Below are 144179 nucleotides of genomic sequence, written 5' to 3' on the forward strand. Positions count from 1 at the left end.
GCTTGGGACCGTGCCATTGATTTCCTTTACCTCAAAGACTATGAACAGCAGTGCATTTCCATACCACCTAAAGATGAGCATCCTAAAATCCTCCCCTGCATTGATTAGATTGACTTGGAAATCTGACAGACTTCCTGTCTGCCAGATATTAGGGAGATGACATTTGGTCCAAGAAGAGATCTACAGTCATTGAGAGAAGGTTCATTGTACAATTATCATCTGAACGTAATTTCTTTTCAGGTGAAAATGACTGTGGATGAGTAAATAAGTGCGTAATTTATAAAATAAAAGTGTGTCATTTGCTCAACTGAAGATTGGAGTATTGAGCTTTATTTAATGTAAATAACAAGCTGTCTGCCAAATAAATCAGAATAGAGTAATGGTTTGAAAATGCATGACATGGACTTTATTTAGCTTACAACAAATACATGTATGCCCAATTAATACAGTGGCAAATATAGTTTTATTTCTTAAATATTTAAGTACTTCAGACTGTGCGTGTGTGTTTGTGTGCGTGCGTCCGTGTGTGTGTGCATGTGCATGCCTGTGAATTAAGAGGCTATGACAGGTGCACATGTAAAACACGGTGAATCAGTGAATCCTGTGATCACAGTATCCACGGAAACGCAGGGCAACGCAGCAACTGACATCACGGTCAGTGATCACCCACACACATAAAGTGTGGCAGTCACAAAACAACGATTTGCACAAATGTGTGAATTGAAGAAAAAGAGATGGGGTGTTTATGTCTTTTTTTGGACAAATCATCATGTAATGTCCAGGTGCTATACATGATGCTCTGTCATTTTCATGCTGGATAAGGAAGTGATTGATTGAACCAGTCTTTCCCTTTAGGCTGCGTTTACACTATGTAGTTGGTGGCCATGGCAGCCTCGTATCAGGCCACCGTGTGACAACGCGGGGGGACGGGATGGGCAAACATGACGGGCCGTGATTTCCGTGTATGCCCCGCAGGATTTTTAAAGTGTCAAAAGGTTTGACACAGCAGTCACTATCCGGATGAGAAGCCTAGTTGATAGGGCCGGGCAATTAATCGAAATCTAATCTTGGTTTCGATTTGGCTTCTCACGATCATAAAAACTTAATCAAAGAAAAACTATTAATGTGCCAAACGGCACGGTGTGTGTATGCAAGTTCTTGCGTTGTAAAAGACCCTGAATTCACCTGTGTCGCTTGCAGAATGTGACATATGTTCTTCTGCTCTCCCCAAGTGTGCTTTAAGCTGTTCATTGACACCCCAGATGGAGTTTACTGTAAAACTAAACACACTACAAAAAGAATTACATGCATCATATATTTAAATACAACACATACTTTGTTTAAGAAATATTGCCATCTTAATGCTAATATTCAATGGAAAACCCTATTGACGGGCTAGCAAAAATTAGCATTTGAAGTTACGGATGGATTTACAATTAATAAATATCCATCCATCCATTTTCTTTCACCGCCTATCCCAACTTGGGCCGCGGGCTGCTGGAGCCTATCCCAGCTATTTTCGGGGTGGAGGCGGGCACAATCGCAGGGCACATAGAAACAAGGAGTGCCCGGAGAAAACCCACCCAGGCATGGGAAGAGCACACAAACTTCACACAAGCGGGGCTGGGATTTGAACCCCGGTCCTCAGAACTGTGAGGCAGACGATCTAACCAGTCATCCGCCGTGCCGGCCAATTAATAAATATTCACCCACAAATGCTGCCGTAACTAATCCTCCCCCATCCTACCACCACCGACCATCCCCCAGCGATCAGAACAGGGCCCAGAAAGTGGGCCTGTCCAAGGCAGGAGACGCTGACTCTCTACCATAGGGCCCAAGTCAACCGGGGACCCCACACAGCCCGAGTGAGAGAGGCGCGATGACCATGGCAGAGTGCCCCGGGGAGAGGGAAGACTAGGACTCAGGCCCGGGGTGCAGGACCACAGCCCCCAGCCCCTATCTGGAGATCAGGACGAGGCCCCTGGGAGACCCCCCAGGAGGGCAACACGGACAGAATCAGACCCAAGAGGAGGAGGGGGAAACAGGCCCAGTATTGCCAGAGGTTCACACCGCAGAAGGACAGGGGTTCAAGTAGATGCATGTGACCCTATGGCGTGCACAGGAGTCTAAAATGAGAAGATACAATTTGGTCACATTACATTTACATTTACATTACACTTTTGTATGATATTCTTTCCCAGGCAAACAATAATCAAGCTTCAAGGTTCACCATTTTAATGAAAGGTGACCAGTTTTTTTTTTTACCATGTTATCCATTTGGTTATTACGTTTAGCAGAGATGTTTTCTAGTGTTATACAGTATACTCTTAGAAGATTTTGCCATTGGTTAATGTTGATAGCTTGTTTTTATTTCCAGTTCAATAATATATATATATTTTTTAGCGAGTTCTCAAATTACAAGTATTGGTTGAGCATGGTTATTTGGAAGATCTATACCTTTTAAATCACACAATAGACAAAGATTAGGAGAATTTGGAATGCTACAGTTGAAAATTGAGGAGAATTTTTCTGTAACTAGTGACCAGAAGCGCAAAACAGGTGTACAATGCCAAAGAACGTGAAAATAAGTGGCTGGAGCATTTTCAGTACAATGAATGCACATGTTTGATTTTGAATAGCACATTTTATGCATACCATATTCCGTAATGTGTGATCTATGGAGTACTTTGAACCGGATTAGCTGTAAATTACTGTTTTTTGTCATTGAGAATGTATGTATGAATGTTCCCATTTTGTGATTGGTAAATGTATTGAATTAGTACTTGAGATTAAGTGTATATTTTTTAAAAGAGTTTTTTGTTTTGTGGGAGTAGTTCCACTGTTCCACTAAAACAGGTAGTTTTAAAGTATTCACGTGTGTTGAGAATATTTTTAGGATTGCTGTTCTTACTTTATAATATTGAAGGACGTGACCACCTCTAATTTGCAATTCTTGGAATAAACTTTCACATGATATGAATACATTATTTTTGAAAAAGTGATGGAGGTGGTCAATTCCACTTTGTTCCCATGTGCTGCAGTAAAGGGGTATTTTGTCAATCTCAAACTCGGAATTGTGCCAGATTGGGGAGAAATGATATGGTGGTAACTGAGATTGCGTGGTTTCTAGACTTTTCCACCCAGCTGATAAAGTGGTTGCAATAATAACATTCTTAAAACAATTATGGCGTTTGAGGCTTATGCTGATAAATGGGAGGTCTTAAAGTTTGGTGCTATAACCATCTATCCGTTGCAGTTCCAGCCAAGATTGTTGTTTAACATTGGGAATTAACCATTTCATGAGGTACTGTATTTGGCGAGCTAAGTAATCGTGTTTGAAGTTGGGTGTGTCAAGTCCCACTTCTGTTTTACCTTTCTGAAGGGTAGATAGGCTGATTCTATTTTACAATTTTACAGTAGCAGAGTCTAGCATTTGGAACCATTTTAACGTGAGTTTGAATGGGATCTTTTAAAATAATAGTTAAGTTGAGGTAACGTTTTCTTTGCAACTGCAGATATGGGCCCATAAGTGAGATAGGTAGTCTTTTCCATCCATCAATCCATTTTCTACCACTTATCAGAGGTTGGGTCGCGGGGGCAGTAGCTTTAGCAAGGACGCCCAGACTTCCCTCTCCCCAGCCACTTCATCCAGCTTTTCCGGGGGGATCCCGAGGCGTTCCCAGGCCAGCCTAAAGACGTAGTCATGTCTTAATGAGGTTAAAAACTGTTTGAAGTGATGACTTGGGTTCCTGTAAATAAAGGATAGCCTCTGCATAAAGATTGTCCTTGTGTTCTGACAAGAATTCAGATACCTTTAACACTTGTGGCAGTGGTTCGATAAATAGTGCAAATTCCAGAGGTGGGAGAAGATAGTTATTGTTCAAATTGATAAATTTGATTGTTTTTAACAAATAATCATAAACATAGAATTTTATGGCTGCAACAGTTCCAAAAAAGCTGGAACAGGGTCATGTTTACCACTGTGTTACATCACCTTTTCTTTTAACAACATACAATAAATGTTTGGGAACTGAGGACACTAATTGTTGAAGCTTTGCAGGTGGAATTCTTTCCCATTCTTGCTTGATGTACAGCTTCAGCTGTTCAACAGTCCGGGGTCTCCGTTGTCGTATTTTATGCTTCATAATGCGCCACACATTTTCAATGGGAGACAGGTCTGGACTGCAGGCAGGCCAGTCTAATACCCGCACTCTATTACTTCGAAGCCACGCTGTTGTAACACGTGCAGAATGTGGTTTGGCATTGTCTTGCTGAAATAAGTAGGGGCGTCCATGAAAAAGATGTTGCTTGGATGGCAGCATATGTTTCTCCAAAACCCGTATGCACCTGTCAGCATTAATGGTGCCTTCACAGATGTGTAAGTTACCCATGCCATTGGCACTAACACAGCCCCACACCATCACAGATGCTGGCTTTTGAACAGTCCGGATGGTTCTTTTCCTCTTTGACCCGGAGGACACGACGTCCACAATTTCCAAAAACAATTTGAAATGTGGACTCATCGGACCACAGAACACTTTTCCACTTTGCATCTGTCCATCTTAGATGAGCTCGGGCCCAGAGAAGCCGGCGGTGTTTCTGGGTGTTGTTGATAAATGGCTTTTGCTTTGCATAGTAGAGTTTCAAGTTGCACTTACGGATGTAGCGCCAAACTGCATTTACTGACATTGGTTTTCTGAAGTATTCCTGAGCCCATGTGGTGATATCCTTTACACATTGATGTCGGTTTTTAATGCAGTGCCGCCTGAGGGATCGAAGGTCACGGGCATTCAATGTTGGTTTTCGGCCTTGCCGCTTACATGCAGTGATTTCTCCAGATTCGCTGAACCTTTTGATGATATTATGCAACGTAAATTCCTTGCAATTGTACGTTGAGGAACATTGTCCTTAAACTGTTCGACTATTTTCTCACGCACTTGTTCACATAGAAGTGAACCTTACCCTATCTTTGCTTGTAAATGACTGAGCAATTCAGGAAAGCTCCTTTTATACCCAATCATGGCACCCACCTGTTCCCAATTAGCCTGTTCATCTGTGGGATGTTCCAGTTGTTTGATGAGCATTTCTCAACTTTTTCAGTCTTTTTTGCCACCTGTCCCAGCTTTTTTGGAACATGTTGTAGCCATAAAATTCTAAGTTCATGATTATTTGCTAAAAACAATAAAGTTTATCAGTTTGAACATTAAATATCTTGTCTTTGTAATGTATTCAATTAAATATAGGTTGAACATGATTTGCAAATCATTGTATTCTGTTTTTATTTATGTCCCAACTTCATTGGAATTGGGGTTGCAACTTGAGAAAACACCTTTGCAGTAAGTTACAGATGTTTTTGCTGTTGTTTTGGCTGTGCATATGGCAACATTAGCATTATTTTATGGTCACAAGTAACAGTCAAACATGCATCATTTGGGGTATGTTCTGCTCTCTCTCTCTCTCTCGCTCTCTCTCTCTCTCTCTCTCTTTCTTTCTCTCTCACACACACACTTTATCAATAAGTCTGGTCGGCAAACAGCTTCTTCATTCAGTCAAAGTAAATGTTTCTATAAGACCTTATACATGTGTTGTTGCTTTTTTTACTTAAAAATTGATATGGTGGCAAGTGTGTGTGGACTCCCACTGAATATTAATTTGAATTTGATCTGTTACTTCTGAACACAGCCACATGCCAGTTATAAGTGGAAGTACATACTTGTGCAGCCTGATTTGTTTTAATTCATTTTATTTCAGCTTTATTTAACAGAACATCTTTTTTGCAATGGTGATCTGGCCAAGAAGGCAGCAAGTTAAAAGTCAAGTCCAAGTCAATCACATTCAAGTACATTTCACTTCTTTATTTTCACCTCTCCCATCAAAAAGATACACAAATAAACCAGTTGGGTTGTACAAATTCAAGGTCACATTAATGGTGGCAAAGGTTTTAAAATGATGTATCTTGGTCAAATTCTGAAAAAAATCTGTTTTTGTAATCTGCTTGGTGAGCCTCCAGTATCGTGTGGTTCAACAAGTAGAAACAATATTGTATAAGACCATTTCTTGGAGCTGAATTTGCCTTAGTTTGTTATTATACAAAGATTTATGTTGTAAAATGTTATTTATTATGTTTTAGCTTAAGTGATATTGTTCAGCAATATCTGGATATATCCGCACATATTTTATTTACTTATTTTTATTTTTTTGACGTTCATACTCTTGATTTAAAAAATCTGAAGTTACTCACCAGTTACTCACTACTTGAGTAGTTTTTTTTCACTAAGTACTTACACAAGTAATTATTTGGGGAACTCCTTTTTATTTTTACTTGAGTCATTAAAGTAAGTTATTCAAGTAAGTTATTGATAAGTAACAGTACCCTTACTTGAGTACAATATTTGGCTTTGGTTACAAATGAGTATCGCACCACATCAGCAAACAATTTAGTTCTGTTGGTTAGTAATTAGCTGCATGAATTAGCTCGCTCAGACTGCTGAAGCATTAAATGTGCATTCCACAACGACTATGGATGCAACATTGCTGCTGAGTGAGCGAAAGAAGGGTCAAGAATACTGTCACTAGTTTATCAAATGAGGATGGGAGATGAGGAAGCAACTGTCAGGCTAATGGGTTCGGAAGATGCCACGAATCCCAAAGCTGACAATTTACATTAAGCTTGTGCATCCCAAAGTAAGATAAACTAATTTGTTTGTGAAGGTGGTGAGGCGTACAAAAGGAAATGAGGTATTATATTATCCAGTCATCATAATTATTTTTAGATTTGATTAGGTTTTGACACTTCCATTTGTCAATGACGAATCAGTTGGGTATTAACAAACAAATGTTTTGTCTAATGACTTAAATGCATGCATGTCTTGTAGTTGTATTTAGCAAAATAAAATCTAATCACCTCGTATAGAATGCAAATGTTTATCCTGCACCACAACACTGCACATTAGAATGCATGGAATTATAATAAGATGGAATGTGGAATGTGTACTGGTCTAATAAAAAAATATAAATCCCTTCTCAGTGGTTGCTTTCACTCCTCTTTGAAGCAAGGATTTATTTCATCGTTATACCCACAAGCAAACCGCCATCATCCTCCCAGGATGTTTGTTATTCATCATACATCTAATTTCTTTCATTGAGTAAAAGAGCAGTTTGATAAAAGAGACAATTAGCCTTTTATGATTTTGATTAAAGTTACTTAGAGATTCTGCACATCATTTTTTTTTCAAAACACAAAACAGTTCCCAGATGTCTTCATTTAAATACCAGTACTACTACTACTACTACTACTACTACTAATAATAATAATAATAATAATAATAATAATAATGAATTAGTATTTGTTGCCTGTTCCTGCTTCCTAAAATTAAACACATTACCGCTACAGCGCGCTTGGGTATCTTGTGTTCATATCTATGCACCCTCTTTGAGTACCCTTTTTAAAAAATATTTTTTTTTTATTCCATGATAACATTTCAAGTCATATGAGTCACAGGAAGTTGGATCATTCAGATCCCCTCCTGGCCATGGGAAGGTTAAAGGTAAGTTCACCCATTTATTGATTTGTATATTTGGTGATATGACAGAAGGGGTGTTAAAATCAGTCACCTCAATGTTTTTATATTTTAAAATACAATTTTCTGTTAAATGCTTGTAATGCTCTTTGTGTCAATATGCTATAAGCATAAATACCAGGTGGCTATATTTTGCGCATTTGCTAATTTTATGCGAAAAACTCACTACTGTTAGTTTTAGTCCTGTTACTCTCATGAGAGGTTTCTGTACAATAAAACGATAACATGAAAAAAATTTAGTTTTCTGAGATGGGCCAATACACATTGTAAGTATTTTAATGTGTATTACAGATTTAGAGTTGAAAAAAGGCCGAAATTTAAAGTTTATTTTGAGAGTTACAAAAAGCAAATGGCAACAATTCGGTGGAATGCCACTTATAAATGTATTTGCAGTAGGTGAAATATTACAAATACTTGCATTACACAAAGGACAACTACAGTGAAAAATAATCTAAGAATGAAGCAAAAGTCAAAGAATTGAATATTGTTTGCGAAAGCTTGCAGTATAGTAGTTGTAGAAATATGAGTTACATTGCCTTCCTTCATGACCTGACAGGTCATACATACAGCAAAAAAATGGCTCCTCAAGAAACGTGTATAAACATGTTTTTTTCATATCCAAGTAGAATAAGTTTTTTTGATTCACTACTATTCGATATTTTATCAAATCTGCTATAAATCACTCAGTATATTTAAATTCCTTATCCCAGCCTTTCTGCAACAAACATTTATTTGCTGCAAATTGGCTCAGCTGGATCTCTTTTGGGTCCCAGTGTTATTTGTTGGCTTTCTTTGTGCAAAATCACTTAATCACACTAGAATCTAATCTCACTTTATTTGGCCAACAGCAAGTGGAACAATTGCTCATGAAAACTGATGATAGATTAAAGTGTAATCACGTCGTATTGTGCTGAGATCTGCCTTGGATAGGTTCTCAGCCACAAGATGTTTTACCAGTACACTAATTAGCTATTCCGAGGCTAACAAAATGGAAATGATTAGATTAGATCATTTTTGCCCCTCAGAGTTGTGCAATTTTAAAATTACATCGCTTGGATAACAACAGTGGCATTAAGTGAACTGTTTGTGCTTGAGACGTACATACTATCAAGGAAATAACATGAATAGCATTTAACATATATTTATAAGAAATGCTGTAATTTACCAACAAAAAAAATGATTAAATATACACCACTGCCCAAATGACCTTGTGTTTGTAAAAATATTAATACGGTGATGTATAAATTAAGTACTGTGGACCATCCATAGTCCGACACGTTCCAAGACACAGGTCAACTTCCAATTTGCTGTTATTTAAAATCAGATTTTACCATTAGAAATCATTTCTAATTGATGATTCCAGCCTCAAACGATTGCATTATTAAACCCCTATAAACAGTGAGGTAATTTATTAAGTAGTATTATAGAAATTAAATGTTAAATATACTCACCCATAGGTCTTAAAGACATGCAACAAACACACTGATGAATGTGCAGAGGGAGGGACAATGCCAGTAGCCTCACATCAGTCTCAACAAGACTCTAATGGACAACAATAGATGGGGGAAAAGGGTCCCCAGGATTTATTTCTTGACCATGGTAATGAGACATATTTTACTTGAACAAAAACTAAAAGCTGCGTCAACTCATACCGATCTTTAAGCATCTTAACCGATTTTTAAAATGTATGAGACCCCACATATGATGACCAACACAGCACACCACACACATAACGATACCTCCACTGGCAATTCCCCTCCCCTGAGCCAGATTTCTGTTGTGGTACAAAGACTGACCTGTGGGAGGGAGCATGGTGCCACAGTGCATCCAGACTGCGGGAAAATAGAAAGACCAATAAAGAGTAGTAGTAAAAGAAGAAATATAAAAGATGGGATAAATGCTGGTTTATCTGCCAACTACATTGTGGTGGCAAACTATTCTCCTTGTCCTTCTTATTGTAGTGAATGGGTCTTAAGACGCAATATACAAACACTCAACACACCAGTTGCTCTTCCATTTGTGACGTCAGCGCAAGCTTCTTGTCACATCCTAATTGGCTATTGTTCCATCACTGATCAGCTCGAGGAGAAGAACAAATCACTCGACATACAACATACACCACAGGATAATTGTCCCAGGAATCTTTTAGAGGCATCAAATAATCGGGTCATGGCTAACTTTGAATGGAAGTGGGGGTCAAATGTATCCATCTTAAGAGCAGGAAGAAAACAGACTACCGCATGACAGTGGTGTATAGTGCAAATGTATTTAGACTTTATATCCGTAACGTTCTGAAAAAATGTTTCATTAATTTGTGATTGGATACAACACAGAATGCAGACAAGTACAAAAAAACAACAAGTTTATTTTAACCATATTTGTGTATGCACTACAAACTCTGGTTTCTATAATCAATCTCCATATCTTCTTAAAGGTTGTGTAATAATTCTTACATGAAAATCAATGTCTTTTACAGCACATTGCTTTTTTTAGACGGCTTGTTGGTACAAGTAAAAACAAAACTAAACAAAAAACAAAAAACAACAGCAACAACAAAAAACACAATGATGCAGTCTCAAAAATGTATTTTTGTATAAATCTACAACTACAACTGCATCCACTCCCCACTCCCCCCCCCCCCCCCCCCCCCCAAAAAAAATGCTTATGTAAGAGCAGAAACATTTCAATATCTTACACACAGTACAGGGACTAAAATTCAAGAAATTGAGCAATTAAATTTCCATACAACATATGTGCAAATAAAGATAAAACGGGAACTTTAACTCGTGTGAGTAAAATAAGTAGAACTGGAAGAGCAAAGAGATCAAATGATGAAAGGGATTTTGAAATGTAATTGCATGAATATTGTTGGCCGAGAGAAAGCATGATTCGGGATAATTCACCAAAATTGTCTTTGGCCCTTATATCGATTAGTTAGTCATTTATTTAAGACATTTCCTTTATGTGCAGCACACTCAAAGATATGACTGTTTGTTTTAAATTTGCTAAACATTAGCATCTTTATATTAATATCCTCTGCACTATTGATACAAACACTGGGCATGCTGGCTAGACTCATTAGCTTTTGCACCCCAAAGTGCTCATAATCTCCAATGATGCTTCATAAACCTGGAGAGGAAATAAAATGATACGTGCTATAGATGGAACTAATATTATCACAAAACCTTGTTGATATTACTTCCTGGGGAAATGCTAGTTAACAAGAAATAATGCATGAGAGATGAAATTGGAACTAGTTAATATTGTGACCTTAAAAAAAGGTGGTGTCTTGTGCGTGAAGGTCTTTAGATTATCTTGTTAGATTTTTGGGGGTTTTCATGATGTTGTAATGGCAAAATGACATGAACTGCTAATACTGTATACATTATATTACCAACTTTGTGAAAAACATTACAGCATTGAGCTGAGGACATTTTTTCTTTTTTCTTTTTCTACCAACCTAATATCTGAATCTTTAAATAGAATTGAGTCATTATTGTAAGGATGAAATTTATGTCTCAGTCAGTAGTTCCAACAAATGTATTCATTTAGTTAATACTCTCTCATCATTAAATGTATGATACAAAAGTTAAATGCTCGGTTTTTATGTAAAAATGCTATATATTTTCAGAAACATTCATATATCTAAATGAAAATGATGAAGTGATTTTAGTAAGAGTAATTGCAAATACAACAGCTTTTATAGTTGTTCGAGTAACCTTTTGAAAATGTACAATGTTTGTGTGTCCGTGAAATGAAAATAGACAAAAGATTTCATGTACTAATCTGTCAAAGGTCTGTTGTAAGTACAAACCCCAATTCCACCGAAGTTGGGACATTGTGTAAAACACATAAAAACCTTCTCAAACTATATAGAATACACTACAAAGACAAGATATTACGTTATTGTTTTTTGCAAATTATCTCTCAATTTACATTTGATGCCTGCAACACTTTCCAGAAAAGCTGGGACGGGGGCAACAAAAGACTGAGAAAGTTGAGAAATGCTAAAAAAACACCTGTTTGGAACACTCCACACATGAACAGGTTAATTGGAAACAGGTGAGTGTGATTATTGGGTGTAAAAGGACCATCCTTGAAAGGCTCCGTTCACAAGCAAGGATGGGGCGAGGTTCACCACTTTGTGAATAACTGCATGAGCAAATATAAAGTTTAAGAACAACATTCTCAACATACAATTGCGAGGAATTTAGGGATTCCATCATCTTTTAGCCGTAAAATCATTAAAAGATTCAGAGAATCTGGTGAAGTCTCTGCACGTAGGCGTCAAGGACAAAAACCAACATTGAATGCCCGTGACCTTGGAGCCCTTAGGCATTTCTGCATTAAAACAACATCATTGTGTAAATGATATTGCCATGTGGGCTCAGGAACACTTCAGGAAACCATTGTCAGTTAACACATTTCGTGGCTACAAATGTAAATTAAAACTCTACCATGCAAAGGGAAAGCCATATATCAACAACATTCAGAAATGCCGCCGGCTTCTCTGAGCCCAAGCTCATCTGAGATTGACAGACACAAAGTGGAAAAGTGTGCTGTGGTCTGAAGAGTCCACATTTCAAATTGTTTTAGGAAATCATGGATGTCGTGTCTTCCGGGCAAAATAATTAAAAGAACCAGATTGTTATCTGCACAAATTTCAAAAGACACCATCTGTGATGGTATGGGGGTGTTTTAGTGCCCATGGCATGGGTAACTTGCACATCTGTGAAGGCACCATTAATGCTGGAAGGTACATACAGGTTTCGGAGCAGCATATGCTGCCATCCAAGCAATGCCTTTTTCAGGAACATCCCTACTTATTGCAGCAGGATACCAAGCAATACCAAACTATATTCTGCACGTATTACAACAGTGTGGCTTTGTACTAAAAGAGTGCAAGTGCTAATGGTAAAATAGTAAATGGACTGCACTTATATAGCGCTTTATCTACACCATCACAGTGCCCAAATCGCTTTACAAAGCCTCATATTCACCCACTCGCACACACATTCATACACCAATGGGCGGCTGCTGCCGCGCAAGGCGCTGCCGGGCCCACTGGGAGCAAATTAGGGTTCAGTGTCTTGCCCATGGACACTTCGACACACAGACAGTCAGAGCCAGGATTCAAACCAGCGACCCTTTGGTCAGAGCCACATCTCCCCTTATTTCAACAGGATACCAAGTAATGCCAAGCCATATTACAACTGTGGCTTTGTAGTAAAAAAGTGCGAGTGCTAGACTGGCCTGCCAGCAGTCCAGACCTGTCTCCTATTGAAAATGTGTGGCTCATTATGAAGCGCAAAACAGGACAACAGAGACGCCGGACTGTTAAGCAAATGAAGTTGTACATCAAGCAAGAATGGGAAAGAATTCCACCTATGAAGCTTCTACAATTAGTGTCTTAAGTTCCCAAACGCTTATTGAGCATTTATATGTTTATCAGTTTAAACATTAAATATCTGTATTTGTAGTGTATTCATTTGAATATATTTTGAAAATGATTTGTAAAGTCATTGTATTCTGTTTTTATACATTTTACACAACGTATCAACTTTATTGGAATTGGAGTTTCTATATTGTAAAAGAAATAAAGCATTCTGATGTGTTTACTGTTCTGATCAATCAGCCAGGGATTCATCTAGGTTGTGTTCACACAAGTTAGGCAGGATAGGTTCAGTGTGATTGCTCTGATCTTACTGCAGTTGTTTGCTCAAGTGTACTCTCTATCATTTGAACCCTGGAGTGCACCAAACAAGCAGACCTTGGCCGCTTGAAGAGGTGCTCTCTGTCCGCTTGCTAGTTAACTCTTTTTTTTGCCAATGTTATGTATTGATGGAACATGCTTTGACACTGACAAAAAAGTAAACCTCATGAAAATCAGTTGGCACCATCGATGTACAGTAAATCCTGCGCTTTGCTGTGCAGTCAAATGTTCATTGTTTACGTCGGACTGCACCGTGACAATTCTTATTTTTCTTCTTCATCCTCATTATCATCATCACCATCATCATAATTCTTGACATATGTACAGGGATGACTGTAAATGGTGAATGTGTATGCTTAAGTGTAAGCCGTTTCCTGTATTTTTAAAGATACAACAATATTTTAAGATGTAGGCATTTAAAATGTTATGAAAGAGTTTTGCGATCATAGTTTGAGGTACTGTATGCTTATCGTGTCAACTATTACTATAGGCAGTAATAATAATCACTTTAAGGGGAGCGTCAATTATTGACGAAAATTCACTATTCGCGTCCTGGCTTGGTCAGTCTTCCCTGTGAATAGCAGGGGTCCACTGTATGGCTAACAGATAAGCACATGCATTGGAACTGCCATCTCTCTGCGGCTTGTGTCTGACAGTTTGGTGTAGGTTAAACACACACACGTAAAAGTGTGTATAACCATGTTTTTTAAATAGATTGAAATATATTTTGCAAGCTTTGCACAGCTTATAAAAACAGACAAATAGAAAATAGAAAAAACAATTAAAAATTGGAGTTGTTGTGTCTCGAAATACATCACAAATGCCACAGTAATTTGGCAAAATAATCAACACTGACCCTAGAACATGGATTGTTAATAATAATACAGTTGTATACTTTCGTTGCTTGAATAAAGTGTAATAAGGGCAACAATAGTGTATTGATCTAGCTGCATCTTACACTATTAAAAATGGTGGGGTTTGGAAGGGGGTTTGACGGATATTTTAGGGGTGGGGCGGTCAACCATACACAATTCTAAGTTGAATATACTTAATTCAAAGTGTTGGGCTTAACTGATTGCCTGCTTAGCCCCTGAAGTTATGGTGCTTGGCACTGTTTTTCATGGTGGGCTCTTTGGAATGCTTTCCTGAAAAATGGATACTTCCAGAGCTTTGCCCATGGGCACCTCAATTGAAATGTAAATGGAGCTGTGGGAGTAATGCAGGTGCAGCATAATCATCTGGTTGATGCCTGCTTCCCCACATTCAGACACAAAACCTGCTGCACAGGGCCAAGTTGAGTGGCTGGTGTATATGTAGAGCTGCCAGGCACTGCCCATGTGGAATTGTGGCACGCGGATTACAGGCAATGAGCTGAGATAGCTGTATAAAAGGGTTTAAACTCACCAGTCTACCTGAGAGCATGCAGTCCTACAGCCCTGTAGATGAGATAAGGGGTACAGGCTTTATGAAGGTAGCTCAGGAAGTTTGGAAACATATGGAGAGCAAACTATGGGCATCAATATGGAAAAGGATGAAATGCTGGAAACTTTCAGTCCACTTCCTTGACAGTTTTCTTCCATGTTGCCTTGACTTTGAGATCAGAGTGGACTTTTGGAAATTGAGTAAAGCAAGTTGGCATTTATGCAAATTATATGTATATGATAAATTGGGAGAAAATTTAACAAATAATTCTTAATCATCAAACATGTTATCCTCAACGTTTTCAATTACAGAATTTGGGACATATTGCTCATACGTGACAGTGTGAACAAATATCATTGCTGACAATTCTGCTGAACACTTTGAAATAACAGGTAACTTAATATTTATTTCATCCAGTTCTCAGATGGACTTAAATATTTATTTCATCCAGTTCTCAAATAGTCACAAAATACTTTACCACTTACTCCACAGTTGGGGAAAAATGTCATGTGCTCTAGATTCATTGGGAAAAAAAAGTTTACAGTTCACCAAATATAAACAGTCTTCTTATTTTATTTATTTTGGAACTATTGTCTCCAAACATAGTCTTAAAAGCATGTCAGTCAACCAATATAACGAGAGGAAGGAGGAAAAACTTGAATTAGGTGCTGAAAAAAATTGTTGAATATTATTTTCCTTGATTTAACAACAATAGTCTGTTCTTAAATAAATAACTTTTTTAAAGACACTTTTTGTAACTGACATAACCCTAATTACCAAAGTCCATAAATGAAATCAGCAACCACTGATTTGCCAAACCCACGGTGGGCCATTCATGTTTAAGTCTTGCTGTAATTCCATTATTTGAGAGAAAAAAGTTCAGATTTGGGTCTCTTGTACATTGTCTTTTGAGTTTGCCCGGATTAACAAAGGTTCATGCGCTGAGCTGTGTATGGAGTTGATAGTGGAGGTGTGGTTATATGCTGTTTTATATGTGTTATAATGGTTGAGGTGCTCATGTTCAAGAGGAGGCAAAGTCAGGTGGCCCTCCATGCCTGGTCCTCCGGTTACGCAGTCCTCGTCCACATTGATGATCTCAATAGTGCGTGTGGGCGCATGGTGGTTCTGCTGGTGGTGCTGTTTCCGCATCTTGTAGAAGATGATCAGCATGACAGCTGCCATGAGTGTGATTGCGACAAAACAGCCGATTATGATCTTGGTTGTCTTCATGACCTCATCCAAGCCATTTAGGGAGCCTTCACCAAATTCAGTGACAGAGATTGTGTATGTCTTCTCCGTGGCATGAGTAGAGAGAGGGGTCTGCACTGTGGTGGTAGTTGTAGAACTGGGTGAAACAGACTTCCATGTATGAACCGAAGGGGTGGGGCCAACCTTCTGTTGCACAATCGTGGTGACGCCTTCATTATGTGGTGTTTCTATCGTCTCTACAGTCACTGTGGTAAAGTAGCTGAAGCTGCTGTTCTCCGTTGAGGACACATTTAGTGTGGCAGACGCTGTTGTGTTACCGGCTGAATTACTGACCATACATGTATATGTACCAGTGTCTTGCATGGTAACATTGGTGAAGTTCAGGGTGCCATCATTCAGCACTGAGATTCTGATCTTGTACGCACCGTGTGTCATGATGGAACCATTGGGTGTAATCCAGCTCACAGAAGTCAAAGAGCTGGCTCGACATTTCAACTCTGCAGCACTTCCCTCTGTCACATTTAGGTCAGCTGGCGGCTCCACAATAACAGGAGCATAACAGTGAAAGTAGTTTTGGTCAAGCTCACCAATGTAGCGCCCTTTGTGGTGAGCTGGTGAGCTGCAGCGGGCACAGCAGCTGGTGTTTGCTGGTACCATCTCCTTGAGCCACCAACTCAGCCAGAGGATGTCACAGTTACAATTCCAAGGGTTGTGGTGCAAATGCACCCTCTCCAGATGATGCAAAGGAGTGAAAAGATCATGGGGCAAGAGCGTAAGGTTATTGTGGGCTAAATTAAGCTCCACCAGTGACTGGAGATCATCAAATGAGTTTCTCTCAATAGTCTGGATCTGGGCATGCATCATCCATAGTTTCTGGAGATGGATGAGCCCCTTAAAAGAGCCGGGCCGGACGACAGACAGCTGGTTCCCTGACATCTCCAGTTCATCCAGCTTCACCAGGGGAATAAGGTTGGGAATTTCTTTCAGATTGCACATTCCCAGATTTAAGTAGCGAAGATTGCTCAGCCCTTCAAAGGCCCCCTCAGATATGTAGGATAGCCTTTTAAGCTCCCCAAGGTCCAGCCGTCGTAATGAGGGCACCCTGTTGAAAGCATAGGCAGGAATGCTCTCTATTGGATTATTCCTCAGCCATAGCTCCTTTAGTTTGGACAAGTACTCAAATGCCCCATTTGGGATCGTGGTGAGGCGGTTATCAAAAAGCTCCAGGGTATTAAGGCTTGCAAGTCCATTGAAGGCCCCAAGCTCAATTTTGCGTATGTGGTTTTTACTCAGCTGCAGGATCTCCAAATGCCTTAGGTGCTTGAAGCTGTCCACTTTAATGACCTGGATGAGGTTTTCTTGGAGATTCAGGTAGCGTGTATTGGTAGAAATGCCATCAGGGACCTCTCTTAGGCCCCTCCGTGTGCAGATGACTTTGCTGAACTGATTACTACAGGAGCAGACCGAAGGGCATGTCTGAGCACGAACCAGACCCGCAACCACCAAAAGCTGTAGGGCCAGGAGCAGCACAAGCAAAGGGTCAGACAAGGCCCGGTTCCGCCTAGGACCTCGCATCATCTGCTGCTGCTGAGAGGAGGTCATCTTGTTTAACATTCATAATTCATTGACTGGTCTTCCACTTGTTGGAAAGAGGATTGGGGACAACTGGAATGAAATAAAACACAAGAAAATAAATAAAAATTAGATGATGCACAGGTCAAATGCATTTTTTAAATTCATATACAAAGTACATACAAATAAACTATTGTAGCTTTTGGTGCATGTGTTTTAGTAGCATCTCATATGGCACAAACACAGATTCTCTTATGGAGTATATCTGATTGAGAAGGGGGCAGTGTAGAACATACTGCTTGGAGGCTTAAGGGACTTTAACCAGGAGAACGCAATCCAACTCCAGACATACAATATATAGCACAACACACGACTGAGATAGATAGATAGATTTAAAAAAATACTGTGCACAGAAATGATTGTGCTTGATGAGTGTAATTGTGTCAGCAATGTATATGTGCTTATTTTACACTTTTCCAAACAATATTTGTACAAATATTGCAGTATAGTTGTCATAATATGTATGAAATGCAGGTTTAGACAAAGGCAGAAAAATATTTACGAAGGAGAACATTCTTCATTAATGCGACTAAGAGGCACTTTTGTAACCATGAATTACTCTCATTCGAATAAACAATCCAATTGCCCTATTTTCTTCCTCATATTTGACACCGACAGCGATAAATCATCAAATCCAAATTGAAGTACCAGAGGAGATTACACTTCATTACAAAGCAATACAATACATGCTTACTAGACAATCAAAGGGATTTGATTGGATTCTCATTTTGCATGACTGATTAAAACTGGGCGGCACGGCGGCTGACTGGTTAGAGCGTCTGCCTCACAGTTTTGGGGACCGGGGTTCAATCCCCGGCCCCGTCTGTGTGGAGTTTGCATGTTCTCCCCGTGCCTGCGTGGGTTTTCTCCGGGCACTCCGGTTTCCTCCCACATCCCAAAAACATGCACGGTAGGTTAATTGACAACCCAAATTGCCCGTAGGTGTGAATGTGAGTGTGAATGGTTGTTTCTTTGTATGTGCCCTGTGATTGGCTGGCAACCAGTTCAGGGTGTACCCCGCCTCCTGCCCGATGATAGCTGGGATAGGCTCCAGCACACCCGCGACCCTTGTGAGGAGAAGCGGCTCAGAAAATGGATGGATGGATGATTAAAACTGATTTAAAATAGACAGAAGACAAGAACTGGTATTAAGAAAATTGAAGAATTCTTCAACTTCAGTACGATTTTCAACCATCAGTTTCTCTTCATCTGTCAGCAGTACAAATGGATGGCCTAAATGAGCAGGATTGTGGACAATAAGGAGCATTACTATTTTTGACAAATGAACCAGTGTCCAGTTTATTATTTCCATTTGATCATGCAATGAATAATTGAGCACTATTTTTTGTTTGAATAATCAATGTAATAGAATAGACCAGGCAATGATCCAAAACTTTTGTTCACATGAAAAGCAAGTGGATTTAAACAATGAGTGCTATGTTCTGGGTTGTGCATCAGATCCTGATGTAAATATAAAAGTTGTCTCATGTCTGTATTTGTTTTCAGTCCACTGCAAAATAAAGCAATTTGCCCCGCTTTTCCAATCCTTTTGAAAGGGAGTGTATCACATTTTGATCAGCGATTTTTGACTTGGGAGTCATATTTTTACCTTACAAATCATTTGCAGTAATGTCAACTTCATTCTATGTATGCCATAAGGGTTCAAGTTCTTCAGGTGATGCCACCGCTCCGCAAGAGGCTTAAAGAATTTGCTCTTTTTGTTTGTTCTCTTTAATAGTAAATAGTTTAATTTGGTTTGGTTTAGTTCATTTTGGGGAGAAAAAAGTAGATGAGGAAAATGAGTCTGTGCTGATGCTGCTTATTATGATGTGAAGAGGGACCTACTGCTTTCATTCTGCATGATACGCAGGACGAATGATGATGGGAGATTATAGAATGAGTGGCATATATTACAGGGGAAGGTCAGCATGCGTTCTACACTTGAAAGAAAAAGAGGGAGGACAGAGAGGGAGAGATTAATGAGATATAAATCAAATTGGGTCACTTCATGATTATGCCTGCAATCTTGCAACTGTTCCAAATATAAACTAAAGTCCTTTATGGATTCGAGAGTGTGAGTGATACCCACCACATTCAACACAAGTCTTCCCTTTGCTCACCCCCTTTACCATCGTGGCATAGATGCCGCATGGCTGGTTGAAGGTACGGCGCAGTAGTTCTCACTGGATAATATTTTTTTTACAATAGCTGTTGCATTACTCATGACTTGAGCCTCAATATTGGATTTCACTTGTGCTAAACTAGAGCAAATCATTCTTTAAATGGGCCACTATTAGTAGCTGATGTTGAACTTACTGTGACTCATACCATGTTAATATTTGTAAGTGGAGAAAATAGGCCTAAAACTCTTGCTAAAACTACTCATCATCTATGTAGTCCTTCAGACCATTAAAGCAGAGCCTGTACATCCTGTATGTTTACAAAGAAAAAATAAAATACACGGAAGCAAAAGCATTCCAAACAAAAGTATTAACTGGTGTTTTTGACAATGTGGTATGAAGGTAGGATATCTTAATCCCCTCATAGTATCAAAGTATATCTTAACCATGACTATAGCTAATGTAGCTACATAATGTACAGTAATTAGGTGACGTCATACAAGCGCAACACAAATGTAATCCGACAATGATTTCAACAAACAATTGTGATCCTGCTGACAATAATAGTGTTAATGAAAGAGATGAATGGCTTTGGGGCGGTACATATTGAGAATTGGAGTGGCAATTCAGAACCAAACTATTATTTTAGATTTGGTTTAATTTCAATTATACATGTTTTAAAAATGCAGCATTAATGTGTGGCAGTTACATGACATCCCTGGCATGCTATTTATATAGCTGTACTCCTCTATTTTAACATTTCTATTCTCATGTAGGATAGGGTGAGTTTCAGTTGAATAAAATAAGAGCAGAATTTACAGCACATGCTTATTTCAGGTTTGTTCAACTTCACATTGCACATTTGACATTCACTTCAGCATTTTTAATTTAAATATGCATCAGCAAAGCGAGGTCAGCTCATACTTTTGAAGCTGTAAGAGCAGTCTCCCGAGATGTGTTGGAGCATCAGAGTCTTCACTATGGCTTACAGTGGTCTTTCTACTGAATAATATGTGCTTCAACTTCTGTGTCAATGCCCACAGCATTAAAAACATGATTTTAAAGCAGTGATATCTTGCTTTTGGATTTATAAGTTTTTGTTTTTTTTCATTCTTATAACTATTGATACCTCATTTCCCCATCAAGGTAAATGTTTATCCATCCATTCGCATTATCCCCCTTTGGGTAGCAGATAAGCTGGAGCCTTTCCCTGCTGACTTTGCAGGAGAGGCGGGGTACACCCTGGACTGTTCGCTACTCAAACTCAGGGCACGTATAGACAAACAACCATTCACATTACATTCACATACTGTATATGGACAATTTAGACTTTGTAATGAATCTAAATTTCATGTTTTTGCAATGTGGGAGGGAGTTAGGAAAAAAAAAAACACTCACACACACACACACAAACCCCACTCCAGCATGGGGAGGACAGGAAAACACCACACAGGAAGGTTGGAGCTGAGATTTGAATCCCAAATCTACTGTATTATTATTATTATTATTATTATTATTATTATTAGTAGTAGTAGTAGTAGTAGTAGTAGTAGTCATAGTTAGATGTTTAGCTGTAACCAGAATCAGAATCGATTTTATTGCCATTATCAGTGAAAGGTATATTCACAACTAGGAATTTTCCTCAGTCTGCTGGTGCAACATAAAACATAGACGGTGATAATAAAAATACAAATAATAAATTCAATCAGGACAACAACAAAAAAACAATGCGCAATCAGCATAAACAGTGTGCAATAAGCATCAGGTATGTCCATCCATCCATTTTCTGAGCCGCTTCTCCTCACTAGGGGAAGAAGCTGTTCATGTGGCGGGATGTTCTGGTCCGAATAGACCAGACTCGGTTCTGTCTACAGTATTTTGCAGTCTGAAGAACAGTATGGCACATCCAAGCAAAGCTCTGCTATGTCAACAATATTCTGATCAATACATTACAGGCAATAAAACAGGAGTTCAGGACATTGAGATATTCAGAATAAAAAGACGAAAGACTGATGGCAAAATTATTTGTGTGGGTTGACCCAAGCTAGTGAAGTTGGCATGTCAGTATCTCTGAATGACTACAACTGTGTTGGACTGACTCACTTCATCTTCGTGAAGACATTTTCATATTTTTCTTCTTTAATTGCTTAAACATCTGTTGGAAAAATGGTATCAAAATAAAGAACTATGTGTAAAAAAGATACTTTCATTTGTATTTTCTGACATCTAAAATTAATGAATGTCCCCTTACTTGATTATGGAATTGTAATTAAATGCCCCTCCCCAGTTTTACATGTACTTTAATAGTTGCTTTTTTTAATGAGCCAGACTTGGCTAGAGATTGTTGAGATGTTTTGCCTCTCATCCAAAGTGAAAGTGAAAAACATCAATTTACCAACAATGCTACCTTTGTTCCATTAGTAAATTTATCTAGAACAGCTACCAACAGATGAAAGTAAAAATATACATATACATAAACAAATAAATAAATATTTGCCAGATTATCCATCCATCGATCCATTTTCTGAGCCGCTTCTCCTCACTAGGGTCGCGGGCGTGCTGGAGCCTATCCCCGCTGTCATCGGGCAGGAGGCAGGGTACACCCTGAACTGGTTGCCAGCCAATCACAGGGCACATAGAAACAAACAACCATTCGCACTCACAGTCATGCCTATGGGTAATTTAGAGTCTCCAATTAATGCATGTTTTTGGGATGTGGGAGGAAACCGGAGTGCCCGGAGAAAACCCACGCAGGGACGGGGAGAACATGCAAACCCCACACAGGCGGAGCCGGGGATTGAACCCGGGTCCTCAGAAATGTGAGGCTGACGCTCTAACCAGTCGTCCACCGTGCCGCTTTTTGCCAGATTATGTTGTATAGTAATAGCACAACAGCATACCACACTGCACAGCCATGCTCTAGCTCTTTTAGTTTTGTTTAATCAGTGAAGTGCAACAGACACGACAAGTACTTGGTATTTTGAATTGGTCCTAACTAGTCTAGTGAAACGAAATGGCAGCTGCTCTCCAGCCCTATCGGCTGACACCTTTTCACCCACAGCTTGTGTGTCTCATTCATAACAAGATGGTAAAATGCATTTCATTAATAAACATGGAATTGAGTACATCGTCAAAACCTTTTAGACTATGACAGTTGTCTGTAGGATACTATAGTTGAAGTAATCTTTATTATACTGATAATAATCCCTCAAGGGGAACCTCAATTTACACTCTGCTGTATTGACAGTATAAACTGTATTTTGTGTTGCACATTGCACACATGCAGGCATGCAAGGAGATGTGTTAGAGTGGAAGAGGCGCACAAACAGTGCTATACTTCTTGAGTTGGTGGGTTAGAGACGGTGCCGTGCTCGACAGTAGCAAGGAAGCAGACTGGCCGACTGACTTTTCCCAAAAACGAGTTGCCATTTTTACATTTTGTCCGCAGCGGGACTTGAACTTTTTATCCTCCGAGTCCAAACCCCACATCCTTCCAGATTAGCTACTGCGTCTTTTAAATTTTTATGTATTGCATATGTTATTGACGTCTCTAAATTGCCCGTAGGTGTGAGTGCGAATGGTTGTTTGTATGTGCCCTGCGATTGACTGGCAACCAGTTCAGGGTGTACCCCGCCTCCTGCCCGATGTTAGCTGGGATAGGCTCCAGCACTCCCGCGACCCTTCTGAGGATAAGCGGCTCAGAAAATGGATGGATGTATGTATTGCATATGCATTCCATACTCTGTGCAAAAAGAGAATGGGACAACTCATTAGCATTAAGATATAATCCAATTTGGGGCTGGGGCTACAATGATTTCTGTATCCATCTATCTATCAATCTATCAATGCATTTTCTGTAGTTTATCCTGTTCAAGGTCTCGAAGAGCTGGAGCCTATCCCAGTTCACTTTGCGCAAAAGGCATACCACAACCTGGTTGCCAGTAAATCACAAGTCGCATGCTGTATACACTGTAGACACAGAGAACCTTTGACACTCACACCACCACACCACTGAGTGGGAGTTGAAGCCACACTGTCTGCATAGAAGTTAGGCAAATTAACTGTGACACCATCAGTGACTTATTTGGCAAGATCTTAATTTTGTACACTTCTTGACATTATTTAACATGATTACCACATTTACTGTAAACACCTTGATCTGCCTAAAAATTGTCATCACATTGGATAATGTGTGTGAAATGTAGAAATCACTTGTGCATACAGAATCAGCCTGAGATTGGACCAATTTTTAATGCATGCTTCTAGTCTCTTCAGATTTTAATAGGAAGCCATCCATCCATCCATCCATTTTCTACCGCTTATCCGAGGTCGGGTCGCGGGGGCAGACTTCCCTCTCCCCAGCCACTTCATCCAGCTCATCCGGGGGGATCCCGAGGCGTTTCCAGGCCAGCCGAAAGACGTAGTCTCTCCAGCATGTCCTGGGTCGTCCCCAGGGTCCCGGTGGGACGTGCCCGGGAAGGCGTCCGGGAGGCATCCGAATCAGATGCCCCAGGCACCTCATCTGGCTCCTCTCGATGTGGAAGAGCAGCGGCTCTACTCTGAGATCCTCCCGCATGATTGAGCTTCTCACCCTATCTCTAAGGGAGAGCCCGGACACCCTGCGGAGGGAAACTCATTTCGGGTGCTTGTATCCGGGATCTCGTTCTTTCGGTCACGACCCAGAGCTCGTGACCATAGGTGAGGGTAGGAACGTAGATCGACCGTTAAATTGAGAGCTTCGCCTTTTGGCTTAGCTCCTTCTTTACCACAACGGACTGATACAAAGTCTGCATCACTGCACCGATCTGCCTGCCGATCTCCCGTTTCATTCTTCCCTCACTTGTGAACAAGACCCCAAGATACTTGAACTCCTCCACTTGGGGCAGGATCTCATCCCCGACCCGGAGAGGGCACGCCACCCTTTTCCGACTCAGGTGCTGATTCTCATCCCAGCCGCTTCACACTCGGCTGCGAACCGCTCCAGTGAGAGTTGGACATCACGGCTTTATGAACCCAACAGAACCAAATCATCTGCAAAAAGCAGAGATGCAATACTGAGGCCACCAAACCAGACCCACTCTATGCCTCGGCTGCGCCTTGAAATTCTGTCCATAAAGGTTATGAACAGAATCGGTGACAAAGGGCAGCCTTAGCGGAGTCCGACTTACTGCCGGATATGCGGACCAAACTCTGACTCCGTCATACAGGGATCGAACAGCCCGTATCAGGGGGTTCGGTACCCCATACTCCCGAAGCACCCCCCCACAGGACCCCCCGAGGGACACGGTCGAATGCCTTTTCCAAGTCCACAAAACACATGTAGACTGGTTGGGAGAACTCCCATGCACCCTCGAGGACCCTGCCGAGGGTGTAGAGCTGGTCCACTGTTCCACGGCCAGGACGAAAACCACACTGCTCCTCCTGAATCTGAGATTTGACTTCCCGACGGACCCTCTTCCTCTCCAGCAACCCTGAATAATAGGAATAGGAATAGGAAGCTACCATGGCTAAATCTTAAGGTGTCCACTTTTGAATGGACGAGGAGACAGGGTTAAAACTGCAGCAGCTCAAATAAGTCAATATTGCCTGGGAAATTGTTTTTCCACCTGTAAAATGCATTCCTTCTACAAAGATTCTTGATAGTTTGGGTTACAGTCCTTGAACTCATGTCTGTTTATATAGTACATTGATCAGTGATAGGCAGCAATGCTGTTTGTGGCTACAATCTAGCCTTCCATTTTAAATTGCTTACTCTGTTCAGGGTTCTGGGGAATGGAGCCGATCAAAGAACGACAGATTATACCCTGGATTTGTCACCATTCAATCACAGTGTACAAAGAGACAGGCAAGCATTCACACTCACAGTCACATAATGTTAAATGTTGAATACGATCCCACGCTTGACTGCATGAAAGTCAAGCATGTGAACCACTAAACAGTCAATGACAGTTACCAGTTTCCTTGTAATTAACTTGATAGTGAATAATTCTTGTTTCAATACATCCCAGTTGGAACTGTAGTTAATCCGGATAAAATCATTTGTCTCCGACTCATTAACACACATTAACTGCATAATATTGAATGTAATGTTGAAAGATTGACTGTAACTAAAGTGGGTGATGATTATGGGTAGCACATACAGGTATCTTATGTCCTTTGGACCAAACGTTGTGCTACTTTCTGCTACTTTTCTTCTTCTTCAATAGTAATGAGCCTGAATGATTTCTTAGCTCCCTGTCTAAACAATCATAAGCAAGAACACTGAGATCACAGACCTGCCATGATTTTATAATTCATCCAGGACAAAATCAATAAGTGAACATCTACAACTTTATTCACTAAAAAACAGCTGTGTTGGCAAGCTATTTGGAAAATTCTTCATTCTACAATAAGTGTAGCTTAACTACACTGAACCTACCCACAAAAGAAAGGTAGCTAGCTAAAATAGCTAAGTTATTTAAATAGACACATGCTCACACACGCATGCATGCACACATACACACTTACACACACACCAACAGTTTTATCCTTTTTCCTCCAAATACGTTCTCCCTCTGAATCCCTCCCTGTATGCCTGAATTTGTGTGAGCTAGTTCTGTGAGTGGTGTGCTGCACAAAGTATACATCAGTGTGGTAGCTGCATTTCCCCTTGAGGGATGTGAAAAAAAATATCATAATAAATAAAGCAAAACCATTTTAAAATTAAGATTAACAAGTGCCTGGGTAGCGTCTGAACGCTACCATGCTGTGGATTTGTGATCACAAAAAAAGCTTTGCTACTAAAATGCTATTTGATGTTGTAAACAGGGAGTATGCTACAAATCAGAATCAGAATCATCAGAATCATCTTTATTTGCCAAGTATGTCCAAAACACACAAGGAATTTGTCTCCGGTAGTTGGAGCCGCTCTAGTACAACAGACAGTCAATTTACAGAACACTTTGGAGACATAAAGACATTGACAAAAAACAACAACAAACAACAATTGTGCAAAAAGATGCAGAGTCCTCTAGCACTTAGAGCAGTTCGAATGGCTAATATCGCAATAGTCCGGTGCAATGACCATTGTGCAAAGGGCACTGAGACTTCAAGGAGTGTATGCGGTTTAAAGTGACGAGTAGTGCGATAATCTGGGACAATGGTTGTGCAAATGTTACAGATACTCCTCAATCAGTGTGCAAATGGAGCAGATGCTACTCTGGCATGAGTGGCCACTATATGCAAATAGTGCAGCACGGCGAGACAACTACAGTGAGTGCACGAGTAATACATAATTGGCCCCACAGAAATGTGACAACGAATTCAAGTAAAAAAAAAATTGCCAGCTTGTTGTAATGGAATTGTAAATTAGCTGTTTAAGAAGTTGATTGCAAGAGGGAAGAAGCTGTTGGAATGTCTACTAGTTCTAGTTTGCAATGATCGGTAGCGCCTACCTGAGGGAAGGAGCTGGAAGAGCCGGTGACCAGGGTGGGGAGGGTCCGAGAGGATTTTGCACGCCCTTGTCTTAGTTCTGGCAGCGTGCAAGTCCTCAAGGGTGGGTAGGGGGGTACCGACAATCCTTTCAGCAGTTTTGATTGTCTGAAAGGATTGTCGTTAAAATGTAGTTAAGCTAGGGGTAGTGCAACAAGAGCTCCCGCTACTGCCCAACACTGCTAAAAAGTACTTTCTTTGCGCTCCAAAAGTTCTTCAAGTCCTAGATGAGTACAACTTTGTACATATAATCATTCAAACATTTCAGATGTTAACATTATTTTATTATTATATTACTGTATTATAACAGGTCACTGATTTTAAATCGGCACATTTGAATCTATAGATTTTTTTTTGCATGTGTACCTCTCCTAAACTGACAAGTGGTAGTGATACAATGATCTTTCCTATCAAAGTGGCTGTGGCCAGAAAATGGATGTTGACGACTCTTCAAGGATGACAGTGTCAGTCCTTAATATTGTTCACACTCTGGCATTGCAGTGAGGTCAGGGTTAGTATGCATCACACTGAGCCTTACAAATGTGTGCTAAGGTCGCTCGGAGGTTGCGAGCAAAGGTCGACATAGCTGTGATAGAATTTGTGCTTGTGATAACCTGGGAGGGGGAAAAAAAAACAGCATATCATAAGCAAAAGTTTGTTTCGAAACACTGAGTCCGTTTCAGTAAACTGCATGAATCAAATGTAATTTTGGTGCATTTGTAATCCAAGACACAATCCATCAGATCCTGGTTAGCAAAATCAATACCAGCTGTGGTTTTAATATAAAAGAGTGGCTGGGCATCACAAGAGTGAATCAATAGGTGTGGAATAGAATCATGTAGACACACTCCATGCACTCTATCTGTGAACGTGAACATTTTCAAATTCGTCCACTGCTGACATGTTCGAGGACCCATGCACGTAACATGTCCTTAATCGAGGAGTCGTTACACCCACGCAACAATGGCTCAACTGAGGAGTAGCACAGCAAAGCATCTGAAAAGTCAAGCTTGGCTTTTAATAACTAATGAAAATATATATATTTTTTTTGCAAGTATGGCTCTTACTATAATACAGTATGTACTGTAACTAATTCTAACCAAAAATATAGTGTTTCCTAATTTCAGGACCTCTGAGGCAGGTGCAAGTCATCCCAGTTACAATTGCAGCTCCTGACAAAAAGTGTATGGTATAGAAATAATAGTTTTATTTCCTCCTTATTGAGCTGATTGGCCTGCAAAGCAGCAACGTTTATCCAGTCAACAGGTTTGGTCGTATTGTGTGTGGTGTGCTCCGATAATATCAACACAGAACACCACACACATAAAGATTATGTTCATATACTAGTACTTTGATTCAGACTGAAACTGCGTCCACCATTACAAGGTTGAAAAACATTAAAATGACAAATATTGAAGCCATAATTTATTAACGATTATGACTGTCACACTGAAATGTTCTTGACAAAATTTTGAAAATATGGAAATTCTGACAAATTTGGACAAATTGTTCTGGAAGTGAATCTTTATGGGTTGGCAGCACTATAGTAGGGCTGCACAATATACTGTTTGAGCATCGTCATCATGGTGTACATTTGCGCAATAGTCACATCACAGAGTCACATCTATGTTGGTGTACTGTAATATACAGTGAATCAACTGTAATATTAAAATTGACTATCAGAGGGACCTGTTTGGACATGGTACTAAAATTAGCACCGATGTTACGATAAATTATAACGCTTCAAACAACAGGCCAGAGTGTCGTATACTTATCTTCTTGTATGATAACTATGAAAGAGGACACAGAAAACAATGTACACCTGCTGCATTTACTATTTCGTTCTTCAGAATGAAGCTACTGTTAGCAGGCAGGTCGCAGCTGCGCGAGTGCGCAAGGTGCGTTATTATTAATCAGTTTATTTGAAAAGGGACAATGCAATTTCATAAAACACATTAAGTACACATGGTTAAAAAAGCCAGAATTAGCCAGAAGGCTAGTTTTCATCTGTAGTCCCCTGGCCATGATGTAAAAAAGCTATAAAAGACATCTACAAGACAATATAATACAGGATACATAATCAAGGACTTACTATACCATTAAGAGAGAATAAAACCACAAATCATTTGATCATAACAAAAAAAACATCATAACATACTTGTCTTTTAGTGTTGGCAGCTATAGGTGTTATCTAGCCACATTTTCAGTTTTTTTGTGAAGGCCTTGTATGTTGTAAGCAGTTTAACAGTTTCCGGTTGTTTACTCCGGTTTCCTGAATGAACATATGTTCATTGTTCATTGATTCTTTTGTAATACAATACATAATTGTAAAAATGGATTACTAGGAAATAAAATTGTATCAGAATGCTTTAGTTAAAACACTGTATGATCACACTGTGATATGGAATTTATTTTGTCTTGTAATATAAGAGTAGATAAGGTAAAATTGCTGTGCACAGAAATGATTGTGCATGACGAGTGTAATTGTGTCAGCAATGTATATGTGCTTATTTTACACTTTTTCAAACAATATTTGTACTAATATTGCAGTATAGTTGTCATGATATGTATGAAATGCAGGTTTAGACAAAGGCAGAAAAATATTTTCGGAGAACATTCTTCATTAATATGACTAAGAGGCACTTTTGTAACCATGAATTACTCTCATTCGAATACACAATCCAATTGCCCTATTTTCTTCCTCATATTTGAGATAAATCATCAAATCCAAATTGAAGTACCAGAGGAGATTACACTTCATTACAAAGCAATACAATACATGCTTACTAGACAATCAAAGGAGTTTGATTGGATTCTCATTTTGCATGACTGATTAAAACGGTGGAGGACTGGTTAGAGCATCTGCCTCACAGTTCTGAGGACTAGGGTTCAATCTGTGTGGAGTTTGCATGTTCTCCCCTTGCCTGCGTGGGTTTTCTCCGGGCACTCCGGTTTCCTCCCACATCCCAAGAACATGCATGGTCGGTTAATTGAAGACTCTAAATTGTCCTTAGTTGTGAATGTGTGCGCAAATGGCGCCTACCAGTCTTATTAAACGAGTATTTGCGGGTCGATGTAGAATTTCTGCAGTTATGTGAACCTTTGTTCATTTTTGATACGTGAATGGAGCCTGCTAGGTGAAGGACAAAAGTCACTCACATAAAAACTTAGGAACTTATTCTACATTGGAGTGTATGTGTGACAGTGGCATGGTCCTGCCTGAGTCTCAAACCTACTTTACTACCATGCCCCAGGATCAGAATCAAGTTCGCTAACAGGCAGGCTAAGAGCGTAGACTGCTAACTCACCGGCTGCCACTACTGTTGAGGCTCTCGAGAAGTGAGTTGTAAAGTACTTTTGCATTGCGTGAGCTGGCATCCCTTACACATGCACACTGCACGTACCCTATTTATTGAAGTCAGCTCACAGTGACCAGCATGACAATAACAGTCGCCTCTTTAGCACATCACCCCCACACCCCACTCCCCAGGCATGACTAGTTGATTTATACTCAATCAAACAGTTAACTGTTAAACTGCTTGGAAAAAAGGCGATCAATTCACTGCTCTGAGAATATAATGACCTATGAAAGAAAATATTGACTTTCTTGCTTGCTTACTTACTTACTTAATCATTTTTTAATCCAAATTACATCAGGTTTGCTAAAATAGGTTTCTATTATTGTGTGGACGAGATTTTGTTGGCATAGTTCTCTCGTTGGTGTCTTCCTTCTGCTGTTGTTCCTTCCACCTCTTTGAGTTCAGTTTTGTATTTTACTGATGTTTGTTCACATCAACCTTTTGTAGTTGTTGCTTTTCACTTGTTAACTTACTTACATGGTGTATCATGTTTATCCTGCTTCCTTGGTTCAATAAATTCTGTTTGATTGCCTTATTTTTGTTGAGTCTGCTTTGGGGTTCTAAGACAAGGGCATGCAAAATCCTCTTTGACCCTCCACATCCTGGTCACCACCTCTTCCATCTCCTTCCCTCAGGTAGGCGCTATGGAACAAAGCAAACTAAATCCAGCAGACGTTCCAACAGCTTCATCCTTCTTGCCATCAACCTCTTCAACAGTTGAATTACAATTTCATTGTAACACGCTGCCAATTTTGCACATCTCTGTTGAGACACTTCTACATTATTCGTCCACTCACTGTTTTATCACGCTGCACTATTTGCATACTGTTGTTGATTACTACTGGCCACTTAGGTGTTTGAGAACTCTCCGCACCATATGCACAATCGTCACTGTAGCAGATCATTGCACTATTAGTCACTTTAAATTGCTCTAACTTGCTTGAGGACTCTGCATCATTTGCACAATTGCCATTATATCAGCATCACCACACTAGTGGTACACATTCATTGCTCAATGACTGCATACTTTTGCCATATTGGCTGTTTGTTGCCATACTAGAGTGGCTCCAACTACCAGACAGAAATTCCTTGTGTGTTTTGTGAAATACTTAAATACTTTAATACCTAAAAAGATTATTCTGATTCTGAAAATTTGGTGTTGACCCCTCTTCAAATATTGTGTATATTCAAATGATTGAAATACTACATACATAATAGCATATTATTATAATTTAGGTTATAAATGTAGGTCAGTGCTTCTGATAGTACAGTATTTTGGCCAGCAGAGGAGGCCTTGCTGACCTTGACCATCTACCACAGATAATAACTATATTTGCAATTAATTTCATAGTGATACAATATTGACAGAACATGTTTACAGACTGTAAGTATGTATGTACTTGTCACTCGCAGTTTCACATCATTCGATTTTTGGATTTCGTAAAAAGAATACTGGCATTATTTTGGATGGTGATATATGACCCAGTCCTATCCCAAGCAATACAGCACTCTTTATGTGCGCCACATTCACTGTCTGACACTGCGCTTCTTCAGTTCCACTCTTTTTTCCTTTCTCCAAGCATTCAACTGTTCATTTACATCTGCATCACGATGAATACAAAATCTATTACTTCTATAGAAAAAATAGCTAAAAAGGTTACTTTTACTCATTCATGTTGAGCACTGTATTTAGTCATATTTACTTTTATTTGCATTATTGTAGAGCTTTAATATGTATTACTAAGTGTTGTTATGAAATGACATAAACATGTTGTCTTTGGATCAAATGCAGTCCACGTTGACCTGATAAAAGGCTGCAGAAACTATAATAACACAAGAAATTACACATATTTTATATGAAATGAGGAAAAGAGTAAGTAAAGCGGAAAGGATGCACGTGATGAGGAGAGCTGTGAAGTTATTCATTTTATTGCTGCTAGCAATCCACAGCTACCATGTTTTGATGTGATGTAATAGGTCAACTGGAAATGTACCATGGCTGTGGAAGCTGAAAGGTAGCATATTGCCACCTAGTGTTGTGGAGTGTTGTAGACAAAAAAAAAAACACCCCTAGCAGAGAGAATCCAGATAAAACTGAGAAGGAGTATGTGTGCATTTTTAATCTACTTATTGGAAAAGCGCCGGCCGACTGGTTGGAGTGTCTGCCTCACAGTTCTGAGGTCCGGGGTTCGATTCCCGGCCCCGCCTGTGTGGAGTTTGCATGTTCTCCCCGTGCCTGCGTGGGTTTTCTCCGGGCACTCCGGTTTCCTCCCACATCCCAAAAACATGCATGGTAGGTTAATTGACGACTAAATTGCCCATAGGTGTGACTGTGAGTGCGAATGGTTGTTTGTTTGTATGTGCCCTGCGATTGGCTGGCGACCAGTTCAGGGTACCCCGCCTCCTGCCCGATGATAGCTGGGATAGGCTCCAGCACGCCCGCGACCCTAGTGAGGAGAAGCGGCTCAGAAAATGGATGGATGGATGGATATTGGAAAAGCCACACTCCACATTCTCCAAGGTGTATCTCCCAGCTTGCATCATGCTTTAAAACAATGAAGTCTTACCTGCCAAGTCAATTACAGTTCAGAGGGGTTCCAGTCATTCTCATTTAAACACCCAATCCAACATAATACTGGTCCTGAAAATACAAGAGGCAAAATACAATTATTGCTACTTCAATATACTGTATGTATACTTTACATTCCATACATGAGTATTCTCCGTGGAGAACAGCATGAATAATGCACCGCGAATGAAAGCATAAGATAAAATAAATCAGACTAAAATTCACTTTTTTTTTTTTTTTTTTTTTTAACTCTCTGGATGGAATCTATCTGATCAAAAATGATCTTTACTGCTTCTACTGTAAATAATTCATGAGTCATCTAGTTAAGAGCTCATTACTCAGAGACAATGAATATAACTGCCATTCGCAATAGTACTACCTTAACTTTTTATATCGTATCAAAATTTACTGATATTATTATGACTTGTATGTTATGGGAGAGCCTTGTCCTTTCTGTGCACTACAGCACTATGTATGTGCGGCACATATTGACTGTCCCACGCTGCCTCTGACAGTACGTTGCTAAAAGGGAGGGGCATTCGAGGCCGTATCACATCTAGCATTTGAAACACATCCTCACTAGGGGTGGGAATTGATAAGATTTTATCAATAGCAATGCCGTTGATTCTGCTAATCGATCCAAATTCCTTATCAATTCTCTTAACAATTCCTGAGTAGTAGTTTTATTTTGTGTGTTGGTGGGAGGGCATGGGGGTGGGGGCATGGGGGGGTGGGGTGGTGGGTGGGTTGGGGGGGGGGGTCTATGCAGTCATCAAAAAAAAAATTTTTTTCCAAAAGATGTCTGCATAAGAATTTTTCTAGCAGACAACCTGTCAGCTGTGGCCAAATGGTTAAGATAATCCCCTGCCACTGTGGGGCCCTAGGTTCAAGACCCTGACTGGACTATCCACCAACATCTCCCAGACAACTGGCTGTGGTGTCCTTGAGCAAGACACCGATACCCCAAACTGGTCACTTGGTGCTTAAGTTGCCCTCTGCTCCAGTGTGTTCCACTAACAAGTGTGTGTGTTCACTGTGATGGGTAAAATGGAAAGAACAAATTCTGTCTGCATGCATGTTCATGACAGTAAAGATTCTTCTTCTTCTAATGAAGCAGGGTCTGAGGTTTAAGCCTTTTTGATGGGTGGCCCTTCTGGGCCACCCTGAGCCAAGGTTTTGTGGTAGCCCTGTCAGAACCTGTACTGGCCCCGTATATTCATGATATTTTAAATTTTAGTGATTATCTGTATTTAGTGCCTTTATACCGTATTATTTGAGACCCTTTAAGAAATTCTTAGTACAATTGCATCCTTGGCTATGACTCTGTTAACCTTACTAAAATCAAGGCATTGCAATTGCACAGATTAATAACAATGCCTCAAAGAATAAATCAATTATAAAATTATTCTAATATTTACTTAGCACTGGCATTCCAAAAATGCTTAATCTTGTGCCTTGACGTGCTGTACAATGTATATATATATATATATATATAATGGGTTGTTTTTTTCTAGTTGTCTTCAAGCTGTCTTCATAACCCATTTATTCTAAGAGATGATGCTCTTCTCCACAAGAGTACTAGTCCAACAACAAATCACACCTGATGTCACCTGGATATTTTGGCCTGCAGGTCAGACCACATCACCTTCGGGAAATTAGCAGAAATGCATGGCAGGCTGAATCAGCTGACTGCAGAGCCACCCGTTCAATTATGATCTTTAATCGGGTTGGAGTATGTGGTTTTATGGTGTGGTGAGCATAGGCTCCCAAAGGAGTAGTAATGGTAAATCCATCTGTGTCTGCTAGAAAGTTCCTGCCAAGCTGAATCACTAAGTCAAGAGAGACAAAGATGGTAAGGGGGATGGATCGATGCTAAATGAAAAATATCATGACACAAATACTAGATTGTACCCTTTTAAAAGCAATGAGATATCATACCAAAGAATTTAAAAAGATCCATGAAATCAACAAATTTTGTTCTTTGACACAATGCAAATGCACACTGGGAATCCTTTCATATTTTAAAATAGATGATGGCGACTAGATAAAGCAAATTAATAGGCTTAAGACAGAAAACAATTATGTGGAACAAAGAAAGCCATTTCATAACTCAATTATATTAATTGCATGATGTGTGACTACATTAAATTAAAATGCAGCAAAATCAACTTTTTTAATGAAGACAGATCTTGGGAGTATACAACCTTTGTTGGTAAACAGACTTTTATTCTATTCATCTCCAGGAGAGACAGCTTGTGTGTGTGTGTGTATGCGTGCATGTACGCATGTGTGTGTTTGTGTGTGTGTTTGCATGTACTGTTTCAATAATCACAGTTCTGATAGCCAGGCTTGCCTGGACTATAGAGACAAATATGCCACCCTAATGTGGTGCTATACCAGTGACAACTATTGCCAGATTTTTTGTAGTTGTGCTGGATTTAAAAAAAAAAAAAAAAACATAACCTGTTTACAAATCCAGTAGGGTGGAAGTTGCTTCAGGCTGGGGGATAAGATGATAAAATGCAGTCAAGCTAGAACAGAAAGGGAACAAACTGCAGTTGAAAAAATTGAATTTTCCTAAATGTCTTCGAAAGCGGCAGCATTTGAAGCGACTATTATGAAAACTGCCATTTTATTGTCTTATATACAAATACAGTAGCTTGGTGTTTTGAGTGCCTATTCAACAATCAAGTGTGAAATTAAACAACCAAGTACATCTTTTGTTTTCTTTCTATGTCTGAAAACATTTCCTATTTCAGCACACTCGCCTGGTGAGATCCAGCTCACTGGTCGTCATTCAATGACAGGCAGGCTTGCCATTTGCCCAGTTTATAGAGCAGGATGAGGGCTGGCTCACTGCATGAGACAGATCCACCCCTAAAATGAGCTGATTTCACCTCAGCAAGAACTATGGTGTGTATATTTCTTGATCTTTGGGGTATTTCGATAAAAACCTGTCAGCGACATGTTATCAATTGTGAAAAAAGCCTAATATGTCTCCTTTAAGTTTTCCAGCTGTCTGTTGTTCATAAGGTAATTTGTTGGCCTTTTTAACTTTTCAGTCCTTAAAGACATTATGGTCTGTTTTCATCAGGGCCTTTTCATTAGGGATGAGAGGACTAAGTGAAGATGAATAGTTGGTGAATAGAACATGAAGGGGGACAAATAGGGAAATACTCAGAGGAGGCCTAATGGGTTCGATCAGCAAAATGTCTGCTAAAAGGCAGATTTAGGGAGAGGTGCATTAGACGGAAGGCGTACCATACAGTATAGTACACATCTGAAAGAGAAAACTACTCATATTCAATTTATTTCACGAAATGTCTATCATTCTAGCCTCTGTAAAATGCCTCAGAAGGCTTGCCATACTTCCACTGAGATACAGGAGGATTAACACGCTAAGCCGATAAGAATATGTAATACGAATCACTGATAAGTAAGAATCGCTACAGTTCCACAGAGTAAATGGAGACAGTCTTAGGAAGAAAAAAAGGAATGTAAAAAGTGTAGCAAGGTATGATGTGAAAAGAGGAAATGTGAGGTAATACTGAGAAATGAAGGTCTTCAAGCGGGAGAAAAGGAAAATACAAATGAAGATAAGTGTCAACAAAAACCTAAAAAATACATGTAAAGGCACATTTTAGCTGTGTTCACACTTGTCATGTTTTGTTAAGTGAAACAAACCGCTGGCATTGGTCAAGTGTGAGCAATCTCAGTTACTCACCAAAAAAAAGCAGAGTCAAAAAAAAGTCCTCTTGCAAGTGCAATTCGTTATCGCTCAAGTTTAAACGCTGAATTGGCCAACGACAGAACGGTTTTAAAAGGGCAGCAAAAGAATTTGGAAATCATGAAAATTCAGTTAGGTTCAAAAGTATTTGGACAATGACAGCATTTAAGTGAATTTGACTTCATACACGATGCCAATGGATGTGGAAAAAAACACCGGAGGAGCTGCAGAAATCCACAGGTCAGGTGGGAGATGCTGTCCAGAGGACAACTACTCGTTATGCACTCCACATATATGGCCTTTATGGAACCGTGGCAAGAAGAAAGCCATAGTTGAAAGAAAAACATAAGAAGTCCCGTTTGCAATTTTCCACAAGCCATGTAAGGGACACCGCAAACATATGGAAGAGGGTGCTTTAGTCAGATGAGACCAAAGTTAAACTTTGGCCTAAATGCAAAGCACTATGTGGGGAGGGGAATATAGCATTTAAATGTGCTGTTTATTGAGGCTCTCCATCCAATCAGGCTGAGTTTGATCTATTTTGCAAAAAAAAAAAAAAAAAGCACTATGTGGGGAGGGGAATATAGCATTTAAATGTGCTGTTTACTGAGGCTCTCCATCCAATCAGGCTGAGTTTGCAAAAAAAAAAAAAGAATGGGCAAAAACGTGCAAAGCTGGTAGAGACATAGAAAATGATCTTGACAATGATGTGCAATTTTTCTTAAGCTTATTCTTTACTATGTTAATGTTAGTATGTTAATGTTGTAAAAGTGTATTTTCTTTTATTTTGCCAACATCCATGATGGCTGTTTTCAATGGTTTTCCAGGCTTTTTGATGTTAAGGAACATTACTTTTTAAAGGCAAAAAAAGGAAATATTATCCAGTGGCCAAGCTAATCACCTGAATTGGCAAAGGTGAAGGCAGCAACAAAAACAAGCTGCAACTGAAGTGGCTGTACCGTAGGCCTGTCAAAGGAGCTCCAAGATGAAAACTCAAATTCAAAGAACTAGTCCTACCAACTAGTTCAGTTTTTTTACTTCTTCCTAATCCCTTTGAACATGTAAACTGTGCTGAACAAAGACATATACTGATGTTATTTTCTTCCATTTTTTAAATTACTATAAATATCTCTGTTATGGAGGCACGGTGGAGGACTGGTAAGAGCGTCTGTCTCACAGTTCTGAGGACTGGGGTTCAATCCCCGGCCCCGCCTGTGTGGAGTTTGCATGTTCTCCCCGTGCCTGCGTGTGTTTTCTTCGGGCACTCCGGTCTCCTAAGTGTATGCAAATCAGCAGACAGACTTGTTTTGTTTGGAAATGTGAATTTTTAGGTTTTGTCAAGCATTTTGTTCTGGTACAAATATGCTAGTGTGAAAACTAAGATAACAATATTCAATATGTAATAAAAAAAAAACAAGTGTGAACACAGACTTTGCTTACTGTTTAGTCTCAGTTCCACCAAGCAATTCGATTTGGTTCAGTTTAGGTACTGTACCCAAATTTGTATGGCCATTGTTGAAAGTTGCTGATACAAAATTGACTGATGCATACCGCTGTTTGGTCCTCCATCCATTTTCTGAGCCGCTTCTCCTCATTAGGGTTGCGGGCGTGCTGGAGCCTATCCCAGCTATCATTAGGCAGGAGGCGGGGTACACCCTGTACTGGTTGCCAGCCAATCGCAGGGCACATACAAACAAACAACCATTTGCACTCACATTCACACCAATTTAGAGTTTTCAATTAACGCGCATGTTTTTGGGATGTGGGAGGAAACCGGAGTGCCCGGAGAAAACCCACGCAGGCACGGGGAGAACATGCAAACTCCACACAGGCGGGGCCGGCAATTGAACCCCGCTCCTCAGAACTGTGAGGCTGACGCTCTAACCAGTCGGCCACCGTGTTTGGTCCTATTCCATAGAATATTATATATGAAGGACTGCCTCCTGGGTGAAATTAGATCAATTGCAGTGAGTTGATTTGTTGACAGATGGTCCCCACTTGTTTTCTACAACCATAAGAATAGAACAAGACCTTGTGTTAATCCTGTAATGAACAGCATTATTCCGAGAAGAAACAACACAGTACAGAACAGTATGTTGGCCGTCCATTGGACCTAATTCTAATTCCTGTAATTTCCGATAATCAAGACCAAAATCTGTAAATATTCAGTTCATGGAGTTTCTACGGTGGCGTGGAAGTGTAAAACAATATAACAAATTTGGGAAACACCAAAACACTTTCACATTTAAAAAAAAAAATTAACAAAATCCTAAACACTTTTACATTTCAGAAAACAAATTAACAAAAACCGAAACACTTTTACATTTCAGAAAACAAATTAACAAAAACCGAAACACTTTCACTTTCAGAAAACAAATTAACAAAAGCAGAAACACTTTTACAAAAGACAAAACAAATTACAATGGAGAAAACCTGGAAAGGGAACATCCCATTTCACAGACATTCTTAGAAATCCCACGCCCTTTCTCGTGAAGACCCGCCCCGGTTCAACATGATTGCCTCCTGCATCGCGGGAAGGGTAGGCTACGCAGGTTTTTGTTCATTTGTTTTCTGAAATGTAAAAGTCAGCAGACCAATCTGTAAATGCCCAGTTTGAAAACAAACATATTTATGGACCTGTGGAATTTCGGTGAAAACAGAAATACAATCATTTCTTGTGCTCTGTCTTTCATGATCTTTATTCAAGGAGGAAAGTGCTGAGATATTAAAGTTATAATCGGGCGCCACACAGCGACTCCTCACCAGTGTCGTCTGTGGTCACCCTGTTCCAGTTTCTCGCTACACAATTTATACAAACATTCATGTTGCTTTTCTGTCTGATGTCAATGCTATATGAGTGAATTTTATGCACAAGGGTATGTGACCCTCTGAGACTCAAATCTGAAACACATGGCAGTTAGTTCTTGTTTGTATAAATTGTGAACCTTGAGGTTGGAATAACATAAAATTAATAAATAAATAATTAATATAGTCAGGCTTGGGGAGTAACGGAATATATGTAACTGGATTACGTCATCAGAATACAAAAAAAGAAAAAACTGTTACATTACAGTTACAGAAAAAAGTACATTTACAGTATTAAAAATAAGGATTATTTTTGCAGGATTATAATTTTAATGCGGGGAGAGGCCAGTTGCTGATTTTGAGCCCTAACATTTTCTTGTTAGCAGCATCATGTGTGCGTGTGTGTGTGTGTGTGTGTGTGTATCAGTGAGGGGAAGGTTTAAGGGGCTAATTGCAAAGGTTGCCTTCATAAATTTAGTCCTCTTTTTTTTCCATTTCACTTGGTGTAACATACACACTGAGTCATGTGGATCGGTTTTAATAACTTTGTTATGAAGCTGGGGAGCACGGTGACCAAGAGGTTAGCACGTGTATCTCACAGTTCTGAGGTTTTGGATTTGAATCCCGGGTGCACCGTGTTCCTCCCGTTTCCACATTCCAAAAACATGCATATTAAACATTAACAGAACAAGACAGAAAATATACATCACTATATAGTTTATTCATATTGAATTTCTTTTGTCATATTTGGTGATGGAGTAATCCAAAAGTAATTGAAAGTAATCATGTTACATTACTGTAATATTGTGTGACTGGGATTACGTTACTGACTACGTTTTTTAACAGGTAACTAGTACCTGTATCGGAACATATTTTTAAAGTAACCCTCCCAACCCTGAATAGATTAATATACTGTAGTAAATAAAAAAAATTCCATCACACAAAGCTGGAGGCCATATTCTCTTTGTCCCAGCACCCCAATATGCCACCCACAATGTGTCCACATTTATCCACGTATGGTCTTGCAAAGAACTGTGACTCACAAACAGAGATTTTTTTGCTATGATGTGGTTGATACGGAGCTGATTTTTTTTTTGTGTGTGTCCAGCACAGTCACTGCAATTGATCACATCGGGCACAAACTGATATAAACATATGGTCCCATCCAAAGGTGGAAATGACAAACTAAGACAACATTGGAGTATGTCAGCTAATGGCTTGGGAAAGGGCATGCTAGAGCTGTCACTGAGTAGGAAAGCTGAATAGCTTCCACTGAAACCAATGAAGGAGGCAGCGACTCTTCTAGTATGTATCCTGTTTAGTGGAGCATTATTGCCCGCTATGTGGTAGTTCTAACTCTGTGAACAAATGTGACTAGGCATATCACATGTGATACACAGTATGCTTACTACACAGTGATATTTACCATAAATTGTTATAAAAATATGTTAATGCTCAGTTTTGTCATTTGAAATTGGAAATGTAATCTTAGCTTAGAACCAATTTGTGAATGACAATTTCATGAAACAGCCTATACAGAGCAGACTACGTACTCACACATAATTTGAGAGAAAAGTAAGCAAGGCTTCCTTAAGCTTTTTACATCCTGGCATAATTTTTTCACCTCAGCAGCTACACACACAACAGAAACAATCAATAACAATGCAATGTGGTTTACATTCCTCTATGTTCTAGCAGCAGGGAGTCATTTTTGCACTTAGCCAAACAAAGTTATACAAACAGGATAGAAATGTCTATCTAATAAGAATAAATCATGATTTTGTGTAGATCTGCATTGTGACCTACTATACTCAATTTAAAAAAATAAATAAAAATTAATGGGTGACATACATCACTATGCACATACTGCACAGTGGACTCACCGACTCTTCACAGACTATTTTAGCAATCTGACAACTACTGCATTCCACCCTCATGCCCTCAGTGTCTCCAAAATATTTGCATGAAATGAGTCAGTTTCTTTTGTGTGGCGATATTGTCATTAAATTTTAATTTTATACACCCCCAAATTTGTAAAAGTAGTCTAGGCCTTACTCAGATAGGTGTTTGTGAATATGTGGCAATTATAAATTAGGCCCCGAGAGAGCAAACAATGAGGTGGTGCAAAGTAATTAAGTAAAAATATGAGAACAAATAAATAAATAAATGACTAGAAATAAAAAGACTGCATGGCAAGACCTCGGGATAAAGGTGGGACTTCCCACACTTACAGAGACAATTATGCACATCCTCTTACAAAATAAAAGTGTTGAGCAACATTACACTCAGAATCCAATGTTTCTTCTACCAAATACCTTGGGGAGGTGGCCCGCATAATCTGTGTTTTTGTTATTTCCTACCTCAAACTCTACAACGGAAGCAGTGTAAATGGAAAAATATAGGGTTATTTTTTGTTGAATTTCTGTCAAAGTCTTTGTATATAGCATGTGGACTAGTTTTGTTAAGCAATGTTTAGCACTGTTACCAGTTTGGTCACTACTTCTGTTTTTTGTTTACTTACCATTGGCTTTACTTACCATTGGCTTTTTTTTGAACACGTGGATTTTAGTTTGATTCTTTGACTGTTATTGTGCATACATGTTGGTGATGGAAACAGAGGTGATGAAGAAGTGATGGGTACGTTTGGCATCGAGGAAAGGAACTTGGAGGGACAGATGGTGGTAAACTTTGCCAAAAGGATGGAAATGGCTGGAGTGAACACTTTTTTCCGGAAGAGGCAGGAACATAGGGTGACCTACAAGAGCAGAGGTAGAAGCACACAGGTGGATTACATCGTGTGAAGACGATGTAATCTGAAGGAGGTTACTGACTTTAAGGTAGTGGTAGGGGCGAGTGTGGCAACACAGCATAGGATGGTGGTGTGTAAAATGACTCTGGTGGTGGGGAGGAAGATTACAAAGACAAAAGTGGAAGCTAAGAAAGGAAGATTGTTTTGCGACTTTTCGGGAAGAGGTGCGACAGGAGGAGCTTCCAGGAGACTGGACCACTACAGCCAAGGTGATCGGAAAGACAGGCAAGAGAGTGCTTGGTGTATCTTCTGGCAGGAAAGGGGAGAAGGAGACTTGGTGGTGGAACCTCAAAGTACAGGAAATCATACAAGAAAAAAGGTTAGCTAAGAAGAAGTAGGACACTGAGAGGACCGAGGAGAGGAGAAAGGAATACATTGAGATGCGACGTAGGGCAAAGGTAGAGGTGGCAAAGGCCAAACAAGAGGTTGGACACTAAAGAAGGAGAAAGGGATCTATACAGGTTGACCAGACAGAGGGACAGAGATGGGAAGGATGTGCAGCAGGTTTAGGTTATTAAGGATAGAGATGGAAATGTGTTGACTGGTGACAGTAGTGTGCTGGATAGATAGAATACTTTGAGGAGTTGATGAATGAAGAAAAAGAGAGAGAAGGAAAAGTAGAAAAGGCAAGTATGGTGGAGGAGGAGGAAATGGCAATGATTAGTAAGGGGGAAGTTAGAAAGGCATTAAAGAGGAGGGAAAATGGAAAGGCAGTTGGTCCTGATGACATTCCTGTGGAGGTATGGAAGCATCTAGGAGAGGTGGCTGTGGAGTTTTTGACCAGATTGTTCAATAGAATTCTAGTGCGTGAGAAGATGCCTGAGGGATGGAGGAAAAGTGTGCTGGTGCCCATTTTTAAGACCAAGGGTGATGTGCAGAGCTGTGGGAACTATAGAGGAATAAAGTTTATGAGCCACACAATGAAGTTATGGGAAAGAGTAGTGGAGCAAGAGTGTGGTTTCACACTAGAAAGAGTTAATATTTGTGCATGAATAAGAGGGGTGGAGGGGGAAGAGTGAGGCTACTGGGAGAAGAGATAGCAAGGGTGGAGGACTTTAAATACTTGGGGTCAACAGTCCACAGCAATGGTGAGTGTGGTCAGGAAGTTAAGAAACGGGTCCAAGTAGGTTGGAACGGGTGGAGGAAGGTGTCAGGTGTGTGTGCAGAAGGGTCTCTGCTAGGATGAAGGGCAAAGTTTATAAGACAGTGGTGAGGCCAGTCATGATGTACGGATTAGAGACAGTGGCACTGAAGAGACAACAGGAAGCAGAGCTGGAGGTAGCGGAAATGAAGATATCGAGGTTCTCTCTAGTAGTGAACAGGTTAGATAGGATTAGAAATGAGCTCATCAGAGGGACGGCCAAGGTTAGATGTTTGGAAACAAAGTTAGAGAGAGCAAACTTCGATGATTTGGACACTTCCAGAGGGGAGATAGTCAGTATATTGGTAGAAGAATGGTGAGGTTGGATCTGCCAGGAAAGAGAGCTAGAAGAAGACCACAGAGAAGGTTGATGGATGTAGTGAGGGAAGACATAAGAACAGTTGGTGTTAGAGAGGAGGATGCAGGAGACAGGCTTACATGGAAAAGGATTACATGCTGTGGCGACCCCTCATGGGACAAGCCGAAAGGAAAAGAAGAAGATGGTTGTGGGATTAATGCAGGACATTAGCAATCTAAAGAAAGACAGCGAAAGAGTAGATAATATGTTAATGCCTTCAGTCCATGAGCCAAGTCCCTAATCCATTGAGGTGTGTATGTGTGTGTGTGCGTGTGTGTGCGTGCGGGTGCCTGCCTGTGTATGTGTGTCATTTTGATAAAACAATGTATTTCTTCTGAATAGGTGGTGTATTACTAATTTGATTTACAAAAGACAAACAGAACCAGGCGTACACGATCAAGATGTTCTTTCCTTTGCTCAGATTTTAGCATGAAATCCTAGGATTACATAGAAAGGCTCCCTCGTCGTTAGATAATTGGCCGGGAGTCTCTCATCACACAGGATGAGGGCGCAGGTAGAGTGATGCTTAAAACGAGTAGATGTATGATGTGAGGAGGAGTATGGATAAAAAAAGATGATCACAATTTTTTGCCACGGTAGACGACTGGTTAGAGCGTCTGCCTCACAGTTCTGAGGACCGGGGTTCAAATCCCGGCCCCGCCTGTGTGGAGTTTGCATGTTCTCCCCGTGCCTGCGTGGATTTTCTCCGGGCACTCCGGTTTCCTCCCACACCCCAAAAATATGTATGGTAGGTTAATTGAAGACTCTAAATTGCCCGTAGGTTTGAATGTGTGTGCGGATGGTTGTTTGTTTGTACCCTGCAATTGGCTGGCAACCAGTTCAGGGTGTACCCAGCCTCCTGCCCAAAGATAGCTGTGATAGGCCCCAGCAGCCCGCGACCCTTGTGAGGATAAGCGGCTCAGAAAATGGATGGATGGATGGACATTTTTTTTGCACGTGTTTGTTAAAGATACAGTAACTATAGAGGCTGTCGGTGAGTCAAAATACCTATGAACATGAATTTGGACTTAAACACTGCTAAAAGCCACAGCATGGTGGTGGTCGAAAAACATCCATGTTAGGTTTATTGGAGATTCAATATTGCTGAAAGGTTTGAATGAGAGTATAAATGGTTGTTTGTCTATACAGCAAGTACCCTATGATTAACCAGTGATCAGTCCAGGGTGTAACTTGACTCTCATCCAAAGTCATGCTCCACCTCAACCATGCTGTCCCTGAACAGGATTAGCTGCAGAAAATAAAAAAAAAAATGAAAAATAACAAAATAATGTCACCTTTGAACTTGAACAAATGCATACTGTATTTGTTTGAAAAAAGTACAACAGTAATACTAATTATTGCAATAACAAATTGTAGTAGCAATAATTATGAACCTTTGTCTCTCAGAACAAATATGGATGTATTTAGTAAAAACAGATTTAAAAAAAATACCTAAAACAAAAGCTAGTGCCACTGCTCTAATAGTGCCGCTTATTTGATCAAGTGTGAAAGCTATCATCCAAATCCCTCCTTCCTTCACAACATCAGGGACATTGACTCCTTATCTAATTTGAAATCTCACTTGAAAACACTTTATTATAAACAGGCACATTCACTTTAATTGTTGAGCCCACTAGTATTTACTGCTATTGTTATCCTGATAGTTGGTGGTCTGCTACAAAATGTTCAATATTTAAATCTATATATTTGTTTACTAATGGTTGTCCGTGTCTATATGTGCCCTGCGACTGACTGGCGACCAATTCAGGGTGTAGTCCGCCTTTTGCCCAAAGTCAGCTGGGATAGGCTCCAGCGCCCCACGACCCTAACCAGAAAAAGTGGTGTTGACAATGGATGGATGGATATTTGTTTATTGTATATTTGATTAGATTTCAACGGTGTTTTAAATGCCTTGTACGGCGACCTTGAGTGACTTGAAAGGCGCCTTATAAATAAAATGTGTTATTATTATTATTATAATTGTTGTTATTGTTATTGTTAAATCACGTAGCAAACTAACCAAAGACTTAAACAATAAAGATACAGGCAATGACACTTAAATATATTTTTAGAATCTGTTTGTGGCATCCTAAGCCAGGTACACATGGACCAATTCTTAACTCTTTACACATTTTTTTAAATGTATGACACCTGACACATGATAAAGATAAATGCATGCATTTGTAGTACTCTTATAGTGTGCAGTGTATTTGAGACGAACAACACAGCGCACCACACACATAATGACTTCTCCACCGATAATCGAGAGTCTTCTCCCCCAATCCATAGTATCAAGACCAATGTAAGAGGCACCGTGTGCCCACAGGGCATCCAGACTGCCAAAATGCAAAGAAGAATAAAGAATATTTCCTAACTGTTAGCTCATCTGGTAACTACATTGTAGTAGCAAACTGTAGTAACAAACTAATCGGGGCTTTCCTTAAATGGGAAGAGGGAATTTGGTGCAAGTTAGGCCTAATTATCAGTGGGTTATTTGTTTACTTCACTTTAGCTGGTAAAAACCTCCATCCATCCATCTATCCATTTTCTATACTGTACCTTTTGTCCTCGTTAGGGTCGTGCTTCAATTTATTGAATGGATGCGACCCAGCAAATATCATTTTTTCTCAAGAGAGTTTCATAATGAAAGACTTAACAAACATGATCCAATCACGTTATGACGGCACATATTTGTTTTTTTATTGGGCAACTCTTGCTTTGTAATAACTTATGGTATAAATTGCTCTTGGTTGGAATATATATTCCAATTTGAAGGACAAGCTGGAAAATATGTGAATTCTGTACCATGTTTACATCTGTTTTTCTTTTTTTTTTTTTTGTCCAGACCAAAGTACTACAAGTGTAAATACAGCCATAGTGCTCAAATATGGGTGCAACACTGAAATGTATATCCACAGAACATATGAATATAGCATGTGTCAGAGGGTGTGAAAAAGGCACAGTTAAGAGGGACGGCAGAGCAATAACTATGTGGAGAGTGAACCTTGCCCCTGGGAAAAGCTGACTTCTCAAAGGAGGCTGACTGAAGAGGTTGTTTATTTTTCAACTTATGATGGAAAGTGAGCACTGATAGAGGAAGTCCCAGTGGAATTCATGACTGGAGAGCTATTCTCCTGAGGCTACTACTGTTTCATCCTACCCCACCCTCAGTTTCCATCTCACACCTTTCTGATCTTCACCAGAGAACTGCCAACATCTCTGGGAGAAAAGGGCAGAAGAAAGACAGAGCAGTTCATTCCTGATGCCATCTTTGCCTGCGTTTCAGTCAATCTCCCCCCCACTCCACAAATTTGTGGTCTGCAGAGCCCTCATTGGTTTCCTCCTCACACTGTCAAGCCGAGTGGTTCTTTGGGCTCCTCCAAGGATTGCCTTTGTCGATGTGGGAAGTACAGCTTTTTATCCCAGTCTTCCTCAGTAATGGAATTCCCACCATGCTCCAAAGTTATTAAAAAAGCCACTTGTACCTCCCCCTCCCATTCTGGTGTTTTCCTTTCATCATTCCATGTCTTCTGTTGAGGATGAACCAGCTATGTGTAATGTCTTGTCTGACACCTATACTCCGCCAGGACCGGAGTGAATTATTGGGCGGACAAGTAAGCTTGGCAAAGCTACCTCTCTGTGGCCTGTCGGGGCACACTTGTGTCATCATGGGAGTACATGAAAACTTGCCTTTCTGCTCTCAATTTCTCTTAATGAACACAGGTGTCAAATGCATCTTTACATTCAGGTCATTTGGGAGGTTCCCCAGAGCTGTAAAAAGTCAAGATACTATAAATAAAGATTGCTGCAGAAAGTACTTCCAAGGCAGAATGCCTTCTCCATGTTGAGCAGCTTGGGAGCGATCTGGGCCTGGTCAGTGGTTCAGATTCTCAGAAAGAACACAATTAACATGACATTTGTTGCTGCAGTTAAGCACTCCTCAGTGACAAAGCTCTTCCGTAGTAATTCTTACCTGCATCCAGAGCAATACCCACAAGTTTACCATTTTCACTTTCTCCCATACATATTTCCATGCTCTGACAAGCATTGTTCCATCCATCCATCCATCCATCCATTTTCCACCGCTTAACTAAGGTCGGGTCGTGGGGGCAGTAGCTTTAGCAGGGACGCCCAGACTTCCCTCTCCCCAGCCACTTCCTCCAGCTCTTCCGGGGGGATCCCGAGGCGTTCCCAGGCCAGCTGAAAGACGTAGTCTCTCCAGCGTGTCCTGGGTCTTCTCCGGGGTCTCCTCCCGGTGGGACGTGCCCGGAACACCTCACCATGGAGGCGTCCGGGAGGCATCCGAATCAGATGCCCCAGCTACCTCATCTGGCTCCTCTCGATTTGGAGGAGCAGCGGCTTTACTCTGAGATCATCCCGGATGACCAAACTTCTCACCCTATCTCTAAGGGAGAGCCCGGACACTTTGCGGAGGAAACTCATTTCGGAAAATTGTATCCAGGATCTTGTTCTTTCGGTCACGGCCCACAGCTCGTGACCGTAGGTGAGGGTAGGAATGTAGATCGATACTAAGGCCACCAAACCGGACCCCCTCTATGCCTCGACTGCGCCTTGAGATACAGCCCATAAAAGTTATAAACAGAATCGGTGACAAAGGGCAGCCTTGGCGGAGTCCAACCCTCACCGGGAACGAGTCTGACTTACTGCTGGATATGTGGACCAAACTCTGACTCCAATTGTACAGAGACCGAACAGCCCATATCAGGGGGTTCGGTACCCCGTACTCCCGAAGCACCCCCTACAGAACTCCCCGAGGGACACGGTCGAACGTCTTCTCTAAGTCCACAAAACATATGTAGACTGGTTGGGCGAACTCCCTTGCACCCTCGAGGACCCTGCCGAGGGTGTAGAGCTGGTCCACTGTTCCACGGCCAGGACGAAAACCACACTGCTCCTCCTGGATCTGAGATTTGACTTCTCGACAGACCCTCCTCTCCAGCACCTCTGAATAGGCCTTACCAGGGAGGCTGAGGAGTGTGATCTCCCTGTACTTGGAACACACCCTCCGGTCCCCCTTCTTAAAAAGGGGGACCACCCCCCCCAGTCTGCCAATCCAGAGGCACTGTCCCCGATGTCCAGGTGATGTTGAAGAGGCGTGTCAACCAGGACAGCCCCACAACCTTCCAGAGCCTTTAGGAACTCCGGGCAAATCTCATCCACCCCCGGGGCCTTGCAACCAAGGACCTTTTTAACCACCTCGGTGACCTCAACCCCAGAGATCGGAGAGCCCGCCGCAGAGAACCCAGACTCTGCTTCCTCATGGGAAGGCGTGTCGGTGGAATTGAGGAGGTCTTCAAAGTATTCTCCCCACAATGTCTCGAGTCGAGGTCAGCAGCGCTCCATCCCCACTTTACAAAGTGTTGATGGTGCACTGCTTCCCCCTCCTGAGACGCCGGATGGTGACCAGAATTTCCTCGAAGTCGTCCGGAAGTCTTTCTCCATGGCCTCACCAAACTCCTCCCATACCCGAGTTTTTGCTTCAGCAACCACCAAAACTACATTCCGCTTGGCCAGCCGGTACCCATCAGCTGCCTCAGGACTCCCACAGCCCAAAAAGGCCCGATAGGACTCCTTCTTTAGCTTGACGGCATCCCTCACCGTTGGTGTCCACCAACGGGTTCGGGCATTGCCGCCACGACAGGCACCGACCACCTTACGGCCACAGCTATGGTTGGCCGCATCAGCAATGGAGGCGCGGAACCTGGTCTACTCGGACTCTATGTCCCTCGCCTCCCCCGTAACATGAGCAAAGTTCTGCCGGAGGTGGGAGTTGAAACTCCTTTTGACACGGGATTCTGCCAGACGTTCCCAGCAGACCCTCACAATACGTTTGGGCCTGCCACGTTGGATCGGCATCGTCCCCCACCATTGGAGCATAACTCACCACTAGGTGGTGTTCAGTTGACAGCTCCGCCCCTCTCCTCACCAAGACAGTGTCCAAGACATGCGGCCCCAAGCCCGAATACACCCCTTCCTTGAGCCGTCACCTTATTGTGGTGGAGGGGTTTGTGTGTCCCAATGATGCTAGGAGCTAAGTTGTCTGGGGCTTTATGCGCCTGGCAGGGTCACCCATGACAAACAGGTCCTAGATGGGGGACCAGACAAAGCACGGCTCAAAGACCACTTATGATGACGACGAATGATGGTCTCTGTTTCTATTGCCCGGACACGGGACACCGGGGCCCCCCTCTGGAGCCAGGCCTAGAAGTGGGGCTCGAAGGCGAGTGCCTGCTGTCAGGGCCTGCACCCATGGGGCCCGGCCAGGCACAGCCTGAGAGGGTAACATGGGCTCACCACCTGTGGGAGAGGCCATAGAGGTCGGGTGCAGTGCGAGTTGGGCGGTGGCCGAAGGCAGGGACCTTGGCGATCCGATCCCCAGCTACAGAAACTGGGGACAAGCATGTTCTATTCCTTAATTAACCGCCCCCCCCCCCCCCCCCCCCCAAAAAAAATTAATGATTTCCACTACATTTCTCTGGAGCATATGTGAGACAAACAGAGGGACTATCTTGCAGCATTAGTTGAGTCGGGTTTATTTAGAGGCACTCTTCATTATTCCTTACATAGTAGCAAAGCACAGTCTGCTAATCTCCCACACAACAGTCACGAGAAAATTGATTCTACATTTGCGGCCTCTGAAAGACACCAACTAACAATGCATGTCAAAGAAATCACATTTTCCTTCCCCTTACTTGAAAACCTTCTTGGTGTTTGGGCTTTTGCCCGTTTTGCCTTCCTTCTACTTCCTCCCTCACCTTGAAATATATCTCCAAAGAGCATTTCCCTCCATCGGCTGAGGAGTAGAGCTGCTTACGATGCAAAACTACAGCGAGACCACATAAATTAGACTGTAAAGTGCACCTTATTTTTGTCCCCTATGCCAAATTAAATTACATAATACATTTTTTTTAAAGTGTAATGGAAAAGCAATGAACTTTAATTACAAATTCATCAAAACAGAACCAATACACTCCAGCTCACAGTACTTACAGATTTAACATGTGCTGGCTTGATGCCAACATATTCGACAAAACCTCGATGGGAATGGCCGTCGGAAAAAAAAATTGTGTAGAATATATTGCACCTTGTGACCGTTGAGCAATAACCAGAATTAAAACCAGTGTTTAGTTCCACAAAGACTTTTTCTTGTAAACAAGAAAAAAAATCACACTCTTTCTTAGTTTTCAGTTTAAAAACGTTTTGTCATATATGTTAAAGCTGTCTGTATGACCTGATCGTAAAATATTGTTAAAATGACCTTTTGAAAATTCACCCTACTCTAGTGCCATCTTAGTCCTCTAATTTAAATTTAACTATTATTTCACAACTGGACACGGTGCGACAAGAATAGCCGATCAGAGACTGTTGTGACAGAAGGAGTGACCGACAAGGAATTATGAATGTTTCTGCTTAATAGGTAAGTTTGTTTGGATTTGTAATTGATTGTACATTCCAAAATATACAACATCAAACCACTAGCAATGGCTAAGATCAGTTTGTTTACTGTGGACACTCGTACAATGCGCATCTAGTGCGCGTTCACATTTCTAAGCGGCACGGTTTTGGTTAGAGAATGGGGCGGGGGATTGGGGTGAGTAATGTGAGCTACTACTAGCTGAAAACCCTTTCTTTAAGTCTCAAAAACAAGTTTTGTCACAATTATATATGTTTTAATAAAAGGGAATATCATTGGATAGTTTAATGCAGGCATGTCAAACTTATTTTTGTGGCGGACCACATCGTAGTTGTGGTTTCCATCGGAGGGCCGTTATAACTGTGGACCCATGTATGATCGCCTCATATTATTAATAAATGATATACACCACAAAAGCGATATGGTGGACAACTGTTGAGCACATCTGTCTCACAGTTCTGAGGACAGGGGTTCAAATCCCAGCCCCGCCTGTGTGGAGTTTGCATGTTCTCCCCATGCCTGCGTGGGTTTTCTCCAGGTACTCCAGTTTCCTCCCACATTCCAAAAAGATTCATGGTAAGTTGATTGAAGACTCTAAATTGCCCGTAGGTGTGAATGTGAGTGCGAATGGTTGTTTGTTTGTATGTGCCCTGCAATTGGCTGGCGACCAGTTCAGTGTGTAACCGGCCTCTATAACAAGATAGCTGAGATAGGCTTCAGCATGCCCGTGACCCTCGTGAGGATAAGCGATACAGAAAATGGATGGATTGATACACCACAAATGGATTGATAACTATTATTAAAATCAGAAGCAAGGAAAACAATTGTTCAACTATTTTTTAATTTATTTTAAAAGTGGGATTGGTAACAAAAAATGCTTGCAATATCTCAATGCTATTAAAAGTAGAGACAATTTTCAATTTTGGTATTTTAGCAAGAAACATGAAGTCAACTCACATGATTAAGCCTTCGCGTGCCACGTAAAATGATGTGGGATTTAAAGCAATAAGGACTATTTGTCCTGACTGTAGGTTGCGGGATTATGCATTTAAAGTTTCCAGAGGTGTGAACTGCACAGTTATTAAATAACGACCATCAAATGTGTGGCATCCACCTATTAATCTGTTCAATAGGCTTGCACTGCCAGATGGGAAAAGTGTTTGAACATTGGAGCGACGCCTTGGGTAACAAATAGGAAACAAATTAAACAGGACAACTAAGAGTGTACTGTACACCCCATGTGGATTTTATAGTCGTATATCTTTGAGCGATACACCAAGCAGAACGTGAAATGTGAGACTGCAGCTGTGATTGCCCTCTATTTCTTTTTCAGGGAGCACTGCCAAGTCCGATGGCATGGCAAAATTTCACATGAATAAAAGGCTACAGTTTTATTCATTCTTTTCAAAATGAACAGATTACATTTTGACTGCTACCGAAAAATATGCAGCTACTGTGGATCGAATGCCAAGAAGCAATTTTGACTTAAATTCACTTATTTTTCCCCATTCACATTTCCTGCCGCAGTATGTTTTAATCCAGAACAGAGACAAAAAACATGCCATACCCTGCAGGCATCTTTTAAGTAATGGCCTCTTAGAAAAAAAATATTATAAATACTTTTTTAATTACGAGTATAAAAAAGCTTATAGTTTCTCCGTGGTTTCCCTTACATCATACCACATTTTTGCTTAGGAATGAGCTGCTCGTTTTCATGAAGGTCATTGGTAACTGGAGCCTACCTAACTGACTTCAGATGAAAGGGATGTACACCTTGGACTGATAGCCAGTCAGTTGTATGGAACATATAGAAAAACCTTCCACACTTACATTCACACCTATGGGCAAGTTAGTTTGCTTTTGGGAGGAAATTGGCCAACCCACACAAGCACGGCACTAACATGCCATCTCCCCACAGAGATGTTCCAACAATTATTTGAACACAGATTTCCTGACTGTGAGGCAGACGTTCTAACCATGACGACAGCGTGCAGCTGTATGTCAGCAGATAAGCTGTCTGAACTCTACTTGTATTTATGCTCCAGCCACAAGAAGTTACTGAAGATTTAAGTTGATATTTGATGTTTAACCGTATGAATTACGAATAAATGTGTGATGGAGGAAAATGGAAATACATTTAAATGCATTTTCATTCAGAATGCCTAGAAATGTCGGTTGCAGGTCCATCCATCCATCCATCCATTTTCTGAGCCGCTTCTCCTCACTAGGGTCGCGGGAGTGCTGGAGCCTATCCCAGCTATCATCGGGCAGGAGGCGGGGTACCCTGAAATGGTTACCAGCCAATCGCAGGGCACATACAAACAAACAACCATTCACACTCACACTCACACTCAAACCTACGGGCAATTTAGAGTCTTCAATTAACCTACCATGCATGTTTTTGGGATGCGGGAGGAAACCGGAGTGAAACCGGGCACTCCGGTTTCCTCCCACATCCCAAAAACAGGCATGGTAGGTTAATTGACAACTCTAAATTGCCCGTAGGCGTGAATGTGAGTTCAAATGGTTTTTTGTTTATATGTGCCCTGCGATTGGCTGGCAACCAGTTCAGGGTGTACCCTGGCTCTCGCCCGAAGATAGCTGGGATAGGCTCCAGAATGCCCGCGACCCTAGTGAGGATAAGCAATGGAGGAAAATGAATGAATGAATCAATTTTGGGGCTTAACAACCGTCCATGTCGAACACCTGTGATAAGGTTTCGTCCCTAGCTAGAGAGACATGTTTGGTGCTATCTGAGAGTCGTTTAAGGTGAAATAAATGGACTAACGTCTCGACATGCAGTATTGGTAGGCGTTATGTTACGTTACAGCTGCGCCTTCGACAAACGCGTGTGGTTCTGGAGTGAGAGAGGCACACACAAGTCATTTTTTGTTACTTTTATTGTTACGTCAGGTTTGTTGCCCTATAATAAACTAAAGACTCGACGCGTTACGATACTGTCACAAATATGAACCACATTTTAAGTCATGCGCTGTGCATGCGCGACCTAAACTAGTGAGAAACATTTTTTGCCTATTTCTGTGGCGAAAACGTGTCGTGGCACGTCATAATCATTCAACCTTCCTGTCATCTCTTCTTTTATTTAAAGGTTGCACTTACAGTCAAACGGCCCACACCAGCTATACCGTGCAGCTGACCATCTTGCCTGACACCCCATCTTTGATTGTGGCAGCTAAGAATTGTATGTGATTTTCAATGAGAATAAAATATGGGCAGCAACAGCTACTACTGTATCTTTCCATACAGAGTTGAGAATGGCAACTGCCATCAAAATCACTACACAAGAAACATTTTAGTAGCCTTATAATGCAACTGTTGCACTCGGGTTGGCCAGTCCAGCACACATGGACATGAGTAACCATTGAGCAGATCATAAGCATTTTTTCGATTTCCAGAATAATCAGCTATATGTGGAATATCACTTGGCCAAGACTGGAAAACACATTAGCGGACCTCCTGTGTATGGTGCAATAAAAAGTATAACTATGTTTTCATGACATGATGGTTTGAGGCCGAACTTAATGAAATTTTGTTTTCTTTGAGCCTGGTGTCTTCGGTAAAAAGTTAAATACAGCTATATTTATATTTGTTATACACATATGATATATGTAACCACAAATAAAGCCTGCATATCGGCTATTGTCATCATTTGTGGAAAAATCTTGTGTTAAACAAAATACATGGTAGACATTTAAATTTCCTACAGGTGCTTTGTCGCAGTCTCCTGCCATTTAGTTTGCCGGAAGGAAGTGCTTTGACCTAATCTACTAAATGCAGAACTTGGTTGCGCATACACCAGATTCCCCACTGTGTTCATACCGGGAATGGATGAATACTGTTACCAGGTATCTGTATAGGGCTGATACCGGCCTGATTTTAAGGTTACGGCCGATACCAGTCACCAATACTTAAGGCAAAAAAAAAATAATCCAACATTGAGTAAGTCCTCCTCATCAGTAGTTGGCGCTACACTGCGGGTGACTGACACACTGGCGAATCATCATGTGCATCAGAAAGAAAGAAAGGTCTTTGTTCACAATCATCTGTCATTTTGTTCATTGAAATTTTATGTATAAAAAGTAATAGTCGTATCGGTAATTGGGATCGGTATCGGTGAGTACTCAAGAGTGAATACTCAGTGATATCGGTCTGGAAAAAAAAAAGTGGTATCAAACATCACTAGTTTACATACAAAATTAGAACATCACTTTTGGCTGGCAAATGTAGATAAATTCAGTTGTTTTTAAACTACTACTAGAAAGAACTGGCCGGCACGGTGGGCGACTGGTTAGAGCGTCAGCCTCACAGTTCTGAGGTGCGGGGTTCAATCCACGTCCCCGCCTGTGTGGAGTTTGCATGTTCTCCCCGTGCCTGCGTGGGTTTTCTCCGGGCACTCTGGTTTCCTCCCACATCCCAAAAACATGTATTAATTGGAGACTCTAAATTGCCCGTAGGCATAACTGTGAGTACGAATGGTTGTTTGTTTCAATGTGCCCTGTGATTGGCTGGCAACCAGTTCAGGGTGTACCCCGCCTCCTGCCCGATGACAGCTGGGATAGGCTCCAGCACGCCCGCGACTCTAGTGAGGAGAAGCGGCTCAGAAAATGGATGGATGGATGGATAGAACGAACTGAATTTCCCTACTTTTCAATCATTTTCTTCTTTTTTCACATTTCTATTGTCCATCCGTCCATTGTCCTGAAGGAGTGAGTACAGTATATAATAGACCAACTGTCAACTCAACTATTTGTAAGGGCTGTCCAAAAAGTTTATGTGTTATTAAACATATGTTGACTGGCCTTATTTGGCATAAATGTCTGACAGTCCCTCAGGCCAACAACAGCCCACTGTTAACATCATGGCCAGTCAATGTGTATACTGTATTGATAGATTGACACCTGAAAGACTGATTTTTGTTGTTGTTTGACTGTTCTTCTAGAAGCTGCGCTGACATGAATCCAGAGAGGGGAACCAAAGATAGAAATGACAAGGCACCAAGCAAGAAGAGTGGCAGGATGGTGCAAAACAAGATTCGATTACAAGTGGGAAACAGAAACACATTCGTTATGATTCTTGTTTTTTTTTTTCAGTTTAAAGTTGTTAACCTTGTCCAACGATGTTAGACTTTCAGTGACAAAAAGTTTGAAAAGGAACTACCGTTCTTTTGTCTTTATCATTGATGATCATGATGGTGGTGGTGGTGATAATAATCATAATAATAATAATAAAGATATAAAAAATATATAATTATTATCATCAATTATATTAACAATGGTCCATCCATCCATCCATTTTCTGAGCCGCTTCTCCTCACTAGGGTCGCGGGCGTGCTGGAGCCTATCCCAGCTATCATCTGGCAGGAGGCGGGGTACACCCTGAACTGGTTGCACATACAAACAAACAACCATTCGCACTCACATTCACATATGGGCAATTTAGAGTCTCTAATTCATGCATGTTTTTGGGATGTGGGAGGAAACCGGAGTGCCCGGAGAAAACCCACGCAGGCACGGGGAGAACATGCAAACTCCACACAGGCAGGACCAGGGATTGAACCCCGCTCCTCAGAACTGTGAGGCTGACGCTCTAACCAGTCGCCCACCGTGCCGCCCATTAACAATGGTGATAAAAATAAATATTGATGTTAAGAAATACATCCATCCATCCATCCATCCATTTTCTGAGCCGCTTCTCCTCACTAGGGTCGCGGGCGTGCTGGAGCCTATCCCAGCTGTCATCGGGCAGGAGGCGGGGTACACCCTGAACTGGTTGCCAGCCAATCGCAGGGCACATAGAAACTAACAACCATTCGCACTCACAGTCATGCCTACGGGCAATTTAGAGTCTCCAATTAATGCATGTTTTTGGAATGTGGGAGGAAACCGGAGTGCCCGGAGAAAACCCACGCAGGCACGGGGAGAACATGCAAACTCCACACAGGCGGGACCAGGGATTGAACCCCGCTCCTCAGAACTGTGAGGCTGACGCTCTAACCAGTCGCCCACCGTGGCGCCCATTAACAATGGTGATAAAAATAAATATTGATGTTAAGAAATACAGTCAACACTAAATATTCATTTATTATTGTAAAAAGAAATACAGTATTGTACTGGCGCACTAGAAATTACAGTATTTTACTGGCAGCAGTAATCCTGTAAAGCACTGTAAATTTCTCCAGTATGTTGCTGTAATAAGTAATCTATTTTAATGGACATTAATTTACAGGATTATGCTGGATTGATTTACAGTATTTTACAAGATCACTGCTGCCAGTAAAATATTGTAATTTTTACAGTAAGAAGTTTTACAGTGTATGCATCACCTCTCATTTCAAGTAACTGAGTTGTGGTGAATCATTGGGGTCTTGTCTCTCGGTGCTTTACATAAGAATGAGTTATAATTAGAATGTGTACATGAATGCTCTCTCTCAAAATAGTACTGGTTCTCCCTGACTAAGCGATGGAACTAAGCTTTGGGGCTCTTCATGAGAATGAATCAGGACCACAGAGGGAGAGGAAGAGGCAAAGAGGGAGCTGGGGTGAAATGAACCACGAAAATACACGTCCCCTGTCACATGCCTGCCGTTCAGCCCGCAGAGTAACAGATGTCTTGGCCTCGTCAGTGTTACAGATGCAGAAGTGTCTCAAAGGCCTGTGAATTTAATTTGGCAAGCCAAAGCATAAATCACATATCAGAACAAATGCACATGCACCTTTGGTTCAGATTTGCTCAAAAGACAGGATGTTGTTTTGGAACACTTACCGTATTTTTTGGACTATAAAGTGCACCGGATTATAAGGGCCATTAAGCAAAACAAAACAGTCAGATAAGTCACTTAAACACACACCAAAATATTATGTTGAAGCACAGTATTACTCCGTGAGGCTCCTCACTACGGTAGCCGTAATGCTTTGACAATCCGGCTTCGTAGCTTACCAAAGTCATACTAAAAAATTTTGACTGATTTTTGAGCACTGTGTACCACATAAAATACATAAATTGTGGTAAATACAATTTTACACTTTTGCAACAGTTCATTTTAAGAACTGAGATGTGTCAGCCATAAGCTATTTTTTAACCTCCTCATGAAAGATAATATTTAAGGAGTGTTTTACTGTTTGGTTTTACTTTTATTAGATTTAATAAAGGTTTCGTGATCAAATTATTCCCAAAATAATGAATCTCAAGGTTCACCACAGTCACAGAACGGGTTGTGTTTAATTTTTGATGTTTCAATTTAATCAAGAATGACATTCAAGTATAATTCCTATGTTGCTTGTTTTTCTACATTGTTCTCATTGGTGAAAATGGCTTTACAGTTAGGAGTAATAGTGCCACCTTGTGCGTTGGTATGAACTTGACAGCTTGCAATGTGGCCTTTTTTTTTTTTCCCCTATGGTAATTCAGTATTTTATTTGACCTGAGTTGATAAAACACACATCATGCAGTTCTTGAACTGATGTAACCAAAACACGAGCTGCACAAAAAAGAAAATGTCATAAATGTTCATTTCCAAAGAGACTAGTACACACAAACTTGGAAACCGTCAAACATTTCTGACCAACAACTGGCAGACAAATTACCAAACTTCAGCTGGAGGTGAACAAGAGCCTGACTGAGAAACATGTTCAGCTGGCAGCCATTTCTTTTCTCATAAGCACGTGTGTGTGCATGTGAATGTTGGTGAGAAGAGTGCAATACAGAGAGTGGCTTAATGTTATCAGTCACATCACATCACAGTTTGCATCCTCACTGATTAGAAGGCTCACGATTCAAACTAATTTGGACACGCAGCGGACTACGCGATTACTGGATTTTGTGTGAGGACATCTAAAGACTTTAATGGTTATTACTCTAACATCACACATACACTCAGTGCATTTTTAATGTGGCTTTGATTGCTCTACAGTCATGTTCTACATGTTTGGGTTTACGGTGTCCATAGACTATGTTGATTCTTAGCATGTAGATGTGTGAGTGCGTGTGTGTGCGTATATATGTGTGTGTGTGTGTGTGTGCACATATATGTCATTATAAAAGGGAAATTACATGTCAGTCTTCAGTGTGTACAGCTTATGTCTGTGTGTGTGTGTGTGCATGTGTGAGTGTGTGTGTTGGGTATTTATCTCTCTCTATTTGAGGATGCAGTCCTTTGAGAGACTCTAAGCAAATTCCATTGTAAACCCTGGGCTACAGAGCGAGCACACGAGCCAAAGCCATCCATCAACGCTGGACTTTTTCCCCGTATGCAAACAAATGAATTAGAGCACCCGCCTCCCACAGGGCTCATGACTCAATAGAGCAAAATGGGGAGCAAGGATGTTGGCAAAGGTGAAGAAATGTTATATAATAATGTGAAAATTGTAGAGCCCTGTGCATTCATTCCAAAGTGAAAGGAGGGCTAAATAAAAAATAAATGGGGAGTAGTGTCAAATGAATGGATTTCAGAAGAGTCTGAAACAGCATTGGCTTTGTGGGTATTGTTTAAGGTGCCTGCGATGTATAAAAGTGGCTAAAAAGAAAGGATCTGTGTCACTTTTTAGCACTGGTGTCCTCTAGGAATGATTAACCCAGAAGAGCCTAATATAGAAAGAGAGGAAGATTGCAGAGGATGACAGCGGACAAGAGAGAGAAGGGTAAGGAGGACGCTGTTGTTTTCCATGGAGAGTCTTGTCTATCTCTGCACATCAAATCATGTTCAGTACCATTTAGCAGTCTCTCTGCTAATTATGCATGCATCTGTAATCACTCAGGGACACTTCCTAACGCTTCTTGGCTGGTCATTTTGCACCACTTTATGGTCATTCACAACTTTCTAGTTCAGTATTACTGGAAGGTCATTATTTTTAATGACAAAAGCCCAAAAAGTCCATATATTTGAATTACTTGTGTTCGAAAAAAAAGAAGACACATCCTGCTTTATTGTGTGTGTTTCCACATCAAGAGTCATAAATTACCTTGTGTGGATGTGTCACTGTGGGATGACTGTCTACTGTGAGCTTGTTAGCCTCAGTAAATTAGAGCAAAGAACAATGCAGACTATTGCTCCAGATTCTGGCAGAAAATATAATCTGAAAGGTGAAACCCGGGGCAGTATTCATGATGCTGGCAATGATCTCCAGAGTGGTGATATCTGTGTGATTCGAGAAGGATTGAGTGCATTTGCCACCAGGGCGAGCACTCATGCCTGCAGCTATTCTGGCTAATTGTGACATGGCACCAGTGACAGCAGGGGTGGGCTGGGTTAGCATCCGACACAGAACACCAGTCAAGCCTGGTAGCTCACATACAGCCATCAACGCTAATCTCCCCCTGTGTGATAACAATAACACTGCTGTGCTTTGCTTTCACCAGAAACTCTACTCCCGCGCCTGGCTTGTTTATGTGCTGCCCCGGCAGCATGTTGTTTTAAATTCCCCCATGCATGGGGCGCTGGGGTGTTGCAATTTGGGAATTTCCAATTCCATAAAGGACATTCATTTAGAGGGAAACTGAAAAATAAGACAAAGGATAGGGTGATGTGGATTAGACAGGATAAGATGCAGCACTGAGTGAGTTGGGGAAGATTTGGGAGGAGGAAACTTTGCAAAAGCTACAGAGGCTCAATTTTAATTACACGACACAATGATTGCCTTTGTGTTTGTGTGCAATGGGAAGACACACTGCCGCCTCTTGTGGATATCTGATTTGTAAATCCCTTTTCCTGTGCTCTCCTTTGAGAACATGAGAAGAACCCACATAAAACTATAATCCTGATTCTACTGGAATTTCCTTCACGTTTTCACTTACTAGATCTTATTTTGCAACCACAACTGTAAACGACCCTATAAAATGTATGGCAATTCTGACACGTAAAGGCTCTTCTTCTGAATGTGTGTCCAAATAATGTTAAAATATAAATAATAAATAATATCAGTGCAATTCCAAGATACCAATGAATGTTTAGTGCAATGTGATAGGATAAATACGACTCTTTTTTCTTTTTAATCAAATTTAATTTTGGAAAAAATAAAATAAAAAATCATTACAAAGCTTGATTAAATTACAGTTAAGTATTAAGCTTGATTACAAAGTTTGATTTAATAAAATAAAAGCGAGATATGCTAAACTTTTGCGTCATCTCACAAAACTATTGTTTTTTTTCTTTTCTTTTTGTCTTCCATATCCCCTTAAGGCCTTTGGCGATATTAATGGCTATATTTGACTCCGTTAAAATGAATTGAATAATTATATTCATATGGCACTAAAGAAATGATATTGCACTTTATTTAATTTTACGGATAGTTATTTACTTTCAAAACTCTTGGAATTTCTGTGTTACCTTGCAAAGTAAAGCTAATTAAAATCTGAGGACACTGACCTTGAACAACAACCGACATTACACGCTTGTGTAGCAAATTATCTTGTTGATAATGCACCAAACATTCAAGAGGAAAATTGGCCTGTTAATGTCACTTCATGGTTTAGTTAATTACCCTCTTTGGCATGCACATTAAACATTAGGTACCCCAAGATGTTAATTTAGACCCTTTAAATGGTGGTGGGGTTAATAGCTTTCCTGGAAGCAAAACATTACAGTTACATAACATGTATGGCGATTACAGATTTGAAAATAGAGCTGTAGCATAGATTGTAGCCTTTGTTAATTTTCATCAGATTTTAATTTTGATTCAATTTTAACCTTTATTTATTCAGGTAAGGCAATTGAGAAAAGGTTCTTATTTGCAATGTTGACAGAATACAAAGAAAAACAAACATAAATACAAATAAAGACAGATACAACAAATTGTACAATGTGATGTATGAGAACTGTACACAACACACACCAAATAATAATACACCATAGATCCCTTCACCCAACCCTTAACTATTAAGAGATGAGAGAGACGAGAGTCTCCTTTTACCAGTATGAGGGCATTGGGATCATAGCGTCACAATTGCAGCCTGACATCACTCACTACAAGGTGAGTTTGAAAGTAAACATGCAACTGTAGGCCTTCAACAGCCTATTGTTTGGCGAGCAACACACATACAGAAAGAGTGGTGAAAATCTAATCCCATCTAGTCACCGTTTTAGCTTCACTGCTCTTTTATTTAACCATACTGCGATAAATCCATCGTAATTCTCCACTAAAAAAACAAAAAAAACAAAAAAAAAAAAAAAACGGGGCTGCTTGCAAGAATGTTGCCCATTATGGCGCAAAGCAACAAGCAGCCTGCAGCTGTACAATCGTTGTTCAGTGCCTATGACTAAAATCCATCCATTCATCCGTCCATTTTCCGTACTGCTTATCCTCACTAGGGTCAAGGGAGTGCTGGAGCCTATCCCATCCCACTCAGGCACGGGGGAGAGCATGCAAACTCTACACAGGCGAGATGTGTGTATATACACTGTACAAGCCAGAGTCACACACCTTGTATTAGTCTTGTCACATTTCAGAGCATATGTGGTCTATCACATTTCCTAGGTTTTTAAATCCTGTAACACCTCCAGGGCAATGAGTTTAAAACATGGCAAATTACATTGAATTGAGAATGGGGGGGTTCCCCCACAGTATGTCAAAGATTAATCCTGTATTTAAACACTCTTCCCCAAGTATCCTGAATTTGTCCATCTGTGTTTTCATTTCCTGTATCTCGGGGTTATTTAAAGACAAACTGTGAGTGTTGTTTGTGATGAGGTGGCTTTTGTATATTACATCTCTTTACTGCCGTCAAACTCTTTCCCAAATTCTTGTTCACTGCAATGTCCAGAGGCGTGATCTTCATTATGGCAGACACTTCCATGAGAGAGAGAGAGAGAGAGAGAGAGAGAGAGAGAGAGAGGGACAGAGAGAGAGAGAGAGAGAGTATGGCCCCTAATCTTTCTCAGCCGAATAAATGCCGAAGACACAGTTGGAGAAAGTGGGACTGCAACGTCACACACTGCAGCAGGTAAGTTGGCAACTGGTAACTAGACTTTTTAACGCTCACAAGCATCTCTGACACCAAAAGCCGCAGTGACCACAAATAACACAGAAGCAGACAGCACACTTTGTGGGCCTTGGAAAAACATTTTTAAGGTGAAATTTCACAGTGCAATGAAATTGAAAATAATGCGCCTCTTGCAAGTTCTATTCATGCATTTGTTCATTGCCGGATTATAACATGCTGTCCTGATTCTACAAAGGCGAATTAAGGTGCACTGCATCAGTGTTTAAATTAAAATTAATGAAACCTTGCTTTTTTAACGCTTACTCTTCTCAGCGCCTAACTGCTTTGCATTGGTTTTGTGTGATTAATTTCAGTGTCTGTAATGTTATTAACAGAAATACATTTTTTGCACAATACATTAATAAGATTCACTCATCATCTCATATTGATCAAACGCTCATGCTGCACATGAATTTAAGGAGGAAAACACAAAAAGATATTTTGACAAGAAATTAGATAGTGCAAAGTATGTTTTCCTTGTAACACTAGGAAAATCATCCATCCATCCATTTTCTGTACCACTTCTCCTCACTAAGGTCGCGGGCGTGCTGGAGCCTATCCCAGCTATCTTCGGGCGAGAGGCGGGGTACACCCTGAATTGGTCGCCAGCTAATCGCAGGGCACATAGAAACAAACAACCATTCGCACTCACATTCATACCTACGGGTAAGTCTTCAAATAAGCTACCACGCATGTTTTGGGGATGCGGGAGGAAACCCTTGCAGGCACGGGGAGAACATGCAAACTCCAAACAGGCAAGGCCGGGATTTTAAATCCAGTCCTCAGAACTGTGAGGCAGATGCGCTAACCAGTCATCCACCGTGCCGCGTAGGAAAATCATGTTTCTTATTAATTATAGAGCAACACTTTGGATAAGAAATATCACTGGAAAAAGAGGTAAATGAAATAGTACATCCACAATTTTTTCATCACAATAAAAGAAACAACAAAGTAATCCAACTGTCTGTATAGGGTATACATTTAAGAGCACGTTGCAACAATTACAGAGCATCAGAACTAATCAAATTTCAGATAAGCCACCAACATGAAGTTTTACCAAGTGCAACTGACATGCTATTTTTCTAAGCACAGTACAGAGAGAACAATGCAGTATGTAATTTTAACTTAACGTGATTACTGCATTTATCTACATTTACCGTACCGTAATTTTTCGAGTATAATGCGCACGTGTATAATATGTGTATCATGTATAATACACACCCCCAAAGTTAACTTCATAATTCTGGAAAACCCTTCTACCTATGTATAATGCATTTGCTTCTACCCATATGATCAAAACATGAAGTATTATCTGTATTTTGATAGGGTTTTTTTCAAATAATTACTCTGAAGTTAAGCACTTTATATGAACACATAATACTTTCTTTTTATTTATTTGCTCTTATTTTGAAATTCACAGCCCTACTTTTGTTTAGTAAATGAGAAAACACACAGCTGTGGTCAGATGTTTGATTACCCCGGCGGAATTTGTAAGATGGGTACAATTCTTTAAAGAAAACATGAAAGGCCAGGCGAAACACATTTAATTTTATTTTAATGGGATTCAAATTAAACTGGCGGCACGGTGAACGACAGGCTAGCACATCCGCCTCACAGTTATGAGGACCCGGGTTCAAATCCGGCCTCACCTGTGTGGAGTTTGCATGTTCTTCCCGTGGCTGCATGGGTTTTCTCTGGGTACTCCAGTTTCGCAAAAAACATGCATGTTAGGTTAATTGGCGACTCTAAATTGCCCGTAGGTGTGAATGTGAGTGCGAATGGTTGTTTGTTTCCATGTGCCCTGCGATTGGCTGGCGACCAGTTCAGGGTGTACTCCGCCTTTTGCCCAAAGATAGCTGGGATAGGCTCCAGCACGCCCGTGACCCTAGTGAGGAGAAGCGGCTCAAAAAATTGATGGATGGATGGATCAAATTAAACTGTCAAGTATTTCACAAAAGCATTATCATTAAACAAACCATAACCATAAAGAAATTAATGATGCTTGTTGTTCAGTCATCACGCATATTTAAAAAAACTATATTTCACAAATTCTGCCAGGATATGTAAACTTATGAGCACAACTGTACATATAAGCAGTCATACGTACCCCTGTCATATTGGAATGAAAGTGTAGGGTACAGCTTTTTCATAACCTCTAGGTGGCGGTGGCATATCAGAATGAAAGTGTACACCTTTCTCATAACCTCTAGGTGGCGGTGGTATATTCCAATGAAAGTGTACAGCTTGTTCATAACCACTAGATGGTGGCATACATTTATAAAATGTGAAAGTTTTTTCCATTTGCCCCTATACCTATGTATAGGGGCGCACTGTTGACTTTTGACAATTTTGGGGGGTAAAAAATGTGCATTATACATGAGAAATTATGGTAATTGTTAAACTATTTAAAGTTTGATATTTATACAGATGACATGGGGAAACAATGAACAGTTTCAGTGGAGTTGCTATGATAAAATGAAACAATGTCCAGTGATTTACTATACTGAGGATAAAAGACAACACCTTTTGATTGACCAGTATAGAGCTCAGGAGGTCTTGGCGGCCATGCAAGGCCTGGGACTTGACATCACTAGAGCCCACACATGTCAAATTCAAGGCATTCCAGATCTGATCTGCTACATTATTTCATTGGGCCCGCGTAAGCAAATCATGTTCTTCTGTACCAGAATTTCAAATTGTCTTAACGTTTAATAATGCTGAGTGTTTTAAAATACAGTTAGGCATGACGCTGGCAGGCGGATGCATTTGGCATTTGGAACATTTTCAAATGTACGTAAAAATTTTTTTTTTAATTGGGGCATGGGAAAACCGAGAGTTCTACTGTATATGTATTAATATGATGTCTCATTCAGTGCCAGCCCTCCCAGTTAACATGGATATTTGACTTCTAAAGCAGTCAGTGGCACTGAATGTGTTAATATTGTTCCACAGTCATAATGGCCCTCTGTATTTTCATGCATGTGTCTCCTTGTTATACACGCATCTTGTTATTTACTTCGAAAAGCTTAAACTCTGTAGAGCCATGCATATTAAAATGCATGCTGTGAACATATAAAACAGTACACTAAGACATTGGTGTAAATAAAAAAAAATTACCACATACCATGCAGTAAAGTACTGCAACGTGTTTCTACTTTACTTCAATGTAGTTTCCACTGCATCATGGGATTTTGGTTGACATTCAAACACTATAAACAGAGAGTTACTACAGTGGAACCTCGAAAGAACGGACGAATTAGGGGCTGGGGTTTGTCCGATACAGCTGATTGTCCATTGTATTGAAGTAATATTTTTTAAGGCCATATGCATTCATATTAGTGTACAATACATAATTATTGTTTTGTAGGTTTTGTTTTTTGTGTGGCCTAAAACGCCCAGTACAGTACAAAGTTATTGTAAATAAATATAAAAAAAAAAAAGCTTGAAAATGTTTGAAGCTTTCACATTTTATCCAAACTTACCACGCCGGTGTGCTTGGTCATGGTGGCATTGTTGACGTACAGTACTCATCATAGTCAAGGAATTTGGGTGCTTTCTAGTTCCAAATCTATTCCCAAAGGCGAACGGCTTGACAAAAATGTTTTACAATACATAGTGTGCATGAAAATATGGAAGACCAGAAGTGCTTGTGAGCATCAACCAGACAATAATCTATAGCAACACTGTCATTAAACAAATTCTCTCAGACCTCCGAAGGAGAGGAACAATGGACAAAAAAAAACATTCTCCCTTGGCTCCTTTTGACCTTCCGATCTGTTTTGACTCCACCACTGTACTCTTTTTTTAAGCACTTTTGTCTTAGAATGTGTTGTGTAGCATTTTGCAAATCTCTTCCTCAATGTTTTGCACTTTTTGTGAATTGTTTGTACGTTTAAATAAAGATCTTTGAAAAAAAGGACACAATGAAAACTACATCCACATGTTTCAGCAGTGCTCCAGTTAATTTGGATTACAGTGCACTTTGCAGAGGCTGCAATTGCAAAGTATCTGATTCGTTTGATGTTCCAACAAATGGGACTTAAAATGGCACAGCATTCCTGTGACAAATCGTTCCCTCATTCCCCTACAAAGCACACAATATCTCCAATAAGTTATGAATCTATTCTCTTCAATATGACGAAATTCTCCATTGTCTAAAAATCTGTGGGTGGAGGATCACCGAATCTTTTGGGAGGAAGGAAACAAAAACTGGTTTATCTCTTTTTGACCTACTATCCATCCAATTCTATTTGCATATTTGACATTCATCGGTATACTTCCTGCACTTGCAGTGCAATTTATGACATACAGTTCATTATACAGATCGATAGTTGTCATTCTTCAGTGACTATAATGAATGTACCCTCTCTGCACAAAACGTTCTGAATCTTGACATTATGCCAAAGAGTCCCCAGGATCACATTCATTCTTCATTAAAATCTAATTTGTCTTTGGAAAACACTTCTAATTTCTTATGCATCATTTTCTTTCGTACGAGAAAACGCCATTAACCAGCAAGGTTCAAACTTATATGTAACAAGAAGCACAATTCCAATTAGGGAATAGAGGCATTAAAAAGTGCTCCAAAAATAGTAATGTTTTCGTTTGATTGTTCCAAACATGCCTTATGCAGGTGACAAGAAGGCAGTTGATCATTTATTTCTTATAATCAGAACGGATGGCAATTGAAGTTTTCTAGTCATCAGCCAGTTTGACCAGTCAACAAGGTTATGAGGAATGGAGGAACAAAAAGTAAGGTTTCCCAATTAAACAGAAAAACCAGAGCTAGATGATGTGAAATACCTCAAATCTTGATCACCAATCCATAACATATATATATATTTTTTTTTCCATAAACCTGCGGATGAAAATGAGGCTCATAGCAAAATGTAGCACATTTACCTGATTGAACAAAATACTTATCCTAATTAATGTGCAATGTCCATTCATAAATAAAGGAAAGGCATTAGGTTGATCATGTTCTATCTCCTTAAGAGGCTGTGATTTAGGCCTTTTTTGGCATAAGGGAAACTTTCCATTCATTTGACCTCCTTCAATGACAAAACCCTGCATTGCGATCAATCCATAAAAAAGAAATACAACATACAGTAGCCTCAGATGGCTGGGAAGTATGATGTCTGGGGCATGATAAGAACACTTGGTAGAATGCAGGAATCCCTTGAGAGGAGGCTAATGAATACCACCTGTTTTACTAGATACAGAAGACCCTCTTAAGTTGCACTGACACACACAGACACACACGCGCGCACACACACACATGCACACGAGTTGTAAATCATGACACAGGGCGCCTGATTTGAAGTCTTCGTTTCATGTTTCTTTCTCTATGTAATATGACAATAAAGAGACAATTACCTTACTACCTTAGTCTGCTGATGTAAATAACACAATCACACCTTTTTAATACATCAGTGGCAGAATAGGATGCACACATCATAAGAGCAATGACACCAAACACTGTACCCACTTATCAGAAACACACTAGGATGAAATGAAGAAGAGACCTGCATGCAGTGATTATTTTTTGTTCCACCCACGCACATACACATCAACATAGAAGTGATTGTTCGACACATACACTACACACACTTATAAACCTCTGTACTGCGCAGGTCCACAGAGAAAAGGCAAAGCAGCACACCTCATGAATATTACCAAGAGCTGGATCTGGGTCATTAACATGACACAGTCGTTACCCTGGAGCCCAATTAGTAGTCAACACAGAGACTGGAATGTTCCCCTGTTGCAACACATAATCACGATATCACTGGAACAGACTCCAGATCAGTACAGGATCAAACTACACAATCATAGAAACAGGGACCAATTATCACCCAAATTATTCTGTGCCGTGATTAGGGACAAAATTCGAATGTCACCTTCTCTCTTATTTAGAATTGTAAAAATCCAACAATACTTGTTCAATATCCAATTGTATGGCTGCAGCTCTGACACATCAATTGTATGTTTGGACTCAATGTTGATGTGCTTGATTGTGTGTGTGTAGGTGTGTGTGTGTTATGCATTTAGGTCCTATGCTGAATTCGGGTAGTACAGTTACAGTATAGAGGCTTTATTTTCTCAGACATTTGCACTTCATTTCCTATTTAGGAAGTCAGATGGAGTTCAAGATCTTATTAGCATGTGAAACCTGAGAACAGTATATATATCACTATAATAATGAGATAATAAAATCGCCTTGCTAAAGGGCACCTCAGTGGTAGTGGTGAAGCAGGACAGTGACACCTTCTCACCATCTGATCTGAGATTTTCATGCGCTTTCAATCACAAGTGAGTCTGTCTATACCCTAAAGGTCACTTTACTCGCTTTTATATTTATACAGACAATACGCAAGTTCAGATTTACTCTGAGTCTTCTATCCATTGCAGGATCATGTGAAGTCCTCATGTACTACAAGTATTATCGGGAGAATATTTTAGCCACACAGTGACAATAAATAAAATGCGGTTTGACAGCTAGCCCAACTTTTTAAATGGGACACAATGATGGCCGCCATATGGGCCGTCTGGAATAAATTCAAGTGACAGACAGCAACAGCAGTCTATCAATAAAGTGAACATTTGCACAATCAAGATTGTCCCAGACTATTGTACTACTCGCTTGAATTCTCGGCGCCCTTTGCAAAATGGTCATTGCACCGGACTATTGTAATATTAGTCATTCGAACTGCTATAAGTGCTAAAGGACTGCATTTTTTTGCACAATTGTCAAAAAAAACAAAATAAATGTACCGGCATTACCAGATAACTAGCAACCCTTTATTGCTCAGTGATTGTTTTTCTCAATGTCTTTCTGTCTCAAAAGTGTTCTCTGTCAATTGACTGTCTGTTGTCGTACTAGAGCGGCTCCAATTACCGGAGTCAAATTCCTTGTGTGTTTTTTGGACATACTTGGATAAAGATGATTCTGATATTCCAATGTAGAGGGGAAGGTGTTTTTCCATTATGCTCTTTTTACAGCATGAAAGGAAGCGAGACCTGTTCTCTTCCTGACTGTCCACTTACAATGACATTTGAATATTCTGTATCTCACCTCAAGCATCCAGATTGCTCCAAGCCAAAATCAAAATCAACTTCTCCAAGTCGTGATTCATAGCAAATATAAGTTCAAGATAAATTTGACTCATTGACATTATTCTCGACCGGTCCAGAGTGGAGTCTGCCTTTCACCTGAAGTCAGCTGGGATAGGCTCCAGTTTACCGGCAACCCTGAAGAGGGTAAGCGGTGTATAAAATGGATGCGATGGATGATATCAGTCTGTGCACCAACTCCACCTCATTAAAAAAATAAATAAATTAAACATTCATCTCTCCCTCAGCTCTAGTACACGATCTTTGACAACAAAATGTTTTTGCATGAATTGTGGTGAATATCATCATCACAAATTGGTGATAGTGGAGACTCAACAACACAATTCCAAGTGTTACTGAACCAATAAGCGACAATCGATACCAACCACAGTCAAGAAGAAATTTAATCAAACAGTAACATTTTGATCAAAATATGAAGTTTGTCCTTTAAAACAATAGCTTAAATTATCATTATGTTATTATGGTATGCAACTTTAGAAAACATATGTGAGTTAATTTAATCAATAGCAAGCTGTCTTTCTTTATATGGGAAATGAAATGTGTTCCATCCATCCATCCATTTTCTGAGCCGCTTCTCCTCACTAGGGTCGCGGGCATGCTGGAGCCTATCCCAGCTATCATCGGGCAGGAGGCGGGGTACACCCTGAACTGGTTGCCAGCCAATCGCAGGGCACATAGGAACAAACAACCATTCGCACTCACAGTCATGCCTACGGGCAATTTAGAGTCCCCAATTAATGCATGTTTTTGGGATGTGGGAGGAAACCGGAGTGCCCGGAGAAAACCCACGCAGGCACGGGGAGAACATGCAAACTCCACACAGGCGGGACCGGGGATTGAACCCCGCTCCTCAGAACTGTGAGGCTGACGCTCTAACCAGTCGGCCACCGTGCCGCCTTGAAATGTGTTTTGTTTTTTCAAAATCTTGAAATTCATTGTGTTTTAAACGTGATGAGGAGATTATTATAGCCTAGATACCATAGCCTACTTTGCGCTATAGTTGCCTGTATTTGAACTTGTTCGTCTGAAAATACATTGTCATATTGACCAAGACATTTTTTTCATCCTGTCATATTTGATTTATATATTACGTTATTCTTATTTATATATTATATTATTTATATATTATCCACCATCAATGTAGCCTATTATCTGTACAGCACTTTATTCATATTCTACCCATATTCACACACACTGATGTCCATTCTCGTTTTATTATTGTTTATTATGTCTTCTTTTTATGTGATCCATTTTAAGGTTGAGCTTTTAAAATCGTTGTGCTACTCTGCAATGACAAATCAAATTCTGATTTTGATTCTGAATAAATGACAGACTAAAATTTAAGCTGTTATATTATAACATTTTTGTGATTGCTATATAATTGGAATTTTGTTAATCCACTACTTTCACTTGGTGGTTGCAGTTTCATATATGTAGTACCTGTGGTTTGTATTCAAATTTATTCAACCCAGATTGTATTTTTTTCTACCAGTTTATGTATGGACACAGCACTATTTACAGGTAATCTGCCACAACCACATCACAAATCAATGCTGAACACATGCCACTGCATGTAATGAAACCTTTGCCCTTGTTTCAAAACTGGCAGCTGTGTGTCAGAGAGTGCCATTTGTCATGAATGAAAGCTCTGCATTTGATTAATGGGTGCTGTAAGTAGTCAAGCGAAAGAACATAGACGTCGGCAATCATGTTTGATGAGAATAGGTTCTGTGTGTGAGCGTGCATGTTTGTGTGTATGTGTGTGTGCGTGTAGCTCCATGGTTAGCCCTATGCAGTCTACGCCAGACAATTAAGCATTTTGTCGCTACCTGTCTGTCATTAAAAAATAAAAATTAGCACACAACATTCAAAAACTCATCACATTTGTCACATTTTGTTTCCCTGTAGTGAACACATTGCCATAATGCTATTGTTTACCAGATACTGTACAGTACTACTGGATACTCAGGCCTACTGTGGCACGTATGTCTCAAAACAAATGTAATCTTTAAATCTTAAAAAAACTGTTTCTAAATGTTTAAGGTATGAATGTTCTCAATATATTTAAATATATGTGCACCTCCACCAGTTGACACACATGCATGTGACATGGTCTTCATCCACTAATAAGTTCCATAGACACGCTATAGGCTTTAATTGCTTGTGCTGGGACCACTAATAATAGCACAGGTTATATTAAGATATCAACTCACAGATTCTTACAGGTGTTTAGACATTATAAAAGCATCCCACCGCACCAGTCATCAGTAGCACTGCCTTGCTCATTTCCCACATCCTGTCCTGCCCTTTTCTGTCCTCTCTTGTACTATTGGTTAGTTGTTGCATGTCCTCATCAGGTATCCCCCCCACTCCTCCAATAAGAACACGATTTGACTGTTGTAACCAATGTTCCCTCTAATTTGTCATGTGTCTGGGCAGACACACAAGCTCCTTGAGCACACTGAGGACCACTATGTGTAACATCAGATGTGCCCGCTGTGGCCACACACCAGTATGACACCTGTTCAAAACCTTGGATCATAGCAAGTTGCATGGCTTATTTAAAGAACCAAATTACAGCAGCAATTTTCATTGGTTAACTTTTAATATAATTGATTTGGCCCACTTGAAATGCAAATGCTTTAACCACAGGAGTCCTGAATTAATTTTTTTTTGCGCAGCATAGATTTTCTTGTGCACTGAGTACGTGCTAGCAGTGCGCGATTGCGCAGGGGCGCAGCTTAGAGGGAACATTGGTTGTAACGTTACTTGTGGTCAAATATCTCGACTGTCTAACTATAATACTTTACCACTTTCCTTTACAAAAACGCAATAAATCTGTCGTATTGTGAGGGCATCTCGTGTCCATAGGCCTCTTCAGATCACCCCACAGATATTCGATCAAATTCAGGACTGGACTCTGGCTGGGCCATTCCATAATGTTCTTTGGGTGAAGCCGTTCTTTTATTAATTTGGATGTGTGCTTTGGGTTATTTTCATGTTGAAAGATGTTGCTTTCTCATTGGAAGTCATTTGAACTAATTCCCTCCCCCATGACTAAGGTTGAAGAAATATGTTATCACCGTCCTTTATTGTAGGTATGTGTTCTTTTGATTATGAGCAGTGGTGTGGTTGCGCCAAACATACCTTTTGGAATTATGGCCAAAGCTTGGTTTCATCGGACCATAACATATTTTCCCACACACACCCGTAGTCCAGACATAAAGTAGATGGGGACACTGTTGTCACATTTACTAAACAGCCAGTACTTGCTAGAAATTACTGCAGCTCCTACAATGTTACAGTTGGCCTCAATGCAGCCTCCCTGACCAGTGTTCTTCTCATCTTTCCCTTGGAGGAATGTCGACTTCTCGGTGATGTCACTGCTGTGCCATGTTTTCTCCACTAAAGACTGTCTTCAATGTGTTCCATGGTATATTAATGCCTTGGAAATTATTTTGTACCTTTCTCCTAACTGATACCTTTGACAAATGAGAGGACCAAAGCTTGTGCTATAGATCTCAGGAAGAGGCTACTAAAACATCTGAAATTTATTTGGGGTTAATCAGAGGTACTTCAAATGGTGGCAGGTGTGTGTTTACTCTCATTTAACATGAGTTTGAAATAATTAATTATGAACACATCCACATCCCCAGTAACTATATAAAGGGGTGTGTATGCTTATGCAACCACTTCTCAGTTATTTTTACTGCCCCTATTGAAAAAAAAAATGTTTTCAGTTGTTGTTTACATCTGGCATATTCACCTGATTTGGCTCCCTGAGGTTACTATCTATTCCCCAAGAGGAAAGAAGAGCTCAGCGGTCAACATTTCGCCACTGATAATGATGTCATTGATGCCATAGATAAGTATTTGGGGGGGCCAAGACTTAAGCTTCTATGAAGCGGGGATCCATAACCTCCTCGACCGCTGGAATAAGTGCGGAAACTTACGTTGAAAAATAAATGATTCAATTCAATTCAAATGTTTTTGTACCATAGGCCACAAACTTTTCACTCACCACTCATATATACTTTGCTCCTTCCTGCTTTCCGAATTTTTGCATATTTATCACACATAAATGTTTTAAATATTTTTCGGGGGCACTTTAAGCCCCTTGGAGGGAACTTTTGGCAGCTTCGAGAGCACTTTTGGCTCCTCCGAGAGCACTTTGGCTCCTCCGAGGGCACTTTTTGCCACACACATAGGGGCACATAGGGTAAAAAAGGGGTACATAGGGTAAAAAGCTCTCCACATGAAAATTCATTTGCATATTGCCAAGACCTTTTCATCAGAAGCCTGACAAAGAAACAGCCTTGACTGCATATTACGGAACATCCATTTTATTATATTATGGGAGTTGGGACGTAGATGCACTCATACCTTTGATTCATTCCCGACACCCAGCCCTATCCCCTATTCCTCACAGGAAAAAAAATGTAAAACAAACACACAAAATCTGAAAACAGTGCTTTCAAAAGTGTTTAATCAAGCCAAAGCATTCAGTGAACCCTTAGACATAGGCTAAGTGTGCGTAACATCCTTCAATATGTCCGGGCGGGTTGTGGAATATTTCTTTAGTCTCTCCACCACATTTAGTACAGCAGCAGATTGACGGCTCATGACACAGGGCGTTGACCTGAGTGGTGAAAACAGACTAGAAGCATAGAGACAACCTGAATTAAATCAAGTCGATCCATGTCAGATCAAAACTATCTTTGTGGGGCAGCCTTGCCTACATGCAAGTGCCAGGATGAGTGACACATTAAGGTCATAGACTAATAGGGCGAGTGGGTAGTGAGCGAAATCCATCAAGACACTGACAATTGTACAGATAAACACGTAGATAAACATACGTATATGTACCCTTGAGAGCAAAATAGACCTATACTTGTGACAATACCTCTCATCTAAAGCTATTTACCTTCAGATGAGAGGCATTGTAACAGTGAGCTGAATTCCCTTGTTACTTGAAGTTATGTTAACCTACACTATTTAGACAAAAGTACTGGGTATTAACGTAATTTCTCCTGTATAATGAAACATTTTTACCCTCCAAAAAATGTCAAAAGTCAATGGTGCGCATTATTCATAGGTATAGGGGAAAATGAAAAAAAACTTTCCCATTTAATAAATGTATGCCGCCATCTAGAGGTTGTGAAAAAGCTGGACACTTTCATTTCAGTATACCACCGCCACCTAGAGGTTAGGAAAAAGGTGTAGCCAACACTTTGATTCCAATATGACAGGGGTACATATGATTGCATGATATGTACAGTTGTGCTCATAAGTTTACATTCGCTAGCAGAACAAATATTTTTTATTTTTTTTTAAATACGACTGATGACGGAACAACGACCATCATTAATTTCTTTATGGTGATAATGCCTTTTTGAAATGCTTGACAGTTTGACTTGAATCCCATTAAAATAAAATTTTGTCTTCAATTAACCTAAGAAGCATGTTTTTGGAATGTGGGGGACAGTAACCAGAGAAACCAATGCGAGCACAGGGAAAACAAACAACTAGTGTGCAGTAGAACCCAAAAATTAAATAAGCAAGGTGTTTAACTCTATCTTTGTTGATATTGTGTAGCTACAGTAGCTGAAATACGTAGTGTGCCCATGTTTGCTGATGTGTGACTGTACTGCATGATATTGTTTTTCCACTGCAAATGAGCTTCTACAGGATATCTGATGGCCAGCTTGTTTCGATTTCATGAGTAAAAAATATGTGAGCAACAGACTGCAAAACTCGAACCAGATGTCCAGCTCTTACTCTAATTCTGCACCTATGGGTATGCAGAAGCCACCACTTTACACGCACACTCACAACCCCTTTGGCAAACCATTAAATCCAGCAAAGAAATTCTGATGAGCATGAGCTTACATCATCAGTTCCTGTTTTATAATGAGCATGTGGTAATGATATGAAACTACACATCTATCTATCTATCTATCTATCTATCTATCTATCTATCTATCTATCTATCTATCTATCTATCTATCTATCTATCTATCTATCTATCTATCTACAATATAAAAAGTGGGCCAGATATGCATGTACGATAATAATGCTGTATTAATTTGCATTCAAAATATGTATCAATTTAACTATATTTTTCATTGTTGTGGTTGCTTTGGGGTGTTTCTAAAACATTGTCTCTATCATGTAGCCAAATACCTATTACTGCAATCCAGTTCTACAGCTCTTCAAATGAATATATACCAATATGTTCAGTTAAAATATATATTTATTATCATTGTGAGGAAAAAGCTATGTTAGTGTTTTTGTTACCAAGGTTAAATTACCTCAACCAATTGTTTTTTTTTAAGGTTCAAAGTCATAGGTCATAATGTAGCCAAACCTCAGTGGAAATGTAATATCTACTGGATGGCATATACAGTATATATAAAACAGCTCTGTTGTGTTTTTTCTCAATTGGATACAATCCCATTGCATTGGCTGCAAGGTGAATTTATATTTATATTTATTTTACACTTGAGTATAATATAGTTCTGAGGTAACAAATTTGCTGAAGGGTGCCTGTGCTATATTGCAATGAATATGAAGCTGCATCCCTTTTTATTATTATGTATTTATTAATACTCCACCTGCTGTGGACTAAAAACTACATGAACAAATGTTGATTTTCCACAAAGCGTAGCTCATCAATTGTACCAGACCAAATACTAGTTTTTATGTTTACAGGTCATTTTCTTTTCTTCTAGAAACGCTAGATGCTTTCACCTTGAGATTCAATTACCCTCAAGCCTACTCTGAGAAAGTGTAAACAACTTACACGCAAACTGAAATATCCAGCATGAGCATTTTGAAATAAGTAAATGCAGATGCTTGCTGGTTTTGATGCCCATGGCTGGTGTCTGCTGGCAACCTTTATTCTCAATAGCAGTTCATCAAAAACCTGGGGATGCAGTAGTCATTGGCCTACATGTTCTGCAACTTCAGTGAATATCTTGCATGCATATTTTTATTTTATCTTTTATTTTTGTGTCCTTAAGTTGCTCCTCACTGTAAATTCCACTGCAGACAACAAGAGTGTATTTTTTTCCTCTTTATGCTTTGCTTTTTTTCTTGCAGGAACTTAAATTTCTTACTTTCATACATCTGGGAAATAAAGGCAAGCACCACAAATTAGCCCTCGACCATTTCACATTTCATTTAACCTCCAAATAAGCAGAAGGAATTAATGTGTGGACCTGACTGGACCTAAACACAGGACACCCAATTGCCCCGAAGGCAGAGAGAATGCTTCCTGTACAGTGCATATGTATAAACATCTCTTCATGTGTGTGTTTGGGTGTGTGTTTGAGTATTTATGGTGAACTCATGCAAACCTATTATCAGAACCATTCCATTAGTCCCATCTCGGGTGCTGTCACTCTGCATTTTATCAGTGTTGCGAGGCCAAGAAAGAAAATATTCCATTGCAGAGGAGGGTACAGATTAGTGAGTCAAACGGAGTTGTGGAAGCTGTGAAGAAAAAAAAGGTAAGAAATGATAAATCCTGATTATGGTCACTGCCCTTGACTGAATTTACGAAAGGAGTAAAGAACAACTACATTTCTATTTAGTGATTCAGTGATGAAAAAGTCCCATGCTTTTTTGTTTCAAAGAACCAAAAAATAAAAGCAGGCTTCTCTCACTGTCAACCCCATTGAACATACATCTCTGTATTACATTTAATCCACTTATGTTCGCATGATAGTTGTAGAGTGAGAGAAGGGAGTAAGACAAAAAAAGACAAGTGATCCCTAGACTCTAGAATGACAGAATAAGTGCTATTCTGATGTCGACCAGATTATTCTCTAAAATGGATTGGCTGAGCTGGAACACCAATTGATTAATCCATCGACTGAAGGAATGTGCTGCTGCTGTCCCTCTGCTCAGCTGTTCTTCCCTTGGACACAACAAGCAGACAGACATGCTGGAGAGGATGACTAATGAGTTGGGCGACTGCAGATACCGATCGTGTTCCATCTGTGTCAGGGTGATGCTTTGGTCAGGTTACTGTTGATTGTAACTATGCAAGCATGAACAACATCCAGTAACATCGACAGGTGCAAAGTAGGACTAGACTCTTCTGATTGTTCTTTCTAGACTAGACTAGGACTCTTCTGAAAAACAGAACAAATCTTAAACTATTGTGTGACAGGTGACTTGCTTTACTCGATGCTCGAGGTTCTGTAATGACAATAAACTGATAAATGACAGTAGTTGACAAATCTGACCACAACACCCTCTTCAAAGCAGTACAGCTGTCTTTCAGGTGAGCTTTTATCACAATCAGCTGCCTCTGATGCAGGACTCGCCACAACATGCCGGCAGCCATCGTGTCAAGGTTATTATTAGCTGAAGCTAAGAAAAAAAAAAGGGTTCAACTAAGAGTACACCCGCTGGAAGTACTGCAACTCAGTAAAAGCTCAGTCCATGGAAGAACTGGTGTGGAAAAAAAATTGGAGAAGATGTCATGGTTGAAAGGAGGCCACACATGGTTTCTTCTGAAATAAATAAATAAATAAATAAATAGTATGGACTTTAATGGATTTATTGGTAAGTGCAAGGCAATGTAAGGCTGTACGCTATGGTCCTTGGTGCTTGGTCTCCACGTGTCGTTGGCTAGCTTGTCGCCACATACAGTATTATGTAAAGCAAACTCGATGCATGCGATGAACCCGTATTTTAAGTAGGACTCCTGATATTTTCTATTATTTTTTTTTTTATTCACAGGTATGCTGGAGCCTATCCCAGCTAACTGCGGGCAGAAGGCAGGGTACACCATGAACTGGTTGCCAGCCAATAGCAGGGCACACATAAACAAACAACCATTCACACGTACGTGCAATTTAGAGTTTTCAGATAACGTAACATGCATGTTTTTGGAATGTGGGAGGAAACTGGAGTACCCGGAGAAAACCCACCCAGGCACGGGGAGAACATGCAAATTCCACACAGGCAAGGCCAGATTCGAACCAGGGTCCTCAGAACTGTGCGGCAGATGTACTAACCAGTCGTCCACTGTGCGGCCTTATAATAATAATAATAATAATTCCTTTTATATAGATGCTCATTTCATGTCACTCAAGGTCACCTTACGAAGTATGGGGTAAAATGCAAGTAAAACATCAGTAAAAGCATCAGTAAGACAACAGAAACAGTAAAACAGCAAAAAAAAAACAGACAACCACAGAAACAAAAACAGCTGTAGTGCAAGTGTACGGTTAGAGTGATTATGCAAGTATTATGTTGTTGTTGTTGTGAATTTCTCGTATGGATGTAAATGTGAAATATGGCATAGTAATAAGAAAGAAACGTCTCCCATGAGCCATGCTGGTGTTGTATTGATCCATTCATCCACCCCTGTCATCAGTTTAAGGCGCTTGCATTTACAACCTATCCTGTTATCTTGTCCATGTCCACACTTCTTTTTTCCAAATCCAGCATTTTGAGCTTCCAGCTCCTCCTGGCATTCAAGCCTGAGGAATTGATCCGCTTGTCCCCAAAGACAAGAAGATGGGGAGCAGAAAACAGATCTATGTAATTGCGCAATTTGTCGTTTAATGAACCTTCTTGAGAGATTGCATCATCAGAGAAGATGGAAAATACGGTAGTAACTGTATTATTGAACCAAGTCTCTTGCAGTGAAAGAAATTAATGCTAATAGTGTTCTACGATGGGCTTTGTAGAGATTAATCCGATTTGAGAAATGATCATTTCATTATATGCCATGAAGTGCTGGCCCTGATCTGAACGGGCCACAAGCTGAAGCAGGCAATAAATGACAAAAGAGCGTGGGAAGCGAACATGGCTATACAGTAGAGTATGTCACAATCCCGGTCTCTCATTGCTATGCTCTTTCCTATGTAACAACTTCATGAATTTTCTGACGTGGCTGCTCGGAATGATTTTCAATAGATGCATGAGATAGGAACCAACGAGATGAATTGGACTTGAAACAGATGTCTGAGGAAGCACTGTCTTGGTGTGAACAGCAGGAAGACTCCTTTGGTCTCCTAATTGCACCTGCTCAAAGCTTAATGCAAACTACTTGGAGGGCTAACATAACTCTAATAATATACTGTATTTAAAAATAACATCATTTTCTGTACATTTCCAAATTAAGATGTTTCCTTGACAATAATGGACATTGTTGGGCTACAATTGGGAAAAGTAATCATCTCTCTTTGTACCACTATGAATCATTCTGCGCTACTTTGCTCACTGCAAACTTGGGAGTGTGTGGAGAAATTATGGCGGTAATCTCATTGCAGAAAAAACATAAAATCAGTATTCTAATATGTCCCAAGGTGATGTCACTTCATCACGGAATGCTTTTCTTCCAGCAGATGAATGATGCTTGCTGTATTTCTCACACACTGAATAATGAAATTCATTCTTTACGTGACACCTACCCCATTTATGCATTTACCACCAAGGGTGGTTTATGGTTCACTGATGATGACAGACATATACACCAGGATCACCTGTGGGGGAGTAGATGTGAGAAGATACTGCTGTTTAAATCCTTCTATATGACAAAATGCATCTTGAAACGAGTAACATATTCCTCTGGCTGGAATCTTTTGTCGACTATTACTAGCAAATAGGGGCTGAAATTTTACTTTTACACCAAGTCATTCCACCGAGACGACCTTGAAAGAAATTGTCTCCCCTTCTTAGTGTCCACTCTTCTGGAAATATTGTTGATAAGATTCTGGGTTTTAAGCGTGTCAGTGGGAGGTCTCGACCATCCATCCATCCATTCTCTCATCATAGGGTTGTGGGTGGGCTGGAGCCAATCCCAGCCGACTTTTGGCAAGAGATAGGGTCCACCCTGAACTGGACGGCAGTAAATCGCAGGGCAGCCATACGTCCAGAAAAAAAACCAAAACTAAATACTGATCAGAAGTCAGGGAGCTCACTTTCTTCCATGCTAAAGTTAACTAACTACAGATACTGTAATTATTTTCCCGTATGGAAGCAGTAGGGCGTGTTCTACCAGTATACACCAGCCAATCAGTTTTACTGGAGCAGGGCGTGTTCCATCCATCCATCCATTTTCTGAGCCGCTTCTCTTTACTAGGGTCGCGGGCGTGCTGGAGCCTATCCCAGCTGTCATCGGGCAGGAGGCGGGGTACACCCTGAACTGGTTGCCAGCCAATCACAGGGCACATACAAACAAACACCATTCGCACTCACATTCACACCTACGGGCAATTTAGAGTCCCCAATTAATGCATGTTTTTGGGATGTGGGAGGAAACTGGAGTGCCCAGAGAAAACCCACGCAGGCACGGGGAGAACATGCAAACTCCACACAGGCGGGGCCGGGGATTGAACCCGGGTCTTCAAAACTGTGAGGCTGATGCTCTAACCAGTCTCTACCGTGCCGCGCAGGGCGTGTTATTTACACAAATATATCCGCGATTTACACGTGTTTTTTTTTTATGTTGTGTGTGCATTTATCATTGATTATCATTTGTAAATATTGAATTCTGCTTGTGAATTTTTGACGCGCATTTATTTTTAGACAAACGTAATGCAGTTTTCAAGATATTCACACAAACACACATGTTGAGAATATAAAAATCGTGGATAGATTTGCGGATCTGAAAAAACGTGTAAATCACGGCTATATTTGTATAAATAATTTTGAGACAAATATGTCCCCATATATATGCGGGAGGGAAAGCGACCAGGCTGGACCGCGAATAGTGAAAATCCCAGGATAATTGATGCCCATTAAACCTCCAAAAATCTTGAATAAGTGGGGATAACCCAAAAAAATAGAAACAAATTTGAAAATTTTGGGGAAAAAAAGAAATAAAAATTGCAAATACGTGAATCAGAGGGTGCTGAACTGGGAGTATGTGGAGGTCCACTGTATACCTTTATGTACCTTACTCTTCCAACTGTATAGCATAGCCGTGCTGGAACAGTAAAGGCCTTTCCCAAACTGCTACCATGGAATTTGATATATTGAACTGGTGAAATAAGATTCAGGAGCAACAACTGACAGATGAAAGCATGCGTCTTAAAACATAAACCACCATATAATGCATGATGCTGCAAGAAAGGAAAGGCTGCTTTCAATTTCAGCACCCCGAAAAGGTGACAGCTCTATCACAGGAAGCCATGGAGACATGGAACAAGTGCCTTTTGTGTAGGTCCAGGCCATGCCAGGAAGATTCAACATGACAGGCAATGTCTGACTATTACGACAACCAATCATGGGATGACACCAATGTCAAATACAAAACACTCTTTCATATATATATATAAATCGTATTTAAAAGTCACAAAAGATCCGCTGTACCATACACTCAAATGAATTGGGCTTGCTGCACATTGGTTGAGTGATGAATAAATAGCTGTTGCCTACTTTGCATTCAGAAGATGCGCAGTGTACAACTCCATGGTGGTGACTATGATTCATAGTAATTGTTTACTTCTTTCCATGAAACAGAGCCACAGTTTTTTTTTCTTTTTTATACCGCACGTGAGCTTGATTGAAAAGCAGCAAGTCTTCGGGGAACGGGGTGCAGTTTCTTATATCTGCCAAAATAGTGCTTGATTCAAGATTGATCAGATACCGTCACAGACTGTAAAGACTGTCTTGTTGCAAAAGCCCAATGTTTATGCATTATAATTTGCCTTTATATAGGGAGACGTGAGACATTACATTTTCTACACACATACACACAGAAACACAAGCTTACTTGTTCATGTAGACAGCGATCCTGCTGGATGAGGCTTTTTAAGAGCGATCCGTCTTTTGGTCAAAGCACAAAAAAAAAACTGCATTAAAAAATCCGCAATTCTCAGACGAGCGGGCACAATCCGAGGCTATTTAGTCCCACTCTTATAACAATAAGCATTCCATCCATCAGTCCAGATCTGGAATAACTCAAAAGGATGGTGAGGTATCCGATATTGCCCTTTTCCATGACGCTTTTAGCTCGGAGGGACCCACAAGTGCCATTCTGCAACTGCTCGACCCATTAATGTCCCACGCTTCTCCTGATACGTGTGGACTTGCACTTGTTATTCCTTTAGTGCTGTAAATGTGCAAGACAAAATGTGGATAAATCTCCCCATATGATGTGTGGTTCAGCTTCCAGATTGATGCATCCTGGAAAAAAAAAAAAAAAAAAACTTTTCACTGCAGATCAGCGTCCATATGTCGATGACATTTCTTTAAATATCCTCTCACTCTTGGAAATGTCACCTCTCAACAAGTCGCTATTTCTTCTTAGCCGTCAATCCCACTAAATTTGAATAGATTTAATCGCACAGCTCAGTGTGGAATAAGAGTCTATTTTCTCCCCTCAAGATTTGTGGACGCAAAGGAAAGTCTCAAACGGATAGTCTCGTGTAACGTTATGCTGAAGAACTACTTAATTAAGTCATATAGAAGTAGCTGTATATTTTTTTTTCTACCCGAAGGTTCCTTTCTCCATTACCGAAATAAAAATCAAACAAACGGACCCACAAAAGAAAGAGGAAAATCCAGCGACTATCCACAAGAAGCCTATTATAACATCTTAAATTCGGCGTGAATCTTTGTGCCTAAAGCTTAAATTCTCTTGTCTCCTCCGTGTACTGATAGCATCGTGTGCAGACTGAAGGCAGGCTTCACTTCTGCGCCACACGTGCGTAAATCTCTCAAAATCAAAGTCTCACCTATCCACTGAGGAGATCCACGCACGGGTACAGATGATGCTGAGTGCTTCTCGTTCAAGCGTCCTTCTACCCGTCCTTCTCCTCCTCCCCGAGGCTGCAAACGCTTCGGGCTTGTGACCACAGGATCCGGCTTGAAGGAGCGCACGGAGGCTTGCAATGAAACGGAATTGTTGTGCACCTCAGAGCGTGTTCCGGACGGCGCGGCGTAGAATTGATAAGCAGTCATGTGGGTTGCCTCCCTCTGACAAAGTGCTCCCTCAGTCACTGCTGCTGCTGCTGAATCAGGAGCAGAGCTGCAGACGTTGCTTCTCTTCTCCTCCCTCAGTCGACATGTTGCTCACTTGCAACTTGCGTCGTTTGTTTGGAATCAGCACACTTCTGTGATATCTGCGTTCATGAATGGATTTCCCCCCCATGTGTCCAAATCGTTGTTTAAATGTTCACCAGAGATGCCGTGAATATGTGAGTTGGACGGCGAATGTGTCGAGTAAAAAAGGACACGACTGCCACCTACCGAAGCCGCACGTTGCTTTCTTGTATTGTGGGATTGTGCCCCAGGCTCTCTGGGGCAGAGGACATAATACATTTTACTTCCAGGGAGCTCTGATTAGTACTGTGCATCTATTTGAATTTGGACATGGCTCGGGACACAGTGTATACCTGTAACAAATGCAGAGCACTGTCAAAAAGTAATGGGATTTTTATTTTTACTACTTCCATTTGGCTCTGGAATCTCGATCCAAAAATGGTTGTGATCCTCAGCACGCCCAAGTTCATTTTTGAGGCACCATCATCCAAATATATGGCGCTCGGTAAAGGCCAAATAATACTAATTTGGCTTAACAAATTAAAATCAAGCTCATGCTTTTTTTTCTTTCAATTAAGAACCATGGATTATTCACGAAACGTTGAAATATGCTTTGGAAAAATGTTGAATCCAAACCAACACTTAGTGCAACGTTCCCCGGCATATGGTTCACCCATCAGCTAATAGTGAATAACAAACAAATAAGCAATGAAAACAATGACATTGTGATGGGGGGGGTGTTGTCATTGCTGTTGTATCCTGCCACAGTGCCACATAACTGTCGCCATCACATGCCCACCCTATTGTAACCTTGATCATATAGTATTGCTCACATCTCACCTTTCACCTGGAACTATATGCACAGTTTGCACACACACACACACACACACACACACACACACACAAACTACACGCATACAGTACATCAGCAGACTCTGTGCCAGAAGATGTGAGGACCTATCTGAATGTCGGAGCAGAGATATGTCTGGTTGTCAACATCTGATATAATTTCTCTCAATGCTGAAAGGTTTTGTGTCATTTATCTGTCTCCAGAACTGCCCTCCTGACAGTCTTTGTGTCCCAGAGCAATGTGTGCTCTATGCTTGCATTATTAGCTACTGTAACATCCTCACTATATATATTTTTTTCTTTTTCTTTTTATCTCACGTTTCTTGGTTCTCTGAAACCAAATCTAATGGATGCCATAAATGTACACATTTAGATTGCTCTATGAAATGTTGAACAAAATGTTGCCGAATCTACGGTACATAACAGCCATTGCTGAGGTGACTTATGCTTTTTTCGAGCTAACTTTCTTAATGGCAGACTCGCCAGATGAGCTTGATGTTAAACTTTTACTTTAGCACCAGATGTGTATTTCCAGTGACCAATCTTCCTGCTTCTGGTCTTATACGCAGCATGGCTCCAGTGAAGGCTCCACTTAGTTTATGTGGCTTTTGAGACCACAGCGTCTTCACTGCTGGAAACAATTATGTCTTTAAAGAGATGCTTCGGGATGCTCAATTATTGTTGCAAGACTCAATAAACTTAATGACTGTTTTGGGGGTTAATCAGCCAATGTCACATGTACACATTTGCATATTCCTTTTGTCAATCGAGGTCCTCAGCTCTAATCACACAACTCTATGTTGATGTCTATGCCCTTACAGGACGGGAAAGAAGTGCACTGTAAGCCACGTGACCTTGTATCTTGAAAGGGCAAGACGTACAAGTCTCTTGGGGGTAGTTATTCCTGAAGTGGCAAGTGCAAAGACCCTTACTTCATGTCGTACTTGAGCATAGATTATTAGTTATGCTCTCAGTACCTTCATAAAAAAAAGAGATCGCTTGGCTTTAACAATGTGATTTCCTAACACAAAGACTGCATCTAACTTTTAAATGGTAAGTTTTCACCACGCCATGCTCTGCAGTAATTTGATGGTGACAACCCTGAAAATATGATGTTTTGACAGAATGAAAAAACCGCATCTCTGTGGCTTTCAGAGATGACTCAACTCACGCATATCTCTTCGTTTTCCTGTGAGTATTATGTTGTCAGAGCCTGAATAATACATGTGTTGGGATGGAATTAGATAATGTAATAATCGTGTTGGGTATGCCATGTGGGTTTCATCAAGCAGAAGGAATACTGTGTGTACCCTACAAGCTACTCAAAATTGCTTCTTTACTCTGCCAACATGGTTTTTTAGTGAAAAGAAAGAAAAACAAATTGCCAGAAGGGGATATGTTTGAACAAAATACATATAATGGTTCAGTCTTTTCACATAAGTTTTTTTAAAATAATCATTTGCAGCAAAATTGTAGCAAATTCATTCAATTCCTACAAATACCAAATTCTTAAGCGTAAAAAGCCACAATTATTTCTAATTTTGGGGAAAAAAATAAATAGTACAATCTACAGTTTTTCCCACAGTTCCGTTTGCCCTTTTGCCAAGACCCATCCCCCTAAGTTATTGTTGCTAAGTCTGTCAACCTTTTGTTACCAACACAGGCTTTCATTGTCTCCACTCTCTGGAGAAATATTATCCATTATGAATAATATAATACTGTAGAGTTTATGGGATTTGTAAGAATTGTGCTTAATTTAGAAGGAAACGATGAGTTGGAAGCGGCGCCTGCGTCACTTCCAGGTTATCGTAATTTTAAATTACAACGTTACAAATCAAGATATTTGATATATATGAGGGGCATTCTCCTTAGGTGTGAATGTGAGTAGTGAATGGTTCTTTCTCTATATCGCTGGCATCGGGCGTAATCCATCCATCCATCCATTTTCTGAGCCGGTTCTCCTCACTAGGGTTGCGGGCGTGCTGGAGCCTATCCCAGCTATCATCGGGCAGGAGGCGGGGTACACCCTGAACTGGATGCCAGCCAATCGCAGGGCACATACAAACAAACAACCATTCGCACTCACATTCACACCTATGGGCAATTTAGAGTTGTCAATTAACCTACCGTGCATGTTTTTGGGATGTGGGAGGAAACCGGAGTGCCCGGAGAAAACCCACACAAGCACGACGGGGAGAACATGCAAATCCTTGTACAGTTATTTCCATAGATTTTCAGTAGGATTCAAGTCAGGTGATTGGCAGGGCCATTCTAGCAGCTTTTTTTCCCCCTTTGAAACCAATTGAGAGTTTCCTTGGCAGTATGTTTTGGATCATTGCCCTGCTGAAATGTCCACCCTCGTTTAATTTTCGTCATCCTCGTAAATGGCAGCAGATGTTTGTCAAGAATGTCTTGGTACATTTGGCCATTCATCATTTCTTCAATAATGTGAAGTTTACCAGTACCATTTTCTGAAAAGCAGCCCCACACCGTCATGTTCCCACCTCCGAACTTTACTGTTGGTATGGTGTTTTTAAAGCGATGTGCAGTGCCATTTCTCCTCCAAATGTGGTGTGCATTATGGCATCCAAACAGTCAATTTTGTTCTCATCCGACCAGACTATATTCTCCCAGTATTTAACTGGCTTGTCCAAATGTTGTTCAACAAACTTTAAACGAGCTTTGACATGCTTTTTGTTCAGCAATGGGGTCTTGTGTGGTGAGTGTGCATACAGGCCATGGCGGCAGAGTGCATTGCTCACTGTTTTCCTTGTGACAACAGTACCTGCTAATTCCAGGTCTTTTTGAAGCGCTCCACAGGTGTTCCTTGGCTCTTGGACAACACATCTGATTATTTTTTTGCACTCCTCTGTCAGAAATCTTGCGAGTAACAACTTTTTTTTGTTAAAACCCCCAAAATAATTGAAAAAGTGGGGACAAATTGCCCCCCCCCAAAAAAAAAAATAAAAAAAAGATTTAAATAATACAAGTTGGAAAATCAGTAGACAAACAGTTTTGAAAACAAATTTGAAAAAAAAAGTGACTAAAAATCCACAGATAGGTGAATCCGCAGGGGGTAAACTGTGGCAGGGTTACACTGTATCCACAAAACCATCCCTTTTCAGGAAACATAAAACACCGATATGTTATTACATAACATTACATGATTGTTCAAAATTTTGTAAAAATGAAAGACCCACGTGGGTACTGACCGATAGTAACAATTTGTGAAAAATATGAACGGATATCAATATAAATTGTCCACATTTGGAATGGGAGGTTTGTTCCAGCGCCAGGGATAATTTGCTGACAACCAGTCCAGGATATACCCTGCCTCTCGCCCAAAGCTGGGATAGGTTCCGAAACACCTGAAACCTAAGTGAGGGTAAGCAGTATAGAAGATGGATGGATGGATGGACAGAATGACGGAACTTCTGAGCAAATATTCTCAAACCAAGTTAAACCATACATAGCTTGCTTCTGGATGGAGGTGGCTACTACAGCACCAAAGCTGTCCCTCTAAACAGAGACTGAATATATTAATAATGTGTTTGCTTTATTTAGAGATCATTCATTATTCATGATGTTGTTTTGGAGGGTATGAAACATCTCATCTCTGCTGATATCATGCATGGTTCAGAGCCAATGAAATTAAAGTAGTCAGGTGCAAGAGAAATAAGTTGAAAGAACTTGGCTGCGGGCCTTTTCCTTTTCATGCTGTTGTTGCCATGTATGGGCCACCAATCCCCCCTTCCCCTACACACACACACACACACACACACACACACACCTCTACAATGAATTCCTTTTTTTCTGCGTGTGCTAAATATTTAAACAGCCAAAATTGTGTTACGATTGTTTTAATCAACATTTCTATTCCATTCTCCCATGATTCTTGTAAGTGAGAAATAAATACAAAACTATATTGTGAGGCAGGCAGATTTGCAGCATATGGGTGTGATGAGCAATTTTCCCCATACCCTAATCCTTTGCAGGTTTGTCTTCATTTTTCCCACATTAAGAAACTAAGTAGGACATGCATTTATGTAGATCATCCAACATGCCATGAGACACACAGGTAGAAAAACAATCAAAGGCTTCTAAGAACCTTAGAAATAAATGTATGATTGAAACTGCTACCACCAAGCGAAAGTAGTGAGTTAACAGAATTCCAATTATGTAGGAATCACAAAAATGTTATGACATAACAGTTTAAACGTTAGTCTGTCATTTCTTCATAGGGTATGTTCATACGATCATTGGTTACGTTTATACAGTATGTTTAAAACCCAAATTACAAAGTACACATTTTCCCTTTCAGTATGGGCCAGAAGATCCACCAGCTAGTCTCCAAATAGAGCAGGTGGCATTTGTTTTTTTCCAGAGGTGAGAGTAGTGACAGGACAACTCATGGCTGCTTCGCTATGACAATGCGCCTGTTCACAATGCCCTGAGCATCCTACAGTTCCTGGCCGAGAAGGAAATCACTAAGCTGTAGCAACCTCTGCACTGGTGTCGTATATATGTTTATATATACAGCATATACACAGTATAGACCATATTACCAGTATTTTCTGATTGCAAGATTACATTCAAAGTATGCGGGACAGGATCTGAAAATACTGTAAATAGGCTTCCAGTGTTAGAAAGGTATGTACCATACCATAATTTCTTTATCAGCAAAACTATTATGCCTCAGGATTTAAGTTAAATAGACAGTAGACTTTACATTGTAGGCTACAATTAAGTTTGGTTTTTGATTCTTGTATGATACCCCATACTGATATAAAGCATACTTAAATATTCTATCAGTGATAGAATAAAGGTAAAGATTAGGTAGGGGGCTTCTTCAGTGAAGAGGGTATAACATGCTAGTTCATGCATTCATACAGTTTCACACAGCAGTCAATGTCTTCACAAGTAATATGTAATATTGTTTTTGTTCATATATTCCATTAAATAGCAAACAAAAACAATAAATTACTGTACTCAAACTTGTAAGCTTGCAGCTCTCAAATTTGGTTTTTACACGTTTCATCAAAAATCTGCATTAACCTTTGCTAAAATAATCAGTTTACCCAATGCTGATTAAATAGCATGATTGTTGGAAAGGTGTGCAATTTCCATTTTATCTCAAAGAAACAATGAATTAAAGGTTTATATTTTTTATTTGAGAGATAGGAAGAGAACATTTGCCTCACACAAGGCTTGTCATCGTGTTCATACAGTATTGAGTCAATCCGAATATTAAATAAATACTAAAGCACTTGACATTTTCTACATTTGGAACCTGCAGCTGTACTTGTTGATCAACACCATCCCCACCAGAGTCAGTAGGTTACGTCTCGTGAGGATGCAACCCAAGCATTAACTGGATTTTTCTATTTCAGCTTACAGTTTTTGCTTCCAGAATTTGTCTACAAATCTTTGCAACTTGAGGCTATGTACTATCATTCTTCAACGTGGGATGATTTTAGAAGATGAATGGCAGAACAGTGGGCTCAGCACATTCAGATTGCCCAGAATATCATTCACTTGTTTGTTTTCCCTCACTGAGAAAATATGTTCATGCTCATTATTAAGTATTTAAAGAAATATATAAACCCATTTTGAGAGGTGTAAGTTCTAAAGCTATTCTTTCCTTTTTTCCATTTATGAAAATGTGTAAGGAAAAAAAGTGTTACATTTCCATTTTTGTTGTGTGGCGTTACAACAAATGCTGATGTTGATGGTAAAGACTGTTCGAAGCATCAAACGATATCAAGGCCCACATTCATTCAGGGATAATTCAGTCAATGATTATACATGTAATCAGTATCTTATCACATCAGGGAGCATTATCATCTGCCAGTAATGCGCTTTGAACTGAAATTAGCAATAGCACATTAAACACATGGACGCCCAAAATAAAATTATATACATCTAAATGGTGTTATTTCAGCTCTGATAAAACTATTACAGATATTGTTTTCCATCCAAGACATCAATGTAACATTGTGACAAACACTTATTACACTTGATTTCCGGTTTTGAAAGACACTGAGCAACACAGGGGCCATCTCACAAGGGCATTCAAGCATACTTCCAATGGCCAGGTGGAGTGTTCTCTTCTGTGCGGGTGATGTTTAGAAGTGCATGCAAAACCACAGGTGGGAATGTTTCACTGTGTTAAAGCCCTCCGCCACCAAGCCAAGAAAATAAAAATAAAAACAAACAAAAAAATCCACCAACTGTGCCACATAAGGGATACTACCCATAACCCAAATTACAAAAAAATTAACACGGTGTACTGGTTATAAATACAGGGGTGACCATTAAGGGACAAAGGATATGCCTGTTATTTTACCATAAACTCCATGGTCCTTGGTGACATGGACCCCATGAAAGAGAAATTGTTTTTAGCATGTGGGATATTGGCTCTACCAGTGAACTGTGACTGTTTGGAGAAACAGCAATTGTAGCTGCACATCTGCAGTTTTTGCATATTCATAAACTATTTTTCCTCTCAGTACCTCAACTTGTAAAGAAACATTTGGACAAATCTATTATATTCTTAATTATTATTTATACAATATTAATTAAGGAGAGGCCCCTTATCCCTCAACTGAACTGCACCGTTTCTTCCTCTTGTACATACACTGTTCTCATTTATTTTCCCTATGCCCAGTGATCGGCTCATTCCTTTTATTTGGTTTTCTGTGTAGCGTATATTGTTTTTGGATAAAGACTTAATTAATTTAGGAGGAAAAGATAAGCTTTAACTTGATTTTACATTTAACGGTATAATCAAACTATTTTTGTCTCGAAAAGGGGCACCGCATCTCTTTTTTGTGTGTGAAATTTGGGAAAAAGGGACAAAAAAGCTCGATCAATCTCTGTAATTTAGAAGGCTGCTACATTTCAGTTCATACAGTTCTCAAAGTATCGCATCTGGACCTGTAAAGCTGACACAATGACTCGGAGAAAGCATACATTCGGAATATTTCTGCAGAGTTCGTAAAATATCAAAACAGACATTTATCTTCGGTTAAAAAAAAAAATTTGAAAGCCAGTCCACAGGTTTGCTGTACCTCTCAACCGTCAGCAGGTGTCCATCAATTGTCCCAGATGGTCTTGCATGGATTTCAAAGGAGCAAATGGTTCTTTCAACTTTCTTGGCATACAAGACCACAGGATTTTCCAAACTTTTGGTCGGTATCGTGGGCCTGCGTACCACCGGGGGTCTTTGATGACTGGAAGCCCAGGTTTCTCGAAGGACTGTTAATTAGTTTAAGGTCCGGGTGACATAAATTAGGCATCCTTGTGGCCGTCTTGCACAGCAGGGTGGCTTGGAAGAATGCTATGACAACCAGGCCATAGTTACTACATCTGTTTCAAACGAGCTACCCTTGGAGAATACTATCTGTTTAACCAATAAGGGTTGGAGATACAGGTCATTGTTAGATGGAATGCATTTGTGAGTTAGATTCAACTCACAAATTGCAATAATTGACTATTGATAAATTAATGCTTTCATAACGGGGGAAAAAAATTGAACTCTGAAGTGCAGAAGTGCAGTCAATATTGCACACATACAAATTGCTATAGTGCCAATAATCAAGCAAGTGAAACAAAACAGAAACCTTTTGGGAACACCCCAAAAATTAGGAATCACCAGAGGTGGGACCGAGTCATTGGAAGTCACAAGTAAAACTCAAGTCTTTGTCCTCAAGTCCCGAGTCAAGTCCTACACTTTGACTTTGAAGTCTTTTCGAGTCATTTTAACAACAAAGTAATTATATATTAAATGTACACAGATCGCGTATGCGCTTGAAATTTATATTTATGTATCAAAAGAAATTTCATGAACAAATACATTGACCCTTTATAAGAAAACTAGGGGGCTTGATAAAAAGGCTTCCACCCCGATCACGGGTAGTTTTTTCCCCTTCAAAACTGATTGATAGTATGTTTTCATTCATTAATTTCTCATACCGCTTATCCTCACTAGGGTTGTGGGCGTGATAGAGCCCATCTCTGCTATCTTTGGGCAAGAGGCAGGGTACACCCTGAACTGGTCACCAGCGAATCGCAGGGCACATATAAACAAACAACCATCCGCACTCACATTCACAGTTACGGACAATTTAGAGTCCTCAATTAACCTACCACGCATGTTTTTGGGATGTGGGAGGAAACCAGAGTACCCGGAGAAAACCCAAGCAGGCACAGGGTGAACATGCAAACTTCACACAGGCAAGGCCGGATTTGAACCCGGGTCCTCAGAACTGTGAGACAGATGTGTTAACCAGTCGTCCACCGTGCTGCCAGTATGTTTTCAGGTATTCCATAAACAATTATACAAAATGCTATGACTTTATTTCTGAAGTGACTTTAAACATACCTGTCAGAAGAGAGAATTCGCATCAATATTGCCGTAATTAGTATTCGAGTATCCTACTGATGTTCTCCTTCGTCTTCAGAGCTCCTGAAGTGTTCCAGAGCCCATGCGGTGATATCCTTTACACATTGATGTTGGTTTTTGATGCAGTGCCGCCTGAGGGATCGAAGGTCACGGGCATTCAATGTTGGTTTTCGGCCTTGCCGCTTACATGCAGTGATTTCTCCAGATTCTCTGTACCTTTTGATGATATTATGGACCGTAGATGATGAAATCCCTAAATTCCTTGCAATTGTACGTTGAGGAACATTGTCCTTAAACTGTTCGACTATTTTCTCACGTACTTTTTCACAAAGAGGTGAACCTCGCCCCATCTTTGCTTATGAATGACTGAGCAATTCAGGGAAGCTCCTTTTGTACCAAAACATGGCACCTGCCTGTTCCCAATTTGCCTGTTCACCTGTGGGATGTTCCAAACAGGTGTTTGATGAGCATTCCTCAACTTTCTCAGTCTTTTTTCCCACCTGCCCCAGCTTTTTTGGAACTTGTTGCAGCCATAAAATTCTAAGTTAATGAATTTTTGCTAAAACAAAAAGGTTTATCAGTTTGAACATTAAATATCTTGTCTTTGTAGTGTATTCAATTAAATATAGGTTAAACATGATTTGCAAATCATTGTATTCTGTTCTTATTTATGTTTAACACAACGTCCCAACTTTATTGGAATTGGGGTTGTAGAACGCCCAGCATAGCACCACCCACTGGCACAGCACCCCTAGCCACACTCCGCTGCACCCGGAACCCCCTGCTACCACCTCCCCACCCCTTTCCCTTCATCTAGACTGAAGAAGCCTATGCAACTAGGCAAGACCCGTTTAGAGCCCCTGGAACGTCAGCGCCACTTTTCTCAGTGATTATGCATCTATTGTGGACAGCCTGGTCATTTCATTGCCACCTGCTCTCTCAAACCAAAAGACCAGGCTCACCACAACCTGAGAGCATCGTGGTGAGCAAAACCAACACCTCCCCAAGCTCGCCCTCCCGTATGAATGTTCCCCCATGTATTCTTGGTCCCTTTCACAACACACCAGTCACAGCCCTCATTGACTCCGGTGCTGATGACAATTTTATCCATGAGGGCTTGACATGTCAGCTCCAGCTTCCCCTCGAGCCCCTCCCGTTCCCTAAGAAGGTTACGGCCCTGGACGGGCGACTCATCTCCCGTGTTACCAACAAGTCAGTACCTTGAAAATTGTATACAACTTAGTTTCATTTATTTCTAACGTTCAAAAAACAGTCAACATTACACATTTTTACTCACTACTAACCGGAGGTGGGTAGCAACGCGTTACATTTACATTTACTCAAGTAACATTTTGGATAAATTGTACTTGTCAGAAAAGTTTTAATAAAGCATACTTTTTACTTTTACTCGAGTATTCATGTTAAAGATGAAATGGTACTTTTACTCCGTTACGATAATCTACATGCTGCTTGGTACTTTTATTTATCAATAATTGTGTGCGCGATCGGTGGTAGACTGGTTAGAGCGTCTGCCTCACAGTCCTGCCTGTGTGGAGTTTGCATGTTCTCCCCGTACCTGCGTGGGTTTTCTCCGGGCACTCCGGTTTCCTCCAACATCCCAAAAACATGCATGGTAGGTTAATTGACAACTCTAGATTGCCCGTAGGCGTGAATGTGAGTGGAAATGGTTGTTTGTTTGTATGTGCCCTGCGATTGGCTGGCAACCAGTTCAGGGTGTACCCCGCCTTCTGCCCTATGATAGCTGGGATAGGCTCTGGCATGCCCGCGACCCTAGTGAGGAGAAGCTCAGAAAATGGATGGATGGATGGATGTGTACGCGATCTATTTTTAGGCTTTCGTTTTCGTCTTCGGCATCAGGTGTCATTGAGCCAATGAGGCATTTATTACCACACCACAGAGAAAGAATGGCCAATTTCTATCATTTCTGTTGTATTGCAATTCGCGTGTCAATGTGTTTTATTTTGAAAATTGACCGGCTCTTCTCCGCCGAACCAGTTGCGCGTCTCAATTGACACGTCGAGACTGCACAGAACGCCGACCGATAATCGGTTGATCTGTACTCACGAGTTACTACTTTAGTAGTTTTTTCAAGAGAAATTTCTTACTCTTACTCAAGTAACGTGGCCGACTTATTAGCACATCTGCCTCACAGTTCTGAGGACCAGGGTTCAAATTCCGGCCTCGCCTCTGTGGAGTTTGCATGTTTTCCCCGTACCTGGGTGGGTTTTCTCCGGGTACTCCAGTTTCCTCCCACATCCCAAAAACATGCGTGGTAGGTTGATTGAAGACTCTAAATTGCCCGTTGGTGTGAATGTGAGTGCGAATGGTTGTTTGTTTGTATGTGCCCTGCGATTGGATGGCAACCAGTTCAGGGTTCAGGGTTCAGGATAAGCGGTACAGAAAATGTATGGATGGATACTTTTTACTTTTACTTGAGTCATATTATTCTAAAGTAATAGTACACTTACTTGAATATTTTGCTACTCTAACAACCTCTGCTACTAATTCTACTGACCATGATAATACCACTGGTGTAATGCAGATGTTATTAATGATAACTAAGTAATTTCACCTGTTTTTTATGGCAGCTTTGCAAATTTATTTTTTATCTTTAAGTACAGCATCCACTCCCTTATTTACTGTAATGCAGAAGTGAGACAAAACAAATCAGTGTTTGCATCTAATAAATTACATTGTGGCGGCCACAACACTTATAGCAATAATGGCATTATTGTGAATTAACTTTGCTGTAAATTAGTTCTATAGCAAACTAAAAAGTACTTTAAATAGAAACATACTTTAGTGGTCTTTTAAAGCAGTACATTACTGTTTGGAAATGCATGTAAACAAAAAAAGTTAGAACCTAACAGTGGGAGCATCCCTTTAATGACACCGCCACCCCCTCACTAAATTACTCACAGAATGTCTCACTTAAACACACACAAGCTCAAATAAGGGTTAGAACAAGGAGTATACTACTTATAAAAGCATTTTTGTTTGTTTTGTTGCTAGAAGCATGCAGATGCAGCCATGCAAAGCTTTTACATAAAGAAAAGCTTTGAAATCAGATTTGCCAAGTCACAAGCTGAATAACTTTCAACACAAACCCTGTAGCACTCCCCTTGGCTTACTAGCAAATACCCTTTTGCAAATGTATTCTGCACATGGTAAATTTTTTGTTCTTAAATCAGAATATTGGGACACTTATTTTCCAACAGAGGGGTTAGTACTATAGATTTTGTCTTTGAAATAAAACAGAGACTACACCTTATTAACTAAGATTCCACGCTGTTGGTGGGTGTGTTACCTGTAAATGACTGACATTGCCATCTTTTAAAAAGATCCCAAATTGCGGGCACTAAATTGCGTGTTCATTTACTCTTGTTGTCACCATGGAACATTTGGGAGAGCAAAGCAAGCACAAGTTTGACGTGCACTGTTAAACTTTCCTGTAAATTCTACAGTTATATACCACATCCCTTACAGTAAAATACTCTAAAGTGATTTTATAGTAAATAACTAGTTTCCACTGCATCATGCGATTTTGGTTGATGTCACACAGAGAGTTACTATATTTTTGCATGCAGCAAGAATTGTGAAGCCTTGGGCTCCCAGCATGCATTGCACCATAAAATATTTAACTTTTGCCATAATAAAGCCGTTAATCCTTAACATTGATTAACGATAAGGATTAACGTAACATTGAGCATGTGTTTATGTCACCCATAGTTTGTTGAATGTGTGTCTTATTTAACTCTTGTGTTACTAGTTGCACTTTTTTCATGAAAACCTGATTATGGGTTGTGTGCAATAGAGTCACATTCCAGTCAGTTCTGCTGCATGCTAAGATACGTGTTACCTGGCCTACTTCTTCTGCAAGCCAAAAGAATTCCCGTTTACCTTGTGTATCAGCACCACAATGAATAGAAACATTGATTTGACACTGTTGTCAGTAAGTTACTGTAATTAAAAAAATGTATGAAATATCTAACTGTGTGAATTGGAATTGTTAATGGAAGAGGCAAACAAACATACTGCCGTATTACAGAAATCTATAGCGCAGATAATTTTGGGGAAACCGGCAATCGCAACAAAGTCATGTTTTCTTTCATTTAACTCCTCCAGAGTGCTCACACTGTGTAACATTGCATTAATGCAGTAATTAATGCAATACTGATTGTCACAGTGTGCTGAAATCTATGACCCTAATGCAAGGAAATGCAGAGTTGAAAGGGGTTTTGTCACAGGTGATATGGCATGACTCCTTCTGACTGGTTCCAATGTAATAAAGGTGTAACACCAAAAAAACACACGCAAAAGTCTGCGATATAGCGGGACCCCGATAAGTGAACTGTTACATGGGGGGGTTTACTGTATTGCAGTGTTTAAGGTGCTACACCGCATCCTTCTCACAGATCTAAAGTTGGGAGTTTTAATCTGTTCTCCACATGTTAATGGGGGTTTTCTGCATATACTCCAGTTTCCTGTCACATTCCAAATACATGCATGTGACGTTAATTGAAGACTAAAATTCTCCTTTTTATTATTTACCAAATCCTTCACTGCAAACACTATTGTATCATCCATCCATCCATTTTCTGAGCCGCTTCTCCTCACAAGGGTCGCGGGCGTGCTGGAGCCTATCCCAGCTATCATCGGGCAGGAGGCGGGGTACACCTTGAACTGGTTGCCAGCCGAACTATTGTATCATAGAAACCAAATCTTGTGATCAGAAACATTTATCAACAGATTAAGTGTTCAAGCACTTGGGACATTGGTTTTGATCAAAGGTTTGCTTTGGTGACAAATCTGTAAACCAAGCAGATTTGTTCATTTTGATGTCTGAGCCTCTAATAATAACATTGCTCTGTACATATGTACACACTGTCTAGCTGTTTCCAAACTGAGAAGTCCTCTGATCTGTAAATTCTGACTCAAATATGATGTCATTTGGTGACTACTGCAGTTGTCAAGAGAGTCAGCATATTTCCTTGCAGCCATGTATGTTATTTCCACAACACAGATGAAACACAAAAAAATTACAAGCTAAAAAAAAAATCTGTCCACATGATGAATGGGAGGAAGGAAATTATTTGGAGCAGTATGTATATTGCATCTGAAATTTTTTTTTACCAAAAGGCTGTGCCTTTAAGGTTCAATGCACAGTGGTGCCTTGATATAAGAGTTTAATTGACCACGCTTGTGACTCAAAACACTTATATCACAAATCATCTTTTGCCAATGAAATGAGTGGAAATGCCATTCAACCATTCCAGGCTCCACGCAAAAAAAAAAAAAAATTAATTTTTTTAATGAGGAAAAATTGTGCTCTATAATGTACTTTATAAAAACAGATTAATAGCATAATTAAAAAGAATGCATAAAAATAAACAGTTTGTGCATCATGGTTTGATGCTACAAGTACAGTAATTCCTTAGAATGGAATTTCAAGTTAGAACCTTAAAATGTATGACATGACATGACACGTCAAAATGGAAAATATGCTAAGATGGATGGGACATTTATTTAGGAGATAATTAATCTTTACGATTAAATGTTATGTCTATGTTTGTCAATGAATGAAGTATATAACATCACATTGGTACTGGATTCCGTGGTTTCTGTTCATTCACAATATTCTCAATAAAAATATCCATCCTTCATCAGCAGACTTTGAATTTTAATGACATTAATAAGCTAGGAGTGTCAGGCACAGTGAAGGAAAAATGCTGTGTGATTTAAAAAAAGGAGAAACCACACATGCACGAACACATACACACACACACACACATTTATGATTTATATATATGTACATGAAAAATATAACTGCAAACAAAAAAGATACCCATTTTTCAAATGTGCTTTACTTAAGCAACCCTCACAGCCTAAATCTGTGTGCATTACATAATAGAATAAAACAAGAACAACAACAACAACAAAAACTGGTCCAGCAGTGGAAAACTGAGGCTGTACATTTACTAGCCTTCCAGGACCGCAATCTCAGCTGTCATTCCTTATTTGGGGGAAACATTTCCATTTCAACAAAAAATGTGGTACATTTGATTGGAATGACATTGATGTCTGAATGCTTTTTGAGTTTCACTGAAACAGAAGCTTGGCATAAGATGTTAACATTGACATAACCATTGCCAGTGTCAAGCTTGTTTATACCATAGACTGATAATATTCATTTTGCCGAATTTAAGGGCCATATCTTTATCCTTTTTTTTGGGGGGGGGTTATACTCGAGAAACATATTAAGGACACATAGGAACACACTTATCCACAGGACAGCAACCCAATGACTTTGAATAATCAGTCTCATTGTAATGATGTCACACGTTCTTTATTTGCTCTTTTAGTGTGCAGGCAGAACAGATGGTATTTGAGAGTAAAATATCCTCATTAGGGGTTCCAGAATCCGAATATTTGAAAGGGAAAATGAGAAAAAGGAGGAAGAAGGGGTAAAAATTATTTTGGCATAGATCAGCTCTCTGACGTTCTGTCCAGTCTGCTGACTGATGGACAGGAACAAAGATGGAGCAGCGGCAAAATCTGACTGTCTCCAAAAGGGAAAGCTCCTTGAATGATCAGAAGTCACTGGCATTTGGCTTTCATCTTTTCTCACAAAGGTAGGGGAGTGAAAAATCAATCAACACTCTCCATGCATGTATTCGGGTTGATTCTGGATTGCACCTACATTCTTTTATAACAATGGCATCTGCCTTTTATGCTTGTGTGAGGCCCTTGCAGCATTCAATTATGGACATTTCACAATATTGGATTCTACGGTATGTTTTTTTTGTTTTTAAAATGACAGGTAGCTCCAATTGTGGAATGTTTTCCTTGACTGCATCTCAGTGGGAGTTGACTGCCAAGGTGTCTTGTATTGTCTATTCTCTTTTTGACCTCCTTGGGCTGTGTTTTAAGTGTCAGTCAAACAAATTCAGTTGGACAGTATAGAGGACTGCATCAATGCCTTTTCTGTCACTCCTGCTGCTTTCTGAAACTAAACTTTTAATAAATGGACAAAGGCCATGTTTATGATTTGAAAACATTGCAATTTAATCTATGTTATATCTTTGGGAAATGTGGTTAATGGACTGCTACAATACTAGTCTACCTTTAGGCACACAAAGCAATATACAATGTTAACTTTTACTCAATGAATACAGAGTCATTGAGTAGATAGTATTGATTAAATGACCTATTTAATACTGTGAACATTGGAACTTATTCCATAGTTCTGGAATTACAAATGATATCTACAGAAAACATTACCCCCCCCAGAAAAGACTCAGTAATAATTTCAGGGTCGTTTTCTAATGAAATATTTTCAGCCAGATTTCGGCCCGCCCAAGGACATTTCCTCGTTGAACTACTACATATTTGCAGTGTACTTTTTGCCTACATAGAACAACTGGATGTTTTTTTTAAGACAATAACGAGTGAAAATAGTGATAGTGAAATATTTCAATTGGCTTTTTTTTTTTTTTTATTGATCGTTGAAATGGCTCCTTGAGGAAAGAAGACAGCCTCATCATCCTACATGAAGTGCTTGCAGATTCATTTCCCCATATATTAAACGGTTTTCATCAGCTCAATTTTATAATTTTGCATCACAAATGCCACTAATAAGTTTGAAAAGAGTTCTGATGGATGACACAGGTGTTTCTGTAGGGTGTATGGTGGCACTGTGTGACCCCGGCAGACTTTGATGTGCACCACTGGCTGTCACGGCAGACTCCTGACATCACGGTGCTGTGTTCGTACTACATTATCAGGCTTGAAAGTTTGATAACAAGGTCTGAAATACTCCAAAAAATTGTCAATATTGCGATAAAAAAATATTTTTTGTACAGCAATTGCTGTGATTTGTGTAGCAATTTTACAAAAAGCTGATTTGGGTAATCATTTGAATAAAAGTTCCACTAAGTACTAAATCACTGTCTAATTTTATGCTTATCTACCCTAAATATTAAAACACTTACTCCATATTTAGAGGCATATTTTGACCTTTTGAACAAGTAATGATATGTATAGAGAGAATTTTGCCTTGTGGAAAACCAGAAATCCTATTGTAGCAACCCTGCATATTGTTCTTGAGTCTGTGGTTTCCGATTGTCCAGGGGACCGTGTAGGTAACAGGACGCATGTACAGGAAGCGAGGGAGATGGATGATGGGGAAAAGGACAGTTGGCTACCGTACTAGTTAACGTTCTTCCCCCTCGTCTTCCCCCCCTGGTGATAACGACACGGTGCCATGGAGGCGATGATTAGTGATTTTTAATGCGTTGACACTGCACACAAAGAGAGCTTTCACCTCCGAGGCTCTGTAGCCAGGGGCACTAATAAAATAGTGTGCACCAAGCATTTATTGCCGGTAGTACCCGGAAAGCAGGGAGTTGGGCGACTGTTCAATGTGGACGCCATGTTTTTTGTTTTGTTTTTACAATATAGAGTTTATTTCATCAAATTCATTTTATAAATATGTACTCAGTGTTACATTTCATTGTTGGATTTACTTTCCCTCACTTGGAAATTAAAATATGGAAAAGAAGCTGGACAATTTTCAAACTGCATTTACACTCCAAAAACACAATATAATTAATCTTCCTTTTTCTTTCCACTTCAAATCAACTGCACCTTGTAGTTTGTTGCTGTGGGTCCAGTCACATTTCACAATCCCTTAGATTAGGACATGTCTAGAGGGAACAGTCTATTTATAAACTGCATATACAGACCCTTTCCAGAAAATTTTAATATCATGGAAAAGTTTGTTTATTTCTATAATTTCATTTAAGGACTGAGAAGAAGGACTGGACTGTTGTCCAGTGGTCTGAGGTCCTCTTTTCCAATTAAAGTAAAGTGTACCTTTCATGCGGCACGGTGGCCGACTGGTTAGAGCGTCAGCCTCACAGTTCTGAGGACCCGGGTTCAATCCCTGGCCCCGCCTGTGTGGAGTTTGCATGTTCTCCCCGTGCCTGCGTGGGTTTTCTCCGGGCACTCCGGTTTCCTCCCACATCCCAAAAAACATGCATGAATTGGAGACTCTAAATTGCCCGTAAGCATGACTGTGAGTCCGAATGGTTGTTTGTTCCTATGTGCCCTGCGATTGGCTGGCAACCAGTTCAGGGTGTACCCCGCCTCCTGCCCGATGACAGCTGGGATAGGCTCCAGCACGCCCGCGACCCTAGTGAGGAGAAGCGGCTCAGAAAATGGATGGATGGATGGATGTACCTTTCATTTGGGAATCAAGGCCCAAGGGTTTGGAGGAAGACTGGTGAAGAACAGAACCCAAGCTGCTTGAGGTCCAGTGTGAAATATCCACAGTCAGTCATGAGTTGGGGTGCAATGTTTAGTGCAGGTGTTGGTAAACTCTGCTTTCTTAAATCCAAGGTCACTGCAACAGTCTACCAGAATGTTTTAGAGGACTTCAGTTGTACACAGTTCAGTACACCCTGAACTGGTTGCCAGCAGAGTACACCCTGAACTGGTTGCCAGCCAATCGCAGGGCACAAACAAACAAACAACCATTCACACTCACAGTCACACCTACGGGCAATTTAGAATCTTCAATTAATGCATGTTTTTGGGATGTGGGAGGAAACCGGAGTGCCCGGAGAAAACCCACGCAGGCACGGGGAGAACATGCAAACTCCACACAGGCGGGGCCAGGGATTGAACCCGGGTCCTCAGAACTGTGAGGCTGACGCTCTAACCAGTCGGCCACCGTGCCGCCCACGTTGATAATAATGGTTGGTAAACTTGCCTGACTTTGGTGGAAGTAGTCTCGGTTCAGTCCTCGCTTAGCGATGGTGTGAATGTCTGTGAGTAGCTGTCTGTCCTGATGCCTCTGTGCCCTGTGATTGACTGCCAACTAGTCCAAGATTTTATTTTGCCCGAAGTCAGCTGAGACAGGCTGCAGCTCCCCATGCCCCTAAACAGGATAAGTGGCATAGGAAATGGATGAACGGATGGATGTTTTTTTCTATTTCTACTCAAGCTAATCATCTAGTAGGAATCACTTTTAAATATGGTGATTTGACATCAATTTGACTGTGTAATATATAACTTCATTCAGCTGTGTGAGACATCACTTATTTTCATTATACTTGACAGCACATTCTGTAATTTGGAGCCAGGACTGAGTAAGACATCCATCCAGCCACACACCAGTAAACCAAAATCATGTGTTCCGCTTGTTTATTCTTTTTTTTTTTTTTTTTTTTTTAATCCTGTGGCCACTTGAACCAAGGGATGGCTTAGTCCCCAGGAACTGTGGCGTAGACAGTGGCCTTGCAAAGCCCTTGTAGTTGAATGTGTCATGGTGTCTCAAACAACAACATACAACTCCAGGCTCCGTGGTGCCAGCAGGCTCAAGTATAAAGGCTTGTGGTGTCTGAAAAGCAACAACGATCTCTGCAATACTATAAAGGGGAGAAGAGAACTGGTCGATTTATCTCACTAAAATGAGAACCATGTGCAGACTGGCAAGGGACTATTTTGTCCAGAAGCTAGTATTCTACAGGTCTGCGGTTCTCTTCCATTATTCCTCAGATTTTCAAACATTAATAATCTCTTGTGACCATTTAGTATCTGAGGTTAAGTGTCCAATCAGTGCTTTTTTAGGCCAATATTTTCGGCGGATCTTCCTCAAACTTTCAGGGATTATTACAGTATATTAGCGGTGTCAAACTCATTTTTGTCAAGGGCCACAATGTAGCTATGGTTTCCCTCGGAGGGCCATTACGTCTGTGAACCCATATAAATATATGATGGCCTCATATTATTACACATACACTACAAATTGAATTTGAAAATTTTAAATCCGAATCCGGTAAAACATTGCTTGTTCTACTATTAATCCATTTATTTTAAAAGGGAGATTCGTAAAGAAAAAATGCTTGCAATATGTCACTAAAAGCGAAGACAATTTGGAGTTTTGGTATTTTAGCAAGATACATAAAGTCCACACACATGATTTGCTCTTGCGGGCCACATTAAATGATCCGGCGGGCCTGATCTGGCCCCCGGGCCTTGAGTTTGACACCAGTGCTTTATATCAAGACATCATTTTCTAATCCAAGATGGTACCTCTCGACCACAGCCCTGATGAATGGGAAGGTTTGCATCAAGAAGGGCAAAAGAAGGGGGGGAAAAAACATGAACCTTGCAAATCCATCCATCCATCCATTTTCTGAGCCGCTTCTCTTCACTTGGGTCGCGGGCGTGGTGGAGCCTATCCCAGCTATCATCGGGCAGGAGGCAGGGTACACCCTGAACTGGTTGCCGGCCAATCGCAGGGCAAATACAAACAAACAACCAGTCGCACTCACATTCACACCTACGGGACATTTAGTCGTCAATTAACCTACCATGCATGTTTTTGGGATGTGGGAGGAAACCGGAGTGCCCGGAGAAAACCCATGCAGGCACGGGGAGAACATGCAAACTCCACACAGGCGGGACCAGGGATTGAACCCCTCTCCTCAGAACTGTGAGGCAGACGCTCTAATCAGTGGGTCACCGTGCCGCCACCTTGCAAATCATGTAAGGTTTAAAGACATGACTCACAGCAGCGGCTCATCATGGGAGATGTAGATTGACAACAAGCTCCAAATCTAAGGTGATTAAAATCAAAGTTCAGGGCACTCTGAATATAAGCCTTCTTCCAAGCCCAATTTTCAAGAAATCATGTTCAATGTTTCAGGTCACGAGCTCAAAGGATAACTACAGATACAAATCAACATGCTGTTGGCATTGCTAGTATCAAAGGCCATAGTGCTGTATGTGCATGTAATTAAGCAATAACAATTCAGGGAGTTGCTTGTAATTTTGCTCACTGCTTAACAGTCATTGGTTACTTTGTGTGGAATACACTGTCTAAAGTCTTCTCTAAAACTACATTTAAAAAAAATGGAATGGAAAGAAAGCATATATAGTATAATCTTCCCTTTACACACAACCTTTGGATAAGAATAAAAGTTGTAAGTTCTTTTCAAAACAATATTGTTGATATGAATCATTGGCTTTGTCGGTATAGATTCTCCATCATCATGGACATGCCATTACCACAGTTGACTCGAAGGCAGCTGGACTACTTGTTTGTGAAAAATATTCCATCTTTAATCTGATGTCAAATTGCCTTCTATTTAATTTTTGGGGGGATCAGTGACTTAGAGTGCTCTTGTACTGCACAGTTCTGTGTCAGCTCAGCTCTTTTCCTTAATAGTACCACAGGAAACCAAGCTGCATCAGTCAGAATGACACATGCTGATAAACATAAATAATCTTGTTGGCAAGTGGCTGTCGGCCACTGTAAGGAGAGGAATTTAGATCAAAGGGTAGCAAGAAAAAGAAATGCTGCAGAAAATTGGAGATTGTGGAGTAAAATACTGCAGCATACAGAGCTAGGTCTCAGAAATAAGGTAAACTGTGTATCCTAAACGGTTAAGAAAAAAATGCCTCATGCGTTCTTACTTCTTTTGTAGTGTTTAGTGTACTTGAGATGATGCTCAAAAGTAAACCAATCTTTGCTTGTTTAGTGGGTTTTACTAAAGTGGACTAGATGATTGCATTTCTAATTTGCAGTTGGGAACCAAGCAGATTTACAGCTGCCTGGGAAGCACCTCAGAGTAGATTATGAGGGTCAGAATACGTCACAATTACCTTAAAGATTCAAATTACAGTAGATGTCTCGAAGTGTAAATTCCTTCTTTTATGTTTTGAACAATTGGAGCAGTAGACAGAGACAAATACTAAACATGAGAGGTTTTCCGCTCCAAATGCATCATTTTAGAACCTCAATTCAACAGACTAATCGGAGCGGCGGGGTCATCCGTTACAGCCGATTGTCTGTTATATTGAAGCATTTATTTTTTTTGTGGCCAAATGTACCAGTATTACTATACAGTACAAAATTATTGTTTTGTACTTTTTTTTAGGCCTAAAAGGCCTAATACCATATAAAATTATTGTAAATAAATATTTAAAAAAAAACTTTAAAATGTTTGAAAAGTTTCAAATTTTAGCCACACTTGCCACACTAGTGTGCTTGATGGTGACAATGTTGTCATAGTAATGGGTGAGTCGAGGCGCGTCACTTGCATGAGTCTCAACAAATTAGTGCGATTCCTATTTTCAAATCTGTTGCCATCGACGAACAGCTTGACAAAATAACTGTTACTGTACCAAAATAGCATGTTCCAGACTCCAGAGACTTGTGTGTCATATTCCGCATAAACACCGTCCCTCTGTGCGCTCTCTCTGTGCAGAGCTCTATGCGGTTTTAATAAATGACTGTAATGTTGTTGATTTATATTTTCAGTCTATCCATAGCGTAATAGATTGCTTAATTCAATGAGTGTTTCAACATTACATGAGACTCAAGACAAATCAAAAGAGTGTTACCTTTATGCAGCAGCGTAACAATGCTTACTACGGCAACAGTTGCCTTTTTTATGAATGGGTGAAAAGCTGCAAGCCTTAAGTTTATGATGGAAAAAAAATATCAGGGGGAGCTTTTCCACCTTAAATGCATCATTTTGATGGCTCTGATCTACACTTCAGTGGTTTGTGTATTTAGTATTCATAATTTTTATATGTCTACCTCTCCATGGATCTAAAAGATAAGACGTTCAGAGTTCGTTTTGTTTTAATGGAAAAGTTTTATCCTCGAGTTGTTTCATGAAATGCTCGTTTTTTTTCCCTACAAAAAATGAGTAAATCAACACATTACGGTTAGATGACAGGATAGACACCATGAATTATAAAGATACATTAAATCTCATCCCAGCAAAGAGCAAATTGTGCCAGCCGGAATGGAAGATATGTTTAATTCATATCCAAGCTGAGTAAACATTTAAAACTGGCATTGAATGTTGATTTTGCATGGAATCTGGATTTCATTTTACTTCCAAAAAGCCACTCCAAAAAGCAATCGGAAACAATGAACTCTGCCTTTTCCCCAAACATACCATTAACATTTAAAGATGACAAGGTTTGGTTTTCATCTTCCATCCATCCATTTTCTGAGCCGCTTCTCCTCACTAGGGTCGCGGGCGTGCTGGAGCCTATCCCAGCCGTCATCGGGCAGGAGGCGGGGTACACCCTGAACTGGTTGCCAGCCAATCGCAGGGCACATCGAAACAAACAACCATTCGCACTCACAGTCTCCAATTAATGCATGTTTTTGGGATGTGGGAGGAAACCGGAGTCCCCGGAGAAACAGTCACTGCAACAGTCTACCAGAATGTTTTAGAGGACTTCAGTTGTACACAGTTCAGTACACCCTGAACTGGTTGCCAGCAGAGTACACCCTGAACTGGTTGCCAGCCAATCGCAGGGCACAAACAAACAAACAACCATTCACACTCACATTCACACCTACGGGCAATTTAGAGTCTCCAATTAATGCATGTTTTTGGGATATGGGAGGAAAGCGCAGTGCCCGGAGAAAACCCACGCAGGCACGGGTAGAACATGCAAACTCCACACAGGCGGGGCCGGGGATAGAACCCGGGTCCTCAGAACTGTGAGGCTGACGCTCTAACCAGTCGTCCACCGTGCCGCCGGTTTTCATCTTTTCACTGATTTAACAGTCCAAATGCAACTTACATTAAATGACAGCAACAATGATTATTGATTTAAAAAAAAAAAAAAAACGGATACAAACAATGAAGTGAGCATTCAAGATTCTACATTTGAATTGTGGTGAAGAAAAAATGAAATCAGCTTGCATATATTAGTTGGATCAGATAGAGTTGATAGAAGAAGGATTCAAACTACACCCAGTAAAACCCACTTTTCTTGTTAATTTACCTTCCAGTGTTCAAGGCCTGAATAGTTTCCATCTCTGATGTTGTCAATAGCAAAATAATGTCCTAGAGTGTCTGAGCTGAAGGTCCAGTGCCATTGGCGTTGCCAGGCCCCTTATATTGGGGCACATGCCCCAGTATAAATTTTGGGACAAATGTCCCTTCCCTTCCCCCGCTCGAGATCATTTGTTGTCTTCCGAGCAGCAGGTGAACAACACGAACGCATGCGCATGCACCCAGCGGTAAAGGTAAATGCGGGTGTATGGTCGCACAGAGCGGCATGGCACACAAACGCTATGTACTGTGAAAAATTTCATTGTTTAATGGCATGCAATATTTGTAAAATATGTTGTACTTGGTCACTGATGGTGTAGTGGTACACTCGCCTGACTTTGGTGCAGGCAGCATGGGTTCAGTTCCCACTCAGTGACGGTGTGAATGTGAGTGCGAATGGTTGTCTGTGTCTATATGTGCCTTGCGACTGACTGGCGACCAGTTCAGGGTGTAGTCCGCCTTTCGCCCGAAGTCAGCTGGGATAGGCTCCAGCGTCCCGCGACCCTAACCAGGATAAGCGGTGTTGAAAATGGATGGATGGATGGATGTTGTACTTGTAAATAAGCTGACCAAGTACACTGCAGGAAGCCCGCACACTCACTCTACGGCAAGCGAGGAGGGACACTCTTAGAAGGGGAATAAAAGGCGATTCACAACTGCTTTAACAGTGCAACGACAACGTGTGGCTGTCAGCATCCCCTGCAAAAGGGCCCCTTACCACAGACTGGTGGGCCCCACCTCCTTCAGGCAGCTGATATTGGTCCATATCAATGGCCCAACTCTCAACAGACATTACAATGACACGGTGGGGGTCAGAGAGCTCTCTAATGGCACACCCTGCTAGCATGCTTGTTTCAAGTATGTCTACAGCACAACAAAATGAACAAAAATAGTGGTAAGTGTTGCATCTGTCATGAGCTGTGTCCTGCAGCTCTTTTGTTGGAGCTTGGGTGGCGCTTTGCGCCCCTCTCGCCCTCTCTTGTTCCCTCTCTCTCTCTCTCTCTCTCTCTCTCTCTCTCTCTCTCTCTCTCTCTCTCTCTCTCTCTTCCCAGTAATCAGCACCTCGGCCACGCACCTGTCATCAATCAGCCTTCATCATCACCTGCATAACAGTCTGCCAGATCCAAGACTCCACTGCCAGAGTACTAATGTTCTCCTGTTGTACACTGGCTTTCAAACCTACATGTAAGCTACGCCAGTCCTCGCAATACTTCTGACCTCCGTCTTTCCTTGTCCTCAGTGCTCCTTCTGTGTTCCCCGTCATGTTGACCTCTTCTACTATGCCGCCAAGCCATCCACCTGCTCACGCCACCGCCCGCTGCACGTTCCCTGTCTCGACAACCTGCCAGAGATCCTCAGGGATCCATCTCCGTAATCCTCTTCAATAAACCATTCGCCACCAACCATCCAGAGAAAAGTTATATGATCGTATCATGTCAGAATACTCAGCTCTTTGCTCTTACCCATCATGAGATGTGTCTTCACTCACACCTTGGCAATGAGACCTTTTTGTAGGGCATCAATTAGGACTAACCAGCTGATATTCATTTGCACTGACAAGGGGCCAGATTGCTATTTGATTATTGATAGATTTTAGGTGTTGTCTTGGCTTTCCATGCCTTTTTGCACCCCCATTTCTTCATGTGTTCAATACTTTTCCCTGTGTTATTTCACATTATTACACACAACTTAATTTATGAGCTTATATGTTGACTCAGTTATGAATTTAAGTGACATCCCATTCTTAAGCCATAGGGTTTTAATATGACTTGGTCAACGCTCTACAGTTATAACAGGTTAAACTCTTTAGGGAAGGTTTTCCACAAAATTTAGGAGTGGGTTTATGGGAATTTGTGACCATTTTTCCAGAATTGCATTTGTGAGGTTCATACATAAGGGTTCACACATAAATCATACACTATAGTGTCCAAAGTTCAACTTAAGTAAGCTCAACTTACTTGACCCACATATGATTTTTAAATGATATCCCATTCTAAATCCATATGGTTTAATCTGATGTTGGTCTACCCTTTGCACCTATAACAGCTTCAACACTTGTGGGAAGGCTTTCAACAAGGTTTAGGAGTGAGGTTATGGGAATTTGTGCCCATTCTTCCAGGACATATATTTATGAGGTCACACAATGATTTTGGACGAGAAGGCCTGCTCACTGTCCACTCAAAATCAACCCATAGGTGTTCTTTCGGGTTGACGGCAGGACTGTGCAGGCCATTCAAGTTCATTCATACCAAATTCTCTCATCCGTGTCTTTATAGACCTTGCTTTGTGCACTGGTGCGCAGACATGTTGCAACAGGAAGGGGTAATCCCCAAATTGTTTGACTGTCCAAAATCTCTGGTATGCTGACACATTTAGAGGGGTAATATTATTTCATTTTTACGGGCCAAAATCTGTATACAAAATTAAGACGTGCCTTGTCTGCATTATTATTCAATTTTGTTTCATATTTCTATTAGTTAACATTTTAGTTTCTTTTTTCTTCGTTTTTTTTTTTTTTTTTTTTTGTCAATAGTCATAGTGGTGGCATTTGCTGTTTTTTCTACCTACAGAGAAAAAGTATAGGAAGTCTTTCGGAAAGGTTCCAGGACTGGTGTCACAAATTATGTAGTTATTTCAATCCCGGACTACAAACTATAAATTTCCCCTTCATTGTGGGTCAGATTATCAACCAGCACATCTACAAAGAGATCATGTTACATTTGCTTTGTTTATAGTGCGAAAAGAGATGAGAGTTGTGGCAGGACAACTTGTGGCTGACTCATCATGACAACCTGCATGCTCACAATGCCTTGAGCATCCAACTCTTCCTGCCCGAGATAAACAGTGCCGTGCTGGAGAAACCCCCCTACTTACCCGACTTGGCTCTGTGTGATTTTTTTTTTCTTTTTTCCCAAGCTGAAGAGGGTAGCTACGGAATTTTAAAAACATAGACGACCTCAAGATGAAATGCCATGAAAACTGAGCTGCGGAGGATCCTGGAAGAATCCTTCCAGAAGCACACAAAGGCATGGCAGAGAATGCTGGGAACGTGCATTAGACTCCAGGCGTATTACTTTGAAGGGGAAAACCTGTAATTTGTCATTCAGATATGAAATACATCTTTTGTGACACCAGTCCAGGAACATTTTTGACACACCTCAGCTAAGACCATAACTTTTTCCAAGTTTCTTATTGCACTTGTGTGCTCCTTTCCACATTTTTCACCTGCCTCCAGTCTTCCAATCTTAAAGCATGACAGTTTGATTTTATCCCTGCCTGTATGTCTGATGTCAAAGTCAGTGAGTGAATTATTTTGTTATGAATACCTGGAGCAAGTATTAACCGAGAATAATGTAACTGTCAGAGATTCATGGCCAATTACTCTTAGTTAGGCTTAGTGAACTATTGTTTGTGTAACCATATACTTTGTCGTCAACATTTGCCACAAAGATCCTTTTTTGAGTGTACTCTCTGCTCGAGAATTTTTAATTTAGCACATTTGCTCTCAAGTCGACGGTTTGAACAAGTTCACTGATGTTTTTAACATGTTGTTTTTAAAGTTGGTCAGATTTACCTTAAGGTTACATGAGGGGTTTGTGTGTCATATTTGTGTACTTCCGTTAACAAAGAAAACAGTCCAAACAAAACGGGACTTCATTTTTCAGATAAAAAGATGTAGAAAAAATAACTCACCCAGATAAAATCTTCTTTTGACAGTCACTATACATACAATATATACTATAAAATATGTATTCTGCAACTCGTGTTTGAATTCCAAACACAGAAAGGACAATGTGTTTTTTGCTGTAACTGTAACTATTCAACTGTTAATTGTTGGAAAGTGGTAGGAGACATTTTAGTTTAATTATATGTGTGACTTCGGTGTGTGGCTTGAGCATTGATTTCTTTTCTATCTTGATTTGGGTTTCTTGGCGCAAAGTTCCAGAAACAAAATGATCTTGTTTGTTTGTTTGTTTTTTTCTTTTCTTTTAAAGACAGTTGCCTGAAATGAACGAGGATGAAGAGTACCTTTGTGTTTCCTTTCACATATTTATCTTTCTCTACAAGTGAACTGTTATCAGTTACAAAATGATGTTTGTTTAAATTATCCATCCATCCATCCATTTTCTGAGCCGCTTCTCCTCACTAGGGTCACGGGCGTGCTGGAGCGAATCCCAGCTGTCATCGGGCAGGAGGCGGGGTAAACACTGAACTGGTTGCCAGCCAATCGCAGGGCACACACAAACAAACAACCATTCACACTCACATTCACACCTACGGGCAATTTAGAGTCTCCAATTAATGCATGTTTTTGGGATATGGGAGGAAAGCGCAGTGCCCGGAGAAAACCCACGCAGGCACAGGGAGAACATGCCAACTCCACACAGGCGGGGCCAGGGATTGAACCGAGGTCCTCAGAACTGTGAGACTGACGCTCTAACCAGTCGTCCACCGTGCCGCCTGTTTAAATCATTGTTTTGCAAAATCCAAACTAACGCCCCGAAGACATGTCAACCCGTATGTACTCAGTGAAATGTTGAACCCCGATTTAAACCATCAGCGCAGTCTATTATTAGTGTGGTGTGGGGGATGATGTATTGCCATTGAGTTGTTTAATTTTTTTTCTTAAAGTTAAGCAATTCCAAATTTGAACTAATGAAAACCCGACAAAACTAATCTGAGCAAAACAAAGCAATCAGATTTATTGTCACACCCAGTGACAGTAAATAGCAGTCTCTCTTTAATTTTAATTTTCTTTTCAATACATTTGTGCAACATGCAAAAATCTCAAATCTTTTTTTTTTTTCAACTAAATTCTTCCAAAAAATGCATATTTTAAAATGAAATGTGCTTATGGTACAAAGATTGAAAAAATAGTCAATTTGGTTGATTTGGCCTGCGATTGGCTGGCGACCGGTTCAGAGTGTACCCCGCCTCCTGCCCAAAGATAGCTGGAATAGGCGCCAGCAGCCCGAAACCCTAGTGAGGATAAACGGTAAAGATAATGCATGGATGGATAGTTGATTTGCCATATTGTAAACTGCAGTCGAAGTATAATGCTTTGGAACTTTTTAAAAAAATTTAACCTTTTTATTGGATCTGGAAGTCTGCAGTGGCAATTGGACTGGTTGATCAGTTTGTTGGTAACGTGTAGCTATAATCTTCCAACCACTCAAGAGAAATCATTGCTGTCTCCCATTTTGTAATACATTTTGGTATATTCCACCTCCACATCATTGTAGCTTTCTATGTTTCAATCACTGTCTCAATAAGAGCATAATTTAGCATCTCCCAAGCTGCTACAATTTTGTACTTTTTAAAATTATCGTATAACCCTTCAGCTCTCTCATCCTTTCCACCTCAACTTTTCTAATGAACCCTGTCAGTGCACTTAGTGCCCAGATCCAGCTCTGTAATAGATTATAATGCTCTAATCAATCACATTCAGGCAAATGCTACAGTGCCGTAACCTGCCCAGTAGTCCTCGGCGTCCTGTTGTTTCCTCTTCACTGCAAGTTTTGATCCTGGAGGTTTGTGACATCCAAGTTGCATCACTCTCCTTTCAAGAGTGGGACAAGCATCTGGTTGACTATGAATCTTTTACTCTTGTGGGCAAATCCTCTGATCTCAAACTCTACCATCCCCAAGGTCATCTAGATATTGGTCTGTCCAAAACAATGAGTTGGAACACGAGTCCATCTTATTTATGAGACTAACAGGAGTTTTGCATGACAGTCTGCTTTGATTCGCTGCTCTTGGGCTAGTTTTTACTGGACATTAAATTACTTATAGAGCACTGCATTTTGATAGTTATAGCTCAAATTCAAACTGCCAGTCTAGTTAGTCACTGAAGCCAAGAAATCAATGAATCCTCCCATGTTTGCATAATATTTGCCGATAGAACCATTTCAATCAATGATTTTCAAGCATGCATTTCCTTATGTGCTATTGAAAAATACCTTACATTGATATACAGACACTATTACACCCTACATAAGGTTCTGTGAAGACGTGTGTGTAGTAACTAAGACATTTTGCACGTTCAATAACAATGAGCCGTGGTTCACTGGCAAACTTGGCCAACTGTGCCAGGCTAAAGAGGATGCCTATTGGAGTGGGGACAGAGCCCTGGACAACAAGGCCAGAAACAAGCTGACAAAATAAATCAACATCGCAAAGAGAAAATATGCAGAAAAGCTGGGAAACCAGTTTGCGGCTGACAACTCTTCGTCAGTTTGGCAAGGATTACAATCACTGACCAACTACAAGCGATTAAGCAATTAAGGACTGGCTGATGACTTGAATACCTTCTACTGCAGATTTGAAAAGGACACTTCCACACCCCACAACCACCTCTGACCACCATCGCACCTCTGACCCCCACCGCCTCCCCTGCATTGACCATTCACGAACAGGACGTGAAATGTGTCTTTATACAACAAAAGCTCAACAGAGTGGCAGGCCCGGACAGTGTGTCCCTCTCCAACTTGAAAATCCGCGCGGACCAGATTGCTCCAGGCTGCCGAAAAAAATGTATCAGAACCCACCTACCCACTCTTGAGGACTTGCACGCCGCCAGGACTAAAAGAAGGGCATGCAAAATCCTCTTGGACCCCCAGACATCCTGGTCACCACCTAATCCAGTTCCTTCCCTCAGGTAGGCGCTATTGACCAACGCAAACTAAAACCAGCAGACATTTCAACAGCTTCTTCCCTCTTGCCATTAACTTACTAAACAGTTAATTTACAATTTCATTGCAACATGCTGCCAATTTTGCTCATCTCTGTCGGGACACTTGTATATTATTCGTACACTCACTGTTTTATCACGCTGCACTATTTGCATACTGTTTTTGATTACAACTATTATTACTGGCCACTCGTGTTTGAGAACTCGCTGCACCATTTGCACAATCTGCACTGTACCAGATCATTGCACTCTTAGTCACTTTAAACTGCTCTAAATTAACTGCTTGAGGACTCTGCATGATTTGCACAATTGCCATGATATCAGCATCACTTTCATTGCTCCTTGACTCTCCACAAATTTTTTTATGTCCTAAATGTATATTTCATCATAGTGGCTGTTTGTTGGTATACGAGAGAAGCTCGTCATCGATGACATCATTTTTAAAACATGGTGGCTCACTATCAGAGATTTACCCAGAAGCATACATAGCAACGTTAATAGAGCTTATGTCTGTTTCTGAAGCGTTTGTGTCTTAACTTTTTTTTTTTAAATCTTGCACCATGATATATATAACTTAATTAGAATAAATTTATTTATTTCAGACACTGACAGTGGTAAGTACAGTACCTGTCAAGCAGTAATGTTGCTAGTTCCCAATTGCTTCTGAATCCTCCTAGCTGCCTGAAGCCCAATGTCGGTGTCGCGGGGAGGGCAAACTCGAGCCACAGCCCCAAATGAGTAACTGTGCCCCTCCCAAATGAGTTGTGCCCTGTCACATGTGTAGCCTTTCCGTGCTAATCTTTATACTGTATATAATTTAATTAGTCTGACCGTATTTCTTTCAGCCACTAAGAGTGAGGTAAATTTTATGAAAGATAATTAAAAAAATTATAATAGTAAGAATAATGTTGATCATTTGCATATAGTCACTTCCTGTCAAAGTACCGTATCACGCGTCTGATCATCAGTGAGCTGACTGCTTTCAAACTTACCATAGCATTTGGCACCTCCGCAGCAGTAGCCTCTGTGATAATTCATACTGCACTTTGAGAAATACGTTTTCAGACCACAGGCACAGAATACTCCATTAAATAAAAGGCCCATGTTGATTCAGCGAGCATTTGAGGGATGTGATGACACCATATAGAAAAATGCCCAGTACACCGACTCAAAAAAGCTTAGCCATGTGTTTAATTTACCACTGCCCGCCGTCCAATACTTGTTTTATAATGCTTAATGTTGAATGTATGTGGCCGCCCTGGCATTTACCTGTTTTAATTTTGTGTGTGACTTTACGCATGCCACCATGGCATACTGAACCTATTTTATAAAATTTTGTGTCCACCTGCATCTTTTGAGCGTTAATATTTGGCCCGCCCCAACTCCCCGGGCCGACCGAATGCCCACCCATTGGACGCACTCTGGCACCAACACTGCTGAGGTCCCTTCGCCCTGCTTGTTTGTTTGTCTGGACCAGTTGTTGGTAAACAATGGAAGGCCGTTTTTTTCATAGCTGGATATTACAAAATAGTCATCAAAGCTCCTGAAATCTAAGCTAACATAACGGCATGAGGCTGTGGATGTGTACTGTGACCAGAGTGTGCCTGTGAGTACAGAGCAAAATGATTGACATTCCGTTGGTCACACCTTCTGTCTCTGATATAATATTCTTCCTCAGGCGTGGTGGTTTCTTTAAAAAAAAAGCAAACCCTCCCTTCAAGTTTTTGTATCCTTTAAGCACACAGAGCACATCTTTTTATATAAAAAAGGTCATACAAATGACGTGATTAGCACCTGCATATATATACATATAAAGTACATGCATACAGTAGGTAAAGAACTTTAAAATGAAGCCTTTTTTTTCAAACTCAATGGAATATCAAAGCTACAATTAATTTAATTAATTAAAAATGTAATTTGTTTTTCAGTGAATGCTTTGTTTTATTAATTTGTGACTTAAGAAAAGCCCAGTAAGAAATTTGGGGATAAAATGGTGAAATCAGGAGAAGAAGCATGCAGGACCAGAGTCGTGAACCCGGCTGTACAACTGAAGTGTGGTGGCATCAATTATGTAAATTATAAAAGTCTACAGGACGAGAGTATAAGTGTGGGGATATACAAGCGATTTGCATATTCTTGAGTTATTTGTCGCAGTAAGTGCGTGACCTCACACCCAGTGAATGAGTCTGAGGGGTGTGTGTCTGCGGATACATGCAAGTGAATTGACACCATTTTACATGCACAATGACTGAAAGAAGTGTCCTGTAATTGCTGTGGCCGCACCGCGGGGGCTGAGGACCCCACCCAATCAATCGAGGGGGTGGATCGAGCCCAGGGGTCCACCCGAGAGCAGCCAGGTGGAGGGGACAAGTCCCACACCGAGGGACCCAGGGTGGTCCGCCAGCCCCACTGAGGCACCCCGACAACTGGCTACCCCATGGGGGCCGCAGATACCCAATGCCACCCCCCCAGCCAACCACCCCACCCCACCCCACCCCACCCGCCACCCCACCCCCAGGATAGCCAGACGCCACCCCAACCCGCAGGGCCAGCGATGCAGCTAGTCCGCGCCCAACCCGAGGGCGGGAGAGTGTCCCTTGTTTAAGTACTTAAAAATGCTGGGTTGCGTCTTCTCATGTTTTTATGACAGATAGTCTAATATTTTTGTTCAACACTTGTATATAAAGAACACAACAAAATAAGAAATATCTACATTGATACTGTGATACTTAGACACAGCACAGTGGTTTAGATACCCGTACCGAACTTATACTCAAAGTTTTGTGATTTCCTTTTACCACATCAGTAATGCTTTTGGGTTAGTCCTAACTCTTAAAGTGGATTTGGTCCACTGGTGTAAAATGCATCTGGCTGAAAGGCATTCACACACGAACCTTGTAGAAAAGACAAAAAGAAGACATACTACCGCAATGTGAGCTCTTGCTTGACAAACAGAAGAAATAAGATGATACGACTGCACTGGAAGTGGCCGGATGGACAAATATCAGAAATTGGCACTTTGACTGAATGTGGAGTTGCTGTTCTCTTGGGTATCCGCGATACAAACATTGAACATGAAATATTATTTGCTGTGGCTTTAAAAGCTTCAGTAGAAAAGACATTTCACATACAACCTTTCAAAGAAAAATGGTGTTAACATAGCAAGCCTAGCTGTCGCTTAACAGTAGATGTAGTGTGTTTTAAATTATGTAATTTAATGGGGGAACTAAACCTTTTACATTGTGTGTGCCAGCACCATACTATGGTTAATATTGCACTCGCGACATAAGAATTAAACAGAATTATTAATCAACATAAGGGCTTCATGACCGGGTTCACAACCCGGGTCCTGCATGCTTCTTCTCCTGTCCTTGTCCTCTTCTATTTTGTCCTGGCCTTCCCTCACAGGGTATAGCACTACAGCCCAATGCAACACTCATATTTAACATTTCATTGTTGTAGAAAATGTAATGATTTACTTCATTCATCCTGTTTACAATTAGTGCCTTGTCTTTTGTCTTTGTTTCTTTCTCCCTTCTAGAAACTTTGTTCTGTTTGACTGATCAAGTCTGATTCTCATCCATCCATCCATCCATTTTCTGAGCCGCTTCTCCTCACTAGGGTCGCGGGCGTGCTGGAGCCTATCCCAGGTATCATCGGGCAGGAGGCGGGGTACACCCTGAAATGGTTGCCAGCCAATCGCAGGGCACATACAAACAAACAACCATTCACACTTAGATTCACACCTACAGGCAATTTAGAGTTCTCAATTAACCTACCATGCATATTTTTGGGATGTGGGAGGAAACCGGAGTGCCCGGAGAAAACCCACGCAGGCACGGGGAGAACATGCAAACTCCACACAGGCTTGAACCCCAGTTCTCAGAACTGTGAGGCTGACGCTCTAATCAGTCGACCACCGTGCCGCCGTCTGATTCTCAATAAACCTCAATTATAATACCACAGCGGAACCTTAAAAACTCCACTGTGACACAATAAAACTGTTTCGGCATAAAAGGGATACAGATTTTCCATTCTGCTTGACCTAACAGCCGAACAGGACAAAAAAAATAAATAATCAACGTAAGGGGGACGCCATGTTGGCCGACTATTATCATTATCAGCTGCAGACTGGAAGTGAATTTAAAGCGGCAGTAGAAAGTTGTCTGCTACCAGAGGACATCATACTATGGCTGACAGATTGCAGAAAGCGATGGATTTTGCAGGTGCTATACTATAGGTCTGCCTCAGCATCATCTGTTACTTTTACGGCTTATTAACCAATTTAAAGTGTTGAGAATAGCTTGAAAACAAATCTATTAATGTTCTTGAAAGCTCCACTTTTTGAGAATTATTGTAATACTCCCCCTCCTCCCTCACTCTGCAGGAGCCTTGGGCATTAAGTCAAAAGTAAGGATTGAGTATCTGGATGTTTTTGAGATAACAACGTGAAAATAGCTGGGTTAGAAACATTTGAGAAAGCCTGTTTTGTTAAAATGGATGGAGCAACTGTGTCAGCCACAAAGGTATGTGCTGCAGATTAATTTCAGTCAATGAGACAGCCTATTCAGATCACTGTTTTTTTGGTGTTGCATCACCAAAACCTTTGAAAAAGAGTTTTGGATGATGACGTAACCATCGTGGGGCCGCCGCGAGGGCAGACTGACGTGGATGGCTGGCGCCGGTATCATTATATCTACCATTTTGATCAATGACAGCGGTTCTGTGAAGACGTGTGTGTAGTAACTAAGACATTTCGCACGTTCAATAACAATGAGCCGTGGTTCACTGGCAAACTTGGCCAACTGCGCCAGGCTAAAGAGGATGCCTATTGGAGTGGGGACAGAGCCCTGGACAACAAGGCCAGAAACAAGCTGACAAAAGAAATCAACATCGCAAAGAGAAAATATGCAGAAAAGCTGGGAAACCAGTTTGCGGCTGACAACTCTTCGTCAGTTTGGCAAGGATTACAATCACTGACCAACAACAAGCGACCATCCCCCCAAGCGGGGAACAATTAAGGACTGGCTGATGACTTGAATACCTTCTACTGCAGATTTGAAAAGGACACTTCCACACCCCACAACCACCTCTGACCACCATCGCACCTCTGACCCCCACCGCCTCCCCTGCATTGACCATTCACGAACAGGACGTGAAATGTGTCTTTAAACATCATTATAGCTACCATTTTGATCAATGACAGCGTAATAAACCAACAACTTTTTTAGCATATTAAATTAGCACTGAACTGGACTTTGGGGTGGTGTTGCATTGATGTATGTGGTGACGGTGTATGATGATAATTAACATATAATAGCAACGTGTGTGGTGTGTGCTAACTCATGAAAGATGTTTTTTTTTGTAATTTCCTGCAAAGTAGTTATTTTGGAGTTGCCAGAATTCTGCACGACAGCAACAATATGTACCTTGTCGTTGCTGAGTATTTACTAACTCGGTATGGTTTTGAATAAATCTGTATAATAAGCATGAACCTGCTCACACATTCACACATACATTCCTGCAAATTCCCAAATTGAAAGCACCTAAAAATAGCCGCCCCCATAAGTGAATAAACAAAGGCAGATGCAACGTTTGACATGTATTTTTTTTTAATAAATACATTGGAGTTTTAGTGGTGAAGAGTTACTATCTTCATTTCATCCTTAAGGGCAAAATTATGCTGTCCATTTAAAATGACCACGACACTGCAGTTCAGCTTAAGGTACAGGGTGACCGCGCCACATTACCTGAAAAAGGTTCTGTGTGCTGCAATATTGTGTCCAAATCCAGTTAACAGCGGTGCCCCCCTCCACAAAACTGAATTATAGGGGGATTAAGCAGCTATGTGCTAGTTTGATTAATAGTCACAGTAATTAATGCTGAAGGGGTCTTTTTCAGTGTCTGTGTAGAGAAGCGTACAGCAGTGAACCAGCTGCAGCATATAGAGTTTCCACTCACTTTTTCACGCGTGTGCCCACACGCACACCTACACGCGCGCACACACACACACACACATATTAATTCATAGTTTACGTTTACAATATTACATTCCAAATACTAGAAAAAGTTGGTTTGGCTTAATACGGGACCTTTAATTATCATATTTCATCCAAACCACTTGTACATGAAAAACACTTGCAAGGGAGAGAAATAGACTGGAGTAAGGACAAAACAAATGAGGACTGACAGGTGGAGAATGGATTGAGGGAACCCTCCCTCATTCAAATTGTAGAATGTCTTTGACTTCTTTATAAGAAATGGATAACGTGCATTCAATTTATAGCAGGCAATGTGTGTGTGTGTGTGTTATTCAGAGTTGACATTTTGATTTAGACCAAAATAACAAGGTAAGCAAATATATACACCTAATAAACCTAAAAAAAAAAAAAAAAGAATAAATCAAAACACATACAAAACACACACCACTGGAGACTTGACAAAGAGACATACTATGGTAGCATTGTAAGTATGATTAAAATATACCAATCTACCAATCTCTGTAATTTATCAACCAATCTATAGTACATGCAGCATCCGATTACAGAGATAACACTCCTTAGCATGGAATTTATCACAGATGGTTTGAAGCCTTAAACTTAATCTTCTGGATGTAACATGCAAATTTGAAGCCTCTTTGGCTTCAGTTGGTGTGCAACTATCAGTCTGTTTCAGCATCAAATGTTTTATCATGCCACACTATCTCATATTTCAAAGGCAGTGGTTAATATGGCATGACTGTCGCTCGATGGGAGCAAAAACACCTGGCTGCTTTGCAGGCTTCACAACCCGTTATATTGGCTTTGGATTTCCATGCAAACTATAAGGATGAATCTGTTTTTCAACTGTTTTGTCTCTTTTCTCTTGTCATCTTGTGTAAAATACTATGCACAATAATTCAACTAATCAGAATCAGAATCATCTTTATTTGCCAAGTATGTCCAAAACACACAAGGAATTTGTCTCCGGTAGTTGGAGCCGCTCTAGTACAACAGACAGTCAATTTACAGAACACTTTGGAGACATAAAGACATTGACAAAAAACAACAACAAACAACAATTGTGCAAAAAGATGCAGAGTCCTCAGTTCGAATGGCTAATATCGCAATAGTCCGGTGCAATGACCATTGTGCAAAGGGCACTGAGACTTCAAGGAGTGTATGCGGTTTAAAGTGACGAGTACTGCGATAATCTGGGACAATGGTTGGGCAAATGTTACAGATACAGTGTGATACAGTCAATCAGTGTGCAAATGGAGCAGATGCTACTCTGGCATGAGTGGCCACTATATGCAAATAGTGCAGCACGGCGAGACAACTACAGTGAGTGCACGAGTAATACATAATACAGAAATGTGACAACGAACTCAACGAACTCAAGTCAAAAAATTGCCAGCTTGTTGTAATGGAATTGTAAGTTAGCTGTCCTCTTTGCAATGTTAATTTCTTTGGTCAGCTGGTTTCTAGCTCGATTATACAGGGCCCTGTCCCCGCTCTGATATGCGTCCTCCTTAGCTTGGCGAAGCTGCTTAAGTTTAGCAGTGAACCACGGCTTATTGTTGTTGAATGTGCGAAATGATTTTGTTGGAACACAGACCTCTTCACAGAAACTGATATAGGATGTGACAGTGTCCGTATATTCATCCAGGCTGCCAGCTGAATTTTCAAAGACACTCCAGTCTGTGCAGTCTAAGCAGCTTTGAAGTTCCATCTTGGCTTCATTTGTCCACTTTTTGACTGTTTTCACTGTAGGCTTCGCACATTTAAGTTCTTGCCTGTACGTCGGTATTAAGTGAATTAAGCAGTGATCAGACGACCCCAAGGCTGCACGAGGTATAGCACGGTATGCGTTTTTTACCGTGGTGTAGCAGTGGTCTAAAGTATTATTTTCCCTGGTAGGACAGTCGATGTGCTGCTTGTATTTAGGGAGTTCGTGGTTGAGTTTAGCTTTGTTAAAGTCCCCGAGAATAATGAGGGGTGAGTCGGGGTGTTTTTTTTCAATTTCGTTGACTTGATCGGCGAGCGTTAGCAATGCGGCGTTCGTGTTAGCTTGAGGCGGAATATAGACGCCAGCGAGAATGAATGATGCGAACTCACGTGGGGAGTAGAATGGTTTACAGTTTAAGAATAGCGACTCCAAATGCGGGCTGCAGTGTGTGCTGAGCACCGTGACGTCCCTACACCATTTTTCGTTGATATAGAGGCATATCCCGCCGCCCTTTGTTTTCCCCGATGATTCCATGTCGCGGTCCGCTCGATGAATGTGGAAACCGGGAAGCATAACGGTGCCATCGGGTACAGCGTCGCCGAGCCAGGTCTCCGTGAAGCACATGGCCGCGGAACGTCCGAAGTCTTTACTGGTCTTTAACAGAAGATGAAGCTCGTCCATTTTGTTGGGTAGGGAGCGTACATTCGCGAGGTGGATCGACGGGAACGCCAATCTGTGTCCTCTCTTGCGGAGTTTCACCTGAATGCCTGCTCGCTTCCCTCTGTGGCGCCGCTTCCGTCTCCATGCGCCGAAAACCGCGGACGCCGCTCCGGTGAGTAACTCGGGGAAAAAACTGAGCGGATATTCGAAAGTTGGTGACAGAAAGTCCGGAGTAGACTCCTTGATGGTTAGCAGGTCTCCCCTTGTGTAAGTGAGTCGTGTAAGGTCTCCAAAGACGGACGAAAAACACAAAAAACACAAAAACAAAGACAATACTAGAGAGCGCGTTACCGAGGCGACCACACTGGTAGGCGCCATCTTAACATTTGTTTTGAAAGGTTTATGGCAACACAACATTCTGAGAAGGAATCTGTATCGCAAAATGTTCTGTACCAGTCTTTAAAAGCCACAAATATCCAAAGATTAAACAGCCTGAATGAGTAATATTATATTGTGTCCAAAACAAATACCAATCAATGCTGCTATTGCTGACGAAGCAGAAGAAAAAGATACTTTGGGGTATTTTGTGACAAATAGCTTTCACACGCCTACCTACATCTATTATTTATCCAAAAGGCATCATCTTTGAAGAACTGTGGGAATCTGTAGCCCTCTACAGCTCACAATTGGGATAGAAGGTTGCATTGACCCAGGATGGATGCATAATGAAACAATGAGAGACCTGTTCTCATAATGTGAAGTTAACCACTATATAGTATTTTCCATCCATCCATCCATTCTCTACCGCTTATCCGGGTCGGGTCGCGGGGGCAGTAGCTTCAGCAGGGACGCCCAGACTACCCTCTCCCCAGCCACTTCATTCAGCTCTTCCGGGGGGATCCCGAGGCGTTCCCAGGCCAGCCGAAGGATGTAGTCTCTCCAGCGCGTCCTGGGTCGTCCCCGGGGTCTCCTCCCGGTGGGACATGCCCGGAACACCTCACCAGGGAGGCGTCCGGGAGGCATCCGAATCAGATGCCCCAGCCACCTCATCTGGCTCCTCTCAATGCGGAGGAGTAGCGGCTCTACTCTGAGATCCTCCCGGATGACCGAGCTTCTCACCCTATCTCTAAGGGAGAGCCCGGACACCCTGCGGAGGAAACTCATTTCGGCCGCTTGTATCCGGGATCTTGTTCTTTCGGTCACGACCCACAGCTCATGACCATAGGTGAGGGTAGGAACGAAGATCGACCGGTAAATTGAGAGCTTCGCCTTTCGGCTTAGCTCTTTCTTTACCACAACGGACCGATACAAAGTCCGCATCACTGCAGACGCTGCACCGATCCGCCTGTCGATCTCCCGTTCCATTCTTCCCTCACTCGTGAACAAGACCCCAAGATACTTGAATTCCTCCACTTGGGGCAGGATCTCATCCCCGACCTGGAGATGGCATGCCACCCTTTCCCGACTGAGGACCATGGTCTCAGATTTGGAGGTGCTGATTCTCATCCCAGCCGCTTCACACTCGGCTGCGAACTGCTCCAATGAGAGTTGGAGGTCACGGCTTGATGAAGCCAACAGAACCACATCATCTGCAAAAAGCAGAGATGCAATACTGAGGCCACCAAACCGGACCCCCTCTACGCCTCGGCTGCGCCTAGAAATTCTGTCCATAAAAGTTATGAACAGAATCGGCGACAAAGGGCAGCCTTGGCGGAGTCCAACCCTCACCGGGAACGAGTCCGACTTACTGCCGGATATGCGGACCAAACTCTGACCCCGGTCGTACAGGGACCGAACAGCCCGTATCAGGGGGTGCGGTACCCCATACTCCCGAAGCACTCTCCACAGGACTCCCCGAGGGACACGGTCGAACGCCTTCTCCAAGTCCACAAAACACATGTAGACTGGTTGGGCGAACTCCCATGCACCCTCGAGGACCCTGCCGAGGGTGTAGAGCTGGTCCACTGTTCCACGGCCAGGACGAAAACCACACTGCTCCTCCTGAATCTGAGATTCGACTTCCCGACGGACCCTCCTCTCCAGCACCCCTGAATAGACCTTACCAGGGAGGCTGAGCAGTGTGATCCCCCTGTAGTTGGAACACACCCTCCGGTCCCCCTTCTTAAAAAGGGGGACCACCACCCCAGTCTGCCAATCCAGAGGCACTGTCCCCGATGTCCACGCGATGTTGCAGAGGCGTGTCAACCAGGACAGCCCCACAACATCCAGAGCCTTTAGGAACTCCGGGCGAATCTCATCCATCCCCGGGGCCCTGCCACCGAGGAGCTTTTTAACTACCTCGGTGACCTCAAACCCAGAGATAGGAGAGCCCGCCTCAGAGAACCCACACTCTGCTTCCCCATGGGAAGGCGTGTCGGTGGAATTGAGGAGGTCTTCGAAGTATTCTCCCCACCGACTCACAACGTCCCGGGTCGAGGTCAGCAGCGCCCCATCCCCACTATACACAGTGTTGGTGGTGCACTGCTTTCCTCTCCTGAGACGTCGGATGGTGGACCAGAATTTCCTCGAAGCCGTCCGGAAGTCTTTCTCCATGGCCTCACCGAACTCCTCCCATGCCCGGGTTTTTGCTTCAGCGACCACCAGAGCTGCATTCCGCTTGGCCAGCCGGTACCCATCAGCTGCCTCAGGAGTCCCACAGGCCAAAAAGGCCCGATAGGACTCCTTCTTCAGCTTGACGGCATCCCTCACCGTTGGTGTCCACCAACGGGTTCGGGGATTGCCGCCACGACAGGCACCGACCACCTTACGGCCACAGCTCCGGTCGGCCGCCTCAGCAATGGAGGCGCGGAACATGGTCCACTCTGACTCGATGTCCCCCGCCTCCCCCGGAACATGAGCAAAGTTCTGTCGGAGGTGGGAGTTGAAACTCCTTCTGACAGGGGATTCTGCCAGACGTTCCCAGCAGACCCTCACAATACGTTTGGGCCTGCCACGTCGGACCGGCATCTTCCCCCACCATCGGAGCCAACTCACCACCAGGTGGTGATCAGTTGACAGCTCCGCCCCTCTCTTCACCCGAGTGTCCAAGACATGCGGCCGCAAGTCCGATGACACGACCACAAAGTCGATCATCGAACTGTGACCTAGGGTGTCCTGGTGCCAATTGCACGTGTGGACACCCTTATGCTTGAACATGGTGTTCGTTATGGACAATCCGTGACGAGCACAGAAGTCCAATAACAGAACACCGCTTGGGTTCTGATCGGGGGGGCCGTTACTCCCAATCGCGCCCTTCCAGGTCTCACTGTCATTGCCCACGTGAGCATTGAAGTCCCCCAACAGAACAATGGAGTCCCCAGCGGGAGCGCTCTCCAGCACCCCCTCCAAGGACTCCAAAAAGGGTGGGTACTCTGAACTGCTGTTTGGTGCATAGGCACAAACAACAGTCAGGACCCGTCCCCCCACCCGAAGGCGGAGGGAGGCTACCCTCTCGTCCACCGGGGTGAACCCCAACGTACAGGCGCCGAGCCGGGGGGCAATAAGTATACCCACACCTGCTCGGCGCCTCTCACCATGGGCAACTCCAGAGTGGAAGAGAGTCCAACCCCTCTCGAGAGGACTGGTACCAGAGCCCCAGGTGTGTGTGGAGGCGAGTCCGACTATATCGAGTCGGAACTTCTCGACCTCACACACCAGCTCGGGCTCCTTCCCTGCCAGAGAGGTGACATTCCACGTCCCTAGAGCCAGCTTCTGTTGCCGGGGATCGGATCGCCAAGGTCCCCGCCTTCGGCCACCGCCCAGCTCACACTGCACCCGACCCCTATGGCCCCTCCCACAGGTGGTGAGCCCATGGGAAGGGGGACCCACGTTACCCTTTCGGGCTGTGCCCGGCCGGGCCCCATGGGTGCAGGCCCGGCCACCAGGCGCTCGCCTTCGAGCCCCACCACCAGGCCTGGCTCCAGTGGGGGGCCCCAGTGGCCCGCGTCCGGGCAAGGGACGTATATAGTGAGTATATAGTATTTTCATCATAGGAATATGTAAGGCGGCACGGTGGGCGACTGGTTAGAGCGTCAGCCTCACAGTTCTGAGGTGCGGGGTTCAATCCCCGGCCCCGCCTGTGTGGAGTTTTCATGTTCTCCCCGTGCCTGCGTGGGTTTTCTCCGGGCACTCCGGTTTCCTCCCACATCCCAAAAACATGTATGCACTGGAGACTCTAAATTGCCCGTAGGTGTGAATGTGAGTGCGAATGGTTGTTTGTTCGTATGTGCCCTGCGATTGGCTGGCAACTGGTTCAGGGTGTACCCCGCCTCCTGCCCGATGATAGCTGGGATAGGCTCCAGCACGCCCGCGACCCTAGTGTGGAGAAGCGGCTCAGAAAATGGATGGATGGATGGAATATGTAAGTAAAATGCTACACTGATGTCCTCCACAAAATGGCAAGTTGTGCCTCACCAAATTGTATACATACAGTACAACCCCAATTCCAATGAAGTAGGGATGTTGTGTTAAACATAAATAAAAACAGAATACAATGATTTGCAAATCATGTACAACCTATATTTACTTGAATACACTACAAAAACAAGATATTTAATGTTAAAACTGATAAACTTTATTGTTGTTAGCAAATAATCATTAACTTAGAATTTTATGGCTGCAACACGTTCCAAAAAAGCTGGGACAGGGTCATGTTTACCGCTGTGTTACATCAACTTTTCTTTTAACAACATTCAATAAACGTTTGGGAACTGAGGACACTATTTGTTGAAGCTTTGTAGGTCAAATTCTTTCCCATTCTTGCTTGATGTACAGCTTCAGCTGTTCAAGTCTGGGGTCTCCGTTGTCGTATTTTACGCTTCACATTTTCAATGGGAAGCAGGTCTGGAATGCAGGCAGGCCAGTCTTGTACCCACACTCTTTTACTACGAAGCCACGCTGTTGTAACACATGCAGAATGTGGTTTGGCATTGTCTTGCTGAAATAAGCAGGGGCGTCCATGAAAAATACTTTGCTTGGATGGCAGCATATGTTTCTCCTAAACCTATATGTACCTTTCAGCATTAATGGTGCCTTCACAGATGTGCAAGTTACCCATGCCATTGGCACTAAAATAGCCCCATACCATCACAGATGCTGGCTTTTGAACAGTCCGGATGGTTCTTTTCCTCTTTGGCCCGGAGGGAACAATGTCCACAATTTCCAAAAACTATTTGAAATGTGGACTCATTGGACCACAGAACACTTTTCCACTTTGCGTCAGTGCATCTTAGATGAGCTCGTGTCCAGAGAAGCCGGCGGCGTTTCTGGTTGTTGATAAATGGCTTTTGCTAAATATAGCCGGCACGGTGGTTACTGGTTAGAGCGTCTGCCTCACAGTTCTGAGGACCGCGGTTCAATCCCCGGCCCCGCCTGTGTGGTTTGCATGTTCTACCCGTGCCTGTGTGGGTTTTCTCCAGGTACTCCGGTTTCCTCCTGCATCCCAAAAACATGCATGGTAGGTTGATTGAAGACTCTAAATTGCCCGTAGGTGTGAATGTGAGTGCGAATGGTTGTTTGTTTCTATGTGCCCTGCGATTGGCTGGGAACTAGTTCAGGGTGGACCCCGCCTCTCTCCCGGAGATAGCTGGGATAGGCTCCAACACTCCCGCGACCCTTGTGAGGATAAGCGGCTCAGAATATTGATGGATGGATGTATATATATATATATATTCTTTTCCTTTCGGCTTGTCCTTTCGGCTTGTCCCGTTAGGGGTCGCCACAGTGTGTCATCCTGTTCCATGTAAGCCTATCTCCTGCAGCCTCCTCGCTAACACCAACTGCCCTCATGTCTTCCCCCACTACATCTATCAACCTTCTCTTTGGTCTTCCTCGAGCTCTTGCCTGGCAGCTCCATCCTCATCATCCTTCTACCAATATACTCACTATCTCTCCTCTGGATGTGTCCAAACCATCGAAGTCTGCTCTCTCTAACTTTGTCTCCAAAATATCTAACTTTGGCTGTCCCTCTGATGAGCTCATTTCTAATTTTATCCAACCTGGTCAATACAAGAGCGAACCTCAACATCTTTATTTCTGCCACCTAGAGCTCTGCTTCCTGTTGTCTCTTCAGTGTGCATGTCTCTAATCTGTACAAAATGGCTGGCCTCACCACTTCCTTATAAACTTTGCCCTTCATCCTAGCAGAGACTCTTCTGTCACATAACACACCTAACACCTTCCGCCACCCGTTCCAACCTGCTTGGACCCGTTTCTTCACTTCCTTACCGCACTCACCATTGTTCTGGACTGTTGACCCCAAGTATTTAAAGTCCTCCACCCTTGCTATCTCTTCTCCCTGTAGCCTCACTCATCCCCCTTCACCCCTCTTATTCGTGCGCATATATTCTGTCTTACTTTGGCTAATCTTCATTCCTCTGCTTTCCAGTGCATGCCTCCATCTTTCTAACTGTTCCTCCACCTGCTCCCTGCTTTCACTGCAGATCACAATGTCATCTGCAAACATCATGGTCCACGGGGATTCCAGTCTAACCTTGGCCAGATCTGTGCCTTGCCACAATTCTGTCTCTGAGCTCTTCAGGCAGTTCCTTTGATCTCATGATTCTCATTTGCTCTGACATGCACTGTGAGCTGTAAGGTCTTATATAGACAGGTGTGTGGTTTTCCTAATCAAGTCCAATCAATATAATCAAACACAGCTAAAATTCGATATGGGTGCCAGCATTAGCAACCAGTTTCTCAAGCCGCCTGGGAACCGCATGAACTGCTTTTTCAAGGAACTCTTGTGAGATGGAAGACATAAATTCCCGTATTCGCCCTTCAAGTTCTTCCAAAGTTGGTAGAATAGACTTGCTCCTTTAATCATGGAACGTACATAAAAAAATGTAGAAAAATATTACAACATATGAATAAATTATAAGTATTTTAAAATAGGGAGTTACTTTTCAATCACCCTGTATATAGGGGCCTGGCCAGGCACAGCCCGAAAGGGTAACGTGGCTCCCCCTTCCCATGGAGGAGCGATAGTGGTGAGGTGCAATGTGGGCTGGGCGGTGGCCGAAGGCAAAGACCTTTGCAATCCGATCCCCGGCTCCAGAAGGTGGCTCTAGCGACGTGGAATGTCACCTCTCTGGCAGGGAAGGAGCCCAAACTGGTGTGTGAGGACCAGAAGTTCCGACGAGATATAGTCGGGCTCGCCTCCACACACGGCTTGCACTCTGGTACCAGTCCTCTTGAGAAGGGTTGGACTCTCTTCCACTTTTGAGTTGCCCATGGGGAGAGGCGGCGAGCAGGTGTAGGTATACTGATGGCCCCCGACCCAGCGCCTGTACATTGGGGTTGATCCTGATGGACGAGAGGGTAGCCTCCCTCTGCCTTTGGGTGGGGGGACGGGTCCTGACTGTTGTTTGTGCCTATACACTCACCCTTTTTGGAGTCCTTGGAGGGGGCGCTGGAGAGCGCTCCCGCTGGAGACTCCAGCGTTCTGCTGGGATACTTCAATGCTCATATGGCCAATGACAGTGACACCTGGAAGGGCGTGATTGGGAGGAACCGAACCGAAGTGGTGTTCTGTTATTGGATTTCTATGCTCAGCACGGATTGTCCATAACAGACACCATGTTCAAGCATAAGGGTGTCCACACGTGCACCTGGCACCAGGACACACTAGGTCGCAGTTCGATGATCGACTTTGTGGTCGTGTCATCGGACTGCATGTCTTGGACACTCGGGTGAAGAGAGGGGCGAAGCTACCAACTGTTCACCACCTGGTAGTGAGTTGGCTCCGATGGTGGGGGAAGATGCCGGTCCCACATGGCAGGCCCAGACGTATTGTGAGGTTCTGCTGGTAACATCTGGCAGAATCCCCTGTAAGAAGGAGTTTCAGCTCCCACCGCCGGCAGAACTTGACCCACATCCCGGGGGAGCCGGGGGACATTGAGTCCGAGTGGACCATGTTCTGCGCCGCCATTGCTGAGGTGGCTGACCAGAGCTGTGGCCGTAAGGTGGTCGGTGCCTGTCATGGCAGCAATCCCCGAACCCGTTGGTGGACACCAGCAGTGAGGGATGCTGTCAAGCTGAAGAAGGAGATTTTTGGCCTGTGGCCCTCCTGAGGCAGCTGATGGGTACCGTCTGGCTAAGCGGTATGGAGCTTTGGTGGTCGCTGAGGCAAAAACTCTGGCATGAGAGGAGTTCAGTGAGGCCATGGAGAACGACTTCCGGACAGCTTCAAGGAAATTCTGGTCCACCATCCGGCATCTCAGGACGGCGAAGCAGTGCACCAACAACACTGGGATGGGGCACTGCTGATCTCGACTCAGGACGTTGTGAGTCGTTGGAGAGAATACTTCGAAGAGCTCCACAATTCCACCGACACTCCTTCCCATGAGGAAACAAAGTCTGGGGTCTCTGAGGCGGGCTCTCCTATCTCTGGGGTTGAGGTCACCGAGGTGGTTAAAAAGCCCAGGGGGTGGATGACATTCGTCCGTAGTTCCTAAAGGTTTTCGATGTTGTGGGGCTGTCCTGGTTGATACGCTTCTGCAACATCACATGGACATCGGGGACAATGCCTTTGGATTGGCAGACTAGGTTAATGCTCCCCCTTTTTAAGAAGGGGGGGCGGAGGGTGTGTTCCAACTACAGGGGGACCACACTCCTAAGCCTCCCTGGTAAGGTCTATTCAAGGGTGCTGGAGAGGAGGGTCCGTCGGGAAGTCGAATCTCAGATTCAGGATGAGCATTGTGGTTTTCGTCCTGGCCGTGGAACAGTGGACCAGCGCTACAGCCTCAGCAGGGTCCTCAATAGTTCACCCAACCAGTCTACATGTGTTTTGTGGATTTGGAGAAGGCGTTCAACCATGTCCTGTGGGGGGTACTTTGGGAGTAGGGGACTCTACTGATACGGGCTGTTTCCGATTGTCAGAATTTGGTCCACATTGCTGGCAGTAAGTCGGACTTGTTTCCATTGATGGTTGGACTCCGCCAAGGCTGCCCTTTGTCACCGATTCTGTTCATAACTTTTATGGACAGAATTTCTCGGGGCAGCCAAGGCATAGAGGGCATTCGGTTTGGTGACCTCAGTATTGCATTTCTTCTTTTTGCAGATTATGTCGTTATGTTGCCGGCACGGTGGACGACTGGTTAGCACATCTTCCTCACAGTTCTAGGGACCGGGGTTCAAATCCCGGCCCCGCCTGTGTGGAGTTTGGATGTTCTCCCCGTGCCTGGGTGGGTTTTCTTCGGGCACTCCAGTTTCCTCCCACATCCCAAAAACATGCGTGGTAGGTTGATTGAAGACTCTAAATTGGCCATAAGTGTGAATGTGAGTGCGAATGGTTGTTTGTTTCTATGTGCCCTGCGATTGGCTGGCGACCGGTTCAGGGTGTACCCTGCCTCCCGCCCAAAGACAGCTGGGATAGGCTCCAGCAGCCCGTTACCCTAGTGAGGATAAGCGGTCAAGGAAATGGATGGATGGATGGATGGATGTCGTTATGTTGGCTTCATCAAGCCATGATCTCCAACTCTCGCTGGGAGCGTATCTGGTACCTGCTGCTGAGGTACCAGATACGCTCCCAGCCAAACGTGAGTTCTCTGAACTTGGTAGCGTATTCCGATAACAGGCAGGGAGAAAGACGGTCATATTCTCCCAACGAAGCGTGACGAATAACTTCCTATTTCCTTCTCCTGCCTGTTTTTGTTTCATATTTGTGCATCCTTTTTCTTCTTCCACCAAACCTGCTTTGTTTTCCTCCTGAGATGTGCGGAGAAAAGACCATCCCCAGAGACCAACGAACCTACGGTCGTGAGGACCACAACAAGCTAGGATGTACAGTATTAATGCCTATTAATTTTGGGGAAATGACAAGCTTCACACAAAATCCCAACATAAATATAGACGTGGTGCCCTTTGCGAGACAAAATAGATTGATTTATGACGTTAAGCGTCAAATCACGCTAAACCGGAAGCAACGCAGGCGTCGTTGCTTCAATACATTTATTTCTTAAATAAATGACATTTTATCCAAATGCCAATATACGCTACAATAGAAAAATATCCCTGGCCAAAATGAAATAGAGCTAAATTTAAAGTGCCATTTTAGGGCATTTCGAACAGTATTGCCTATAAATCATTTCTGCATGGCAGTTGAAAAGTTGTATCACATGTCGAAGGGTTGAAGTGTTTTGGTGTTACGAAAACTCGTTTTTGCACAATTTGCACAAAACCACACTTATCACACCTTCCATCGGGCACTTTTTTAAAATTATTTTTTTAATGAAATTTGCCTCCCAACAGGCGGCACGGTGGACGACTGGTTAGATCGTCAGCCTCACAGTTCTGAGGACCCGGGTTCAATCCCCGGCCCCGCCTGTGTGGAGTTTGCATGTTCTCCCCGTGCCTGCGTGGGTTTTCGCCGGGCACTCCGGTTTCCTCCCACATCCCAAAAACATGCATCAATTGGAGACTCTAAATTGCCCGTAGGCATGACTGTGAGTGCGAATGGTTGTTTGTTTCTATGTGCCCTGCGATTGGCTGGCAACCAGTTCAGGGTGTACCCCGCCTCCTGCCCGATGACAGCTGGGATAGGCTCCAGCACGCCCGCGACCCTAGTGAGGAGAAGCGGCTCAGAAAATGGATGGATGGATGCCTCCCAACAGTCCAAGCAATGCTTTTTATTCCTCCCTTTTGGTAGCCAAGCTCTGAGATGTGCGTCAGTGTAATTGGTGTCCCAGGAAATCGTGCACTGATAAATATTCTGTGTTGTTTGTCACACAAAATGCGAATAAAATATGCTATTTATTTTTTAATTAAGTAATTATTCTTTGTAATTAATGAATCACAATTAATGCGGTAAAGTACCAACCCTAAAAACAATACAAGTGTTGTGTGGCTTAGCCTATTCTTGTACTGGAATTTAATATAAGGCTGTTTCGCACGATTTTTCACATTGTGACTGCCCGATGAAAATTTTTTGTATTCATCAAGAGTAAAACAAGTGATGCATTGCATTGTATTTTATTTTAAAATACATGACAACCTACTTTTAATATACTTATTTAGCACCAGAACCAGATCTACAGTATTTAGATATTTTGACTCAAAACTAAAGCATAAACGTAAAACTGGCTTATGTTTATATCAGATTTAAACAATATGTTTCTGCAAAGCTCAAGATGTCATTTAAACAATCCATTTATATTTTAGATTGAAATAACTAATTTTGATCTGAACACATCAATCAGATTTGGTTCAGCAAAACATTAAGTACTGTACATAGTTTTGGCTTTCCTCTTCGGTATGTTGTGTGTTGTTGCTTGTGTCCTATACAGAATGAATGGAGGCGTGGTCTAAAGCAGCAATATGTTTTTTGTGGGCCAGTTTTGACAATGGAGTTCTCGTGTTACTCGTTATAAAGTTTGTTACATATGCACTTCTTATAACAGGACATGCAAGAAAGCACATAGCATCTCTGTCATCACAAAATGGACAAACAAGTTTTTAATCAGACAGCAACAATATGCACAACACCACTCTGATTGGCATTGCCTGTTTGATGTCTTTGCTGATCACTATACCTGGCATACCTCAGAAAATTTTGTTGCTTTGTTCAGTGTGTGAGAATACGCACAGCCCCCCCAATCAAATCTGCGCAAGCTTCCTCAACTCTGTCTCCTCCTCTTCGTGCTGTTTGTGGCTGTCTGTAAGATAATGTGTGGAGAGTATCGTGAGTTCGTTCAGCGATGTGCGTCAATGATGTGCGTCAATGATGAGTACTAATTAGTGTCCTTCAAATACACATGCATGCAAACACATTGTTATGAGCAATTACGTGTTTTACCAAAGTGTATTGTTGGAGTTTTTATGTTCTGTGAAACTGTTGTCGTGTCGCAATCATCGGGTTAGCGCCACCGGAAGTGGTACATTTTGAGTTTGAAAATAAGAGCAAAATAAGAGCACTCAGGAAGAGTGACAGTATTCTGGGTACTTGAATGCGGCTGGCTTAACATTGTTTTAATAAATTTGATTTGTAAATATATCAATAAACTTATTGATCCTATGTTATGCGCCCTTCCCATGGGCTCACCACCTGTGGGAGGGGCCCTAGGGGTGAGGTGCAATGTGGGTCACCTCTCTGGCAGGAAGGAGCCCGAGCTGGTGTGTGAGGTCGAGAAGTTCCGACAAGATATAGTCGGACTCGCCTCCACGCACAGCTTGGGCTCTGGTAGCAGTCTTCTCGAGAGGGGTTGGACTCTTCCACTCTGGAGTTGCCCGCGGTGAGAGGCGCCGAGCAGGTGTGGGTATACTTATTGCTCCCCGGCTCTGCGCCTGTACGTTGGGGATCACCCCGGTGGACGAGAGGGTAGCCTCCCTCCACCCTCGGGTGGGGGGTAGGTCCTGATTGTTGTTTGTGCCTATGCACCAAACAGCAGTTCAAAGTACCACCCTTTTTGGAGTCCTTGGAGGGGGTGCTGAAGAGCGCTCCCGCTGGGGATTCCATCGTTCTGCTGGGGGACTTCAATGCTCACGTGGGCAGTGAGACTTGGAAGGATGTGATTGGGAGGAACGGCCCCCCTGATCAGAACCCGAGCGGTGTTCTGTTATTGGACTACTGTGCTCATCACGGATTGTCCATAACGAACACCATGTTCAAGCATAAGGGTGTCCACACGTGCACTTGGCACCAGGACACCCTAGGTCGCAGTTCGATGATCAACTTTGTGGTCGTGTCATTGGACTTGCGGCCGCATGTCTTGGACACTTGGGTGAAGAGAGGGGCGGAGATGTCAACTGATCAGCACCTGATGGTGAGTTGGCTCCAATGGTGGGGGAAGATGCCGGTCCGACGTGGCAGGCCCAAATGTATTGTGAGGGTCTGCTGGGAACGTCTGGCGGAATCCCCTGTCAGAAGGAGTTTCAACTCCCACCACTGACAGAACTTTGCTCATGTTCCGGGGGAGGAGGGGACATGGACCATGTTCCGCACCTCCATTGCTGAGGCGGCCAACCGGAGCTGTGGCCGTAAGGTGGTTGGTGCCTGTCATGGCGACAATCCTCGAACCCGTTGGTGGACACCAACGGTGAGGGATGCCGTCAAGCTGAAGAAGGAGTCCTATTGGGCCTTTTTGGCCTGTGGGACTCCTGAGGCAGTTGATGGGTACCGGTTGGCCAAGCGGAATGCAGCTTTGGTGGTCACTGAAGCAAAAACTCAGGCATGGGAGGAGTTCGGTGAGGCCATAGAGAAAGACTTCCGGACGGCTTCGAGGAAATTGTGGTCCACCATCCGGCGTCTCAGGAGGGGGAAGCAGTGCACCATCAACACTGTGTATAGTGGGGATGGGGCGCTGCTGACCTCGACTCGGGACGTTGTGAGCCGGTGGGGAGAATACTTCGAAGACCTCCTCAATTCCACCGACATATATATATATATATATATATATATATATATATATAGGTGAGGTCTGCAAATAGGTGAATTCACACGTGACAGACCGCAAGTATGCCGAGTTCCCCTGTACTTTCATGAGTGCCCTGTAAAGTTAATCTATTTGGGTACCTTGAGCATTTTTCACTTTACTTTTGTGTTCTTCAGTGTATATAGTTATTCAAGCATAATAAATAAATACATAAATATATACATCCATACATAAATCAAAATATGCTGTCACATGATGGCCCCGTAACATTTCTGCCTGTCCCCTTAAGTATCTATCTAGAACTGGTCCTGCATTAATCATGGTTTATTTATACAGATTTTGCACTGTGTATATGATTTTATGTTGTTAATATTTTTTCAGTCCTTCTTAATGATGCTGCTCATGCCTTTTGATGTGCCAATTGGGGATACATAAAGTGTTTGGATTGCAAAATCACATGCTGGCGTATAGCGTGCGCTGTGGTGCGGGGGAAGGCAGATGGATATCTTGGCTGCCATTGTCCTTCTACAAGTGCTCACCATCAGTTAACTCCTCAATGTAACGATCCCAACTCCAGGAGAATAAACGGGGGACACATTAAACTACATTCATTATTTTGTCATTGCTTTTTCATATGTTGTATCAATAAAAGATTGAACAGTGCTTCTCTCAGCCATGTTGATGTCTCCATTTGCGACCTTTTGCCACACTGAAAAAAAGTCCTTAATTTGATCATGTACATCAGGAGCATGTGATTAAAATCTGGCAAATTGATGTAATTCTCCCCACTTCTCCTCGAAAATAATAAAATGATATATGTCAATTTGCCACATTTTAATCATGTGCAACCGATGTAGATCCATCCATCCATCCATTTTCTGAGCCGCTTCTCCTCACAAGGGTCGCGGGCGTGCTGGAGCCTATCCCAGCTATCATCGGGCAGGAGACGGGGTACACCCAGAACTGGTTGCCAGCCAATCGCAGGGCACATACAAACAAACAACCATTCGCACTCACATTCACACCTATGGGAAATTTAGAGTTGTCAATTAACCTAGCATGCATGTTTTTGGGATGTGGGAGGAAACCGGAGTGCCCGGAGAAAACCCACGCAAGCACGGGGAGAACATGCAAACTCCACACATGCGGGGCCGGGGATTGAACCCCGGTCCTCAGAACTGTGAGGCAGACGCATCCACCGTGCCGCCCCGATGTACATGAATTCAGTAAATTCAAAAGACTTTTCAGTGATGGACGATATTTGTGTATTTAATTCAAAGTTAAATATAAGACTCTATTGCCTCATCTAGATGGATATACTGTTGTTTGGTTGTACTGTCTGATCCAAGTGGCAGCATGAGTCTGAGAAAATATTTATTTGACTGGTCCCACTTTATTGGTTACAACATTCAACTCATTTCACTCTCTGCCAATGAAGGATTGTTTTGTGTGGACTACACACTGTTGATTACAACTTTTTGTATGTCTGTAATATGTTTTTACGAACAAGCTTAAATTAATAAATTGGAATTGTGAAATACTCATTAATGTATTACAATTAATCGGTGTGTCGTATTGTGATGGCCAGCATTAACACTCACAAATCTGGTTTTCCTGCTGGGGATTGTTTAATGTCTGTACTTCCCATCTTGTACTTGTTCAGCAAGGCTAACCACAGTTCTACTGTTTCTACAGTAATCACACACACACGCGCGCACACACACACACACACACACACACACACACACATGTTTTTTGGTGTCTTAATTTGTTTCCAGTTGTACATATACATGCACGCATGCACACACACACACACACACACACACGTTTTTTGGTGTCTTATTTTTTTCCCAGTTGTAAATATATACACACACACACACACACGCACAAACAGCATACATTTGCATCCAAATTGTGTGCTCTGAATGCAATGATCACTGGATGAGCAGGTGGAAAAGTGCGATTGAAACATGGACTACTACAGACATCTAATTAATATGCATCTTCTTGTAAAGTTATAGTTGACAAATCAAGAAATTTGGTTGACTTGGTCTACATGGCAACAATCACTGTAGAACCCAGTTTATTTGTATTCCAGCGGAGAAGTTAAGACTTGATCAGGTCAATAATGATGGTGGACTGGCAGCTGGTAATAAAGTGGGGAAAAAAATCTATCGGCAAGTCTCAGTGGCCTGGGACATCAATAGTCTCCATTCTGTGTCTGTAAACTTTATAATTACTGCCAGATACACTGACAACAAAACCATTGCAGCTTTTATTGCATCAAGGCTTAATGTGGTCACCAAGTCAATAAGATTTATGTTGTGCAAAACCATTTAAGCTGTAGGAGAATTTTCTTGTGCCATGTCATTGATAATAATTATGGTTGACTACGTGTTGATGAATCTGTACTCACTTATATTCATAGAGTATGTTCACAATCAAGCATCTACTCCTCTATGAAAACAATCTTCACGGGTCCCCTGCTGGACCCCATGCTGTTTGCCTACCGAGCAAACAGGTCTGTGGATAACACAGTCAATATGAGACTGCACTTAATCCTAGAACACCTCGACGACTGCTGAAAAAATGTCAGTACCCGGCTACCCACCCTTGAGGACTTGCACACTGCCAGAACTAAGACAAGAGCATGCAAAATCCTCTTGGACCCTCCATAATCCTGGTCACCACCTCTTCCAGGTCCTCCCCTCAGTTAGGCACTATAAAACAATGCAAACTAAAACTAGCAGACATTCCAACAGCTTCTTCTCTCTTGCCATTAACTTCTTAAACAGTTAATTTACAATTCTTTGTAACATGCTGCCAAATTTGTCTTGAGATTGCTGTCACATCTCTGTCGGACAAATTATACTTTACTTGTGCACTCACTGTAGTAGTCTCGCCACTCTGCTGTTGACCACTACTGGCCACTCATGTGGTTGAGAAGTATCTGCACAATTTGCACAATTTACATTGTTCCAGATTATCGCGCTGCTAGTCACTTTACACTGGTTAAATTTCTTGAAGTCTCTGCGCCATTTGCACAATGGTCACTGTACCAAACTGTTGCTCTATTAGTCATTTCAAACTGCTCTAAATTGCTAGAGGACTCTGCATCATTTGCACAATTATACCCCCCACCCTCCCCCTCCAAAAAAGTATCGGCCTTACCACTTTACTGGTAACATTTAATTGTTCAGTGACTCTATGCACTGTGTTTTTATGTTTGTATGTCTCTAAAAGTATTTTCTGTCTAATGGCTGCCTGTTGTCGTACTAGAGTGGCTCCAACTACCGGAGACAAATTCCTTGTGTGTATTTGACATACTTGGCAAATAAAGATGATTCTGATGAAGAGATGACTTGGGTTCCTGTAAATAAAGAAGAATATTATCAGGATCCAAAATGATTTTGTGTTTTGTCACTGGCGAGCAGATACCTTTAATATTAGCACTCTGATGTATAGTAGTAGCAAGAGGTTCGGTGAATATTGCAAATAGCATTGGTGAAAGTGGACACCCTTGTCTGGTTCCTCTTTGTAGAGTAAAACTTTGTGATGTGATCCTATTTATGGTGACTGTTGCTTTTGGTGAGTTGAATAAAGTTGCTATCCAATGTATAAATGAGTCTCCAAAGCCAAAAAACAGGAAAGACCAATTAATGTTATCAAAATCTTTCTCTGCGCCAAATGACATGATGATTGCTTTTAGATTGTTACGCTGTTACATGCTTATTAAATTTAATAGACGTCTATCATTATTTGTGGAACTTCTACCTTTCGTGACACCTGTCTGGTCATAGTGGATTATCGACGGTGTACCTTTTTAAATCTCGCTTGCAAGGGCTTTTGAGATAATCTTGGTATCTGCATTAATCATTGATAAGGGCCGATAATCAGCTGGGAGATTGGGGTCTTTGCCTGACTTGAGTAGTAATTTCATTTAAACTGTGTTCATATGGTTACTTATTTGACCTTATATTGGCGCATTGTGGCTGATAGCTATTTTTGAGATTTGAGCAATCTCTAAGGGGATTTAGCGTAAGGTTAAAGTCGCCTCCCATGATAATTATAGAATTGGCTGATAAGTCAAGCAAGTGTGAAAATACCGCAATTTCTCGTGTATAATGCACATTTTTTTCCCACAAAAATTGTCAGAAGTCAAAAGTACACATTATACTTAGGTATAGGGGAAAATGGAAAAAACTTCCACATTTTATAAATGTATGCCATCGAGAAGTTAGTTGAAAGGTTGATATATCGTGTGTCTAGGAGACCAGGTGGAAAGGCAGTAAGGCTAGAAGTTTAGGGGCAGGGTTAAAATTATTTTACCATGGTGTAGATGGGAAGAGAAATGGAGTCGGGGTTATTTTAAAAGAAGAGTTGGGTAAGAATGTCTTGGAGGTGAAAAGAGTATCAGATCGAGTGATGAGGCTGAAACTTGAAATTGAGGGTGTTATGTGTAATGTGATTAGTGGCTATGCCCCACAGGTAGGATGTGACCTAGAGGTGAAAGAGAAATTCTGGAAGGAACTAGACGAAGTAGTTCTGAGCATCCCAGACAGAGAGAGAGTCGTAATTGGTGCAGATTGTAATGGACATGTTGGTGACGGTAATAGGCGTGATGAAGAAGTGATGGGTAAGTACGGCATCCAGGAAAGGAACTTGGAGGGACAGATGGTGGTAGACTTTGAACAAGGATTCAAATGGCTGTAGTGAACACTTTTTTCCAGAAGAGGCACGAACATAGGGTGACCTACAAGAGCGGAGGTAGAAGCACGCAGGTGGATTACATCTTGTGCAGACGATATAATCTGAAGGAGGTTACCAACTGTAAGGTAGTGGTAGGGGAGAGTGTGGCTAGACAGCATAAGATGGTGGTGTGTAAAATGACTCTGGTGGTGGGGAGGAAGATTAGGAAGACAAAGGCAGAGAAGAGAACCATGTGGTGGACGCTGAGACAGGACGAGTGTTGTGTAGCTTTTCGGGAAGAGGTGAGACATGCTCTCGGTGGACGGGAGGAGCTCCCAAAAGACTGGACCACTGCAGCCAAGGTGATCAGAGAGGCAGGCAGGAGAGTACTTGGTGTATCTTCTGGCAGGAAAGGAGAGAAGGAGACTTGGTGGTGGAACCCCACAGTACAGGAAATTATACAAGCAAAAAGGTTAGCTAAGAAGAAGTGGGACACTGAGAGGACCGAGGAGAGGCAAAAGGAATACATTGAGATGCGACACAGGGCATAGGTAGAGGTGGCAAAGGCCAAACAAGAGGCATATGATGACATGTATGGCAGGTCGGACACTAAAGAAGGAGAAAAGGATCTATACAGGCTGGCCAGACAGAGGGATAGAGATGGGAAGAATGTGCAGCAGGTAAGGGTGATTAAGTATAGAGATGGAAATATGTTGACAGGTGCCAGCAGTGTGCTAGCTAGATGGAAAGAATACTTCGAGGAGTTGATGAATGAGGAAAATGAGAGAGAAGGGAGAGTAGAAGAGGCAAGTGTGGTGGACCAGGAAGTGGCAATGATTAGTAAGGCGGAAGTTAGAAAGGCATTAAAGAGGATGAAAAATGGAAAGGCAGTTGGTCCTGATGGTTCCTGTGTTCCTGTGGAGGTATGGAAGCATCTAGGAGAGGTGGCTGTGGAGTTTTTGACCAGCTTGTTCAATAGAATTCTAGTGCGAGAGAAGATGCCTGAGGAATGGAGGAAAAGTGTACTGGTGCCCATTTTTAAGAACAAAGGTGATGTGCAGAGCTGTGGGAACTATAGAGGAATAAAGTTGATGAGCCACACAATGAAGTTATGGGAAAGAGTAGTGGTTAACAAAGCTAAACTCAACCACAAACTCCCGAAATACAAGCAGCACATCAACTGGCCTACCAGGGAAAATAATATTTTAGACCTCTGCTACACTACAGTAAAAAACGCATACCGTGCTATACCTCGTGCAGCCCTGGGCTCGTCTGATCACTGCTAAATTCACTTAATACAGACGTACAGGCAAGAACTTAAATGCGCGAAGCCTACAGTGAAAACAGTGAAAAAGTGGACCAATGAAGCAAAGATGGAACTTCAAAGCTGTTCAGACTGCACAGAATGGAGTGTCTTTGAAAATTCAGCTGACAGCCTGGATGAATATACGGACACTGTTACATCCTATATCAGTTTCTGTGAAGATCTGTGTGTACCAACAAAATCACATTCGCACATTCAACAACAACAAGCCGTGGTTCACTGCTCAACTTAAGCAGCTTCGCCAAGCTAAGGAGGATGCATATCAGAGCGGGGACAGGGCCCTGTATAATCGAGCTAGAAACCAGCTGACTAAAGAAATTAACATTGCAAAGAGGAACTATGCAGCAAAGTTGGAAAAACAGTTTAGCGCAAATGACTCTAAATCAGTCTGGCATGCATTCCAATCGCTGACTAATTACAAGCGACGATCCCCCCAAGCTGAGAACAATAGCACACTAGCCAACGACTTGAATACCTAATACTGCAGATTTGAAAAGGACAGTTTCACACCCCACACCAACCCGGCCGCACCCCCGACCACAATCACACCTCTGACTTCTACGTTAACCGTCCATGAACAGGATGTGAGACGCATCTTCAAACAACAAAAGATTAACAAAGCGGCAGGCCCATACCATGTGTCCCCATCCTGCCTCAAAGTCTGCGCGGACCAGCTCGCTCCAGTCTTCACTCAGATCTTCAATAGATCTCTGGAACTGTGCGAAGTTCCATCCTGTTTCAAACGCTCCACCATCATTCCAGTCCCCAAGAAACCTGCAATCTCGGGTCTAAATGACTACAGGCCTGTCACTTTGACATCTGTGGTCATGAAGTCCTTTGAATGTCTCGTGCTGGACCACCTCAATAGTGTCACAGGTCCCCTGCTGGACCCCCTGCAGTTTGCCTACCAAGCGAACAGGTCTGCGGAAGATGCAGTCAACATGGGACTGCACTTCATCCTAGACCACCTCGACAGTGCAGGGACCTACGCGAGGATCCTGTTCGTGGACTTCAGCTCAGCGTTCAACACCATCATCCCTGAACTCCTTTCATCCAAACTTCTCCAGCGCAGCATCTCACCTGCCATCTGCCAGTGGATTTACAGCT

At 41.6% G+C, this 144179-nt stretch overlaps 1 protein-coding gene across 1 annotated transcript; it reads right to left on the minus strand.

Moving 5' to 3' along the window:
* Positions 1-10211: 10211 nt before the first annotated feature.
* On the minus strand, positions 10212-84542 carry lrrc4ca (leucine rich repeat containing 4C, genome duplicate a). Its single transcript, XM_061774307.1, has 4 exons — positions 84181-84542; positions 83217-83629; positions 33073-33146; positions 10212-17589 (listed from the first exon to the last, which is right to left on the minus strand). The coding sequence occupies exon 4, from the start codon at positions 17536-17538 to the stop codon at positions 15595-15597; it is 1944 nt and encodes a 647-aa protein (XP_061630291.1). The 5' UTR covers positions 17539-17589; positions 33073-33146; positions 83217-83629; positions 84181-84542; the 3' UTR covers positions 10212-15594.
* Between the last annotated feature and the right edge of the window lie 59637 nt (positions 84543-144179).

This window comes from Phyllopteryx taeniolatus, chromosome 5 (assembly GCF_024500385.1).
Source record: "Phyllopteryx taeniolatus isolate TA_2022b chromosome 5, UOR_Ptae_1.2, whole genome shotgun sequence".
Taxonomy (NCBI): domain Eukaryota; kingdom Metazoa; phylum Chordata; class Actinopteri; order Syngnathiformes; family Syngnathidae; genus Phyllopteryx; species Phyllopteryx taeniolatus.

Excerpts from the sequence above, each read along its gene's own strand:
- lrrc4ca (XM_061774307.1), bottom strand. The coding sequence starts at position 17,538 with ATGTTAAACAAGATGACCTCCTCTCAGCAGCAGCAGATGATGCGAGGT.